The sequence below is a fragment of the Scleropages formosus genome, chromosome 6 (genome assembly GCF_900964775.1).
Source record: "Scleropages formosus chromosome 6, fSclFor1.1, whole genome shotgun sequence".
NCBI lineage: Eukaryota > Metazoa > Chordata > Actinopteri > Osteoglossiformes > Osteoglossidae > Scleropages > Scleropages formosus.
In genome coordinates, this window is record NC_041811.1 from 18,998,227 (window position 1) to 19,101,906 (window position 103,680).

The following is a 103,680-nucleotide window of genomic DNA, read 5'->3' on the forward strand; positions in this document are numbered from 1 at the left end:
TCGATGAAAGCAACTTAATCAAGCAAGGGCAAGTTTTTTTTTTCTCCTATAAAAAGTAATACTTCATTCCACAGACTCCAGTCCTCACTTTATTACCACTGGGGGGCTGCGGGTTGCCTTTTTAATGTCGCTGAGGTGGTCAAGGGGCAAAAAACTCAATCCATCATTGTACACTGGGCTTGTCAGGCGAGACGACAACCTCACAAACAATAAGACCTTTTTAGGAGCATGTTCACGAAAAAGAAAACCGGTCACTTCTCCAGCAGCCCCCTGGGCTATCTGATTCAACTGCGGAGGGCAGATTGAATTACACGCGTTTGGGTCCATTTTTCATACATCGTCTGCACGCCATCTCCACCTGGAACCGTTAGATTACGCAAAGTGAGGCTTTGTACCCTTTTGGGCTAAAAGGAATGATTAAATGATGTCGAGAAAAATAGTTCAGGCTAGAAAGGGATATGTCGCTGGAGCAAGCGCACAGCAGTAATATCCCCAAAATTAAATCGTTCCAGGGCAAAATGAAATGACTTTACGAAATGTTTAATTAAAGATGGAAAATTCAGAAAATTCACGTTAACTACCTTACCGTGCTTCTGTACTGTAAATACAAAGTTATCTATACCTGTAATATGAAGGCATCATGCACTTTGTGATTTTATTTCATCATTACAAAGTCATTCCAGCTACACAGACTGCTCATAACTGATTTAATATTTTCTGAACAGTATTATTTATATCTTAGGAGGATGGAAGATTATTATTGATTGTATTTTTAAGTAAAGATTACATTTATATTTAAATTTAGATTATTATTAGATTCAAAATTTTAAAGATTTCAAATTAGACTATTATTATTTATTTTTATTTCTTAATATTATTATTATATTGTAATATATTGGTTTTTTATTGTATGTATTGTACTATATTGTTGTAATAAATTGTAATACATTGCTCTTTTATGTAGCACCATGGTCCTGGAGGAATGTTGTTTCGTTTCACTGTGTACTGTACCAGCTGTATATGGTTGAAATGACAATAAAGCCACTTTGACTGTGAAGATGTAACAGTTGGTCCCAGAGGGGTCGGACCTGTCTTTTTCTTTAGAATTTTTTTTTTTTTAGCAGGAAACCACTTGGACGTTTTATTAAAATACATTTGGAGCGTTACTAATAATTTGGATTATAGCAGCGGTCTTCATGGCACATACCCGTGAAGGGCAGAAGCAGCACAATTATCCGGAGATGTAAGATGCAGTATTGCCGCTTCATTCCCCACACAGATACGCAGGGGGATTTACTTCATGCGGACTGTCACCTTGCCTTTACGCGGATTGTTACCGTTCCTGAGTCATCAAGGTGATTGTCGGGGGTTTTCCGACACCTTGGCCCGCTAAGGGCTGATCGGCCACCTCACGCCGCTTGTGCTCTTTAATTATTAGGCCGGGAGCAAGCCTTTTCCGTCCAAGCTCAGCACAAGCCCAGGAAACACACACCTGAGACTTCTGCCTTTATTAGATGTTATTGGCAGCGCCGGACAGAGGTGAGACCCCAATTATAGCGGAAATCAATCTCCGGCTACTTTTCTCATAAAGTGTGAGCCGCGCCGTGGACAGTGCAGCTTGTTAGTGTGCGGCGTGGGGGGCTCCTTCGGGAGCTCGCCTTTCAATAGCAGCCTCCTGCCCCACCGCTGGGTCGTCTTTCCGAAAAGAAAAACAACGCGCCTGGTCGAGGGCGTCAAAGTAAACAATCCTTCAATTAAGCAGATATGTGTTGGTGATGAGACAAATGTAGCAGCGGGACAGGTTGCTCCAAGGCTCGGAATTCAACAGCACCGCCAACGGCAACACCAGGGCGGATCTCCATGAAACTACCGAAAAAAATTAAAAACAGATGATATTGTTAACGTAGAACAAAAAACACGTACGTTTTTACGCTATTTCGTTTCTTGCAAATGCCCATAACATACTTTTTTTGCAGAGGGATTATTTGCATATTGATACTCACAGATTTCTCGCCTTGCAGCAGTGGTAATACCCCAATGCCGTTTCCAACATTTCTGAACTTGTATGAAAAAAAAAGTCAACACGTGGTTGTCAGATTATTCGCCATAAATTTTTGGTGTCATTGTCCAAGATGTGTTCTGCCTATCCAGAAACTATCCTAGAAAACTTTGCGTATAATGCGATATACTCTCTAGACAGAATATGAGTCCATTGCTGAGCAGTCTTGTGAGAGTATGAGTACCCTCTAGAAAACAACACGGGGAGAAAATGCTGGATGCGGACGGTCCAAACTCACATATTTGTCTCGGTCACCAAGGTGTCTATCTTGCGAAAAATAAATTACTTCAAAAATCTACATAACTATATACATATATTAATTACTTCTATAGATAAAATTCTGTTACATCGTTTGTCAGCTTTAACCAGATAGTTCAGAAAAGTGACTGAGGGGCCACATTGACCTCATCAATATCAATAACTGGCCTGGGTAACACGTTAAATCTAGACCTTAAGTGTTTAATCAAAAACTGTGTTTTAACAAGCAGTATTTAAGCAGAAGGCTTTTTATGCTAAATTCAGTGTTTCCTCTCTGTATCTAGCAAAGAACACCTACTACACTCCGATTCTTTATTTGAACCTTTACATTTACTCATCAAGCTGCTGCTTTTCTCTAAAGCGACTTAGACTATTAAGCTCCCTTCATCTGTTTACACATTTATAGAGCTGTAGTTTTTAGTGGAGTAATTTAGTGTAAATACATTGTTCAAGGGGGCGTGGTGGCACAGTGGGTTTGACCGGGTCTTGCTCCCTGGCAGGTCTGGGGTTCGAGCCCCGCTCGGGGTGCCTTGCGATGGACTGGCGTCCTGTCCTGGGTGTGTACCCTCCCCCTCCAGCCTTATGCCCTGTGTTGCTGGATTAGGCTCCGGCTCTCCGCGACTCTGGATGGGACAAGCGGTTCAGACTGTGTGTGTGTGTGTGTGTGTGTGTGTGTGTGTGTGTGTGTAAATTGCTCAAGGGTATTACAGCTAGAGTTGGTATGTGAACCTGCAGCCTTCGGGTATAAAGGTATCAGCTCCAACCACTACAACCTCTGTAAGTTATAAACAATATGAAACAGTCATGTAGGGTGAAATATGATTGAGAATTTTGATTATGTGGAGAAAATCATTTACCATGAGATTTTTAGCATTTGCAGATGCAGAGAAGAGGGAACGGAGAATAATACAGCTCAATATGACGGTAAGAGCCTGATCAGCCGAATAAATTAAAGCGTAATCCTGATCTCGTAAGGAACTTCTGTCAGAGCTAGAAAGCGCAGTCTCATGAAAATTTGACTGAACTCGGTAAATATAAAGCATCAGCGAATGCAAAGTTTAACCCCCTCTAGAAAGTTTTTAGAGAGAATGGAACCCTTGTGGGGCAGTGCAGTGGGTAGAGCTGCTGCCTCACAACACTTGCAGTTGGGGTTCTTGTTTGAATCCAGCTCAGTCTGTGTGGAGTTTGCATGTTCTCCTCATTTCTGTATGGCTTTACTTCCACAGTCCAAAGACGTATCGAGTGACCTGGACACTGTAAATTGTCCATAGTGTGTGTGGCAACCCTATGATATGCTTGTCTCATGCAGGGTGTACCTGCCTGCTTTGCACCCAGTGATTCTGGGATAGACTCCAGACTGCCAGGACCCTGACCGGAACTAGCGGTTAAATGGAGAGAGAGGTGGTGCTAAATAGCCTGCCCTGTGATGGACTGGTGCTCCATCCAGGATATATCCTAAGCAGCCAATGCCCCTTGGATAGACTCCGCTCCGTCATGAACCTAACTTGGACAAGTGGTTAACAAAAATGAGTGTGAGAAACCCCAGGTCAAGCCATCTGTTCTTTTAAATCTGTTCATCTCAGGGAAAAATTTGAAGATCAACACTGATGCCAAAAAGGGATGACACCCTGGGTTGAAAATGCACACCTGATCACCTTGAGCTCGTCCTTGGCCAAAACCGCCAAAGAAACGCTGCCCGAGGACGAGTGAGCGAAGAGCGTGCAGCGGTTAAGCTGCGGGTCCCGCTGAATCGCTGCACTCAGAAAAGGCGTGCTGCTCTTTTGAGGGTAAGCGGCCTTGTGCAGATCTGAGACATGGCTACCGGTCAGCGTCGGATGAAGGGAAATCTGGCATGAGACTGCGGAGATATGCACGGTGGTCACTTACTGGAAGGAATGATTTTATGCACATGAATGTGGTAATTTAGGAGCAAGGAAACATAAAATATGACAAACCTACTGTAGACACACACCCTTTATCCTACTGAACGCTCCCTCCATTACTCTGAACTTAATTAATGGTATTCTTTACTTTATAGTACTGTTATTGATTCAGACCGTGGTTGTCATTGATGCATAAAATTAACACTGTGTTATAGGGCATGGATTTCAGTCAGTTGCTGACAAGATAACCCATTATTGGAGGACTCCTCTTAATTTGTTTTTGTTTATTCAGAAGTGTAATGTAACACTCCTTGAGTCCGATAATGACTCTATTACCTGCAAGTCCCTGCAGCATCATTGATGTCTGCTAACCTTGGCTGTTCCTAATTACATCAGGCACTCAGCCCTTAATTTAGCTCTTTTTTTCCTTCCCCATTCCACTTGTTTAATGCTGCAAACTCTGGAATCATTACTTTAATAGCCTGTATTGTTGAGTGGGGCTTGATTTGTGTAATTTTTCTACTTATTATAAATGTTGCTTGGACATAATTATTGTTTGAATTTGCTTCTTTTTGTGTGATTTTATTAGGATTAATTAATATATTTTAGTTACTGGGTTGCTCTAGTTTACACTCTGCATTATGAGACAAAGTTGAGGGACTAAATCCTGTGGGATGAACACTTGGCAGTAAAGCAACATGTTGAACACTATTAGCACAGAAGAAGTTAAAACAGTTTAAAAAAAAAAAAAAAAACTGGTTGAGCTCCTTTGCTTACATCTGTAATACATTTTAAACTGTTATGGATGATAAATTTTGTTTTACGCACAAGGATCATGGAAAGGGTCACTAAAATGTTATGCTAATTAAATTAAATGTATTATTAAATAAAACAAATCAGTCTGAATGACAGCAATTGTGTAATAGGGGACTAAACATTAGTGAGGACTATATAAAAGATTTAGCCAATTCAAATGCTCACTTTTGGAAAATGGAAAAGATATTTGAGTATTAGCCACATTCAGAATGATCTTGTTTGAACCGTCACACGAGCTACCAGTTAAAACCGAAAAAGCAATGCAAAAAATTAAAAATTAATATTTCAAACACAAGTCCATGGTCACTTAGTTTAAAGCAGCATTTTATTTCTACTTTGTGCTACAAGTTAAATGGCAAAAACAAAAAGTCTCTTTCACCTGTTTTTTATGTTTGAAACCCCTGAGCACCACAATCCAGCTTTACCATAATGCACTGGATTTATCAAAATAAACAAGAAAAGAAATATCTAAAGCCTCATACACAGCGAGTAAAGCCATTATAGGATCTAATATCTACCAGCATAGCATAGATAACATTTCTGGACAAAGTAAACATACTGAGACAACTGCATTTCTCTTTTTTCCGAAAACACACCTTTTGTGTGTTTTGTTGCGTGTGCTCGTAACAAAGGTTTCTGTAATTGCTTACGTTTGATCTTTGGTTAGAAGAATTACAGGGATTGTAATTCTTTTTTTTTTCCCCCACAGTCAGCAACAATCTCTGTAGTTGTTGGCAATTCTCTCTTTTCACATCGGCCAAAATCCACTTGTGTGTGAGGAAACAGTCGCATGTGAATGTGCAGATGTTTCCAGAAAAAGTACATTTCTAATGTGTATCCCAACAACAGCTAAAACAATAAGAATGTTAAAAATGTTTGTGTCTTTGGCGCCCTAATGCTCCACAAAATGCTATAAATACATTCTGCTTGTCCTTCAGCCATTTAGCCTTTATTACAGTTTTTGCAGAAACCAACTTAGGAAAAATCTGCACCTTAAATTATATAAATCATTGTGCTAAACTAATGTACAAGTGATAGATTTTTTTTCATGCGAAACAGCATTGTGTTTAATATCTGATCAAACAGCTATTTCCTTTTTCTTTCAGAAGTGCCTTTGAACTGAAATTGACTTTGGCATGGAATTTCCTCTAACCCATACCTCCACAGGAAGTCTCATAATGAAGAGACATGTAAAAGACTATGCCACTCACAAGTTCTCCCTTAATGACTCCTGCGGACCTTTTTTGTTTTAATAACAAAAGATGAGAAAGCAACAACCTTCAGAAATAAACACTTACCAAATCCAGTTCATTGAACGCTGATGCTTTTTCACGATCCTGAATTTCATAACTTAACATGATCTTTATTATACATACATTAAAGCTACAAAACAAAAGAATGATGATCATCTTACTTAGAACACCTTGAAACGGGATCATTTGTACATAAAAATAAAACTTACCATCCCAACAATACACTCTTATAAAACAAACAAGAAATGCAAACAAACAGTTTGCTTCATTTCCTAGTGCTAGCTACTATTGGTTTTGCCTCAATACATACATTACGTTCAAGCAAATAGAATGCGTGGACCTATATATAACTGGCAATTAAAACTGTGGTCATGTTTGTTGGCACAGCCTAAGACAAATGAGGTAGATGCGCGTTCATAGAATTTTCCCTTCTTTGGTATAACAATATGAAGGAGGACAAAAAAAAAAAAAGAAATCCAGTGATCTGTTCAAACAAAAACATTTTTTCAAACTAAAGGATGTACATTAGATTTCACTTTACATTTTATATATATAATGTTTATTATATATATAAAATCTAATATATACCTAAGAGGTAGATAGTGAGGTATCTCTCAAACTGAGAAGACACTGAAAACAGATTTTACAAAAAAATAGAACTTGGTGGTATAAGAATAAAAATAGTTGACTTAAACTATAGGATTAGCAAGGCCAATTAAGCAAATAAAGTTAAAGAAAATCAAGTTTGATTTTTTTTCGTTTTTTTTTTTTTTCTGTTGTCGTCGTAGGAATACAACATAATTCCAAGCCTTTATCACTACTGATTATACTGTGATTAAAGTCACTGCATATTGACCTAGTCCCCACAATTGTGATTATTAAACGTAGAGCTTGATGCGCTTCCTTTTTAATCTGACTTGAAATGCAGTAATCAAACTCCCCAGCTTCCTTTAAATTGATAACAGATTGTCTGCAATAACCTTGCCTGCTTCACAAGGCTGGTTAACTAGCCATTTTCACTGTTGCTTGTGGCGCACATTTTACTTTATACCTAAAACTGTTTCTCTTTAAATATTTAAGATTTATATTTGTGCACTAAACTGATTCTCAACCATGTTTCAGCCACCTGCTCCGTGTGCATTATACTTTGTTCCAGCTGAACTCTTAATTAAACTAGGCTCGATTGAGTCGGTGATATTCGAACAAATCTGGCATATTTGACATCTTGGTGAGTCTTTCTCAAGGACTTTGGTGTGTTTCTACTGTTGTTATAAAAGCAATAAAATGTTTTTCTTTCCTTTTGCTCATTATTAGTTAAATGACTTTTCCCCTAATCATAATGAATCATTTATAGTCCCATAGAACTAATTATAGAGCATAATTATGCACTATATGTAAAGCTGAATTAAACTTTGTTTAAAGGGCAGAAATGAAGTTAGAACATTTTTGCATAAACGCAGCTGTCAGTTTTCGAGGGCATTGTAACAGCTGTTAGTGATATCACTATTTTGTAACAGCCTCATCTAGCGTAGTTTATTAAGAGTTTAGAATAGGAAGCATTCAAACCAGGGTTGAGAACCACTGCGCTCCACTGTCGCAGTGACAGAAAGAGAGGGCAAAACAGATATGTCAGTGAAAAGCTTTCACCACAGCCGCGGTTTCATCAAAGACTTCTCTTGAGAAACGGCTCTGAAAAAATGTGCTTTGAATACTACTGCCCCCTTTCTGCATTTTGTGCTTTGATTCAGGGGAAAAAAAAAAAAAATCTCTTGCTTTTAAAACATGCATCTGTTAATAAATTCAATACTTTTTTGCAGTCTTACTGAACACACAATATGAATGATGAATTTGTTCTTTGGTACTAGCTGAAAAATGATACCTCCTCCAGCCTGTGTCAGGACCAGAGGTCTGTAAGCTACCGAAATATATAGTGACAAATGTACACTCGCACTGACAGCAGTAACACAGCCAATGAAATATAATGTGCCGAACAATAGCATCTGCAGGACCTAAACATAGCTAACCCCATCTTCTGCCAAGGAAAGGAACGGAATCAATAGTTCCTTTTACCTGCCGTGAGATTGTCCCTCCCTGCAGCTCTTTGTGGCTATTGTATTAGCACTTGTTTAAGGCTGTCCAATCAGTGATATAATAATTGATTTAACATAACCATTTTCTTTTGTTAACCCCCACTGCAAATGTAACCATTTCACTACTTCACCCATTTGCCCTAGGAACTCAGGAGAGGGTGGGGGTAAAAAAAAAAAAAAATCTTTAAAAGTCTCTGTCTTTCATTTGCAGATTCATCGATGGGTTTGAGAAGGAGAAAAAGGAGAAGAAACTGCAAGGCAAAGTTCTTGCCACTTTCCACCCAGCTCAGGGCGAACTGCTGGAAGTGTGTCCAAGGGCCACAGAGGATGAAGAGGAGAGCGAGGAGGAAGAGGAGGAGGAGGAGGAGGAGGAAGAAGGCTGGATGTGGGTGGGTAGTCCAGGACTGGACTTCCCCTGTGAGCCCTTGAGGCTGCCTCCGTTGCTTCCTGGCATCACCGGAATGGCCGACTTCCGGGCAAAGAGGACACCTGTACGAGAAGCGATGGAACGGAAGAGTTAGCAGCACAAGAGCGTCCTTTCTCCAAAGCCAGTCATGCACACCTACACATACATTGTTACAGCTCTTGAAATGAAACCATGACTTTGACCAATGACTATGATTTAGTTACTTAAAAGTAAATTAGCCTGCTGTGTTATTTTTTACACGGCAACAATGACCATCTTTGGCAAAACTGAAAACTGTGCACTTTACTCTTCCGGGACATAGAATCTTGACAAAGTAATCGACGCATCGGTGGCAGCGTTGTTCTTGTAGCATTAAAATGAACGCTCGACTCATGGACACACTGTCACTGACAATTCACATTGTGCACCACAATTCATTTTGTCAAAGACTAATAGGATATAAATACCATCTCAGATTGTGCTAGGATCAAATGGAGACAAAACCCTTTAAATCAGTGATAATATTAGAAGCAACTCAGGAAGCCTTTCAGAATCCTTTTAGATTTGAAGCTGGCTATCCCACTGAATATTTCCAATAGGCTCATGCCGCAACATGAATTACCTAACTAAAGGTAATTAAAGCTCTCAGCTGAGGCACAAAAGCGCTGTTTCCAGTTAAAACAAGTGGTCTTTCGCCTGGCACGTAAGACAATAAGCCCCATCGACCTCGAAGCTGCAGGCCCAATTTTGAGATATTTAACTTTTTTAACTCTATTGGACTGCCACTTCATTACGATGGATTTTATAGCAAAGACATCAAATTGCGTGGAGGACTAAGTGCAGGGTTGCTGCTATAACTTATTGAATTTCCTGCCTGCAATTACATCAGCAAGCGGTCCTCTATTTACCTGTGTAGACAACTCCATTTATTTCTATTGACATGTTGATGCTGCTAATGCAGTTGGTAGACAGGTTCAATGCAGTCTCTTGTCTATCATCTGTCAGAAAGGAGCCGAACAGGGGGAGGAGGGAAAAAAAACTCAATATGAACATCTTTTAAAAGGAACACAAGAAGCAGAAAGAGATCAGCACCGAATAACAGTCATAACTCATGAGTGACAGGACTTAGGAGTAGTTTATCAAAGGTTTGCAAAGAAAGATAACTGTGTCAAAGAAAGGAAAATCCATTTATACTGACCAGCTACCGCTGTATAAAGCAATGAAAGAAATTTCTATACAGTACTAAATATTAATAGTAGTAATTATTAATATCTTAATATTTTCCCTGATTTCCCTCTGTTCAGCATTTAGACATTGCTATGCTCATGATTGAGATGTCATTCTAAATCAGATATGCATGTGAAAAGCATTTTGCTAATGACTATTTGAAAGTTTCTGGAAAAATGACAACTTTCCAAATATAAATGTAAAGTACAGTAGATGCCTGGTCACCATGGTTGCAAGCTTGTAACCTCAAGATTGCCTGTTCAGGTTTCGGGAGGGGGCCTTGATGTAATACCAGCGGAGGACAGCTGGTAGTGTAGTGGTTAGAACTGCTGCCTTTGGCTCTAAAGATTGCAGGTTTGATCCCCCCTCTGGCTGTAGTACCCTTGGGCAAGGTACTTACCCTGCATTGCTCCAGTAAAAATTACCAAGCTGTATAAATGGGTAAATAATTGTAACCTTGTAGTAATTGTGGAGAAAAGTGTCAGCTATAAATGTAATACCATTGAGAAAGGTACAGGTGGTCCCCAATTTACGATGGGGTTACGTTCAGCAAAACCCATCATAAGTTTAAAATGCATTTAATACACCTATTACACAGCACTGCAACAGAGTATCACTTGCCTGGGACAAAAAAATTAATAATTTAAAGTACAGTTTCTACTGAATGTCTATTGCCAACTCACCATCGTAAAGTTGAAAAAATCTTAAGTCGAACCATCATAAATCAGGGACCACCTGTACTTAAATGCCCCCCCTCCCCAAAAAAGCTAAGGTGTAACAATGGGTAAAATTGTAAATTCAATTGTGTCAATTGTATCACAATGGATAGAATTCTAACCTAAGCAACAATAACAGTAATAATAATATGCCTTAATGTTAAGGGAGTACAAAATTAACCATAATTACTACTGCAGTGACATTTTAGCCTGGTGATGTCACAGAGGCCTACCACATCACCTGTTGTCTTAAAAGCATTATTATTTTCATAGCAGCCATAAAAACACAAAACTGCTGATTTCATGAATTATGTTTCACATACATTATATGAAATCAGGTAAACAAATACACACCTGTCAAATATCAAGCTGGACTTGTATTCTTGTCAAATTATAGTCAGAACAACTTACCAAAGGACCAATATTTTTGCATGTAATTTCTTTTTTCTTCACCACTGTGGTTTAAAATTAGGCACTCTAATAAAAGAACTACTAAAAATAAGAGCAACAAACTATCACAGTTATAAGCAATACAATCATAGACTTCCATGCAAAGATTGTTTGATTTCAGGAAACGGTAGGTACCTTCCATTAGGAGTGAAGAATGACAAATTGCTTTTTTGAGTCCTTTTATTTTCTTACTTGATGCTTTTTCCAAAGCAACTTCTAATTTTACCAGTTTCTCAGACTGGACATTTCTGTTTAAGCAATTCAGGTTAGGAAGCCTTACTCAAGAATACATCCAAAGGGTCCGTTGTGAGACTTCAGCATTCTTTTAAAGTCATCTGACACTACTGCCCTCAGCAGTATGTGTGGTGTACTCACCTCTGCTGTTGACCTTCATGTTGATGGGTAGCTGCGTTGCCATGGCAAAGAGGTTCTGATGGAGAGCCTGCTGCATGATCCTCTGCTGCTCCTCAGCCATCAGCATGATCTTCTTCTCTGGAGGTTCACCAGATACAAGCTTCTCCCGTAGCTGCTCTAGAGCCGATGCCTGTGCAGCCACAGCCTGTGCTGCTGCCGCTTGCGCAGCCACGGCGTGGGCAGCTGCTGTGTGATGCCCCCCAGCTAGCGAAGCAGGAATGGTGAGTCGGCTTGGCATGCTGCTGGAGAGCCCCGGGTCCTCTGTAAGAAAAAGATCTTGTATGAAAAAAGCAAAGCAAGAGCACTCACTCCATGTCTTGTCTTGTCTCCCCCTCCACCCCCCCATATTTAGCAGGTTCACCTCATTTTCACTCAAACTCTTAATTCTTTACAGCAACTGCTCTGTTCAAGCAGGAGATGTCCTTGATAAAGTTACGAATGCTGGAAGCTTGCATTTGATGGTGAAATACACTCATTCTTTTTACATGAGATACTGCAAGACTCGCAGTAGGATGACCTAGATGACAGCTAGTGCAGGGAAGACTGATGATCATTATGATGTGTCTAGGGCAACACATTTTGGAAATAACAACAATAAGTAATAATGAGAGAGAGCAGTCTTCCAGCTGACTCATCCTTCTTTTGTGAACCACCTGGACTATTTGTAAACTGTCCTATTCAGATGTCCGTTAAAAAAAAAAAAAAAAAAAAAAAAAAAATTTAAAAACGGTGTGGAGTGGGGGAAACATAACTTTACAACTTTCTTCTTCCAGATGAAGAAATCACCAAAACAGACCTCATCCTGTCTGGGCAGCACTCCCCTTCTCCCACCCCTGCTCACGGCTGCGTGACGGAAACCAGCAGTGACGGTTTTGGGAAGTCCTACAAGATGCATCCTCTCAGCAGCTGCTACTTCTACTACTAAATCTTTCTGCTGGAGAGAAGGAACAAGCCTAGCTCACGTGATATGACGTGACATTCGTCGCTGTTGTGGAATTCCAGTGCTTCTAGAGACAAAGCGAGTGCTCCGCTGTGACGTTTTGTCGTCAGCTGAGCGAGTTGTTTACATACATATCTGTGCCATGAGAAACACCGCTGTTTTCTCTTCCTGCTATGAAAATAAAAATGTGACTCGACACAAACAAAAACTGCCGTTCTTCTATAGATACAATTTTAAAATACCTCACGGTATGCCTTTGCAGAGATCTTTGGTTTTGACAGAGGCCAGTCTGCGTTATTCCCAGCCTATCAGGTCGGTTAACATTTCAGTATCTGCTCAGCAAAAACCAGGGAGTCTGACCCCGTAAAAAGGCTACAAAAATAAACTAAAAAAACCCCAGAAAACTATGGATTTTTAACAATTATTTTTAAACAAGGTAATTGCTGTAAATGGAATTACAGCTAAAAATCACCGTTTAGTCATTATCTAACTCAGGGGACACCCTTTCTACGGAAGTCTACACCATGTACCTCATTTAGAAAAACAAAAAGGCACAAGGATGCATTAACAAACACCCCTTTTAAAGAGAGATGCAGTAAACAACAAATATGCAAAGAACTGCATAGTGTGCAAAACACATGCAAAAAAAAATACAGCAAGTTCATCCTAGCAAACTAGATGCCCACCACCATATAACAATTTCCACTACCTCTAGACTTGACTTAGGTCCTCAATTAATTTCCTCATTTACTTCTTCTGACTTGCATTAAATTTTATAAAAATTCTTAAATGACCTTTAGCGAAAAGCCTTGGTATTTTCCATTAATACTCTTTCTCATAGTTGACAAATATTCAAATCCAATTATCTTTAACTGTAAAATTAAGAGCCAGAACATCTAATTAAGAGCTAAAAAAGTCAATCAGCAGCCAAAGCCTGACTTTTTATAGACTATTTCTGTACTTAAGAGGTTACTTATTTTCAAGGGGATCTTTTCATTTGACCTGAATTTTTAAAATGGCAAAAAACCTGTACAACCACAGCAATTTGAAGTAGAACATTGATTTTTTTTAATAATGTGTTTTGTGTCAATATGAGATACAGAGCCTGGAAGAGAGAGAGGCTGACCCACCCATACCTTTCTTGACAGAGAGGCCGTGAGTGAACTGGGCAACGCTGGGGTTTGTCACGCCCATGTGGGGGATCTGGATCTTGGGCGACGAGAGAGCAGCAGGCGTGTTCACAGGGGAGTAGCTGAAGACAGCAGAGCCATAGCTCTGTCTGCGCCCCTCCCTCCGATTACTGTCGATAGCTGCCTGGAGCTCCCCGGGGGAGCTCAGCCCTCGCTTTTCACATTCGTAGGGATAGAGGTACTTCATATACCTGCAAAATCAAAAGAAATAAGTATGATGCTTGTCATTCAAAAGCACTTCCACTTTCTCACAGGGCTTTTGCAAGCCAGGTGTTTAGTGCAATCATGCTTCAGAAGTCATGTTGGCCTAATTGGTTATGAGTCGTTCTGAGACTGGTGTATTTACTTGCGGTTGACTAATGTCTAATAAGATATTGGCTTCTGTGGGAATGATTTAGCAGCTTAAATTACAGGTCTGCTGATCAACTTGTGCAAACAAGTTCCCTTTTTCCATTTGTAGTCAAGGCCAAGCATGCATTAAGTAGCATATTACATATTACACTAAAGCTTGGCAAGGTGTAAATACCTCAATAAATAAAAGGCCATTTTGTCAATTTATGACCAGTGGAGAAAATTCACATAAGACACAATTATCAAAACAATACATTGTAATTACCAAATAATCATTTTCTGTGCAATGCATTGTATACAGACCTCTACATTTAAACAATTACACCTTGGTGAGTCCATTTACTGCCAGTAATAGTCTTTAAAACATGCATTGGAGTTATTGCGCAATCATAAACACTTGTAATTTTCCAATACTTGCAATGACGTGAAGACACACAGTTGACCAAATATCTTATTTGAAATAAATCTGCGAGTCCAGGGAGACTCTCGAGACTGGGCTGTCAAAGAGCTGTTACTCACTGTGTTCTGAGAGTGAAAGCTGCACTGGTGATAGAGGTAGGGAGGTTTAGACCTTTGGTAATCTCGCGCCATATCTTCTTATTGATGACTTCCACCAAGCCGCCTTTCTCTGTGACGAGCTTGTACAGAGTGTAGAGATCCAGCACCTGTTTGGCCATGATAGGAATACGATTCACGGGGGTCCCTGCAGAAACAAACACGATATCCACAATCAATGCCATTAACTTGAGCCCATTGACAGGCCTCTCTGCTGGTTATAAGGCCAATTAATCTAGACTAAGTAAAATGTCTGACAACCGTGCTCGTTCGTTAACAGGAAATGTCAGTTTTAAAACCTAGATACAAAATCTGTTTTCTCAATTAACTGGCTGGGAGAAAGACCGGATGGCTGTTTTTGTCAACTCTTGATTAGAGCAGTCGCACACTGCAGGTATGTTGTTCCAATGGGCTTTTGAAAATATTCTGTTCGTGCAATACACTCATAGGATGTAAATATGAAATGTCCTGGCCAAGACAAGCCTCTTTAGATTAAACCTTGCTGCCCCCAGACAGATGGTGATTACAGAATTCCTTCAAAGCTGGACAGCCCCAGTTAAGTTTTCACAGTTTTACTTTGTTTGCTGTACCTTACAGCCCCCGACTTTGTGTAACAATAACTGCACTAATGGCTGAGGGTTAAACTGAAGCCACTACTGTGCTTCACAATGTTATTTTTGACATGAGATGAGAAAAATGTAGAAATGCTTAATACCTTCTTTCTTGATCTTCATTAATTCTGTATAAGAATGTGTAATATGAAGTATAGATGCAACTAATCAAGAAGTCAGGTAAAAATGGACCCTTATATAAGACGCCTGCCAAAAAATGGAAAGGAATGAAAACTGTTAATGACCGCTAATGATGAACTGCAGCCCTTGTCTGGGTAAAATATAAGACAGCTGATGTCACTGCATATAAATTTACCAATTATAAGCAAATTTTATATTTTGCTTCTGAATGTTTTTCTCTGTTCCACTTGGAGGAAAAAAATGCATAAAATGAACCCAAATTTCCAAAAAATTTACTTCCTCTGTAAGAAAATATCTCCAAGAGTATAAGGGTCTCTGACTGTGATCAGTGTTCCATTAAAAAAAGACTATATGTATTGAATAAGAAGGACAGTATACAAAAATATACAGCTTCATGTTCCTGTATGGGAGTCTGTTTCACACAAACATAACAGATCAAGCAGAATAAAATACGGTAGTCATAATTCATCAATTTGCCATAAACCAAGCCCTTTTATAACTTTTTCTTACAAACTGAAATCTCGTACAGCATCTCAGTATGGGTGGGAAAAGGAAAAAAACGTTTCACGCGCTTTGCATGATTTACAAGTTGCATAACAGAATAGCACATTTTCAGTATAATCCCAAGTAACTGAAAAACGTCCCTGAATATTATATCTGCTGCAAAGGCATTAATTAGTGGAGGTAAAACGACAAACCAATCATTTTCCCTTGTAACCTAATGCGAGTCATAATGTGTGAGGGGCCAAGCCCTTTGTGTGATACACTAGAGAGGCTGACCCCGAGATAATTAACCCACATTTTGCTGATAGAGTTCCATTGTGAACATCGAATTGACCATGATAGCAATCAATAACTCAGGAAATATAGCGCAAACACAGCCGATGCAGACAATGCCGAGATGAAGCGCGCGGGCACTGAAGTATCGTCTACTGTGCCTAAAAGACATCAATTAGGTTTTGTAATTACGGCTTCATTTTCCTGCTCTGATGTGCAGACAGAGGCACTATTAAAATAAAAGATTCATTCCCCACTGTTTCCAAGGACAATGCTGGCTCTACATCACCCAGTAAAAGCACCCACTTGCCTACCACAATCTTCTTTTTAACATTCTCCTTCAGTTCACAGCCTGTGCATCATTCAGCTTAGTGGCAAACTGACATCACAAGTTGAATGATAAGACTACTTTTCTTCAAGAAAAAAAAAAAAAAAAAAAACAAAAAGAAAAAGCTCCTTGGAACAATAATCTTTTTTAGGTCATTTGTTTTCTTTGTGTTAAGGTTCCTTTTAGCAAAGATCAACTTCAGACTGATATTTTTAATATTTTTAACATTTAAATCAAATGGGAGTACTACACATAGACATCCCTTCTCAAATTTCACTGCTTTAGTGCATACTAAATTGTATTACAAGGAGCTGAATGTAGTATAAGCTGGGAAAAAAAACCTTTGAGCCAGACTCATGCATTTTTGTCATGCTTTCTCAAGCTGATTTCTACCCTTTACTCCCCAGTCACAGTTTAGAGATGGCCAATAGCTTCGTTCTTATGTCCCCACCAGAAGTGCGACATTGAGGCCAACTTGGAAGCAGTATGCAATACAGGCTCACAGCCCATCTGATGTAGATGCTTCCAGCCACCCACTCTTTCACTCCACAGGCTTGAGGCTTCAGCAGGAGATCCAACCCCCTTGAAGAAAATCATCATCATCATCACCACCATCACCACCTGATTCCATCTGCAGCCCTTTGGGTGTCAAACTGGCTGTAGGGGATCATGTGAGGACAGAGTGTAGAAGAAACCCAACCACCTCATCACCGAATGCCACAAAGGCCAGTAAGTGTTGAGGAGCACTTAGAGATAAAGTTAGAGGCCAGGACTGTTCATGGAGCACCACGTGATTTACTCTGTTAATCATTTACATTACACTCATAAATGCTCACCTCTAAACAGCATATACAGTACACCGTTTAAGCTATATTGCAGAAAAAAAGGTGTATTAAATACCCTTAATATGTTCAAATAAAATTTGAGAAATACAAAGCCAACTGCCAGAGTCTACTGAGCAACTAAAGTGTTCTTGGGGTCATATATACTCTACTATTAAGGAATGAGCACAGTGAATTAAATCTATATGCATGTAAACAAAGGGAAAATTCCTTGCCACTGCAGAAATTAACTGCACTTCTTACTAAAACAAGCAGCATTACTGTATTTCAGAGCCCTCTGAAAGACACACACTAGAATGCCTTACAAGCACACACACATACCCCCATTTAGAATGATGTCTTCAAAGCGTCTAAACTGTGTCGGCTAAGATGGACACAGAGAAATCAATATTTCAAGTTAAATTTTCCTTGACTGCAAGTGTGAAAAGTGAAACTGTCCCGATAAGAATAGATTTTTAAATCATTTCATATAATGAATGAACACTAATTTACCCTAAAGTTGTGAAGAAGGGAAATAATAAAAGTAAAAATTAAACTTGTCATAATATCCTCTTCAAGTTGCATGGCTGATGCCAAGAGAACATTTGTTTAAAAAAATAATTTGTAGTATAAGTGCAAAAATTATTTTTATTCATAATGAATTGAAACAGTCAATAGTGTTCCTCCACTTTGCTCTATGCTGTTGAGTGGTTTAATTGCAGTCCTGGAGGGCTGAGTCTAGCAGGCTTTCCAACACTTTTCATACCTGTAAAAGCTGTAAAATAGGGAGTTAAACAGGTTGAGACACAACATTCGGTTGCATCATCTTGTTTCCTGAGCAGCTAGAAGAAAAACCTCACGGATTTGGACCTCCAAGGGCCCAAATGAATAATATAACATATTCTCGGCTATGGATAAGACACACACACGTACACCTGCCGAAGCCGCTTGTCCCAAGCAGGGTCACGGCAAGCCGGAGCCTAACCCGGCAATACAGGGCGGAAGGCTGGAGGGGACAAACCCAGGATGGGACGCCAGTCTGTCGCAAGGCACCCCAAGAAGGACTCGAACCCCAGACCCGCCAGAGAGCAGGACCCGATCAAACCCGCTGTGCCACCGCGCCCCCACTACGTATAAGAGGATATGCTAAATGTATCACCTTACTATAACGGCACATCATCATGACCACACACAAGAGTAAAAATTCAATTAATAAACTTACATGGCCTTCTTTTTATTATAAATGATGTTCTAGCTAACTTGCAGTCACTTTCTCATTACAGAATACTGGGTATGGTAGAGAACAGTGAGTTAAATATGCCTCTACTGCTATTGCTCAGTGACCAGTGTACTTAATATCTCATCCCGTCTTAGCCTTTATCCTCTACTGTGCATTTTTAAAAGATCTATTTTGGTCGCATTCCTTACATAGATCTTTTCCATATTAAAGTGGATTACCAGACACAAGTACTGTGAATTTCTGAAACTCTTACAGCATAAAAAGAGGTCTCAAAACAACTCTTGACTTCACTGTTTATCTTCTTGATAGCGATATAAAGTCACATCACACCATCTGTTACAATCACCTTTGTATTTACCATCAGGCTCAACTGTATGGGAAGCTACTGTAGTGTGTGAGTGACAGAGTATGTGTGTTCCACTGGTGTATAGATGAGTGACCCATTGTAAGTAGTGTATCTAGCAGTGTAAGTCACCACAGTGAATAAGGTGTGTTGGCTGATAACATTACATAGAGTTCATTGGAAGTCACATTTTTTCAGAACCGCTCATCCCATACGGGGTCGCGGGGAACCGGAGCCTACCCGGCAACACAGAGCGTAAGGCCGGAGGGGGAGGGGACACACCCAGGACGGGACGCCAGTCCATCGCAAGGCACCCCAAGCGGGACTCGAACCCCAGACCCACCGGAGAGCAGGACCCGGTCCAACCCCCTGCGCCACCGCGCCTTTGGAGAAAAGCATCTTCTAAATAAATAAATTCAAATGTAATGTACTTGTGTAATGTGTACCAGAGGTATTGGACAAACTGACTGTGCGCTGGGAATCGCGCCTATGCTTCTGAAGCTCTTTGTTGTGAAACGCACTTTCGTTTACTCTTGGTTACGCGCCGTTTTGTGGAGAGTGGCCGCTAAATAAATAACTATGCCAAGATTTTCCGCAATTAATACTCAACAAACCTAAGTAAGGATTCCCAAAGGCTTATGAATACTATCTACTGTACTTGTATTGAAAGGTTTTTAAACCTTTGCTAAGTGTCTAAAAACTCATTTACCTATTTTTAGGATCAGAGCTTATGTGCATTTCAGACTGAGATAAAATCTATTCTGCTGCATAATTCTACAACAATGAATGGTTGTAGACAGGGGGCGCGGTGGCGCAGTGGGTTGGGCCACAGTCCTGCTCTCGGGTGGGTCTGGGGTTCGAGTCCCGCTTGGGGTGCCTTGCGGCGGACTGGCGTCCCGTCCTGGGTGTGTCCCCCTCCCCTTACGCCCTGTGTTGCCGGGTAGGCTCCGGTTCCCCGTGACCCCGTATGGGACAAGCGGTTCTGACAGTGTGTGTGTGTGTGTGTGTGTGTGTGTGTGAATGGTTGTACATTATCGAGAAAAAAAAACAAGTCATTTAAATCAGCCAGTTGACATCTGGAAAGACTGCTTGACTGATACCTTCAAAGACAATAACCGCACTTTTCTAGTAGATTGTTAGTGAATTGGCTTTATAGTACAGACAGCTAATTAAAGTGGTGTTCTACAGTTAACGTGGAAATGCAAATCAGGAAACTCACAATAAGGGGGTAACATGGGATCTGTGTCCAAGAAAATAGTCCCAGAATCCAACTAGAGATTCAAGAGTTTGTCATGTGTACAGTAAACAGTTCGTTACACCATACAATGAAATTCTTACTCTGTGAATCCTCTCAGCAGCCCATGACATAAATTGCAAGGACATGAGGAAAGAAAAACACAAGGCGTAAATCACAAAATTACAAAAATTACTATTAGTGCAGAAAAATCCAAGAAACGAAGTTATATACGTATATAAAGTGTGCAGCGCGCAATGTAAACATGGAAGTCGTACACGTGCAAAGTCCTGCAGAGGTTAGACTGATCTTTTCACAGTTGAGACGGGGTGTGTGTTTGTGTGTGCAAGGTATACGGAGGTAGTCTGTGGTCTCTGATGTTACTGACGTTGTGGATGTGTACGTAGGAGGGATGGGAGGTAGTTGACACCTCTCAGGCTCAGAGGGTGAACTGTGTCTGCTGTAATGGGTGGAGAGGCAGTGGATGGGTGTTGTTCACAGTTCACAAGCCTGATGGCCTGTGGATAAAAACTGTTTTGGAACAAGCGTGAGTAACACTTTTGCACTGCAGTGTTCGCCTTGTGTATGATCAATGATAAAGAGGCTGTGAAACAACACCTGGGAAAAATTGGGGGGAGACCAGTTGCTTGAAGATTTAATGGTGGATTGTGGAAGTCTCAAATGTGAAACTTGTAGATCTTCCAATTAAAAAGAGAGACATTAAGTCATATACTAAATGTACTGTTTTACTAGTCTGGTTTTCAATATTTTAATGTATTGTCAGGAAAAACAGTCAAATATTTTATAGGTCTACATCATTACATATTACTGACAAATAACATTCATATATAGATATATAAGTTGCACCTCACACTTTTCACCACGATACATGGTTAGGAGGAATTTAAAACTAGTAAATGTAGATGAAATGGTAATAAAAATCTGCATGTCAATACATTTTTACCAATTTAAAATTAACTGTACTAAAAATGTTATCTGTGTAGAAGTAATGACAAAAGTAAGTAACCCTCATGGTTTAACGAAAATGGCTATTCCGCTGAAAGAATTATCAGTATTCGGCAACAAAACTTTTGTATAGTTTGCTGAAAATTTTGTCTGCCAGCTACCACTTGCGAATCATTGAAGCTACTCTTAAAACAGCCCTTTATTCTATGAGTTAGTATTGCAAGTCATTATGTAGAAACACAAGAAGTTCACTAATTCAGGAGAAAACGCTGACGAACTGAAGGCGGAAATCAATTTATACTAGGAGCTTTGAGGAAACAATCAATCAAATGGGATATTTAACAGGACAAAATGCATTTTTCTCATTTCTGTAGGCCCATTTGACATATAGCATTGGCACATTAAGTGGATTCATTACTCGTTTAACAAAAGCGGGGCTGAAACTCTGACACGTCTCTCACTGCTGGCCGCCCACTCCATCATCTTTTCATTAGAAACCACTTTGATTTTTGTCCTTTCGACATTTCAGGTTACGAGTCTTCTTTCCACACAACTGCCATATGAAAATGCATAACCTGCAAAGGCCATCTATTTAAAATAAATAAATAAATAAATAAAGGAACCCGTGTCAGTGAGTACATTAACGGTGTGTATGCGATTCTAAGAGTGCATAATCTTAGGAACACCTCTGCACAAAATGTACTAAGACATTTACACGTATTTATAACCTCCTGTTGTCCATTTGGCATGCATCCTCGAGTTTTTAAATTTGCAAGCATGAATTTTACAGACCGCACTACAAATATTTTGAGCATCTGAAAAATGGTGGGCAGTATTCTTAGAAGTAATACAAATAAAGAAGGCCTACTTTGTTTTAGCCATAAAGCTTACATACTCCTGGGACTGAAAAGAGATACCACCATCTAAAGTCTCAGAGGTCCCACTGACAAATGATTGCTATGTGGCAGCTTATGATTAATGATTGCAGGGGCTAGAGGACACAGTATAGGTCACCGACCCCTCGACAGAGTCGAGTCTGTAGGGATTTAAGAGTCGGAAGGCGAAATGGAAGGCAAAATTTCACTTTCAAGCACCACACTCCTGGAAGTCTCTGATGGTGGTTTTGCTACCTACTTCTGATAAAGGCATTTGGGTGATGACAGCATGAAAAAGCAACATTTCCATGGATTGGAGCAAAATACTAAACAGATCACAAAATCAACATGTTAAAATGCACCATCACTGACAGTGGCTATACAAAAATCAACTTTACATCAAAGAAGGCAAAAAATTGGTTGTTTCCCTAGCAGTACGAATTCACGTAATGTTCCATCGCCCAATTTTCTCCCTAGTGATCTCATGCCCAACAAGGTACTGTAATAACAGAGACCAGTCGTTTTCAACAGCTGGAATATCTAAGAACAACTATGTAACAATAGTGATCTGTCCAGTATTTCACAGAAACTTAATAAGCAAAACCCCCAATTAATATATATTAATTACCACATATGTATAGAAAACTACAGACCAAGTGTCTATGAATTTATCAGGTCCTTTTCAAACAAACTGAAAGCGAAACTAATTTAGAACTAAATGTTAAGTGTTATGTCAATTCAACATGGAAAAATTATTTGGTCCATCAATAGGGTCAATCAACATTAGGTAATCATCGCTAACTAAAAAAAGGGTTCCTGTCTCCACACCTTATCTGATTTCCACCAATTCTTTGTTAAGCCTCAGTGTGCAAAAACATGTTTTTATATTTTTTGGGAGATTTTGATGATAGTATGAGTCAACACCACTATTTTATGCTGCAGTCGGTAAGTCATTCAGCCGTGTCACATGTTCCACTGGAGCACGTGCTTGATGCCCTGCAGTTATATTGGTAAGTTGATGATTCTTGCACAACAGCAGGGGAACTTTTCTGGTGAAGAAAATAGCTGCAGTGAGTAATTACATGCTAACAGTCATTTAGAGGAACTAAATTAATCAAATTTAATTCATAAGAGCTGTCCACCAGGTCTGAAATCACCTGGGCTCAAAATTAAAAAAAAAAAACCTCTCTATAGGAAATCTATAAAGCACGTCAATATACACATTGCTTTCCAATTAAAATGCATTTCACCCATTAGTAAAATTTATCAAACCACCGGTTGTATATGACACTTTTAATAGTAAGATTTCACATTTTGTAATATTTCCATTGATATTTTGGACCAAAAAGCACCTGAATTTCCATATCCAGCAGTTATTTTGCAGCAAAATGCATTTAAACAGAATATACTTGTGGGACTGCCTTAATTCAGCACATTTCCAGCATCTGCAGTTTGAGTCTGGTGTTTGTGAGTGTCTGCTACAACAAGGTGATGACAAATATTGCACATATTGCTGGAATAAATCAGTTAAAAATCGCTACTGAACAGAACTTTTAGATTTTATTTCACTTCTTTTAAAAAAATTTAATGTAGCTGGAAGTGATTTAATTAAGGGACATTTGTGTTATTAAACATTTACTGACTGTATAACAAAAAAAAAAAAAAAAAATTGAAAGTGGTCAAAAGCCAACAAACCAGGGACAGGCTTAAGGTTTGAATTGGCCAGCAACTGGCACTGAACAGGCAGTTGTGGAAATTGCTAATTTTTGATTATTTAGATAAGTTTAAATTTTAATGTAGTCTGAGTGTGCGATCCACTGGAGTCCTGTCAATGATGTACCTCATCTCATGGCCTATGGTTCTGGGATAGGCTCCGGATCACCGTGACTGTGAGCTGGAGAAGAGATTATTGCTAATGGATGAAGGTACGAAATGTGACTGACTTCATCATAACTTTATGGGAGGGTTTTACAGAACCTAACTGGAGAATAAGTGGAGGAACATTTGTATTATGTAGCTATTACTGATTGGGGTTTGTGGTAAAAGTGATGTTAGAGTTACAAACAAACCAAATTATGAACATACGTCCTGCTTTATCACAGGTTGAGGATCCACTGTAAAATGGAATGAGAATCATGTGCCTTCATGCCAGTTGTACAAACATTGTATATGTATCCAGGCGAAATTAACAATATCCTTAACATGAAGAACATCATCCCTATATATGTGTATGTCACTGTATCCTGGGTTGCACAAACTTTGAAACATTGTCTGCATATTTACCACAGGGATATACACTATTTATACTTCATTTTATCAACGTTACTGGATAACTTAGATGATTTCCAGGGAAACACACCTGTTATTCACTGAAGAGTCATTTAGAACTCAAATCTGGTCAATGTGAAATTCAAGCTGTACTAAGTAGCTATAAACAGGACACAACACAGTATGGTTCCTCTATTTAATGGAAATAAATCACATAAGCATTCACCCAGACGTACCTGAGGAAAACACTGCCATTAACATGGTCATGTAACATTTAAAATTTATTTAATATAAATTAAGCTAATTAAGCAAACATTACCATTTTTTAACCAGTGAGATATGTCGCACTGAAGTTTACATTCATTAGCGTAACCATTTGCACAATCCTTTGAATAATATTTTCCTCATTAAAGTCCCTCTACGATTCCAAAAAAATGGTTTTCACAGATTTTGTTAGAGAAACACGTTATTAAACACATGTTAATTTGTTAAAAGAAAAATAAACTGCTAGAGCCAATTTTTTAAAACACTCCTGCTGGACATGGGTTGTAATATTGCACTTCTTACTGTCCCACTCTTACAACTGGGAAAAAAGACTTCTAGGTTTGTAACTCTAGCCAATATAATGAATATGTGACAGTACAGTAAAGTACAGGATAAATCGGAGGGGCGGGCTTTCTAACTGGACAGAATAACTTTTTTTTTTTCTTATATTTGGCATATTATATAGGTCATAAAGTCATAACTTCAGATGAAATTAACAGCAACAGAAAAAAAATGCATGTGAATCACATTTTTGGTTTACAGTGATGCTTAATTACTCACTATGACACAGTGTCATAAGCTAATTTTATAGGCGCACTGACATACCACATGCAGATCTATAAAGACCCATTTCAGAAAATTCAACGTCTATATTTATGGGTAAGATCCACCATTGTTCCACTTTCAAAGTAAGCTGTCTGACGGCTTCTCCCACTTCTTGTTGAAAATTGTCTCATTCTAGCTAAAGATATTTGCATTAATATTGAAATAAGAGTATCTTAATGCCATGACGTGAAGCAGCTGAGATCCTTCTGAAAAATTTGTTTCTAATTATATCTGTTTGAACTTATAACAGTTGATAAAGAATATGCTGTTTAACAACTTTTTAACTGCATAAACAAAAAACTGCTGAACAAATGCTACACTTTAAAAAATTCTGTGATACTTTGAAGTCAATCACTCCATGAAAAAAATTCTGAAAACCCTACAACTGCATATTTGTTCCATGTAGTTCAAAAATAAATCTTTTATTGAGAAAGAACAGCTGCATGGGCTAAATTTTCCGTGCAACCCCCTGTGGTCTTGAGTATAAATAAAATCTAGGATGGCATTAATGACCTTTCATTCGCTGACTAACAGCTGACTATAGGTTGGCTAAATGCAACCAACTGTGGAAATTAAATTTAAATAACGTGTGACACTTAACTAATTTTTAAAGTACACTTTTTAAAAATTTTACTTTCCAGCATAACCTAAATTGTTAATATTGAAAATGGAACCCAGACAATATACTAAGCTGCAATCATGTCACAAACTGCTCTAAAGGTTGTTCTGTTTCCTGTTAAAAACTGTAAAATCGTTAATATCTTTAATTTTAAAACTATTATTTTTAAAAAAAAAAAACCAGCACAAACCGTTATAAATGTCATTCAAGGCTAGGTGTGATCCTAATCCAAAGCATGAAGTTTGTCTCTGAGCAATCGCTGAATTAGCTACAGAAGCAAGAGGAAAGTGTGCTTTGCACTGAAAGGATGGGCATGAGCTGGGTATTTTCCCATAGAAACAGGGTACAATGACTAGACCTGATCATAGATATACCCCTCAAATCCCTTAATAAAAAAAATCTATTAATATACAGTATTTATAAGAAATTAACACTATAAGTATTCTCAGAAGTGTGGGTCTACATCTGAGATGCTGGTGGGATTACTGTGGCTGCAGGCTGCTGTTACATGTTGGTGCAAGTGTTGGCTAATGGAATTCCAATGAAAGTGGCTGGTAAATCTTGCCTCTGCAAGATATGCACTATTATTAAGTCTTAAAGCTGTTTTTAGTATGCAAGGCTTATTTTAATGAAGACAACAAACTGCCAAATAAAACTGCGCAAATCAATCGTTTTCTGTTGGGCCGTTCAACATGCGAGAGTTTGCAGACTCTGACATTTTTATGACAATGTTTGTCTCTCTGAATCTTTCCACACGCTGAGTAGGAATTTGGCGGGTAATAGTATGGTATGGTTGGGCCTAAACTGAACGAAATGCGTTACTGCGCACAGATTTTAACGAAAAATCACTACCTTATTGCTGGTTAAGAAACAGCAAAAGGACAGTTCTGCAGTGTACAGGAAAACTGCTTGGAATTCTTTCCTACGTCAAAGAATGTACAGGACTTTCCTGTTAGTGCTGTCCTTCCTTTCATTTTCTGCAGTGTAAATGAAGATTCGATGCCCTTTACAAAGGATTCCGTATGTCAAAAGTAGGGCACATAAGCACATTTTCCACTCAGTGGGCAAAAGTGCCAAATTGTTGATTATTGTGCCCCTTATATACTCATAATATAACATGAAAAGAGTTACATTTACATTTATTCACTTGGCAGACTTAAAATTTAAGTAATCTAGCAAATATCAAGCCTCCCACTGGCACAGAGAAACTATTTTGAATAAAAGGTTTGACTTCTGTAACGGTCCCATTGTATGTAAGTTCCATTTCAATATGCAAGGCTAATCTTTGTAATAATAATACTAATTTCAGCAAAGTCCATTTTCAAAAAGGAACTCAAATGGAAGTAGGTGTCCCTATCTTAAAATACAAACAAAAATGTCAGTACACTGTTAAAGAAAATCTAAGAAGCTAATCTTCACACCTCTTTAAATGAATAAACAATGAAAAAACCACTTTAAAAAAACAAACAGCAAGGCCAAAAAAAAAAAAAAAAAAAAACTTGAAAAAAATCATTCTCTCTGATGTTAGTCCTGTGCCTTCAAAAATAGTTCCATCATTGTTTCCTTTTTTACGAGTTGGTGCCTCACTTCCTTATATTATGCAAGTATCCCTCCAGTCTGCTCCATTTCCCTAATAAAACGAACATGCCTCATTCAAAAGGCACCTTTCTGTGGGAAAATGTAAAGATGGCTTCGCCCAATGCTCAATAAAGCTGAAAATTGATTATGTTTTGCCAGGGCAACAGAATTCCAGGATGTCGACTTCCACTTGGTGGCAGCTTCTGTCCCCCTCCCCTGTTTTCCACACCCCCAGGAGTTGTTTTCACAAAACCTCTGGGGTATTTATAAAGCAAACAGCAGGGCAGTTGCCCTGATAGCGCTGGGGGATGCTGTGCCGCAGCAGCATTGAGGCCCTTGTCATCCGAAAACAGGAGCGCAACCTCCGCAGGAAATTTTGCAAGGCCTTTGACCAAAGTCCCCTAGTAGTCTTTCATCAGGGCCGCTCTACAACGCACTGCGCTGGCCCACGGGTTCATAAAACCCTAAGATGAATACCAAAAGTTCTCTTATGTATTGCATATCTACACTATTCAGGGAAGGTACTCAAAATTGTTAAAAAATGGAGTAGTTCATTTTAAAAACACGAAATGGCCAGACCACGTTTTTTATTTCATGTCTGCAAGACATATTAAGTAATAAAACAGACTGAACAGAATTTTATTTTTTTTTTTTAAAAACCACTGTAGCATTATATTGTGAGCGACTGATTTGTTCCTCCCCAGGCGCTTGGATTAGTATAAAGATGTAGCTGGAAGTTAGCTGAGGTTAATCCCGCGATTCTCAAGCCAAGGTATGTATTTCACTTTTACGTGAACACTTGGGGGAGCACCGTGGCACAGCAGGTAGCACGGGTGCCTCATAGCACCTGGGCTGCAAAATTGCAAGTACAGTTCTGTGTCGTGTTTTAACGTCCTCTGTGGGTTTGGATGAGCTTCCGCCCCACAGCCCAAAGACGTGTTTCAGGTGAACTGGTGAGTTTAGGTTGACTGTAATTTATGATTGTGTGTGGCTACCCTCCAGATCGATCTGTCCAGGACTACTATAACCCTACCCTACGATACAAATTTATGGAGTGAGTGAGTGAACATTTTCTCTAAGACTGGGGGTATAGAAGCAAGCACTTAATTCACAGGGATTCACAAATATTTCCAAACGTACAATTTCAAATCAGCAGAGGAGATCTGTAATTAGGGCAGGCTAATTGTTGTGTCTTGTGATGTAGACGTTACTGTAGCAGCAGGAGAGGATCACGACTTGTGCGTCTACCCTACATTATCATCACATAAAGGGTGAGGATTACCTGGGATCAGGAGGGAGAAAGGTTTAAACGTGTGGAAACGAAGTAAAAAGGTAAAAAAACGGAGCAGACTTCAGCGACAGTTGTTAGGAAAAGAATGGAACCCTTGACTTGTTGTAGAAGTGACAACTAAAAAAAGGGAACTCCAACAATGAACAAACAAAATGTACACTGGTCTCAGAGCAGCTAGTCCTTGAACAACTTCTGATCACATCTCATGGGTACTGATTAAAATGGGAGTAACAATCTGCTTGAGAAGAACATTTAAAGGCAACTCTTACTGAGACAGCAATGCCAGATTAGATATTATTCCAAGCACACAACAACACTTTAAATATGGGTTATTGAATATGACTTACCTCTCTTCTGCATAAAACTGAAGAGGTCATCAAGGAACTCCTTTCGTTTCTCGTCATCATCCAGCTCATACAACTGAAAAATGTAGGGGGGGGGGGACTATTAATCTATATGTCAAATGATAATAAAAGACTTTCTTTTAGTACAGATTTACAGACTTTTCAATATGAAGAATTAGACTGCTTCATTTGAATTACAACTGGGTTACTAATTATTGGAAAGTAAGCAGAAATGTTGAAATGTAAATCATTTAAGGTAATGAGAACTCCTTAGCAAATTTTCATAGACATAATTTATAAATGAACTTTAAAAATATGAAAGACAGGAAACAAATGAGTACAAATTGGATGCATACAAAAGCCGTCCATTCTATCACATCCATGCTTTCTAAAACACGAGTTTGTTGAAATGTACAGTCATACTTTATCCATAAAATGCATTTTAGTGAAATTAATTCAGGTTCATAAATGTTTGGTTAAAATGCAGTCATCCAGAGATATGTCCATTCGATTTACGTGAATTCGAGCAGTTTCGGTGAAAACGCCTCATTCGATTTCGAGGCATTTCTTCTTCTTTCTTGGTTATGGGAACTGACTTGGGATTTCGTATCTGTCTGACAGCTGACATTTACATTTTTTAATTTAGTAGATACTTTTCTCCAGAGTGACTTACAACCATCATTCGCAAGTACTGAGCCGACACCTTTATCCACGGTGATTTACAATGTTAGGTACACTAAACTGCCTACAGTCATTCATTTATACTCCAGAGTAATTGTACCATACTAACACTACGGGCAACTGAGTCACCAGTTTACGAGGAAGGCATTGCGAACCGCTTTAGAGCACAAGCGGAGACCCACGCAAACATGGGCCAACAAGCCAAATTACACACACAGATTGGGGATCGAACTCATGTGAAGTCACAGTGTCTTTTTTTCGACTGCAAATTCATTTGCATGGTTTTCATGCATTTCCTTAGTCTTTACTGTTCTTTGGACTAAAGGTTGAATGAATACAAAGCGTAATAGCTAGGAAAGGGTTGAACGAGTGCGAGGGGTCAGCCACGGTATTATACATTCATTAATGAAGGGAAACTGCTTTTTATGTTGTGTAGTGATAACTAACATCAACGACAGAAGAAGCACTTTCCACGAATGGGTTTTGGTGATATCGCAGCATAAATGGATGTCACTTAACTGGTTCAGGAAAACATAACTTTTACCAATAATACTAATGCTATTTACGTCTTCGAGTTGAGAGTTCACGTTGCGAGGGGTTTTTTTCTGGAACGCACTAGTGTCACAGGGCGGCCCAGACTGCACCGCAAAAATGCTGAAATTAAAGTTAACCGTGTTTGTCCAGTTACTGCATTAAGCAGTTTCTCCAGTAACTCCAATACAAAGATGGTGTAATAAGTGAATTTTAATGTGAAATAACAGCATATCACCGATGAAAACGACACGCATAGAAGAAAAAGAACAAGGTGTGACTGTTTTCAACAGATAAAGTTTTAAATATTTGCAGAGGGATAAATAATAAAGACCTGGCACAAATGGACAGGTGAAGTGACTGGAAATGCGCCTTAGGAATGCACAAACACAGCGACCGGAGCGGTTCCGGCAGCGACCCGACTGGTCTCAGAACAACGAGGTTAATGAGAAAACAGGGTTACTGCAAACGTCCATTTTTGAGGACCCTGGGAACATTCCTTGACTTACAGTAACTGGAAAACACTTAATACTCTAAAAAAAAAAAAAAAAAAATTACATAAGTGTTATGTTCTAAGATAAAAGCATTTAAAACAGGACAGCTTTATAGTTTATAATTTTAAAATACTGTACCTATATTGAACTCATTGCCTGGGGAAAGCACACACACATAACTCTGACATGAATGGGGACAACTCCATAGACTGGTTTCTGTTCGAGTCTCGAGCCAATTTTTTCTTTTTTTTTTTTTTTTTTTTTTAAATCAGTTAAGAGTATAGCATTAACGATCAAGTTCATGGCTCTGGTTAGAGCCTACAAGACAGTGAAAGGATCTGCACACAGAACCCGATAAATCCCCACAGAAGAGCAACTAGCATTACTCTCCACTACCTAAGGCCCTTTGGTGGCTGGACACACGGGAGCTCCAAAATTAGAAGTCCAAAGGTTCTTCGCTTTGACTCTGTTGTGGTCAAATGAGCCGCCCGTCTTCCTCAGAACTGCTGAATCCCTTTTGGACCTGGTTCTCACCTGCTCTAACGGCTCCATAAATATGCATCAAATCATCTGTCAATACATCGATTTTCATATTTCCTCTTTTTTCCTCCCTCAGTTCCACTGGCTGCTACTGGTGTACATGCACGTCAAAAACAGTGGCATGAAACTGACTGTTTTGATAATCATGTGTCATATGCAAAGCTCTTTGTTTTGAAATTCACTTTTGTTTACACTTAACTGTATGTCCCTGGGGAGAAAAGCATCTGTTAAACGAATAAATGTAAATGTAATTCGCCTTGCAAAAGGCATATGGCTGATACCTTCATTGTTGCTTTTACGTGTTGTGGCAAGTGATATTTTTTGCAGCTTCGAGCGAAGCCCCCTCCATTCATCACCTTTATTCAGAGGTAGGAAAACCGGAGAGGCTAAATAACAGTGGGTTTGGGAAACCTGTGACTTTGAACTGTGCTCTTTCCTCCAGGCAGTCTGGACCCAGGACACTTTGTCTCACACTCACAATGTGGTATGAACAAGTTTGACAGGATGCCAGTGAGATGCAGGAAGTTCTGCACTTTCAAAAGGACTGCATCCACTAGGTGCATAACTCACCATTACAGTATTTATACTTACGCTCCTGTACTCTTACTTGCAACCTGCAATTGGTAGTTTAACACTTCCCTTTGTTTCAAAGCAATTTAAATTCCAAGAAGGCTGAGTTGGACTGGAACCCACAGCCCAGGAGCAGTGAGGCACCAGAGCTACCAGTCCTCTGATTATACAGTACTCTGATTTCCAACACTAAATCCAAATCATCAGTAGAATAAACCTTAATTACAAATGATTCTGGGTCATATGTTTAAATTTATTCACTAGTTCTACAAAACCCCACTTGTCCCGTGAGGATCAGAGGCAACAGGATGGACAGGACAGATCAGACTACCCTTTCCAAGGCAACGGTTTCTAGCCCACCCAAGAGATACAAACCAGCTAAGAGATACAACCTTTCCAGTGTTTACAGGGTCTGCCCTGGTCTCTATCTTCCACTGGGCCACACCTGGTACACCTTTTGCAGGTGGGGTGCTGGATGGCCATACAAATCATATACTGAGGAGATTGCCGAGATGTAAGTCAATTTAAAGTTACTTGCTATTCCAGTTGTATTATAGTTCATTGGTCATGCAGACAAAGAACAAACCATAGAGTGCATAACTGCGTAACTGTTTCCTTTGAACACAAAAACAGTGCTGTGCATTTCCAGCTCCAGAGTGCACAGCCAGGTGGTTATGGCACAGAGCTACAGTAGAAAGAGCTTCTGCTTCAGCATTTAAATATTGGTAGTCCTTCAGAGAAGAAGTCTAAATGACGGACCTGTCGAAAAATGCCACTTTTATAACAGGAGTTACTCTCAAGAATCTGATTGAAATCAGGTAGATTGGTCTAATACGTACTCCAGCACCAAAGTCCTGCATAAAGACCCTTTTAAGATGAGAGCAGGTTTTACTCTACATTGTATATCTGACAAATAGCAGGGGACAGCTGGTAGCATCGTGGTTAGGGCTGCTGCCTTTGGACCCAAGGTTTCGAATCCCACCCCGAGCTGTAGTACCGTCGAGCAAGGTACTTAATCTAAATTGCTCCAGAAAAATCACCCTAGATGTACAAATGGGTAAATAGTTGTAAGTAGCCAAAATGCTATAACCTGTTTTGGAGAAAAGCATCAGCTTAAATATAACATCAATACATTGTTTGTAATCAGAACAAAGCCACCAGAGAGGAAAAAACTTTCTGCATACACAGGAAAAGAGGTCAGGGCACAGTGTTTAAAAATTTAAAAGGAAATGTAGGCACGGGCAGAGCGAGCCAGAACCCTAACAAGAGGACAGTCATACACAGACCTCAAGAACTGCATCTCTGTGAAACAGTGCTATCCTCCCCTGAACTCCCATGACGCTGTGGATCCGAGGAGAAGACAGCTGGGGCGCAAAGCGCTCAGGAAATGGACAGAGCGCACTGTGCCCATTCAGGGGAGCATGGATGCAGCTGGCCCACCGCCAACCTGCCGATATCTCCCTGCCCAAACGGCTCCGTGAACACACCGACATAATGAGATGTGTAAGTTAATATGAAGTGGCGATCTTTGTCTCCCTTGATGAAGCGCTTTTCCTAATGGGATCTGGCCGGAGTACTTGAGCTGATGAGTTGGATTAAGTGGCAGTGAGTGGGCTGAATATTGGCACAGTTAAGTGTCATTTTACAGTTCCGTCCAAGCAGAGAAGCATTCACTACTTCAAAAGAAACAGCTATGACCTTCCATTGTGGAAGAGGATGAAAAGTACATAGACAATGTTAATTCTTCACAGGTCCAGGTCTTGTACTGGATGCAAGTGGGCTTTCGCTTGAGATTAGACTAAGAACTTTCCTCTTTTTTTTTTTCAATGGAGATTTGCTATGTTGAGCAGATATTATCGTGACTTTCAAACACCGATTTCCTTATTACATTAAAGGATTAGTTTTTTTTATTCTCCACTTCTGTGTAATGCTGTATGTTACACACTAGGGTAGTTTATATTTCCCAGTTCACCTATAACAAATCTTTGGACTGTGGGAGGGACTCAGGGCAAACCCAAGTAAACACAAGGAGAACATGACACGAAGAGCTGGATTTGAACCCTGATCCAAACCCAGAGTCCAGGAACTGTGAGGTACCAGCAATAAGTATTGCACCACCCCATGATAATGATATAAAAAATTCGAGCAAGCAATAACATCCTCATGACAGTCTTCTTTTCTTTTTTAAAAAAGCGTATACTGTCCATCAATAATTCAGTGGCACAGCTTGTTTCCTGTAACCTTTGTTCTTTCTTGTGGAAAAACCATATTACTGCTGTTTTTGTTCAGAAATTTTTACCAGCTCCGAGTGTTTTGCCAGCAGTGATTCTGCGATGGAAAGTAGAGACAGTACAACTAATTATTAAAAATACAACCATAACCTCAGAAAAACATTATGACTCTCCCAGGAGGAATAAAGATAGTTTATGGCTGTGGGACAAAAAGTTCTTATAAGCAGTAAAGACACAATAAACCTTACAATATCACCTGTAAGCAAACTAAATACACAAAGTCTTTGAAAGGACTAAACCTAAAAATCTACCGCAGATGTACCGACCCCTCAGTGGAAGTGCCCTTCTGTATTGTAACTCAACTTAAGCTAAAACAATCACTTCACCTTGTAGCCATTATCGCTATTAATTTACCATTAATACAGGTAAAATGCCATCAAGGAGTGAGGAAAATTAAGTCAATGTGTCATTTCTTGTTCAGATTAAAATATTTATTAATAAATTATACTGCAATAGTATAGACAATTTAAAGTTTTGCGGAAACCTTTACATGCTTACAGGTTTAAAATATGAAGTGGACTTTCTAGGTAAGAAAATATACAGTGCCTGTCAGTATTGCTTCATACCCCAACTGTAATTCAATAAAATTCCTAGCTAGTCATATTGAGATAAATGTTTATACTTATTTCATAGTATACCATGAAGTATCAAAATTAGAGCCTTGTGTATAGAAAAACAACATTTGCATACATCTGTTTCCAGAATTTACTTTCAAATGGAAACGGGATTAGACGGGATAACCCATTAGCAGTGTCTCTGTTGTAGCCAATACTCAACCCTACTTATTACAATTACACTATGTCAGCTGATCTCCTATTACTGGATGGCCGTAGGTAGCATTTCAGCAGTCAGCGGAATAATCTGACAACTCTAGAGGAACTATTATGTGAAAGACTCAATTAAGTAAAGCACGCCACCTACACCCGCATGCTTGTCTTTCTGTACATCTCCCTGAGAAAGGGCAGCCTTACCAAGGTACCTTTCATTCATCACATTGGTCACAATGGTCTTAGATTCAGAAAAGGCAGAGGAAGGTGGAAACTGGAGCTGGGGTAGTGCTGTAACTAAGCACAAATCGATCTCTCAATCCTCAGGCAACTTTAATTAATTCATTGATAAAAAAAAAAGTCAAAGCCCATTAACCGACATCCCATCTCACAGGTGTCTCCTGTTTGACGTGGCCAAGATTGTCTCCAGACAATGACCCTCTAGAGCGGGTGCCACTAAGAGTCACCCTGGGGATTTGCCCGCTCATTGTGCAACCCACATGAGGCTGATAATCTTTCACTCTTTCAAAGAGCTCATCAGGCTTTTCACCAACACAGAAAAAGAATGACATTTTATGTGTATCGTTTAGTCTAAAATTCGAAGCAAAAAAAAAAAAAACTAACATTTTTTGATACTGTGTGGAGGAACAAACAAGACTGTCTTTCTTGTAAGATCATGTTGAAATAGCCTGTTTTGGAAAGCATAACACTTACATTTGGGACTGTACCTTCATGCAAATAACAACCGTACTGTCAAATAGGGTATGTGTAGCTGGACCGCATACATTTCCTGAATATGGCTGCAGCTGGACTCCCACAAAACTTCTGAATGTAATGACAAGCCCCTCATCTTACCCACTTCAAAGTCGACGCTTACAGGACATGCGTCTTCTGAAACAAGTTACTGTGGTAACCGTATCACTTGTCTTTTTTGCTGCTAGCTACAGAGGAACATCCCGTCAGTTATTTATAGCTACAGCCACATTACTTTCATCTAACCGTCAAAAACTCTCTTGCATACATGAAGAGCATACTTCATGTAAGTCTTGGTCTACTTCGAGTTGTGCGGCAGTTACTGTAACGACACTGCACACTGAGCCATTCATTTTATTTAATCTGCCTTGTGTAACCAGAAAAAAAAATGGCCCTGCCCCTAATTTTACTTTAGGGCAAACCTAAATAAAGGTAACTAAAAGGCCAAGGTAGCTTCAGACATCTCACAAAGTAGATCCTTTAAACAATTCATGTGAAACAGGCTTTGAGAACACTGTATATTAATTGAAAAGATCTTATTCTGAAAGGTATACTAGGGCATTGTGACTGAATAACTAAGATAACAAAGCAGCATTTAGAAGTCAATCCAGAATCCTGCACAGGTGATTCACACGTAATGTAAAGTGCAAAATTCCAGGTTTCCAAACAGGCATTCAGCGTGACAAAATGAAGGGTGTGGTACGTGTTACATTGCATAAGTGAAACAAAACTAGGGGTGAGCAGTTTACTGCTCCCTGTTGTGCCAGACTGTAAATGTGAATTAGCCTCAGTCAATACATTGAATGGATGATACTCAAATTACTATTTTTTAATACAAGAGGAAACCCCGTATGACAGTCATCTTTCAACAGTTTAAAAATGTTTCTTAAACATAAAACTCTGGCAAAGCCCTGAATAATTGCACCAATGCACAACTGGAAATTGCATTTGGTTACATTTAAGGCATGTTGTGCGCAATGTAGGTGTACTTGCGTACTTCTGGGACAGCAGGAAGCGTAATGGTAAAGAACATGGTCTGAGTTTTCTTGGTTCAAGCACCACACCCTGCTACCATTATAGCACCGGTGAGCAAAGTACTTACCCTGAATTGCCCCTTTTAAAGCACCCTACTGGGTAAATGGGTCAAGAACTGTAAGTTGCTTTAGAGCCGAGCGCTATCTAACAAATTAATTACATATGAGCTGAGTTTGTCTGTACTGTCGTTTCAATATATGGTCTTATGAAAGCAGATATAAAAATGTACTTGGCTGTAATTCAATATATTTTTCAATACATTATACAGTATGTATAAAATATCATTATATATAAACAAACACCTCATCTCTTTTAATATATCTAAATAAGCCTGTAAATGGCCAGTAAATCACACCTTCCAATTAAAATACTATTCAATAATTCATCCACGTGAGCACTGGGAGAACGTACAAACTCAATGCAGACTGAGCCAGATTCGAACCCACAACGCACAGTTCAGGAGCTGTGAGGCATCAACACTACCTACAGTGTCAGTGTTACCCTTAAAAGAGTATTACCTATTATGATTAAGTTCTGTTAAATGATGGATAATATGGCAAATATAACGTGATTGTTTTCACGTGCACGTGGGCCTCCTTGCCGTGCTACAGTAAAACGCAATGGCTATCCTTCAACCCCTGGGTTGCGTCTCTAATTATCCCCACATGAAAACGGGAATGTTCTCCACTGTCATTAAAAGGGGGTTGATGTTTGGGGCCCACGCTGCTGAAAACAGGTGTGACCATTCAAGTGCCACTATCCTTGGTAAAGTTAAACCAGCATCTGCTCCTAAGCATGTCATTAGGCTTGCTCCAATTATTTTCGGCTCTTAACAACTGATTTAGGAACAGCTTGCTCTTATCAGGTTTTGGCCCCGGCCATTATGGGGTACATAATGACACTAATTCAGTGTCAGTTGTCGAGGGTTAAATATACTTTTACCACTGAATCCACCAAAAAAGACTTTTCTCCTTTCTTTCAGTTATTGAATAAAGGCACCTGATTCATTGTTTTGCTCAATGCCTCCCGATGATATGCATAGGGAACAGTAGCGTTTGGCAATAAGCAAGGCCAAACTGGATTTAAAAAAATGCAGGCTAAAGCTTAACGCAGCATTCAACATAACTGAACAACAAGCACCTCTAAATTCGGCAAGTCATAAAAAATTAAAACACGTCCTCCTTCCTTCGCTGCCACTTCCATCACTGGATCTCAGGTTGAGCTGATTTCTGCTCCCTCTTGGTCCTCTTTCCCATGTTGCCCTAAGCCCTTACATCACTGGCTGACGTCAGCGGTCGGGCACTGTATTTGGACATAGTGGTTTCTGGCTGTCTGCAGCTTCTCACTGGCACCTCATTTCTCAGTCCAGAGGTTTACGTGAAGCCCGATAAGGATGAAAGTTTCATTTAAAGTAAATGGCTTTGTGACGACACGGAGCGCCGCGCTATGTTCTGTTTCAAGAAGTTCAGTTGTGGACTTCCTATACGCTGACCCTTTACCGTGTGGAACGTGTCCAAAGAGAACTTCTGTCACAGAAGATACTACAACTAATTACATTTACACGTATTCATTTAGCACACGCTTCTCCCCAAAGCGACGTACATCTCGGAGAAGATACCACATATTTGTATTTGCAGGATCAGAATTCTGCAACATGAAACGTATTACTGTTTGACTAAGCAAATGAAAGCTTAGTCTCACACACACACACACACACAGAAACTGCTTGACCCAACCAGGGCCGTGGTAAACCGGAGCCTAACCCAGCAACACAGGGCGCAAGGCTGGAGGGGGCACATCCAGGAAGGGACGCCAGTCCATCACAAGGCACTCCAAGTGGGACTCGAACCCCAGACCCGCCAGAGAGCAGGACCCAGCCAAACCCACTGTGCCACCGCACCCCCCTAAAAGCTTAGCCATATAAAGGAAATTGACTTTAAGTCTTCTTTATTTCCTTGGCCAGACAACTTTTATTCCATTTTTTTCCTTGATAACTTCGTTGGACCTGTAAGAGACTGCTGAGCAATTTTTGGATCTTAAAGTAGCAACTGTTCACAATAAATGTATACTGAAGCTGCATAAAGAATATGCATTGTTGCATACTTGTTGCATTTTGAATATTTTTGCTCTTTTGTGTCTGTTTTTAAAATGTATCCATTTTATGCAATTCATTCATAACTTTTACACAATGATGTGTGTTGGATATACATTTGAGAAACTTTTTCTTTAAAGAGTGAAACGTGAAAGAAAAAAAGATTCCGTTATCCACTTGCACACTTTTACCCAGCTGAGTTACTGGATAACTAGAACACTGCTGAAGGATCAAAAGCAACACATACATTGTTGATGTAGGTAGAAGGTAAAATTAAGGTTCAATGTGAAATTAGAAAAGTAACAGCAAATTAACCAAATCTAAAAACCTTAAACACTAAAAATTCAACTCAAGTGATAAGTCACATAAAATATAGTGGTGCCATTAAAACTAGCCCAGCAGTTAAAACGATTGGTTTAGCAGTGAAGACCATTTAAATACATTTTGGCTTTTTAAACTTTAATTACACAAACATCTACCAAACATATAATATGCAAGTATACATTTATATTACAATGAGATATATGCATCTAATTACCTGGTAAAAAAAAAAATTATTGCAACGTTCCTTTTCTAAAGTTGATTTATCTGAAGTAAAATGTTGGCTTCATGGTGTTAAAAAAAAAAAAAAAAAAAAAAAGACATGGAAAACTGAAGCTATATTCATCTTAGCAGAGTTGGGTTTTATATGTGCCAAACCATCAGCAATAACAGTTATAACAACAGGAAGTGGACTGGCCAGGGATATGTTTGAAACATTTTGTGCGTCAATTGATAAGGGTGCCACCTATCATGAATGCCTTCCACATCCTCTATGAGTGTTCACGCAATGTCACCCTTCTTTGGTCGTCTTATTTTTATACCGAGCTTGGCTCCAGGCACCACTGTAATCCTTATAAAACAGCATCTTGTATCAACAGGAAGGGCTTTAATGGGAAAAGCACATGTTCCTTTAACGTCACTGTTAACCTATGAATCCAAGAGAACACAAACTGAGAACTATGTGAACTCATATGCATTTATGTATGTACATTTTGACGATCTTGAACAAAAAAAAAACAAACTTAAATTTTAAAAATGTTATCCTAGAGTATACTTTTTCTTTATCATATTTTATGTAATTGAGCAACAATCGTTAGAATTACTCTACTCATTACACAAACACAGCTGTAAGTCTCCCGTTGTCTACAGCGGATTAATTATTAATACAGCCAGCAGATTTTTTTGCATAAAGGAAAGTTAATTGTTGAAGCTCGCAATGCATTAAATTGCATAAAGAACAAGGCTATCAATAGCATAAATGTAATTTCCTGTTTAGTACAGCCAGAGGCAAATTACACTATTTAATTAATGTTTAATAGAGCCCGAACAGTTAAGATGGAGTTACAATGTAAATGATTACCCAACTAGGTCCTCAGAAATAAAATGTAATAAAACTCAGTGCAGTCAAGCAGGTTTATGCAATCAGGAAATACAAAATGAAGAATTTTCCATCAGGACCAAGTGAATTTGTTTTGCAAAAGACGAGCAGTTCCTTAGGCCTGAGGCACAGGTACAAACCCATGTTCCCAGCAACGTTGTGCTAATTTTCCTGATTTCAATACTACAGATGTTAAACAGTGTATAAAAGGCTACGGGTACTGAGTTGGAAGAGACGGGAAGGTCATCATTCACACAGCACTATGTTGCTGTTTCTCTGCAAATTGCTGGAGACACCGAGAGAATTTCTTATTCCTTTTTTAAAATTAATAAGCTCAATTTAAAGAACAGGTGGTCTTAGGCCCCATGCAAAGTCACACATCATGCTGTTCTTTGCAAGATCATCTCGAGCAGACTGAGACATGTGACTAAAACTGTAAAATACACCCCTAGGTCAAGTTAGTTTCAGTGTCCAAAGTCATAATGCAGCCATTCAAAGGACAAACTAAACTTATTTGTCAGGCTACATTTATTAATCCATTAAAAAATTTGCCCATTTTACAACATTATTTAATGCACATTTTCATTTTGTTGAAACCTTATCAAATCACACTGGATAGAACTGGCAATGATGGAGGCGGATTTAGACTGTCAGACGAATGAAAAACACGATACTAATGATGCTCTGATTTTGATTATGAAGGTTGTCAGTTCAAACCCCACTCTCAGCTGCTGCTGTGGTACCCTTGAATAACAACAGGAAATATACTGACACACAACAGAAAAAAGCAGCTAAGCAAAGTAATAATAATCAAAACTTGTTCATTACAAACACTCAAAGAAACCATGCAAAGAACAATTCTGTCTTCAAACCTCAGATAACAAAGTATAGCTATTAGGTCTGAATAATGTAAAATTACATTTTGCAACCCTGCTCTCCGGTGGATCTGGGGTTCGAGTCCCGCTTGGGGTGCCTTGCGGCGGAGTGGCGTCCCATCCTGGGTGTGTCCCCTCCCCCTCCGGCCATACGCCCTGTGTTACCAGGTTAGGCTCTGGCTCCCCGTGACCCTGTATAGGACAAGCGGTTCAGACAATGTGTGTGTGTGTGTGTGTGTGTGTGTGTGTGTGTGTGTGTATTTACATTTTGTAACAGACTTTTGTCTGAAGATGGGACATAAACTTGCTTCTGAGGAAACAAGTGTGTATCTCTATCAAAGATGTCTAATATGAGTGTCTGAAAAACGCCACTGTACCAAATAATAAGCCGGTAGTATGAAACAAGGCTGTATGTTTCCATAATCCATTGTAGAATTCTTGTGTTATATGGGACGCCGTTACATGAAGGCTGTGTGCAAAAGCTGTGTACAATCAATACGGCCAACAGTTATCACCTGCAACGTACCTGTGGCAGCAAATTGCATGCATACATAGGACACCCATTTGATCTGCTACCTCGTTTTGTTTTCCTTGTGACACCGTATTTAAAGCACCAAGATTTAATCTTTGTATCTGTTCCCGTTTTGTCGTTACACATCATAATGCAAATGTTATTTGCATACGTACATTTTGATTTATGGATTTTGTGGAATGTACAAAAATTGTGTGTGGTTTGAAGGTCCTAAGGAGAAGCGTCACGAGACCTCAACGGAAGAATAAATCTGCCAATACGTAAAAATGGCAACCCCGTTCTGGAATAAAGGCTAATTGAAGAGATGTGTCCAGATGCATTGCAGCCGCATTTAATTTGGCTCTCGTGTTCGTGCATGCTCACACACAGTAAAAGCATGTTTAATGTTTAACTGCTCCTTTGGAGAAGGCAGTTTAATGAACAGTGATAAAGTATTCATTTATACGCTTAATAGACATAGAGTTGAATCCTCTGGTGCTCTCTTGAAGTTCACTGCAACCTCTGTGAATTCCTCAATGTCACCGTGACCGCAATTCAAATATTAACCTGACCTCGTGTGATAAAAAAAAAAAGCTTTTATGATAAAAATACAGGGCGGGCGAAGAGCTTGGATTAGCGAGCCAGTGACCTGGTCGGTGTAGGAAAGGTCACTGAGCAGACATCTGGTGGATTGTCTAAAGTGAGCTTTGAACTAAACCAGCTTGACCCCCCCCCCCCCTCCCCTTGGGTTGCTTTTCAGTCATTTTAATTGCACTGAAACAACCCCAATCATCCAGGCAAAGGTACCACACCTCCAGTATTACACTCATCAAATTCAACCTATAGAAAAACATCTCTGTAATTAATCACCTTTTTGGCCTCTCCAGTTACAATCAACTATTATTTCCATCATCAGTCGTCTACTTCTGTCAGCAATCTAAAGTCTCTCCCATAGCACATTTACCCTAAGTTCACCAATTTGTACGTTTCTGATAGGAAGGCCTGATGAAAACATGTCATGTGTCGGGCAGAAAAAATATTAAAGATGTATACTGGTATCTGGTCTTTGCAATAATTTACCCCTGAATATTTTTGAACATTAAGTGTACATTCAATAAAACAGTCTCTCCATTCCTTTCAAACAAGTCTACTCATAATTTCACATATGCATCAGTTTGTCCGATTCCTCATGCAACCAGTGACTGAACTGCAGTAGTTGGAAGTTATGAGCAGGGCACTGCATGTTGACAAGCACATACCGCAAGTGGCGTGCACACGTGTGTACACACACACACACACACACACACACACACACACACACACACACACACACACACACACACACACACACACTGCAACTCTCTTACACCATTAATAAGAGGGCACTGCTGGCAAAGCCTTTTCTTCAGATCGTCGTCTAATGGTCACATCGTTAGTGTCAGTGTTTAAAAACGCAAAAAATTAATTTAAAAATAAATGTTTAAAATGTTTCAGACTACGGCATGGTTACAAATGCAGTTAAAATTAAGTCACCCAAGGACAAACTAAAAGCAGAGAAAGACTGAATCATGCTGGGAAGCATCGAGTTTTGTTTGGGGATGGCATAATCATTAAATCACTGTGTATTGCAATTATAGGGAAACTGTACTGTGTACACATAAGCTTAAGTATTGCATTAACCACACAACTTGCAAATTCATGAGGTTCATGACTTTGTGATGTCAGGGCAAGTTTACTGCAAGCAAATAAGTGCTTAGAGTGTAAAATATTACTTCACCATGTTATACTGTACATCATACCTCATTACACTGTTTGTGATATGTATTCTCCTATAAATGTTGTTATACAAATATAGCAAGTTCAATTCAATTAGATAACAACCAAGTGTTTTAAAATCTGAAAAAAAATGTCTGATGCAAATTATTGCATTAAATATTTCTGTAGAAGACCCCGGCTGATGCAACTCTGTCCTTTTTGTGCCAGTGTCATTTTATTTCAGAGTTCGAGTGCAAGGGGCAGTTCTTACAGTACGACCCCTTGCATTGTTCTTCACACTTGAGACAAAAAAAGTTATTTTTTAATCTCAACAATGTTCGGCAGGTTTTCTTACTCAGTTCAACAGAGGTAACAGGGATGTAAAGAGCAAACGGGCATATGTACAGCAATGCAGTGTAACTATTAACAAAATCAGCCCCAGGTCTATAACTAAGGCAATCTATAATCGACAGAAGATTAGGAAATACACAAAGCAGACCAAACGCAGAGTTGGACTCAAAAGGGAGAAAAACAAGTTATCAGCCATTTCAACTGTGAAGACAATGTTTTCGTGACTTCGATGTTACTTTGCCACGGCAACAGCCCAGTCGGTGTATTTCAGGAGGTCAGCCCTACATAAGAGGGAGACTTCCATGCTAGGGGGCAATCGTTTTGACATGCTTAACATTCCTTTCGGAAAACATACACATAACACGGCCGGCAGGAGAACAGAGAGACTGGTGATACTCTTCAGACCTAAGCTTCAAATCTACAGGCTGCTTTTGAGAAGTCTGGAGCTGCGGGACATTGCATAGTGTGTTTCCCAGTACTAAAGACAGACAACCGGAATAAGATCAATGGTAGGAAAAAAAATCTTAAAGCTTGAACAGATGATGAATTTTATGGTATCGGTGATTCTATAACAAGTCAATAATAATGATTACACAGGAGTAATTTTAATTCTGGTTTTGCTGCTTGAATTATCCAGTTGTTCCACTGCTTTAGTCTTCGCTTCCAATTTGCTCTTCCTCTGCCATTTTTATAGAGAGATTAAATGTGGGCTCTTCATTTACATACATATCACATCTGACTGGCAGACAGAAGCTCATGTAGCTAGCAGCTACCCAACCATAGGTCAAAAAGGTTTAACAATGCTAGGTAGTTGCGATCGTGTCAGAAACAGTTCTCAGGACCATCTGCCTTCCAAAAATGTAACCTCACCCTCTTAAGAGTCACTGGGATTACTTTTTTCCCCTGACACTCCTATTGGACTACAGGTTCTGTACATACAGCGCTAAGATATATTGAGCTTTATGTGCTTAATTTAAATAAAATAAAAAAAAAACTTCCCATTTACTGTACGTTGTGCAGTTCTGGCCCATTCATTTTAACATGACACTCATGTATCAGTCTGACAAGGCGTGACGTCTGGAAAATTCTGGCCTGATGTGCCAGGTCATTCTGACACCCTTATGTGAGGAGATCATGCTTTGGCAGGACAGAAAATGCTGGCTGTAGAACGGTTTTAAACATTACAGCAGATGTGGCACAATGACACCATTACCCACACAAGTGAGGCACTGGGTCACATCCACAGTTGTGACTTCACCCAACCGTGCAGGTGACCTCACCAAAAATCCGTCATGAGCATAGCGCTGACAGCCTGCCGTGTTGCTTCGGGAAGGTCAAGTGAACTCGCAGGTAATGGAAAACAGGTTGATCTTGATCCAGGTGCCTTCACTACTTAGTTCACGGTGGTAACACATTTGTTGTCCTTGCCATGCAATACTGCCTTGGTTATGCCTCTTGGAACACAAGCAGTCACATCACAAGATGTCCAGTTCTGCCTGGACACAGTATCTGTCAACATCTTAATCATGTAATTTTTCAACTGTCCTCATGACCACTGAGGAGGGTAGCTATAAACAACAAGGAGACATTTGGGAATGTGAGCATGCCGTATAAAAATGCCACCCTAATACTGTACTGCACCTGAGATCTTCATACATTTTCATACAAGTCATCATTCATACCATGCAGTTAAAAGTCAGAGGGGGTGGTGGTGCCAAGAGTTCACGAGTCCTCAAAATGTGCCTGAATTTTTATTTTCATTTTAAAGAAAGGAAAAGAAAAACCAATTCACAAGCCACTGAAAACAGGGAGCGACCATCCCGAAACCAAAAAGAAAGGTGAGTGTAGTAACAAGAAGCCCGTACAACAATAATCTCCCATGTGGTAAAACAGGTTTGACCAAAGAGATTGTATATTTATTTACCTTATCTCTTCCCAGCAAAGCTTTAAAAGAGGAATCAGATTGTGGTACTGATGATTGCCTTGCTGAAGCAATACAAAGCTTTTGACATCGCACTTAGCTACATCATGACAAAGATGTATTCATGCATGCGTGAACATTTCAATCCTGATCATTTATTTGTAAATGCTGTGGTCCATTAAGCATGACGAAAATTTTTAAAATACTTTATTAAGGGATAATTCCTTGGCAACACTGAAATGTACCAGTAAGAAATGCTGACATATGAACCTTACGGTTATATATGCCACCCAGTATTACACACTGTAATTACTTTGGATGTGGCAGTTGAGTAGTTGAGTTTAGAAAATTTAATCTTATTTAGTTTATAGGGGCGCAGTGGCGCAGTGGGTTGGACCTGGTCCTGCTCTTCAGTGGGTCTGGGGTTCGAGTCCCGCTTGGGGTGCCTTGCGACGGACTGGCGTCCCGTCCTGGGTGTGTCGCCTTCCCCCTCTGGCCTTACGCCCTGTGTTACCGGGTAGGCTCCGGTTCCCCGTGACCCCGTATGGGACGAGCGGTTCTGAAAATGTGTGTGTGTATTTAGTTTATCATATTAATATTTCAAGATAAAATTTAAGATTTCTTGTTCGAGAAAAGGGGGGTGCGGTGGCGCAGTGGGTTGAACCACAGTCCTGCTCTCCGGTGGGTCTGGGGTTCGAGTCCTGCTTGGGGTGCCTTGCGATGGACTGGCGTCCCATCCTGGGTGTGTCCCCTCCCCCTCCGGCCTTACGCCCTGTGTTACCGGGTTGGTTCCGGTTCCCCGTGACCCCGTATGGGACAAGCGGTTCTGAAAATGTGTGTGTGTGTGTGTGTTCGAGAAAAGGTGCCGATACTGAATGTAAAATTTAAGGCTCAAAGTAAAAATACCATAACATAACACTGAATTATTAACATAAACCTCAAAAAACGGTAAAAAGGCTACAGTTTTTACAACTTGGGCTGCAGCTCTGGCATTAAGCCACAGGCAGGGAATGAACTAAAGCTCACGGGATCAACGGTAGTCTCGGCAACACCCATTTACGGACCTCACCTGGACGCATAAAGACCGCTCTTATCCACCCACAACAAGGGATTAAAACCTACCTGCCATGCTTGGCTACTCCCCCGTAAATATGCGCGTCACAGAAACACAGCAACAGACTTGCTTACAGAAAGGGGTCTGAACAACCTTTTGTTGCATTTACATTCAGGACCTGCAGGACAAATTATCGTTATGTTGCTTAGCTAACATGATTTACAGAGTTAAGACTTTTTTGGATCATTTCAGCTGAATCACCTACATGGGAACTTGTACACAGACCCTGCTGGGATTTCAAGAGACGTACTCTGAGGAACCAATTATTTTAACCGCTACGCTGCTTGCCAATTTCACATACATGAACTGCTTGGTTTGCTAAGTGGGGGAACATAACCTTTATGGAATTATTACTTTAGATCTGTACATGTGGGTCTCAAACACCCATTAAATGCACGAGAGCAGATTCCCAGCAGTCATTAGTCTCAACGGTTCGCCTTCTCCCGATGCGAAGTGCTGCTGTCATGCCTGTCTGTGTTTGAACACGTCTCCACCGAGCCTTATTAAAGTGCAATAAAAGTCTTCCGCGGAACTGAGGAAGGGGCCCAAGATCACTCAAGTCAGCTCTTGAGATTGAGACCAGATAATAGAGGCCTTGTTCTTTGATGTCCTGTGGTTTCGGCCATCAACACGACAAATGGAATATGGGACTGGGCAGCTCTTTTGCACAAAACTGATGTTGTCGGGGGGGGGGGTGTCGAAGGCAGGAAAGTTGCAGCCACGGGTAAAGTAACACCCAGATCGAAATTGAGAGCTTACGCTCTTGGCCTAAATGGAGTTTGACAGCAGGACTGCATCACACAGACTCTCAATAAATTGCCTTCCCAAATGTTATCAAGGGTGTCATTTGAATTCTTATTTTCGGCCCCATTAAAAAAAAAAAAAACACACACACACACACAACAGGATAAATTTCTCAAAAAAGCTAAACACCGAGGAACTGTCTAGAATAACATCCATTCACATCTCGCGTGTTGGATTAGCCTGATTGTGTGAACAGTATGAGCGCAGCGACAGAAGCTTCTTTATGAACGAGGAACAAAAGGCGTCATTTATTTTAATACAATGTCTGTGGTGCTAAGAAAAAAAAGGGAAATTTTGAATCAGAAAACATAATGCATAACATGGACTAAAAGTACGGAGTCACAGTTGAGGATAGCCAAGTTCTGAACAAACATAGGAGCAACATCCTTTCAGTGTTTTCAATTGGCACCTGGTAACGTTTCCCTCGATGAAGCACATGGCACAGGAAGCGGCTCCAGGACTTGTGAAGGTACGTCTCCAATACCAGCACTAACAACTGGAGGCTGTCCTGGCTATCATTAGCGCATTACCAGTAGATGTATGGTTACATGAACGTCTTCCAGCATCAGTGTCATTACTTTCAAACGTGCGTTGCCATTAAAAACAAAACTCAGTCAAGGCCAAACAGCTGTTTTCTACACCATATTGCATAAATTAGGTTCCCATATAATTAGGCTAAAGAGTAAAACTTTAAATACAAACCTATTTTGAAGAGCAGTTCAAGTAATCAAAACTCCACAAGGTTACCCACGAAGAAACGGAGCCAAATGTCACTTCGAGGACTAATAACTAAGGCATACGCAAATCACACATCATTATAAAAGCATGCAGCAGAACTTTCCACTGAATTCTATGATAGTCCATTAGCTTCTCCTGCAGAACAGAAGTCACATCAGCTCGGTGGAAACGCTTCATTTTGAAAATGTAAATGTAATCACTTGAGCAGCTGAAAAGCAATGGTATAACTATGGTAACCAACAGCAATTCACAAACCGCAACCTGAAGATGAGCTGCAATACAATTAAGCACCTTTGTCAGGAAGCTCCGGCCAGTCCGTTCAAAGGAAATTGAGCAGTTAAAAAAAAATAGGGAGGTTAATACTGAAAAGGTTTGATGATTTCACAAACATTTCATTTACAGGTTTACATGCGAGTTCACTCAGTTAACTACAGTTCGCTTGCAAAATAAGTACGTTTCAACACGTAAACTAAACCCAACATCGTTTCTACATTTCACATTTGTTATCTTTCTGAATCATAAAAACGAAAAGATGTTAAAATTAATTTCCAGATGGGTGGGTCTGACTATACCATAAGACCTTTGGAAAACAGACACAAAACAGGTTTTTTCGGAAGTCAACAATGTTGTGCGCCGCTCACATTTCATCTGTCAATGACTACGCACTATATATTTTTATAGTATATTTTCGAAAATTTAAACTTTTCAACCCAGCTGGTGGTCAGTGTATTCATTTTTTTTTTTTTTAATTTAATAAAACACCAAAGCGAGGAACCTTCCAAACTACATATCTTAACTAGACCAACAAATTCTTCATTTCACTCAGTTGAGAATGCAGTAGAGCCTCTACTAACAGGTCAGGTTTGGCAAGATTTAAATGTACCCATTCAATAAACAGCTCAACCTAATATAATTACAAGCTCAGCAGGAAACCCCCACGTACACATGGCTACACACACACAGACTGAAACCGCTTGTCCCAAGCAGGGTCGCGGCGAGACGGAGCCTAACCCGGCAACACAGGGCGCAAGGCTGGAGGGGGGAGGGGACGCACTCAGGACGGGACGCCAGTCTGTCGCAATGCACCCCAGGCAGGACTTGAACCCCAGACCCACCGGAGAGCAGGAACCGGCCAAACCTGCTGCACCACCGCGTCCCTTGCATTAGCCTCATATTTGTAGAAATCTTGGCATTAGCTATAAAACACTGACACCTTTGTTTAGTGATACATAATGATCTATGTGGCTGTCCACTCACACAAATACTACACTATTATTACAAGAATGAAGACATTCTTCTATGTAATAAACTAAATTCAGATTATGTATTTTCCTTCCGGGGGGTGCGGTGGCGCAGTGGGTTGGACCACAGTCCTGCTCTTGGGTGGGTCTGGGGTTCAAGTCCCGCTTGGGGTGCCTTGCGACGGACTGGCGTCCCGTCCTGGGTGTGTCCCCTCCCCCTCCGGCCTTACGCCCTGTGTTACCGGGTTGGCTCCGGTTCCCCGTGACCCCGTATGGGACAAGCGGTTCTGAAGATGTGTGTGTGTGTGTGTGTGTGTATTTTCCTTCCTTGTAGCCATGTCATTTCACCGATTCTTTAAACAGTTATTTTGCATCTTGAGAACATAGAACCCCAATGTGCACAACTTTGCCAATCTAATCATCTTCCTCCGACCAAACGGATTCTTATGGAACCAAGCTGGCAGATGAAACAAAAAATAAAATGCAACTCTTGCATTAGATGCAACAAAGGGTCTGAATACAGGACGTAAAAACATAATGGATTATGCGCGAATAATGACATACCTCTCCATCCTGCGAGTACAATTTAAAAAAGCAAAGAAAAGGACATTGAATCAAATAACCCACAACTAAAAATTCCTTTGTATGCCTCTCTCGGGGGAAAAAAAAAAAAGAGACAGTTTAAAAAAAAATCCATGTAAAATTACAACCATTAGTCATAAAACGATTGCGTTCTGAAATGTCTTCATCGATTGGCTAAACGCTAATTAAATCCAATGGCTATTTTGTCTCTAAACACTGCCCAACTGTGGAGGTCTCTCACGGTGGGGGGTCTTGCCAGGAACATCCATGGTTCTGTGTTCACAGTTGTATCAAAAAAGGGGGGGGGGAGGTGTGTCCAGAGGCCCCTGCTGCACAGCAGTAATGATATTAATGGAAGGTAGAGAGGACAGAAAGTCAATGGGCAGATTTGTTTAATTTAACCTCTCTGACCCAGCAGTTCCTTCAATCTGTCAACTAAACCTCCCGACTCACACTAAACAGCAGCACGGAACAATACAGCAGCGTGAGGACACAGTAGTACCTCTGGGGGGTTACACCAGGACAAGCTGTTTCTCAAAGGAGGCCCTTGACGTGTGGGGTGTGTTGAGACACGGGGAGGGTGGGGGTTGTCGGGGGGGGGGGAGACCTACAGCGGAGTCCTTTCGACACGGCAAACACAGCACTGGCAGGAGTTCGTGGCATGACAGCAGGCCTGGCATCGCGTCTGCCTCACGCTTGCCAGCTGGACTCGGGAGAACCGCATGACTGCCAGACGTGTCAGCGGAGCACGGGTGCAGGAAAAGCTTGTGGTGGGGGTCAAACACAGTACTATATGACATCATGGCTGGATGAAAGTGTAGTCGTGCCAAAGGGAGACCCCCTCTCTATGGCTCGCAGAGCCGGCAACGTGCGCGGTCGGCGAAGGCCGTGCGGGCTGCGCGCACCAGCGGTGGAGCACGGGTTAGATAACGCGCTGTCCAAAGATGAATTACAGAGACTGCTAAGCCAAACGATATGTGCGGCAAATCCCGACAGCAGACGTATGTTTATCAACCGTCTCGCTGGAACCCAAGCAAATTTAGAAATATGTAACAATACTGTAACGACCCCGCGTTACTGTCTTAGGAGGGAGTGTGTGTTTAAATGTAAATAGTTGCATTATGGGAGATAATGTTAAATGTGTGTGTAACCACTGGGGGCACTTAAGGGGAAAATGGTAGGGTGACCGTGTCTCCCAGTGTGTTAAGAGAGCCTAGGAAGGCTGGCTGTAAGTGCAGGTCCTGGAGGAAAACGGGTCCTCGAACTGACAGCGTTATTTCCCTTGTGCTGGCGTTCGAATAAATCGTTCGTTATGAACGCTGCCTCCGCGTCCTTCTTCGCCCCATCCAAACCCACGGCGCTGCGCGCCACAATACGTTGGTTGCTTAGTTGATACTTTCACCTAATGCAGTTTACGCTATTCCAACTCATAGCTACAGCAAATAAAGTGCATTATTTGTCTATTCTCTTAATGTAATGAAGTCCAACGCAACCATTAGTTCCAAATGGCTATAGTTTTACCCATTTATTTCTGATTCACGCCATCTTCTGAACGCGTGACACTCGTGAATACATCAAGAGTGACAGAGCTACAGTGCTTTGGAAATTAATTTACCAAAACTTTTTAGCCCTTAGTTTATTTAAAGAAATTGCTTCCCCCCACCCCTTCGTGGCACTCTCCATGAAACTGTACAAGACAGGAAATGCTAAATGCTTCGTCGGTCGATTTTGAGTTCAGCACTTGTCCACTGTTGAGAAGATGGAACTGTTGCAACGGTTTCAGTTATCAGCGAGGATCAGTTAACATTACAGACCGCACGTGGACGTGACACTACCGCGTCAACCTGAACTGGCATGCACCGAGAAGTGAGAAACGGGTCTGCGAAGGATAACGACAATATTGCTATTAAAAAAAATGGAGGCGCAAGCTGGAGCACAGCTCTCTACGAGCATGCCGTGCGCTTGCGAGACCCTGGGGTCACGCCAACGTCTGATCGTCAGTGACCCGGAGCGGCGGAAGGAGCCGCTCGCTGAAAAACAAGCGGAGGTAAGCAGAAATGCACACCGCCGCCGGGGCTCGAACGAGCAACCGGAACCGTCCACAAACGGTAGAGGCCAGAGCCGTCGGTGTGGAAAGGAGCCGGTTCCAGAGAGCCCCGGACGAGGCGCTCGTTTCCTGCGCGGAAGGCCTCCGAGCAAAGACGGCCGAACGGCGCTTAAGGGCGCCCGTTAATTTCCCCATCCAAGGGCTGCCGTATCAGCAAGCCGTCCCCCGCTCTGCAGTCCTTCCCAAAAGCCCGACAGACACACTCAAGATTGCCACCAGCGCCTTTCTTTACATTTATTTAGGCGGCAACATTTCTCACCGACACGTGCGCTGACTAAAATGAAAGACGATGTAAATACATTTATATAGGGTAAGGAACGGACGGAGGTACCGTGTCCAGTTGTTCCGGACTTCATTTGCAGCTGTGTCCCAAGCCGTCTCCATTTTAAACCTCATACCACCAGAGGAGTCCTTCAATGTAAACTGTTTATACGGCCCGTTACGAACAGAATGATAAATTTCGTTTATAATTTATCTTTGTTTTAGGAGCTAGATGTTTCACGTTGAAATTATTTCGCTCGGCACGTCGCGCGTTAAATGAGTTCTCGCAGCGGTGTAAGAAATCAAACATATGATTCGTCCAGTGTCTTAGCCAAACGCCAGTTATTGGCAAACAGGAAATTCCAATAACAATGGCTGATTTTAATCCCATTAGTTAAATCTAATTTTATGAAACCCTTACGAGTAAACAGATGCATAGCTAGATTACAACGTATGACAGAGCAGTCTGTGTTTTATCCAGACTACTACTTTTAAAACAGGTCAGCACACACAGGGGTAGATTTTAATTGCGTTAACCTAATCTAATTTCTATTAAAGATGGATGAAAGTCAGGTGATAAATCAACTGACATATGGAGAAGGGTCTAAAGGGCAGAAAATTGATGCATCTGTAGCAGTAATTGAATGTTAATATCTGTTTTCAGATAATGGAACATATAACGGCGGAACTGTGTCAGATAACACACTTGGTGGCACTGGGCGCCTTTTTTAGGTGTGTTATAAACATCCACGCAATATGTGTGTTAAACCTTCTGTCTTAGCAGTTCCAGTCAAACAAAAACAGCTTAATTGAAGAAAAAAATATTAAATGAGGAGTAGGAGGCTTGGAGGGAGGGCAAAGCTGGGTGGGGGATGGGTGCAGTTAAATTTATGACCTTCTGCCACATCAAAAAAGGGATGGTATTTCCTGCCTAAGTACAGCCAGACAGGTCAAGCCACAATTGTTCAAGCAGATGGAGAAGATATCACCACAAAAGATATCTCCAGAAAACATCCAAGCACCCTGCAGCACATACTTTTCATTTTCTATATTGTTATAAGTTCCCCTTTCACTAAAAATGACCCTGAGCCTATGACGACTTTGCATACAGAGCACCTCCACAAATCAAATGATCAGTTTTGAACTATATTAAACTGAATATTAATTCAGAATAATTTAACGTTTTATATAGTTATTTTTAATTTGAACATAATCAAATGTACTAATGACTTCATACTGATATGGATACACTATAGATAACAAGTATGTTCAAATGCATATATAACGATCCTTATATCATCCACCAAAAACGTACAAGAATACATTATATAGTCATAATGTATGACTGTATTTATACCTTTGTATAGAAGTGCTTAGGGTTTCCATAATGTTCCGTATGCTTCCAACACATTTCGCAGGAGTACAGAAGTGCTGTATTCAGTCCACAGTATTAAGATGTATTAGCCTGAACAACTCCATGAGAAAGACATAATAGCAGTAATCTTGTTCAAAGAAACTAAAAAGTAAATGTATAGTAAATGTAGCCAGTGTAAGTACTAGTCAATCTACTACTTATGCGAACACTGAGCGTTAAAAGTTTGTTTAAACATACAGCATATATTAAAAAAAAAAAAAAAAAAAAAAAAAACTCCTTTTTATGTCAGTTTAAAACTTCACGGTTGGGTATGGTTTTTTTGCTGCCCTATAATAGATAATGAAACCATATAACTGTGAATCCACAAACTGAACTTTTTAGATAGATAACTTAAGTATTAAGAGAGTATCAAGTGTGTGGTTTACACTACAGTCATGCTCATGTTAATTGTTGCACCTAAAAATACACGAAAGTGTTTTCAGATCTCAAAATCTGAAAAACCGTTCACAGCATGTTCCTGTTTTTGCAGGGCACTGTAATGTGTTCAGATTTTTCCCCTTATTATGAACCCATTACTATCAAAGTCGGAAAATTGTTTCTGATACAATTACTGTAGTTTACCCATATTAAAAATTGGGACTCTTGTACAACTGGACTTTCCAGTATTCTTTCTCTCTCAGTATTGAGCTGTTGGTACTTCTTCCAGCAGGAATAATCTGAAAATGTACTTTACTGACAACTAAATCGGTCTTCTGAGCTGAGAATAATTTGTATTTCTCTAAGCTATTGATTCAACAAGTATTTCAACTGAGAGCAATGAGCAAATGGTCACTTTTACATTCTTACACAGACAGACTAATGTTGCCCAATTTCAACTTTAATAAGCACTTCCAGTAAATGTTCTCTTTTAATAGCCCTATGAAACTCGGGGAGGCTTCCATCGAGCTTTGCAACAGAATATTTTATGTTCACACTTTATTCAGCGAAACAGTCAAGCGGAAGACTAAAGTAACTCACTGAAACACAGTAATAAGATGGATAAACATAACGATTCTGCAAAACTCATTTATTTTTAAAACTGCGGCTGGCACACACTGATGTGGTATCAATGCAAACAACCATGTCAAACAGTCACACTGACGTGTAAAAATGTCCCTGGAATGCCACCAGCAAAAGTGCAAAGTTACAAGACGTTACAAGAATTACCACATGGCCAATATTACGAGACACTTTCAAGTAGTCCAACTACATTGTAAAAATGCTTTCGGAACCATAAGGCATCCCAATCGCTGCAGTGCTGAAAATGTTCAGTGCAACGTTCTCAAATGTAGGACTAAGGTTATTTTGGAGATGTTCTTGTGCAGGGCTGTATGGGGGAACAAAAAAATACATATGAATACATAATAGAAGGCATTACACACAGGCTTGCGTGAACATTTGGGGGGCACCCCTTATTATGCCCTTGTTGTTACCATCAGCAACATGGTAACACTGCAGTGGTGTTGTTGTCATGCTCCTTTCCATAAATACACCTCTGTGGAAAGCTGTGAAAATCATTGGACGAGCTGGGTAATGGGGGCAAGATGTTTCACCGGAGAAGGCAGGACCACGACGGTCACCGAAGACCAGCAGTAACATTTATAAAAAGAGCTGACATACGGTATCAGACCTCGTGCCGCAGACATTGTGGCAGCTGCGGTCCTGCAGACTGCCCTCACATCACTGTTTAAACACTAATCATTGTTTCTATTCCTGCACTATGTACATTCCACAGCGAAACAGCACCCACCATGCCACCAGGTCAAAGCTTGACCGATACCTCAACACCAAGGAATTCGGTGAGACTTTAATAAGAAAGGAAAGGGGGAGGGACACTTAATTGCTGTGATTTTTGCACCAAAGATAAAATAAATAGATTTTCGGCTTTCCTGCGTATTATTTATGCCTTTGGTCCAATTCCTTGCCCAGTTACAGGCAAAACAACCATGTCGTGATTTTTTTTTTTTTTTTTTTTTCCACCCATTTCAGATCAAGTTGCCGTGGAATTCACTCGCCATGTAGAAAATGCACGCGTTGTTTGGACTGTTTGTATGGCTGGGCTATATGTAGGTAAAAGGTCATCAGATTCAGCTCATGCTAAACAGAAACAAACTGTCAGCAAGTCCATGTTAGATGTGGCAGCGCATAGTGAAAGGGGATCATGTTACCTGGACAACATTCTTAAAGTGACAGCGTTGGGTGGAGACACAATGGACATGTCCATACGTATTAACGTATGGCAAAACATCGTCTATGCAGAAACGAATAAAACTATGCTCGAGTTATAGGATCTGACGAGCGGGTATTAAGAAATGCGTTGGTGGCTGGGATATGTAAAATGAGAATTTTCTTATCGCAAACTCAGGTGTGTTTGTGTGCAAAATGAAAGGGTGAAAAGCTTTTATTTGTGGGGCACAACAGAAAGGCCATATGCCTAAAAGGCTATTGACACCCATGTTTGCATTTGCAGTAGTTCTGAAAGCCTACATAAGGTCTGGACAAGGTTGACAATGTTAGTGCAGTTTGCCAGCACTGCAAGTGTGTCAAAATACCTTCACACAACCATCACCAAAAGTGTGCTTCTATGAGACGTTTGTTGTTTCCCCACCAATCCCCCCCATTCTATTTAAAAGAAAAAAAGTGCTTCGAAACTCTTATGGCGGCGGCGACCGTGCTACAGAGGCAGCAGACGTTCAGAAAACATCGCCTGTAAAAAATATTAACGGTTTTTTTTTTAAAAAGTTTTTCTAATATATTTGGAAGATTACCAAAAAACACTTGAAAAGAACAATGCGCAACACTCCATATCTTCACCATTTTGAATTCTGTCAGCCAAAAACCTTGTCTGTATGCAGTATTTGCAAGTGAACTGCCAGTCTCAACAGTATAACTACTTTAGTCATAAGCGCTAGGGGCCCCAGACCCGAAATGTGCGTTCAGCCAGCGCAGGTTGGCTATTTCCCCCGAGTTGTGTATCATAAATCTTTATGGGGAAAGGATCACCCCCTAAAGAGAACCAGTGGCAGCCACAGTGCCGGCTAGGTCTGCCTGACGCCAATAACAAGACCGCTTTATTCAACCTTGACTGGCTCCTGCATTATATAGGCCTCGGCTGTCTTGTATATCCACGTCTGAAACCTTGAATAATCCCTTCCCAGCAATCTCTTAGATACAGCTTATATGCCAATTTATCAAGAATGCTGATGGGTGCAAAATAAAAATGCAAGGGATAACAAAACCAACATCTCATCCAAAGAAATAATGAACGTGCTGCTGGATGGAGGAAGTGGCTCATTTTTAGACTTTTTTCAGTTCTCATGGGTCATCTACCAAAAATCCTACAATGATCATTTCAGATCAACACATTTCTGAGCAATGTCATTGCCATCTTGATTTGCTTTTTTGGAGTAGGACAGGTGGGAATGTCCAGTGTGCTCTCAGGAATCAAGTGGTCATGATACCACTGAGCTTGCTAGTAAAATCAATGTGTGCTTTTGGATATGTTTTACATCCAGCTATATATGTCAAGCAATGGCATTACTCTGTGGTCTTGCTCACATGCCTTGTGTATCTGTTCTCAAATACACCTTGTCTGAGTGAACCCCAGCGGAACCTATCTGACATTCTCTTTCACCATGGCCGGAAAGGGACATGACACAACAGGATCACGTTTACTACAGTCAAACCACTGACTCAGGTTAAACGTAGTAATACCATTGTGTCCTCCTTGCTCCTTTGTTAAATTTGCCCTTCCTCCAACCTGACCAAATTGCCAGGAGCCTTCAAAGGCTGGACAGCGAAGCTCACTGACAAAGGCGAGCAATTTCCTCCATTTCATTATCAACACCATCCATGCGGGAAGATATCTCAAAAAGAGGAAACGTACCAGAGAGGGTTAATGTGGTATAGTCATGATCAACACTTTGACTTGGTTATGGTAAAAATTTGAGAAGATCTTACTGATATGTTATAAAAAGTCTTCTTATGGTGTTCAGCAAGTTAGACTAAGTTCTATAAACGTAAGTGTTGATTCATTATCATTTTAAAAAAGAAGGCAGCACTGTGAAACTCTGGACTTGCGGAAATAGAGCACAGTGAAGAACCTCTGGATTCAGATCACTTATGACCATGAACACTTACCAACATGAATAATTTGCATGTTGTTGTACATGTAATGAACCAGGAGCATATTTAAAAAAAAAAAAAAAATGGTTTCACTGCTTGTCTCCAGTGTTTGGGGTATGCTTTATGACAAATGGAAAGCGGCCAAGTGGAGAGGAAAAACGGCAACAACAAACCTCTTCCAAGAATCACATGAAATACATACTTCATTAAACTGCCTAACTGTACATTCCAGTGCCCCATGGCAATGAAAACACCTCACACTCTGAACCTCCTTTTCCTCCCAAAACAAAACAAAAAATGTGGAGGAGGAGGAAGCAAGTGTGTGTCTCTCTATTTAAACCCGATTTACTGCACATACGGAGCTGGTTGGAGTATTTCCCTATACTTCATTAGCAGACCTTTTGACAGTTTATTAACCATTTCATTAAATTATTCAGTACAAACTAATAGCTGTGAACAAAGAAGCAATTTTTATTAACTGTATATATGATAAAAGAAACTGTAGTTTTTCCTTAAAAAACATTTCACAGTTGAGGAATGTCTGATGTCAGTCTAGTTATTAATTTATTACCATAATATGTCGTGCTTATAACGCAAAACTAAGGTCAAAATATGGTGCAGCAAAAGACAGTTCAACAAAATTGCTAACTGGTAACCTGGTCTGCGAAGGATTAAAGGAATTTTCTGGACCTCTTCTGGGCTACAGTGTGGCTCCTACTTGTATGTTACATTAACACGGCTCCTCATAAACTCTCCCTTAGTCAACCATGGGAATTGGACTTTTGCTCCATTGTGTTTTCTGGAAACTACAGCCCTTCTTAGACACACAGTTGTTTGGCACAACTCCATATATACAGAAAAGAAAAAAAGAAAAAAAAAATAAAAATCTGGCACACATGCCAATTTTAAAGTGCATGATATGCATTTTGACCTGTGCAATGAATTAAAGGTATTAAAACACTGTTACTAATAGATACAACTAGTTTTATCACATATCTAAGTAGTCTTAGAATTAAGCCCCTCCCCTTTTCACCATTATGGCAACACATATTTGTAAAGCTAAAAGTGGTAGTTTTGCAACATCCTTTAATACCAATAAATTACTTTTAATAAAATTAGATCCAGTTTTTTATCTAAGGATTGTTTGAGTATTTTTCCACTATAGTAATAGTGTAAGTTTACTGTAAAGAATACAAATACACTTAACAAGAGTATGACTAAAAGATGTTACATTTTACGTTAGCAAAGACAAATACTTTTCCCAGAAGAGACAAGTAGCAAGAGATTTCATTTAGTGTACAGGGATGGCAGCGTGCAAGATGACTGCCTAACTCTGGGATTGTTTTCCCGAGAACATTGCATCCTTCCTGTTGCACAGGAACTGCCGCAGAGATAATTTAGGACAGTTCATCAAACATTTCTGCTATGGACATTACCTCAAAAGACACACACATAAAAACTATCCATTTGTAATGCTCTCGTCATTTAGAAATTCTGATACTTTTTGGTCCATTGTTTGAATATAACAATTGTAAATGATATAACTAAAGGGAAAACACATAAAAAAGCAATAAAGCTCACAAACGTGACTCACGACATGATTTAAACTTCTCCAATTTTCAGTTTGTAGCTGATGATTCACCTGACCAGCTTCAAATGAGGATGAAGACTCTACATAATTTCCTTGTTTGGGAACAACAAATTATGTAGCCTTTTTGTTCATATTTTTCAGATATATTAATGCTGTAGTATTTCATGGTGATTCCCCCACTCGTCCCAGTACAAATTTCTTTAAATTCTTACTACTTTAAGCCATTGGAATCTGTCTGTCTGCACAAGTCTTGCACGCGTGCACTTCATGTAGTCCGTGTAGGAAACTGTATTCTTTTATGCAGCACCATGGTCCTGGAGGAAAGCTGTTTCGTTTCACTGTGTACTGTACCAGCTGTATATAGTTGAAATGACAATAAAGCCTATCATGTCACTTGTCATTTCATTGAAAACTAGCTGATTTAAAAAAAGAATTATTGAAGAAGCAAAAAAAAAAAACTGCTTTCCTCAGAAAAAGATGGAAGAGGAGAATCTCACATTTAGCCTTTAGTGGAGGCACTTGCTCTCATTTTTATTCATTCATATTCATTTTTTTCAACAGAAACTATTTTACCCTATGTATGTCCTAATTATATTGTGGGAATGACCAAGTTGACTTTGACTTTGATTCTTCTTTTGTTCTTTTCAATGATCAGTGAATTCTATCTCTAACTCTTGGACACACACTATTTACTAAAGACACCAAGTCTTATTTCAAAGAGGAAGAAAACTTTCCCTGGTGCAACACTGCCATGTTTTTTCCTCCTCTCTGTCTAAAAGGCATTGAATTTCACCTACTGTGGTACCATTGGCTTATGTGAGCTGTGTATAACCCTCTGGAGGCCGCGACAGTGGCCCCAGGGGGGCTGGAGTGATGCTGCCAGATTACTGACCTCCTGAATCAGAGACGGGGACCCACCTGTGAAACTCACATTTGCCAGGTTCTCCTCCAGCTGGCAGAGCCGTCCCGACCGAACACTGTTTAAGGAGTACAACGATGTCCTTTAGAAGCAACTACTGGAGACAGTGTATTACTTGAGAATGTAACTGTCTACAGTTCTGTATATCTCTTTTGACTCAATTACACTGTCTTTCAAACCTTTCTAAATTCTGCAAAAAATAAAAGATACATAAAAACACATATGCCTTTTACCAGTCAGTGTAAGATTTTAAAGAAAAGTTAAAAGGTCTAGCTACTTGCCATGGTTATTCATAATATTGTGATGCAACATTTTTGTAAATATATTTTGACTTCCAACATAATTACATACATGGACATGACACCAATTTGCCTTAGCGTGAATGTTGTTTTCAGCATAATATTTAAAATTAGCCGTGACTCCAGTCCGTTGAACAGAAAGTTAACCTTCCCAATCCAGACACATACGGTACATTGACAGTTCCCTTCAGTCCAAATGTAAACTTCTCACTCATTATAAATGTTTCTATATATGTTCTCTACACATCCTTGCCATCTCCATAACCAAAAGCAAGGCCAACCATAACCAAAAAAGATCAGACAAAGAAGATATGGTACATGTAATTAAGTCAATAAAGTAAATTAAGTAAATTAGATAAAAATGAGCTTCCATTCCCTCTTAAAGCAAACTGACAGCAAGGGGAACGTTTCTAGACGCAATTTTATGAGTCACAGTAAAGCTGAAATTTACAAGGGATGATATTTTGATGGCAACCTCACTAAAACTTAAGCTGTTCGATTGACCTTTGAAAGGGGCACACCGACGTAAGAAGGCAAACTGAAAATACATGTATATAAAAGAGGTATTAAGCAGTGAAATTTATTCCTTCTGTCATCAACTCTTTCCACCGCTTCTCTGTGAGAAGTGTTCGCCATTATCCAGTGCATCTGAGATACAGATCATCTACAGGAGAACAGACGCGGTAAGTAAATACCCACGGCGCTACACTGCACTCCATCTGGAGAAAATGAAATTCACAGGGATGACAGAAGCACAGAGGAAACGCTGCATATTCCAGATTTTGTCCAAAGTCAGTGTCTTGTGATGTATGAGTAATGATATTCACCTGGGACGCTGAAAAAAGTCTAAGAGAAAGCCTTACGGCAACTGAGCAGTAACACAATAACTCACTGGTGAATCCTGCCCTCATTCCAGAAAAAAAGGGGGAGGGAGAGGAAAAAAAAAAAAAAAAAAAAAACACTACCCCCCTTTTTGGTTCCCCTGCAATCTTTAGTTCCTGTCAGCACAGAGCTCATGGCAGGATGTCGACTGGGAGTGGTGGGATGAACGGTACATGAAAATAAACCTCTCTTTCTCCAATTAAAGGAAAACATTTGTATCAGCAGTTCCCTTCCCTCCACTTTTATTCTCAGGCCTCTTAGTCAAACTGCACTGTGCTCAACTGCAATCTTAAAATCGGAGCAGAGAAAGGAATCATCGCTGTACCGCACCCCGCATCCCATCTCCTTTACTGACACAGCTGTCTGTTAGCGACTGCTCTTCATCAGCAAGTTTTCTGAAAATTTGATTCTAAAATACTGAATCTTTAGCACAAACTTTACAGCAAGCCTGTGCTAAAAAAAATCCGATGGGTTAAGATTACCCTTAATGTACCTTAAGCAATCCATCTTAAGTTGTGACTTTCTGAGGATAAAGAGTTACAGACACTTAGAAACACAGAGCACTTTTAGCTTTCCAAAGGCTATCCTCTAGATAAAGAACTACTTCTACGTTCATCAACTAGGAACAGCAGGTCCAACAGAAAACCGTTATACTCACAGCGCTGCTGTTCTTTTCTGAGGTTCTCAGGTGTTCGTGGTAAAGGCACATTAAGGAAAATGAGTCTGAGCTGTAATTCAACGTACTGCTGCCATCGTCATAGACCCATTGGAATAAAAATGACCCTTGAATAACCTCATAAGGCTGTAAGAACAGGAGGGACAAGGACTGCAATGTGGGTTTTCCTCGAAACATGGACATCCAACACTGATCAGATGCCTGAAATACTCAGTCCTTGATTCCCAGTATCTTGGTCAAGCAGTACTCCAATTAATGGCAGAACAGAAATTTCACCCTTTTCCAACCTTTGCAACACATACGCTGTGCGTATTTCTCACTGAAAAGCCTAGTCTACTTGGAAAAGCTTTTAAGTGTACAACAAAGCGCAGAGAGGCACATTTTATGTGCCAGTTTACACTTTTAATTCTATTGCAAACATTCAACAAATTCAAAGGTATTGCTTTGAGACAGAGCACTCTTTGAAAGTAAGCATTTACCTTTTTATTTTATTATAAATGGAGTCAAGATAAATTATGCAAGACCTTGACATACAAATCCAGACATTAATTACCCACATGGAATCTGCACATTACTGGGCGATTCCTTCATTTCAGTTCTCTATTGCTGAAGTCCCCGGTAACACATGGTAAACTGCTCTGTGGTACACAGTAATACATCTCACTACCAACAGCACACTTTTCAGATGAAAAATGCTGAATAGTTATTAACGTTTAGCCTCTATTAAGTAAATAAGGGCAAAGGTTGCCTTTTTGGTACTTCAGCATTTTTTTATCTCCTCTTCTTTATCGATCCCAAGCAGTTTGAAACACGATAGAATTCAATGTATAACATGATTTGGTGAAGTGTGACACAGACAGCATGCGAGCTTCATATAATGTTTGTTTCTCCAGTTCAACAGCCAGCAAATCCCAATGGAATGACCTGTGAAACCCATTCAGCCAGCAGGGTAAAGTGGCAACGTCTACTCAATTCTCTCTCGTCTAGGAGAAGAGTTTAATGTTTCAAATAACGCTCATTTCCTATTCATGAAGGCAGCAATACATCATCCCAACCAAAGGGCAATAAAGAGGTTTCCAGTCCGCTGGACTGTCTAGTCCTCAGGATGGTATTAAACTGAAGATCTGCATTAAATGGAATTTGATTGCTATCTCCACTACGCATGGGAATTTAAGATGATATGATGCCAAGTGTTATGTTTTAATACACTAAATACATAGGCAGAAAGTTTAAGAGCTTTGGACTCAGCATGTTTCAAGCTGAACATACTTTGAGCTGCGCTGTCTCTGTATCAAGTCCAGCAGTAATGTACCTCAAGAGAACGCACACCAGCCATTTCATATCAAATCCCAAAGACAACCAGGAACTGGAAATATCATCCAGCACTAAGTGTGGCTGCAGGAATCCTTCAAATGTAGTCCCCTTGATTGCAGGTTCGATCAGCGTTGTCCATCAAACGGGTTTAAACAACGGTTAACCTCACTGGCCGGGCTCCCACACAATAAGGCGACGAGCATCAACCAGTGTTTCAACCAAACAAGTATTCAAAACAACACGCACTGAAAGCGCAAGTCTGTTGCAACCCCTGGTCAGAAAGGCAGGCGCATGCTATCAATTATTTAGTGACAATGATAAAGCAGCGTTGTGTACAATAACCAGCTGAGGCAGCAAGTTGTATGAAAGCCTGTGGCTAAACGGGCTACTGGCATGTCTGAAATTGTGAACAAAGAATCTTTCCCACAATGAAAATTTTAACATCAAACCGGCTTTAACCCACTCTCGGAGCGGGAGCGCAGCACACAACAGCGTTGGAGGCTGTACCAACATTCCCATTCAGATGCTTTATGATTTCAGAAATTTTATAAGAACACAATGAGCAAATATATAATGACAGTTGAATTCACAATTTTTCAAGCTTTCCATAAAGACAAAATTATAAAAGCCTCACAAGGAGTGACAAGGGCACATTTAAAGTGAAGTCCAGCTGTCAAGTGCTTTTGCTAAATGGAATCCCCTCCGACTTGGGCCAAAATTAAGCTCTTCTCCATATGGAGAATTTACGCCGTGCATGTGTTTCAGCTTCGTAAAGACATCATGCTGTGCTGCTTAATGGACCTTTGGTGAAATGTACACCCCAAACTGAGCTATCAATGAGGGGGAAGAAAAGACTCAAAAGTTTAAAGAAAGAATTCACCATGGTGGCCCTAAAAAAAGCTTCTATAATCATGGGTTTATTTCAATACTCACATCAATAATTCAGTATGCACTATATATAGTTACCTTGGTGTGCACTTAAATTGTTTCACCTTAAAACACAAAAAAAATGCCAAAAAGAATTAACTGTTTTCAATAAATATGTCTACTTAATCCTCCAACAGCAAGAATTTCTCTTTTGGACATTTTCAACAGACAATGGACGTGGAGGTCGTAGACAGAAGAACATAAATCCAACGTAATCCTCAAGTTAAGGCTCAGACAACAGTAAAAAGAACTGTTTTTTTATTATTATTTTTTTTTTTTAAAGATTATCTGTCAAATGATAAATGTAGTTTTTGGAAAAAAATTAAATTACTCTACTTCACTGTAACTTCTTAGAGATTATATCACAGCAGACAAGTTGGTTATCAAACAAGCTTCAAGAGAGTTTACTGCCATGTCACTGATCAGTCTGAACACTGCGATGACAGAAAAACATATTTAGAAGACCTCTATGCACTGTTGGTGCTTTAAATTAAAGTGAGTTTGTGATTTTTCTTTTCAAACCGCACCTAGAACAAGGACAAGCAAGTTATAAGCCATTTCTATTGATTTTTTAAATCATGTGACAGTCTGCAGATCAATGCATAACTGAATTCGAGATATTGCTTTTTTAAATTATCCTTTCATCAAACTAGTCAAACATTATTCGGAGAAGTATTCGTTTCAACTTTTTGGATTGAAAAAAAAAATGTTCTCTACTTATTTACTACTGCAGGTACAGTACAGAAGGCTCACATCCAAACCCACAGCCTACATTTACTGAATCTAAAAGTTAAAATGTAAAAGGCGTTTAGTTTTGTCTGTTCACACATTTAGAGCACCTGCCTGTGGCGCCATTCACGTTGTGTGTGGGAGAGAGGGTTTGTCTACATGCGGTGGCCAGTCGCACGGGGCTGACGGAGAGCAAGGCAGAGCGAGGGGGTGCGCTTTTTGCTTCGTAATAGTCTGGCTGCCTGCCGAAACACTCGGCCAGGGAAGGAGATCCCGGCATTTTTGGTCGTGAGCCAGTTTGGAATGCTACCAGGTCTAGCTTCCTGTGCGTCCGCCAACTTTACACATCTTCATGTCATTCTCCCCTTGTTTTCCTTTCCCTGGCTGAAAGGCAGCCTCTCGCGAACAAAGGCCCTCTCATGCCATCGAAAAGAGTTTGCACTTATTTTTCCCGGCCTGAAAGGAATTTTACTCGGGGAAAAATGGCCGCTGGTAATCGTAACGTATTCTGAAAACATGCTGGGTTTACCACCATTTTCATGTAGGTTCATGGTTGTTATGCAATATATTTATCACCATAATTTAGGAGGTTAGCAGACCGGTCCAGTTAACGTTAAAGCTATCCTCTTTCATCTCATATGTCTTATTAATAAAATTAATGAAAATAGATTCCAAATCATAAGGAAACTGTTAAACGGCCTATTTCATCACGTCGTGCACACTACACTGAAAACTTTGCTCTGCAGAATTCAATAAGTAGTACCTTTTCAAATTTTCACTACATAAAACATCTGTGAATATTCATTTTGTTCTTTGAATTAAATGGAAATTCATTATCAGAAGGCGCAGTTGTTCCTATCCAGTCAGTACAGAGTATAAGCATGTCTGAACTTTTCCTGTGTACAGGCGGCAACCCCCACACGAAAACACAATTTCTTCATTTCCATCTTGGTTTGTTGCAGTTTAAACGCATTCACTTAAGATGACTGCATGCCTTCTACGGATATCAATGATTTTATAGGACTTATTTGTGGTGGCTGATGTCTGTAGTCATCTATGGGTTTTTTTTTAGACTGCAAAAATGCTTTTATTTGAATCTTTAAAAAAAAAAAAAAAACCAACCAAGTCCAAATCGTCCGTTGAATTAATTCATAAAAATACTTCATGCGATGACACCGCCTCGAGTCTGAGGATAGATATCAAAGGCACACTTGTCTCCAGAGATGAGCAAGGAACTCCACCAGCTTTCTGGGGCTACAGATAGAGAGGCCTGTTATCTCCAACTCCCTGATGTAACTGGTAGGGACTGGGAAAGAGACATTTGAAAAGACTCCAGTAGTGAAAATCTTTGTTTTTATTTGGCGTCTCACAGTCTAGCACATAAAAGTCACACACTTGGGTTCCTGGTTGACACTGGAACCGTTTTAGACCTTCAACCTTCGGCGTAAACTGGTGGTGGCGGATATGCCCACCCAGTGTTCAGGCAAGCTAAAAAAAAAAAAAATGCGTCTGCTCAATATTAAATCCCTCAGTATTTGTGAATAGCTCCACTAAAGGCTTTTGTGACAGTTTTTTGCCACCCCTGTTTTGAAAGTTTTTCCATTTTGTTATACGTTATGCAAACGTTAGACACGCATCGGCCCGTCATTCACCCATCCATTCATCGTAAATAACCGAATGTCCAGCGCGTGCACGCGGTGCTCCGGCGCCTGTCCCGGAAGCACGGGGCGCGAGGCAGGATACACGCCGGCCAGGACAGGACACCAGTCCATCGCGGGGCCAGCGACACGGTGTACCTGATATCCAACTAATTTAGTCTACAAGCGTAAATTAATAATTGAATATACTTTTATTTTTTGTAAGACTACCAGGCAGGCAGAGTTTTTCCGAAACCTTTCCTTTGTTTTAAATAAGTAAGTAAATAAATAATCGTGTACCTGTTTGAACTGCTCCTCGTACGTCCACTCGTGCTGCGGCTGCTGGCCGTGGGACGCCCCCCCTGCCGGAGACTCGCAGCGCCCCGCCGCGGGATACGTCAGCTGGCCGCCCCGGGACAGCCCCTGCGCCGCGCTCTTCCTCTGCTCCGCCGCCGCCTGAGCGGCCGGCTTGCAATACGGGCTCTCAGCAGCCGCCCGCCGCGCGTCTTCCAGCTCGTCTTCTTCTATATCCCGCTCGTCGTCCTCCGCGTCGCGCTCGCGCTCCGGCTCCTCGTCCGCATCAGAGCCGCGCGACGGCCGCCTCCGGGCCGCGTGCTGCGCGCGATGATGAGCGCCGCCGGAGCCCGCGTACGGCTCGGCCAGCGCCGGCGGCGGGAAAGCGCTCTGCGCCACCGGCGGGTAGTGGCGGAAGGCTGTGGCTTGCTGCTGGAGGCGCGCGTCCTTCTCCCTCTCGGCTTGCCGAAGTTTCTCCTCGAGCGCGAGGCGCGCAGCCTGCTGCCGCTGCAGGTTCTCCATGACCGCCTCGAGCTTCATGCCGCCGCCGGACGGGTGGCTGTGGACGGAGGCCGGGGAGACGAGCAGCGGGAGACCGCCGCCGGCCGGAGAGAAGGCTGCCTGCTGCGCGCAAGCGAGAACGCGCGTTAAAGCGGGAGCGGACGACTGGAGGAGGTTGCAAACGCACGGAAGTCACAGGACGAATGAAATGCACGGTTAAGGTGCCCTGCTTTCCCAAGTGACCCGCGTACCGAGGCTAGAGCGCCCCGAATCAATCGCGGAGAGCGGTGGCCGAACACTGAGCGAGACCCCACACCACCACACTCACTGCCCGCAGCCTACAGGGACACGAGCGCAACGACGTGAACGACCGAGCTCGTCGCCGTATAAAGTCTCGGCACCGAGGGAGCGTTCGACTCCCCGCCGCGGCTCGTATGGTTTATTCATACAATCTTGTGAAATAAACAGACGATTATTTTGAGATCCGCGTGTTAAACCGCCGGGTTCTTCTTCCCGAGACACTTGTTGTTTATATCAGATCGATCGGGTTTGACGGGAATGAAATGATAGCCCAGTTCTTCACTTTTTAAGTGGCAGTTTTAATAATATTTTACCGCTGCGGTTTGCAAAGTTAAGTCACAGTGTTGTACATGAGATGAGTAGAGTTAGTTCACACGGGTTGAGAGCAATTAAGCACAAATAGTTAAAACGCGTTGTGTAAAGAAAAATTATCTACTCATAAATCATGCGCGAAATATTAAATTCCTTCTCTGCGAAAATAAAACAATTTCACCATGCGTGTATCGTACGGTGAGTACGACACGAACCATACAGCTGGGGATTATATATAGAACGCAAACTTACCAAAGAAGATTTCGTTGCTATGGTGGTGTTATCAACCATCGTCCTGCTTTGCTTTGCTCGTAACTGTATATCGTTAGGGGGGGGGGGGAAAAGTTAAGCAAATTAATTTAAAAAAAAAAAAAAAAAAGTTGGATGTGGATGTGTTCCCCTTGGCGAGCTGTGACCGACTGCCGATCTCCAGCCAACAGTTGTGATAAATGAGAAGGGAGCGAAGAGAGGCGAGTATCGGAGCCCCGAAGCTTCAGCAACAAGTGTCAGTCGGAGCCAGAATGACCTCTGCAGGCGAGACCGCGGAGAGAGAGACCAGAGTGGAGAGCGACAGGAGAGACTAGAGAGCAGAGGAGAGAGACAAGAGAAAAGAGCTGGCTGGAGAGAGACTGGAGAGCACAAAGGAGAGACTCAAGAGTGGAGAGAAGCTCTTCTGCTCCAGTATAACAACTATAGTCAGTGGGGCCATGAAGAGGGAGGACAGAGTCTGCTTATGAAACATACATATGTATGCATTTATGTTCATGAATGTATGTGCGTGTGTGTATATAAGTCTATCACAGTATATGTGTGTATAAGTATACAGTATGTCTGTATGTATATACAATTTATCAACCACAGAGATGGATCTCATTGCAGAGCCCAGAAAAGGACTTCAGGAAAGCAAATTAGCACACCATTAGGGGTCGAGAGCAGCATATATTGAAATTGTACGATGATCATGTCCTAATTTATAAAGTGATTTGTTAGTTAGAACTTGTCACGGTTAGTGCTTTCTGGTTAACTCCACATTTTTTATCATTTTTTTAATGTTTCAAAGGTTCTGCGCATGGTGCTGCGTCAGATATCTTAATTATACTCCGGGTGTGTTGGGAATTAAATTTATGCTCTGTGAATTGCGTTCTTTCCTTATATTTAGTCAGAGTTCATAATCTTTGCATTAAGCATCTGGTTTTATTTTGGAGGCAAAGCAGTTTACAATAATGTTTAGTTAGGCATTCTAATAAATACGCTGAGGATACAGAAATCACGTAGGCAATATAACCAATATGTACTTATTTCTCAGAAAGTCTAAAGTAACCATACAGCTCTTCAGTATAAAGTATAAAATACTGAATAAAATAAAACATAATCAACCAAAAGAGCACAATACACAATAAACAACAAATTAATGAGCTGCAACTCCTCAAAAAAATGCACTGATGGTTGATTTGCTTCTTGTATCTGACTTTCTGATACTGTTGGAAAAAAGCTTTTAACAACATCTCAGCATATCAGTACAGCAGTCCCTCCCTGCCCTCCCTGCCCTCCAAAGCCACCCATCATCTAGTCTGTCAGCCGTTCACATTTAGAATCAACTAGTGTGGCACAACGTGGTTGAAACGGCTTAAAGAAGACAAACATCTTCTTACAATATGACTGCACTTTCGCTGTGTAATGTTATTTTTTGAAAAGTATAAAGTTATAAAGCTGTAGGACATACTGTAATACTTCGGCCATAACGAGAAGAAAATACCACCTCTATTACTTTTTCAAGCAATAATGTAGTAATAATAAATAATAATAGATTTTAGTACCTATACATTTTTTGACCATAGTAATATCTTCATGTGCTGCTGTGTAAGGAACTTAAACATAGCCTAGGTCTCTTGGATAAACCAAAATTCATAGTGAAACACTTTATAAGGTCTTTTGTATGTGATAATGGAGCAGTTGCTCTCCAGTAACTTGAAAACAATTTTTTACTCAATGTTTTAATTGTGTGTGTGTGTGTTTTAATTGCATTCAAAACGTCCAGATACAAGAAGAGTTTTTTTTTTTTTTTTCCCTCAGGACATTACTCTCATAAACAGTTAACACTCCTTAATAGGTCTCCTGTCAGCGCAACATTATCCAGCCACTTTTTGTAATTTACTTCTTACTTACTTTTATTTTGTATTTATACTACTATTTATACTCTCGTGTTTGTATACTCTGTACATATGTTATTTATTTATTCTGTAATTCTCTCACCTGTTTGTCTGTAAATATTGGAAGCATCAAGAACCACAGCAAATTCCTTGTGTGCGTCAGCACGCTGGCCAATAAAACTCATTCCGATTCATTCTGATTTTGATTCATACAGTTCATGGGTCCCTCCCTGGCCCTAGACATTCACCCTTTCACTCTCCGGTCATGTGCTTTAACCGCTGATGTCCCTTGTGCGACGTATGATTAGAACCATATCTCTTCCTCTCCTGTCCTATTAAGCAGAACAAAAAATGAACGGACTTGCCTTAATATTGAAGAGGGAATCAATCCTTCTCTACTGCGGTTCTCCCTCAAGCTGTTTTTGGGGGCGGTGGGGCACTGCGCTTCAGGCAAACTGGGTTGGTTGAAGGTGGCTGTTGACAGGTCCAGTCCTGTTTTCTCTTCCTCCGCTTCTAATTAGGATTGCGGTGCTGCTTTAGGTCCTGTTGCTCTGCGCAATGTGTTGCACCGTGACCTTGCCCACAGAGCACGGTAAAAATGTAGGGAGACTCCAGTTTATTTGCCCATGTACAGATTACCTACTGTTGCTGCATGGTGCTTCAGATCGACTGCAGCTGCTCCAGTTCCCAGGCATTCTCCTTATTATTATAGAAAAGAGTGTTTTATGGTGCTCAGCAAGGATTAACTTTAATGTAATTTAAATGAGTTGTTATACTGTAGAGGGGGGTTGCAGTGGCGCAGCGGGTTTGGCCCGGGTCCTGCTCTCTGGCAGGTCTCTGGTTCGAGTCCCGCTTGGGGTGACTTGTGATGGACTGGCGTCCTGCCCTGGGTGTGTCCCCTCTCCCTCCAGCCCTTCGTCCTGTGCTGCCGGGTTCGGCTCTGGCTCGCCGCAACCCCACTTGGGACAAGCGGTTTCAGTCAATGTGTGTGTGTGTGTTATACTGTAATTGTATCCAAAATGTGAACTGATTTGGGGGAAAACCTCTGCATAATAATTGTAAACTGAAAGGCTACATGGACACCTAGCACAGTTAAAGTATTCCATGGATTCTGGGTCAATATGGGAGAGAATATAGAACCACTCAAAGCTGGAAATTTCAAATCATTGTAGTATTTCCATTGTTTTTATTTATGGACTGGTTAAGACTTAAACCATCATGCAGGGCCTTCACTGTAAAAAAGCTTCACTCATTATAACCCAAAGTGTATTCTTTCCCATACAGACCCACTGTGTGTGTGTGTTTATTGTAGAGTACAGTACTTCCTTTATGGTTTCGGAAAATATCTGAAGAAGCAAAGAAGGACATTTCAGTTAACATATTTAATATTTATGAACAGAAACAGCTTTTAATAAGAGACTTTGTGAAATAAAAAGTATATAAGTATATAGCATGAAACAGCAATGGCTGCCACTTACTATCCAGGCTTTGGCAAAACTTTCTTCTGTACTTCTCTTTACTTTGTGGTTCTGGTTTAATAGCCTATGCAAAAAGGACAGGTCTACTTTTCTTAGATTTGTCAGAGAGGTCGAACAGTTTAAATGAAAAGATATTAGATAGATAGATAGATAGATAGATAGATAGATAGATAGATAGATAGATCCCACAAGGGAAATTATTATGTTAGTTATTCTCATCGAGAACAAACGAGAATGTGTTGCCATATCAGCATTATTTATTTTATGTTTAGTCTAAGAGGACAAAGGCACACCAGGTGTTTAGTGAAATAGGTGAGGTCAGATTTCTTGATATCGTATAACACGCAGAAAGTGCTGCTTTGTGGTCTGAACTATTTATGCGGCATGAACGCACAGTTGTGCAGGCTGCTGATTAACCGGACAACATGACTCAGACATTCTGCATATAAATATGAAATGATTGCAGGCATGCACTTCACATTTTTGTCCTAGGCATCAGTAGAAGAGAGAAAGAAAAAGAAGGAGTTACTTGTACTCCAAAGAGCAGTGGCCATCTCTGGCTCCACTGTCACTTCAATTGTATATTTTCCAGTTCTCAGCAAAATCTTGAACACTTATGGAATAAACTGAATGAGTGTAAAATAATAAAAACACTATTATTTTGGTGCCTCATAAGTTGCATAGTAATTTTTTGTTTTGGTATTGCCCGTTGGTTAGTGAGCACTGCAACGCAACAGCCACTCTCGCCGGAGTGCACAGGCGTTCACTAAGGCCGAACATTTGGATGGGACGGAACGGGACAGGATAGGACAGGACAGGACAGGATAGGATAGGATAGGACAGGACAAAGCAATACAGTATAGGATAGGACAGGACAGGACAGGACAAAGCAATACAGGACAGGACAGGATAGGATAGGATAGGATAGGATAGGATAGGACAGGACAGGACAGGACAAAGCAATATAGGATAGGACAGGACAGGACAAGATAGGACAGGACAAAGAAATACAGTATAGGATAGGACAGGACAGGAGAAAGCAATATAGGATAGGACAGGATAGGACAGGACAGGATAGGATAGGACAGGACAGGAGAAAGCAATATAGGATAGGATAGGACAGGATAGGACAGGACAGGACAAAGCAATATAGGATAGGACAGGATAGGACAGGACAGGATAAGATAGGATAGGACAGGACAAAGCAATACAGTATAGGATAGGACAGGACAGGACAGGACAAGATAGGACAGGACAAAGAAATACAGTATAGGATAGGACAGGACAGGACAGGAGAAAGCAATATAGGATAGGACAGGATAGGGCAGGACAGGACAGGATAAGATAGGATAGGACAGGACAAAGCAATATAGGATAGGACAGGACAGGACAAGATAGGACAAGATAGGACAGGACAAAGCCATATAGGATAGCACAGGATAGGATAGGACAGGACAAGATAGGACAGGACAGGACAAAGCAATACAGGATAGGACAGGAGAGGACAAATCAGGACATGCTAGGAGGATAGGATAATATTTTATTAATCCCTGGGCAGGGAAGTTCACACACAGGTCTTACATGTCACAAATTAAAATAATATTAGTGCATGAGCTACGAGTATAAAAGGCCCAAACAGAATCCTCATTACGGCTTGAAACCATAAAGAGTGACTCCATTAAAGCTTCGTTAATCCGAGGTGCAGGCCGCTCCTTCTTTTCCATGACATCTCAAGCAGCGTCTTGTTGCCAGCGCTCTGTTACCCCTGATCTCCAAGCGGAGGCATCTCCATTTTTCAAAGGCGACATAAGGTTATGATGGAATGGCACATTCAATCATGACTCCGATAGCTCACACTCAAGGAGCAGCTTCCTTATTCCTCGCCTGTACCGTATAATAACAAGGAGTAAGCGGGTGGTGTTTAGAATCAATTTAAATTAGCTGTACCGCTGATAGCAGAGTCTTCAGGAGAGATTGAACCAAGCTGTAAAATAGGGGAAGAAATTGAAAAAATTGAAAAGCCATCACAATGCTAAATTATTCTTGCTGTGGCTAACGTGGAAATGTTCAAGAGGTCCCTCTAAAAGTATGTGACCGCCTTACTTCAGTCGTTGAGCGAATATCTAGCGCCGCCCTGTGGCCGAACTGTTGAAATGCAACAAGGACGGAGGAAATTATCTTTACGCACTTAGCGGATACTCTTCTCCTAAGCCACTTAGAATGGTAAATTACCCACCATTATTCACCAATTTGTAGGGGTAATTTTTACTCGAGCAACTGTAGGGTAAGGACGTTGTTCAAATGTATTATAGCTGGAGGTGAGACTTGAACCAATAACTTTCATTCCTGCAGGCAGAAGCTCCAACCGCTACACTACCAGCTTCCCCAGCTTTTTCTTCCCTGGAGCTTTACTGCAAGTCCTGCATCACATTGCCATGATGTACAGTACTATGGCGGCACAACTGTTGTTAAACAATTTACAGATGCATCTGCAAAAGGGATTTCCTGGTAAATCTTCCGCTCGCATTAGTGAGTAATTTGGAGGTGTGAGATGTGTTAATGAATGAATGAATGAATTAATGAATGAATGAATGAATGAATGAATGAATGAGCTTTATTGCCAAGTATGTTTACACATACAAGTAATTCATCTTGGTGACAGGAACTTCCACAGCACAGACAGAATGACAGTGACAAGACACAGATAAGAAAAAGTAGAGTGGGCTAATAAAAGACAATATATATATATATATATATATATATATATATATATATAGAGTATAAAGTACACAATATACAAAATAGACACTAGACATTATATGTTTGTACAAGTATGTTATATACAATGCATAGGTATGTTATGGTATATGTAGGTGTGAGCGCTGGCTCAGCTTCTTTGACCACTGGTTGGTTGTCACCTATAAAATATTTTAAAATTCATATAGATATTTCACCACTTTTGCTCCCTCCATGCTTATTTGTCTCTTCTCTCTTTCATTTCTTCTTTCTTCTTCTTTCTCTGAAGGGTCGTACCGCGTCCTCTTTAAGCCTGCGAATCCATGCATTGCCGGAAAACATAACTCTTGAAAAAGCTTAACTCTCTTTGAATCTTAATATTTTAAAATCTCTTTGGATCCAGCTGACAATTTATCAGACCTGCAGATTGCATGCATTGTTTGCGTTACATAAACTAAAAACTATATTGGCACATACATGTTTTGTAGGAATGTATTTGGAATGTATGCACACATGTGCAATTTTACAGCAGATTTAAATGCATTTAGGACATGGAATGTAATTTTGTTAAAAATTGTTAAGAGTTTTCTTGTTTGATGAAATGTAATTATTTGCATGACTGCATTGTGAGGTGGATATAAAAATAATGTAAACTGATTATTTTTAAAAATTAAAATACATGTGGATTTCCCTTGTGTTTATATATTTTTCCTCATACTCAGGTTTAGAAAATAAGACTATGATATTAGTTCAAGCACATTTCAGAGAGGAAGTCGATATGGAACAGCAACAAAGCAGCAAATCAATTTCGATCAGGAGTATTGACCATCTTCTGGAAATTTGTAGAATAGATTGGTTAACAAATACAGGTTTACTTGCTATCTGCTTTTTAACAAGAAGAGGAAAACTGGAAGAGCTAATGTATCATGTTTCTTCCCATAAATAATTATTTGCTTGTGAAAAAGTGTTTCCCACAATGCCTTCAAAATCCTACAGAGAATTGAGTGCTTAAATTAGAATATACTTTCTTACTCTATTTCCATTGGGTATTCTGTCACATTTCCTTACAATCAGTTTTGGGGATTAATGATAAATGTTTGCATGTGTGAGACACAATATTTACGCAAAGTTAGCGTCCCTGGTGCGCCACATTTAAAAAGTACAAATGTAAACACTCTGATTATTTTAAATATATACATATATATTCCCATAATACTCTATAAATGGAAATGAGATATGAAAAGTTTTTCGCTGCTGTTTTAGAACATATTTATAAGGATGAATAAGCCTCATGTTTTGGGCAAAAAGAACATGAAGTCAATTTTATCAGTAATTCTTTTTGTATCCCAGAAGCAGTTCTTGTTGCCGGGGCTTGGGGGGGCTTGGGGGGGCTTGGGGGGCTTGGGGAGAGGGGGATATTTACTCTTGGCAGTTATCAGTCCCCAGAGAAGTAATTTTCTAATCCTGAATAGCAAATTTCAGAATGTCTCTACTGTCCATGTGTCAGAGTTGTATTTTAATTAACCCCAAACCCAGGAAATCGCATCTGACTTTTCAAACCCTGCAGTCTCAGACATGATGGTAAAGCACCATGCTTGCTGAAAAACAATAATTCCATTATTATGTAAAATTTAAGAACATTGTTTCTTGAATAATAATCTGCAAACTGTAACGCGACAATATTACCTTTCAAGGGGACCACCTGGTGATTTTGTGGTAATTATACTGCAAATATAGATGAAGAATATGTTGAACATGGAGGTAGATATTTAAATTTAACCATAAAAAACTACACAATGTACATTGGTTACTGAGCAATTTAAAGCACCTGCTATGTTTATTTCTGTATCTTTTTTTACGGCCTATTTTTCTACTGAACAGGCACTACGTGGCCAGCAGAGGGAGACAAAGTTCACTTTGCCGAAGCGTCCGTTACTCTCAGGTTTTCTCCATCTGAACGCAGTACATTGATGATTTCCAGTCCAAACAATTATTATGTCTTGATGCTAATGAGAGCTGACGATTTTTGACATATTACAGCTTCAGCAGGAGGCCTCTTAGTCGCCCCATGAGATCCTTGGCTGTTGAGTAATCTGGCCTTTTCACTGTTAAATATTCTGAAATTCACACTGCTGCGCTAAGTGTAATAGATTTCTGCACAATACTGGCTTCACTGGAAATTATTTTACATTTTTCTGCAGTACAATTAAACTATTAGCAGTTTAAATGACAAATATGATTCTTGTATGAGTGCAGTGCTTTAACACTGGAGACATTTCAGATTAGAGTAATATAACGGTTTAATTCGTCAAGAGAGATTATCATGTGCTTGCCAAATATGAGAGGAGATTATTTTATGCAAATATATGCAACCTGATTTATCACACTTTTTTCTTCAGACATTAAACAAAAATAAAATGTATTTTTGAAATGTTTTTAAAATGCGCTGTGAGTATAAATATACCAGGAAGGCCTGTGATTTCACATCCCATGGCAACACTTGCAGGCAGCACAGTGAGTAGCACTGCTGTCTCCCAGTGCCTGGGTGGTGCAAGAGGACATGGGTTTGATCCCCACTCAATCTGTGTGGAGTTTGCATGTTCTTTCTGTGTTTGTGTGGGTTTCCTCTGGGTGCTCTGGTTTCCTCCCACATGCTGTTCAGGTTCCCCCATAGTGTGTGAGTGACAGAGAGTGTGTTCCACTGCTGTATGGATGAGTGACCCAGTGTAAGTAGTGTACCTAACAGTGTAAGTCACCACAGTGAATAAGGTGTGTGGGTTGATAGCACTACATAGAGTTCATCGGAAGTCGCTTTGGAGAAAAGCGTCTGCTAAATAAATAAATGTAAATCTAACCCTACTGAGTAGATCTAACGTATGGCCCAAAGTGGGCCATAGGTAACACTCAGAAATCTGCTTTCTGCCTCATAATTTTCCAAATGGTCAGCTGTTAAACTCATCTTTAAAAGATTACAAAAACCATTCCAGCCCATTCTTTTTTTACAGTATTACAGTATTCGCCTTTCACACTAAAGTACTCCCACAAATGAAATATCAATAAAACCTGTGAATGTTATTTTAATAGTCAACTAAGACATACAGCATATATATCTGTTGGTAACGGATGTAAGGCTGCTTTGTGGCTGTAATTCGCTCTAAACTTTTTCAGTTACCCGGCATATAACCAGTTTGGGCACCATCATCATAACCCTAAACGACGTGGTCCCAAGATCATCTTAAAAATAAGGAGTCAGGCTGGTTTTTAGGAGTCTGTAGAGAATTTTTCATCTCTGTGCCCTGCTGTGGCACGTATGGAATTTTGATTCAGCTGCCAAGTGAGCAAATTTTTCAAACATTTTAAAAAATACGCGTGTTGCATAACTGCATATGAACGATATAATTAGAACAACTATAATTAAGAACAGGCAATGTATCCATCTGCAGCGGATTCGGATGCTGATGCGATGTGATGCATGACAATAGTATCATTTCTGGAACGATACCAGCGCGTTCCAGCGTGTTTTCTTCCCACACCCACTGTGGCTTTAAAAGGGAGCTCATCTGCGTGGGGCTGACGCAGGGCTCGTGGGGGGGGGAAAGTTCCCAAACTGCAGCCTAAAAGGTGGGTGTCAAGGTGCTGCCGCGCTTCGCCGAGCACGTGCTCGCGGCCGAGTGGAGCAGCGGAGCGCCGAGCGAGCGCGAGACACACGCGACACGCGCGAGACACCCGCGAGACAGACACCCGCGACCAGAAGAGTCAGTCGGTTCACTCAGAATTACGGAGCGGCGGGTGAAGCTCGCGGGCGAAGCAAACTCGCGACGATGCCGGGCGTGCGCGCGCTCTGCCTCAGCCTCTGCGTGGTCTCCTGCGCCCTGAACGCGCCACAGAGGCGCGCGCGCGCGGAACACGTCGACGTGCTCGTCCTCCTGCCCCGAAACGCCTCGTACATTTTCTCCGTGGCGGCGGTGCGGCCGGCCATCGAGTTGGCGCAGCGCAGCATCGCGTCCGAGCGGCGGCTGCGCTTCGCGGTGCGCTACGAGGACTCGGGCTGCGGGGACCGCGCCCTCTTCAGCCTGGTGGACCGCGGTTTCGCCCAGAAACCCGACCTGATCCTCGGGCCCGTGTGCGAGTACGCGGCGTCCGACGTGGTGAGGGTGGCCTCGCACTGGGACGTCCCGGTGGTGTCCGCGGGGGCCCTGGCCACGGGCTTCGCGCGCAGGGACAGGGGCTACACGCACCTGACCAGGATCGGACCTTCCTACCTGAAGATGGCCAGGAGCATCTCTGCGCTCTTCCGCCACTTCGGCTGGCAGAGCGCGCTGCTGCTCTACGAGGACGACCGCGAGGAGCGCAACTGCTACTTCACGGTGGAGGCGGTGCACAGCGCGCTGGAGGCCGAGCAGCTCAGCACCGAGGCGCTCAGCTTGTACCCCCGGGAGCGCGCGGCGGACGGCGAGGACATCGCCAGGCTCATCGAGGGCAACGAAGGTACCGGCGCGGCTGCCCCGCGCTCCCGCTGAGCGCCTTACGCGCCTTACGCGCCTTACGCGCCTTACGCGCCTTACGCGCCTTACGCGCGGCTCGCTTGCGCGCTTCCCAGCTTTGCGCGGCGCACAGCATCACGGTGCACAAACATAGATGTCAAAGCATGTCAGCGGAGCGGGCGGTGCGCTGGATGGAAACTTTTCCGGGGTTCTCGTGCGACCCCCTCATTCATTGCCCTGATACCCCGGCCGTAGTCCCCTGGCTGATGCAGCTCCTCCGAGTCCGTCTCTCCTTCGCTTCGTGCGTCTTTTCTGCTCCATCCCCAAGCTCTGTTATAGTTTATAGTGAGTTTGCCATCCTATACAGTTTAGTTTTTATTTAATATTGCTAATTACAGTACATTTTCATCAGAATGTCCACTATTGCCGCACTCACTTCACCGCTTGCCTAAAATTAGGGTCGCGGTGGGCTGGATCCTATCCCGGAAAGTGAAGGTGCAAGACCAAGCGAGGTACACCGTGGACGGGACGTCACCCCATCACAGTGTAGTCGCACACTGTTTTACTCACCCATTCACAGGCGGAGAGCAAGTTATTGTCACTGATCGACCTGACCTGCATGTCTGCGGACTGTGGGAGGAAACTGGAGCACCAGGAGGAAATCCAAGCAGGCGATGGGAGAACATTTATTCAGTTAGCTGGCTTTTTTCTGCAAAGCGACTTCCACTGTTAAGCTACCTACAGTTGGGTGGGTATTCAACTTGATAAGCACGGTGGAGCAATTTAGGAGCAGTACCTTTCTCATAAGAGCATTACATCAATAAGGAGGGTTCGAGCCTGTGACCTTCGGATCCGAAAAGCGACACCTCGGACCACTGTGTCACCAGCTCTCCCTACTTGCAAACTCCGCACAGACCAAGAAGGATTCGATCCAACGCCCGAACAGCCCAGGCGCTGTTCATTATGTGAACGACCTGAAGATGCGCCGATCGTTTGCGATGAGCATCTCGCTCACCCCCCAAGGCAGCGTGTACTGCCGCTCCAGAGTAAAGTACCCAAAAGTGGAGTATTCCGCAGGGTAAAACCAGGGATAGCTGGTAAGTTAGCGGACAGAACTTTTTTTTTCTTTAAGGTCGCAGGTTCGATTCCCACCTCCACCTATGCGGGCAAGGTACTTACCCTAAATTGCTCTTACTCAGCTGTATAAATGGGTAAATAACTATAAACACTTAAAAACTGGAGAAAGGCGCCAGCTAAATGAATAAATGTAAAGTAAACCCGTATTTTATTAAACATGAACCCCATGGAGCGCGTCCACCGGCGTCAGGGCGGCGCCCGAACTCAGTCGCAGAGTTTATTTGTGCGTAAAATCATCTCTTTACGCACGGATGAGAGAATATTAACTTCGCTATTTATACAGATAGTAAAGATAAAATTATACATGGTAAAGTGTATATTGTGTATACAGAGCTTGAGGTTTTAGATGTTTGAGTTCGGTTTACAGGTAGCAGTTACATACATGTAGCCCAGAGTCCCGCACAGCAGCGCCGACGAGATGTTTTTATGCGTTTAAATCGCCGTGGTGGAAGAGCAGGTGGGTTTCGCTCAGCTCACCTGTGATCCCATCCCTGCTCTTTCCTTCTTGCACATATTCATAATGTGTGTGTGTCACACACCTCAGTCCCCTGCTGAACGGGGACAGTCTTCGACAGCCTGTAAAAAATGAGAAGCATGATTCTGCCCCTGGCATCGTTTCAATCCCCGATCGTCCTTACGATCGAATTTCCGCGGCGGTTTTGTGCTTATTGTTGCATCGATGAATTCTTAAAATCTTCTTCTCTTTCACACACACACACACACACACACACACACATTTTCTGAACCGCTTGTCCAAAACGGGGTCACGGAGCCTAACCCGGCAACTCAGGGCGTAAGGCTAGAGGAGGAGAGGACACACCCAGGACGGGACGCCAGTCCGTCGCAAGGCGACCCAAGCGGGACTCAAACCCCAGACCCACTGGAGAGCAGGACCGGGTCCAACCCACTGCGCCACCACGCCCCCTCTTCTTCTCTTTCACTTTGCAAGAATTTGTGCAAGAATTCAGGAATTCCGTTAAAATTTGGAATAAAATCCACAATAAAACAACGATAAAGAACATGTTCTCTCATCGTTCTGCTTCATATACCCGAATGTTTGTTTTTTTTTTAATCATAAACAGTTATTCACTCGACCTACTATGGCCTGGCCTTCTATCCAGGGGCTACCCTGCTTCACACCCTGTGCTTCCAAGATAGGCTCCAGACCACCACGACTGTGCCGGACAGGAAACAGATGAAAGTGGAAGAGGGTGGAAAAAGCTGACCCTTCCATAAAGTATACACATACACACACACACACACACAGTCTTAAACCGCTTGTCCCGAGCAGAGTCACGGCAAACTGGAGCCTAACCCAGCAGCACAGGACACCAAGCTGGAGGGGGAGGGGACACACCCAGGGCAGGACGCCAGTCCATCACAAGGCACCCCAAGTGGGACTTAAACCCCAGACCTACCGGAGAGCAGGACCCGGTCAAACCTGCTGCGCCACCGCACTCCCCTTCACATAAAGTATACTGTAGTTTAATTATGGTTAGTTTTTCTGCTAATTAGGTCTTACTGTTTAGAAGTAGAGGGGGCGCGGTGGCGCAGTGGGTTGGACCGCAGTCCTGCTCTCTGGTGGGTCTGGGGTTTGAGTCCCGCTTGCGGTGCCTTGCGACGGACTGGCGTCCCGTCCTGGGTGTGTCCCCTCCCCCTCTGGCCTTACGCCCTGTGTTGCCGGGTAGGCTCCAGTTCCCCGCGACCCCGTATGGGATGAGCGGTTCAGAAAATGTGTGTGTGTGTGTGTGTGTGTTTAGAAGTATTCTCCTTGTTTTCGCTCTTCCGTCGTTGACAGGGACCCTTTTCTCAGAGACAAAATGTGTGATGACTGATATGAACGCTCTCCTCTCTTCCCTTGCCAGTTGTTATTATGTGTGCTGGGGGTGACATTGTTCGGGACATCATGTTGACAGCCCACCACTGGAAACTCACTAATGGAAATTACATCTACTTCAACATCGAGCTCTTTAATGCATCTTCTTATGGTAAGATGTTCCAACACTTATACGAATGCAATTTCCTTTGGGATTAATATGTTTCTCCATCTAAATACCTTGGAAATATTGCTTTTGCACCTGTGAATCCATTTGTCATCAGTATAGCAAACATTTCTAAAGACGCTATTGTTTCTCTGCCTGTATTTCTTTCCCAGCAGTCCCTAATTGCAAAATAAAGGTGTGAATTGTGTTAAGAGAAGAGTCAGGGGGAAAAAAAAAAGCCTCAAGCTAATAAATATGCAGTTGTATAGACAGGTGGAACATGAGTTGGAACAGGAATGTGGCAAGTGTTTCCAAAAAAGAGTTGACACATTTGACTCTGCACACAGAGTTCATGATGAAACAAGAAGACTTTTTTGTTGCTGTAACAGAAGAGCTTCTTGTGAGGTTAAAAAAACCTTATTTTCAGTGTTTTTTATTTAGAAAGTTTTGTCTTTTTTCAAGGGTATGAATTTTTTGTCACTTTTTTTTAATTCCGCAATATGCTTTGGATGCATAGTTAATGAAAATACACGGCCAGCCATACCGTTGGGACACAACTAAACCTGTCAGTATTAGGTAATGTAAACACACCAATTATATTCATAATCTTGACAATTTGAGAACAGCAAAGAAATGATGCGAAGCAAATATCATCAGAGCAAGTAAAAAACTGGTATTGTATAATATTCCTCACTTGCACAGTCATTTGTTGCCTTCTAAAGAAGGTAGAATTCATAGCAAAGGATGTCAGAGAAGGATAATCAAAATTTAACCAACACAGAATGACAGACTGCTTCCGATTAAATCATTTAGTGTATTTTCAGCCTTCCTTCTTTAATTGCTCACTTAGGATGACACTCATAGCCGCCCAACACCATTACCGTAGCCCTCAGTTTAGTGGCATTCTCAGTTTTGTTTTTACTTAGCTGCTTATATTATGCTTTTTATGCAAAGTATGTTAAGTTTCAGCAGTTTACACAACTGGATATATAACTGTAACATTTTGGGTTAATATGCCCCTTGCTCAATGGTGTTATGGCAGGACCGTTCCCAGGAGTTCAGCCTGTCCTTTTAAATTTCTAGCGTGTCTCCGTAATCACTGCGCTACCTGTGCTTCATTGGAGTCCCCAACCCCTTTTACCTTTAAAAATAAACCGTCCACCAAAATGTATGAGGGTTCAGCCGTCACTGCGGTCCGTTTAGTGTTATACGTTGTATACGGAGGAAGGGGAGAAATGGCACAGTGGGACTACTGGAAAGTACTTGGAGGCAGTCATTTAAATTCTGGAAATAGGGCTGACACATTTATCCTGAAAAGTCTACTTTTCATTAGCGGAGGATATGTAGAATTGTACGAGAAAGAAAATAACATAGTTAAGAAGGTGACATACAGAGGAAGAAAGCAAGGGCATGTGGACATCGGTAAGGGAAGAATTCAGAGTCTTGCCCAAACATAAATACATTTGTCTTTAGCCGCTTTCTTTCTCGGTAATATAATTGAAATATTTCATTACTGTCATACAGGCAATGGATCCTGGAAGAGAGGAGACCAGTATGACACAGAGGCCAAGCAGGCCTACGCAGCTCTCAATATACTCACTCTACTGCGGTCTGTCAAACCAGAATTTCAGAACTTCTCTTTAGAGGTGAAGAGATCTATCCGAAAAGCAGGCGTTCCCGATCATGACAGTGGAGACAATGTACGTAAGTTTCCTTCTCACAGTCAGTGTCGGCTTCTTCTATAAGGAGAGGCCAATTATTAACTTGCAGACTTAATGTTTCATGATTTGGTGGTAATAATAATAATATTAATAATACATTTACATTACATTTATTTATAATAATAATAATTACATGAGGGGTATGGTGGCGTGGCGGGTTTGACTGGGTCCTGCTCTCCGGTGGGTCTGGGGTTCGAGTCCTGCTTGGGGTGCTTTGTGATGGACTGGCATCCTGTCCTGGGTGTGTCCCCTCCCCCTCCAGCCTTGCGCCCTGTGTTGCCGGGTTAGGCTCCGGTTTGCCGTGACCCCACTTGGGACAAGCGGTTTCAGACTGCATGTATGTACTATTATTGTTATTATTTAATAGAGGAATTTGTAAATACATTCTGAAACTACTAAAACTGACAAAGGAACCACTGAACGTTGTTTTTTAGATTTTGTTAAAGTACAGTACTGAAGCTTGTAATTTTGGCTAAGGAGGCCAGCAGAGAACGGTCATGATGTATTATCACAAGTTTTAATAAATAACAACAGAACAGTGCCCAGTCAGAGCCACAATGCTACATAATTACGTGCAAAACAAAGACAACGTTGTCTGATTATTTGAACTTGTTGCATTCAGTTGGATGCTTTGAGCTGAAGAAACCACACCACATGACTCTTTCTGGTTTGACGTCTCTTATCCTCATGACACATTTGTCATGTTCTGGGATGTAAATCTGTGCTATATTTCACTAAAAGATGTGTAACTTTCGCTTTAATCTCATATATTTCTGCTGTTGCTGCAAACTATCTTTTATCTTATTTGCGTCATAAGAAGCTGTCAGGTTCCTGCTTGAAGAAAGTCCTGAGGCCATCATTATTATGGCTTAACAACCGTGGCTTTTGAGATGACATCACACCTGAAAAAGAATTGCGCAAATGGAAATCTGCCAATGCCTTTAAAGTCTGAAAACTTTGAGAAGAAATTGTTAATCTGACATTTCATTTGTCTGGCTAACCTTTTCATGAAAATTATAGTACTAGTGTAATATTCTACAGGTATATTCTTCTTAGATGGCAGACTGTTTTGCATGAAGTAATTTTTTTGAGCTACTTGAATTACATTGTAACCAAAGACTAAACATAAAGTACAAAGTAAGTATTAAGCACAGATTTTACAAATGAAATGAGCTCTGAAGTATCAGCATAAATTGAGAACTTCAGAATGTAGCGTATACTTTGTGCGTGATGAATTTGAAACAGGTTATTAAAATTCAGTGTGCAGATTCTGGTTCAAGGTAAAATATGGTAGTAAGGTACTGCACTGCAGCAGGGCATGGTCCCATTGCATTGTAAGAGCTACAGCAATTTAGGATAAATTACATTACACCTGGTACTGTAGGTACCGGACTACTTTGGTTTTGCAGTGGACAAGTAGTTATGGATTGATGGGTACCATATTGATACACACACACACACACACACACACACACACACAATCTGAACCGCTTGTCCCATACGGGGTCGTGGGGAGCCCAAGCCTAACCCAGCAACACAGGGCGTAAGGCTGGAGGGGGAGGGGACACACCCAGGACGGGACGCCAGTCCATCGCAAGGCACCCCAAGCGGGACTCAAACCCTAGACCCACCAGAGAGCAGGACCTGGTCCAACCCACTGTGCCACCGCACCCCCTACTGTATTGATAATAAATGCTAAATATTGTAACATTTGTTAATACCTTGATGAGATTATAAATCTGTTCACTGAATATCTACACTTTAGACAACCTAGGCAGGTTATTTTTAATGCATGTTACAAAACTACTGTAAACACTGTACATGCCTATAGAGCCATGTTCATTAAGAAGTTGTGCTTCTGTATTTCAGGTCGCTTGCGTTTGATTTTGTCATTCAATTTAGTGTCCTCCCTGTATCGCAGTGCGGTGTGATTCTTCGCCAAAGTGGGGAAATTGCCACAAGGATGTTTCTTTTGGTACCAACCCTAAAAGGCTGGTAAAGTTCATTACGTCTGAGAGACAACATCCTTGGAGAAAAAAAGGCGACGGGGATGTTACTTGTAATTTTTCCGTTTTCATTAATACTTGCCATCTTTCTAGCAGTGAGTGAGGATGTGCGGAACAATTGCAGTTCAGTCCTCACACGCTGCGATTGCAATACGCTGGGAGACACAGGACGCATTTTCTCGGTGGACGCGGCAATGACACCTGACAGCAAAACAGCCATCACAGCTGGCTGAAAATACATCTGCTTCCGCTGCATTTCCATCCGATTACAGCATTGTTTCTATCAAAGCTAATTTATTTCAGAACATACTGGATCTATGGGGCAATAAGATGAGTCATGGTTTTCAAAGTTTCATAAGCTGATGCCAAAATTAGGAATGTTAAGTCATTCAGCTTAGTTCTTAATTGCAACGAATTTGTTTTTCCATCTATGGTTATTGATTTGGAAATGTATGTTTTTAGAGGGGCAGCTGATAATGTAGTGGTTAGAGCTGCTGCCTTTGGATCCAAAAGTTGCCAGTTTGAATCTCCTTTACTGCTGCAGTACATTTGAGCATGGTATTTATGCTAAATTGCTCATGGAAAATTACCCCGCTGAATAAATGTGTAAATAACTGTAGGCAGCTTAACATTGTAAGTCCCTTTGGAGAAAGCGTCAGCTAAATGAACAAAAGTAGTTTTCATGTGGGCAGTGTGCAAGAACATGCCTTTGAGTTATATCTGTACCACTTAAATATGAAGGCAAAGTAGTAGAGGCTATATGATGTCACTAACCATCATGGTTTTCCAGTAGGCTGTTGCAGTTAGTGCTGTGATCCACAAGGTTACACACTTTGTAATCGATTCATATTAAACACTTTGCTTGGATTTTTGTCAAATCGGCAGAAACAATTCTTTGGATATTCTATGCAATAATGACCAGTTCTTGACTTTATTTAAAATATGAACTGTCAGGGGGTGCGGTGGTGCAGCGGGTTTGGGGCCTGCTTGGGGTGCCTTGCAATGGACTGGTGTCCCGTCCAGGGTGTTTCCCTTCCCCTTCTGCCTTACACCCTCTGTTTCCAGGATAGGCTCCGGCTTGCCGCGACCCTGCTGGGGACAACCAGTTGCTAGCATTGGCTGGTTGGTTGGTTGAAAGATGTCCCACGGGGACCTCAGAAAATGTAAATAGGCATTTGATATGGTATGTCTGGTATGTGAAAACAAGCACTTGCGTTTTGTTTACCGTCCTAAGGGAGACAGCACGAGGTAACCCAAAGGGAGCTCCTTGTGCACTTTATTTACATAAGCCTTTTTGTACACGGTCCAGCATTTCTTAGACAAACGAGTGGCATTTTATTCTATGAAGAAAACATCTGTCTTCATGAAAGGTTAAAAAAAGGGACCTTTTGTGAAAAAAGACAGATCATCGGTTAACAAGCATATTTGCAGTCTTAAACATTTTAACGCACTCTCAACTTGGATTTCTTTTTTTTCTTTTTTTTTTTTTTTTTTTTGCATGTGAACGTGGATCATCGTGCTGCAAGTGTCCAGTAACTGGCGACGTTCACGTTGTGCTGCACGAGTAGTAAACACCCCGTAGACGGGGAACGGAAGGACACCAAGCGAAGGGCTCTCTGGGAAATGCTACCAGCAGTCCTGTTGTCAGTTGTCGCAACCCACACCCACACTAGTGTATACGCTACTGCGGTATCGTGGTTATGTTTCGCTGTCTCAGTGAGGGGGGCGATCGGACGCCGAGAGCCGCGCTAACGCATACGCGGTAACGTCCCGTCTCTCTTTTTTAGGTGAATATGTTTGTGGAGGGGTTCCACGATGCGCTGCTTCTGTACAGCTTGGCCCTTCAAGATGCGGTCAAGAATGGCTTTGGAAAAAACAACGGAAGCCAGATCACGCAGTTGATGTGGAACAGAACCTTCGAAGGTGAAGAAAAGAGGGCCCGTCTTTTCGGAACCGCGCAATAAGTATTCCCTACTGATTATGATGTGTTACGAAGAATTATAACTCTGTGCATTAATGGTATATCTTACATCCGTTTTAACGTCACGGCAGCGTTATTTTCTTGACGAAACCACCGGCTCTAGCCTCCACGTGCAACTTCTTTGTCATTTTCAGGAATGAAATTAACTGTGTTCTGAATGAATCAGAAAAGCTATATAAAAGACCCAGAAGCGGAAAGGTTCAATTAATCACCGTTTTTGAAATGTGGGTTCAAGATCCTTAGCGGTTCTGCAATTCCTGTGGCTTTATTTTAATTACGCAGGACTTGCAAACTCCTGCAAGGACGTCAAAACCTTCTAATTTCCGTCGATCGAGCTATCGATGTAGGGATCTGCCTTATTACCGATAGTCCCACTTTGCCGATGTTGGTTTGAAGGCCAAAACATCTTTCTCGTCAGAGCTCGGTGTGAAACAATGTTATATTCAGCGGGATTCCCCCCCCCCGCGAAAAAAAGAAACAATGTCGGAATTTATTGTTAAGAAAATAATGTTTTTAAAGATGTCAAACATTTGGGAACGTGAACATAAAGATGAAGTTTCAATTGCAGGAGGCAATGCCAAGAAAAATGCCTGGAGATGGATGGGATTTCCTGTTGTATTGGCCATCCGGAATGTGTCGACTCTCGCTCGTGTTTTCCTTGGACTGCGCAGGCCTTGTTGCTAATTAACTTTCTCGTGCTTTGCATTCCGCCGACCAGGCATTGCGGGCCAGGTGTCTATAGATGCCAACGGTGATAGAAATGGGGATTTCTCTGTTATGGCCATGACTGATTTTGAGGCAGGCTCTTACAAGGTAAATCAGAAAAAAAAAAAGAAATATTTTGAGTAATATCATAAAACAAAAAATACAAGCAAGTAAAGCTGTAAAGTTTCACAGCTATAATATGTAACAATTAATCATACACTTATTACACTGAAACATAGCAGATGCTTTTTTTTCCAAGTGACTTGCAGAGTTAGATTTACACATTTATAGATGGGGTTTTTCCTGTGGTAATTTAGATTAAATACCACACTGTTGGAGATTTAGCTTTCCTATAGTTACATTTCATTTATTCATTTAGCAGGTGAATTTATATACGTTGTGTGTGTGTGTGTGTGTGTGTGTGTGTGTGTGTGTGTGTGTGTGTGTGTGTGTGTGTGTGTGTGTGTGTGTGTGTGTGTGTGTGTGTGTGTGTGTGTGTGTGTGTGTGTGTGTGTGTGTGTGTGTGTGTGTGTGTGTGTGTGTGTGTGTGTGTGTGTGTGTGTGTGTGTGTGTGTGTGTGTGTGTGTGTGTGTGTGTGTGTGTGTGTGTGTGTGTGTGTGTGTGTGTGTGTGTACACACACACGGGGGGTGCGGTGGCGCAGCGGGTTGGACCACAGTCCTGCTCTCTAGTGGGTCTGGGGTTCGAATCCCGGTTGGGGTGGCGTCCCGTCCTGGGTGTGTTCCCTTCCCCCTCCGGCCTTATGCCCTGTGTTACCGGGTAGACTCCGGTTCCCCGTGACCCCGTATGGGGCAAGCGGTTCTGTGTATATATATATATACATATAAACTAATAACTAGTAGCAACTACAGTCTTGCTCATAATGCTTCTGAAGCATCGTATTACAGTATCACATGTACTCACAACACGCATTGATTGCATTTGGTATCAGTATTACAAATAATTTTGCATAACGATTTGCATTTGTTTAGAATTCTTTCCCTCCTGTTTTTTTAGGCAGTTTTTAACTACTATGGAATTAATGGAAGTTTCCAGGTGCTACCGGGATTCAACAGCGACAGATTTACCTTGAGAGAAAGGCATCGGCCAGTGTCTGCGGAAAAATCATGTACAGTTGGCCGTTTTCTCCTCCTCTGTGTTCCATATCCATTTCTCACCTTGAAATCAGATTTGGATCAGTCATACATTCTGTGCAAAATTCATTCTCGTGCTCAAATCAGTAAAATTACATATGACTGCAAGTTTCTGTTGACTCAAGGAGAATGTGTTGCACTATCTGCTGGTGGAGCAGTATAGGGATGGAGACCCAACCCAGCTATTCTTCCACTAAAGAATCTCTGACTCCCCTGTGCAGGTGGACTGGGAATGTCTACAGCCATGGGTATCGTAGTTGGAGCAGTTCTGGGAACCGTGCTGGTATTGGCATTGTATTTCTTCAGGTCAGTAGAGTGTAAGAATTTCTGTGAGATGTGCGTCGCTTTGGACGAAAGCGTCTGCTAAATGCATAAATGTAAATGTAAGGACACAGTTCCCCGATGTCACTCTGGTACATTTGGTTCTTTTAATGAAAAATGCATAAGAAAAGCAATGACATGGATTTAGAGTTAAATAAAAAAAAAGATTATTATTTATTTGTTTCTTTATATATTTATTTTTACTGTATCAATGCTTGAAGGTGCAGTACAGTTTTGTGATAATTAGAAGATTAGTTCTAGATGAAGTATAATTGAGTATTTTGAGAATGCTTGTAACCTAGTTCAGTCCGGGACTAATCTTTCTTAGTTTAAACCATGACATGTGCACATGAATTTATTTGTTTTGCAGAAAATATAAGATTATTGTTGAGCGGCGATGTCAGCAAGAAGACTACAGCATGGGCAAGCATCATCAGCTGAGAGAAGATTCTATTAGGTCTGATTTTCTCTAGCATAGTAATGCAGAATTGTGTTATGGAAAAAAATAAGATGTTGCATGAGATTCTAAATATGTAAAATGCAACTTTAAAAATGCTATTTTCAAAACATCTGTCATAGACTCAGGAAAACAATATAATTGTGTTACATGCTGGCATAAAGTTATCCAAAATGCAGCATAAATGTTACTGTAAACTAAATATTATACATTTTACTGAGAGTTCTTAATTATGATTCACTGAGGCTTTTACATTTCATATCTCAAAATGATGTCTTCAAAATACTGCAGATGTGCCGTAGTGCATGACAGAAATATACACATCAAATAAATAAAGCAAATAATGATGTGGTTTCAAAGACGGTAAATGTAATATTTTTACTTTCGTGTATATATTTGGCTAATTCCTTGGCTGTATTCAACATTATTGAAAGATGTTTCTTACTGTTAAAAACAAGTATTCTTAAACAAGTATTGGAGCATGTTCAGAGTGTTTTATTTTTAATGAAAAGTACAAGTCCTTGTAGTCTCCACTGTCATAATACCACATGGCTCTGTAAGGCTTAATTTTTTTTCTGGTGCACAAGCATACAGTTTAACCATTTTAGCTGCACAGATATCTCAGCCAGAACACTTGTTAATAAATGCACCACCACAGTGCAGTCATATTTTACGTTTTGAATTATTTATATTAATAAAAGCTGCTTGAAGCATTATACTGAAAATTCTCTCTCGGCTTTTTATTGTAGTACAACCGGTAGATAAATTACGCTCAGCGAATTAAATAGGGCAATGTTTTAGAGCACTGTGACTTGTGTAAATTGAATTCAAAGGCTTTTATCGTACGGTATTTTAAAAGCAGGTCACATTTTAGCTCGTATTATAAAACCGTATTTAAGGTGGCCTTCAAAATTTCACAGAGGAGCACAGATTTGCAGTAAGTTCCCTAATCGCTAGCGATGCTGACTGAGCAACTGCTTATTGTAGTCCTCTGGAAGATAACGTGCAGCGTAGGAGAAAATTTGGCACCTGATAGAAATTAAAGAAATTATTCTGCTGGGGATGCATACATTTTTCAGATACGAAACTGTTTTGGCAAAATTGCGTGTTTCCGTGCAACTGAGGGGTTTATCCTGTCTCATAACAAATGCCACGCATTCTTTCAGGTATGATGTTGGCGCGGTATTATTGTTTATCATACTGCATGAAAACTGGTTTGATATTTTGATATTGCCAGGAGTGAGGTAAGTTTTAACATTTCTAACATCAGTTATCGTGAGTTATTCTAAAGGGGCGTATTCTCCAGGAGATGTGGTGGCACACCAGGTTTCATGGGGTCCTGCTCTCGGGGGGGTGTGGGGTTTGAGTCCCGCTTGGGGTGCCTTGTGACAGACTGCCGTCCTGTCCCGGGTGTGTCCCTCTCCCCTCCTTACGCCTTCTGTTGCTGGGTTAAGCTCTGGTTCACCATGACCCTGCTTGGGACAAGTGGTTTCAGACTGTGTGTGTGTATTCTCCTTAAGATGTTCTTGTGGATATTATGTTCAGCACATGTACTGGAGGGACTTGTTACATTAAAACCCATCATCATTTATGGCGCCATATCAGTTGTCAATGTCCTTCTGCTACATATTATGAAAAATCTGTCAACGGCACGAGATGTTGCTGCTGGTGGCAATATACCTGAAATAAAAGAAATTATAGGTGTTAAACCGAAATGTTCTTCACTTGTGTAAGAAAAACAGCTGGACTTCCACTTGGCTTTTTGACAATTTTAGAGTGAAAGAAAAGGACTTGGAGAGTTTTCAAATCTCAGAAGCGTTCAGCATGGTTTGTGTTCCCTTTCTCCCGAAAACAAAGAAATCAGTGAGTACATTTTGAGAAATAAGAGCCTCTTGCAACTTGAATTACTGAATCTGGCCTTGCTGGGCTCTACGACTATAGAAGAAAAATCGTTTATTTACCAGGCTCACAAAGAAATGTTTTGCGGTACGTGCCTCAGTTCCGTGAACATTTGCACACGGCCTGTTCGGCTGCTAAAGACATGCTGTCCTCGAAGCGGACAAAAATGAAACGTCATCGATTTGATAAGAAATCTTTGACACGCACACTCAGCCATGGTGATATAATTTTGACTTTATTACCAGTCCCTGGTTCTGCACTTTCTTCTCGTTTTTCAGGTCCCTGCCTTGTTGACAGCAAATTCAGTGACCCAAGATGTTATTTGTACTCCTGGGACTAACAAGGTGAACAGCAGGGATTGGTACTAGACTAAATAAAGAATTTCAGCCATCTGAAAAGAGATATGTCTTAATGGAAACTGGTATGAAATAATGTATTGTGTAATATGGGTTTATGTTATGTCTTGTCATGTTATGGGGAAGACGAAGCCTGCGCATTAATGAATGTATAATGATGGAATTTTCATTCCTATTTGAGTTAATCTTCAGAATCTGCAAGGACAGAAAAAATGGTGAGTACTTATGCCTATACTTCCTCAGTCCCGAGCCTCTGTTGCCTTGTATTATAGTTTTTTGAATTCGCAGTAGGGTGTTCATTTGCACAGCCCTGCTTCTTTATTGAAATACGCTCTGATTAACCACGTCGCACTTAAAAATTTTTTCCAACAACCTGTTAGGCGGAACCATGGGATCAGAGCGTCATTGCACTTTACCCAAACAGCACTGGCTCTCTTCCAAAGGTGCAGAGGTAGTGAAAAGATTTACGTGAGGTCAAACGCTAGTAATTACTTCTTCCCTTTTGATTATGTTTATGCTCAGTAACCTTGTAAGAAAAAAATTCTAATATAAATCTATGTAAAATTCCTAACGCATTTTAAATCACAGGGTGGGGGATAGTGGCACATGTTCAATGTCATTCCTGATGCTGTACACAATCTTCATGGCAGATTTCTCACAAGGCCTTTACGTCTAGTGTAAGGATCATGGCAAAGAGGCACACTCAATTTAGTGCACTCAGCAAAAACACTAAAAATGCATAGTTGCTGTGGTTTAAAAAAAAAAAAGTTTTCTTGGGTTAGGTATTGTACTACCAAGGAATAACTGACTTAAAATGTAAGTGATACATGGAGTATGGAAACAGCAGAGAATAGCAAAGAAATTCATCATTGATGTCCCATCTATCAGTATTCTGTGCAGTTTTCACTGTAATTATTTCAGCTGTGCCAGGTCAGAGTTTGCATTATTTGGTAAAACCTGTTTGGGTCAGTTCTTGGGGCAGCACTTACATCTTCACACTGCTTCTCATAGCACACACAGTCCGAAATCACTTGTCCCAAGAGGGGTCACGGTGAACCGGAGCCTAACCCAGCAACACAGGCCTCAAGGCTGGAGGGGGAGGGGACACACCCAGGACAGGACACCAGTCCATTGCAAGGCAACCCAAGGGGACTCGAACCCCAGGGGACTCAAATCCCAGACCTACCGGAAAGCAGGACCCAATCAAACTCGCTGCACTACCACACCCCCACCTTTCAGAGCATACTAAACAATATGATCTCCCACACACAGGTGTATGTCACCTTACAAAGACAGGAAGACAGATGTTAAAAAACATTTTAACCAAATTATTTTTTTAAGTAAATATAATAATGTATGTAGTTGTTCAGATGTAGCAACACGCACTGATGTTGCAGTTCAAAAACAACTTTTCTTGGTGTCTCACTGACTAAAATTGTGAAAATATGCGATAATGTGATGGAATATTTTATTTGACATCTGGATTTCATTATTAAACTTGAGTAATCTGGGCCACAGAACATTGTTCAAATATCTCTCATAACTTAAAAAAAAAAGGACAGAAAACATATCAAAAAGCAAGGATTTTCCTCATTGCAACATAAATCATTTGAGAATTGTGATCTAAACCCCTGCAAAAGCAAAGGTATATTACAGATAAATTAGCTGCAAATGTTGGACTTCCCACCAGTAAATTGTTCACACCTGAAAAAGCCAGGTTGATGCTAATTTCTCTCCAGACAGGGACTTCAACTACCCAGTAGCACATTGGGTCAAACCCAAAGTGCAAACCCACTGACCCTGTGTCTCTTAAAGGACACGCTAAGCCTAGTCCAATATGAAGACACCGGTGGGTTCAGTGGGTTCTTTAGGACATGCCACCTGTAAAAACACAAACAAAACAATAACCTTACCAACAAACACCCATTACCTATCACCCATATTTTGCGTGTAGTTTATTCTGTTGAGGGGCTATGGTGGAGTAGCTGGTAGCAAAGCAATTTTCACTATTGCCTTTGGACCCAAAGGTCACAGGTTTCAATCTCACCTTTGGCTGTAGTACCTTTACATTTATTTATGTATCAGACACTTTTCTCTAAAGGGACTTCCAATGAACTCTATGTAGTGTTATCAGCCCACATACCTTATTCACCAAGGTGACTTACACTGCTAGATACACTACTTACACTGGGTCACTCATCCATACATGAGTAGAACACACACAGTCTCTCTGTCACTCGCACACTATGGGGGAACCTGAACAGCCTGTCTTTGGACTGTGGGAAGAAACCAGAGCACCCAGAGGAAACCCACGCAGACATGGGGAGAGCATGCAAACTCCACAGACTATTATTTATATAGGAAAGCCATGCAAAATGTTACAAAAATGTCTTTTGTACAATTTAGGTAAAAGGTTTGGAACAAACTGGTAATGTCATGAATCATAAAAATACTACACCAAGGGCATGGGAATAGAAACTGCACTGCACTGCTTATTCATTCTAAATTTCAGTCATACTGAAATAATATTGTCATAAATAAACACTGATTCAGAATATTGGTCGTGGCCTTGTACTCCATGTCCTGTGGGGAACTGCAGAATAGCACAAGGTTCACTGCAGAGAGGTAGCCAGTTTAATGAATTGTTTGTTTTTAATTAAAAGTGGAATGAGTTATTCCAGGAAAAAAGTGGCACGTTGTCACTTTCTGCTGTCTAATTAATCAAGTTACTCAGTTGACATGTTTACCCAGAGCAGCAATCAGGGCAGCACTTTTATACTTTAGCCATTTAAAAAAGCAGAATACTTACTCAAGAACAATTCTTATTTAGATTATTTGAAACAACCGCCCTCCTTCGATAATAACAGAAAAATTCAGGAACTCCGTGATCTTGTAATTCTCTTTTCTTTGTCTACTAGGCTTTTCAATGAACTGATTATCAGTTTTTTTCTTTAAACACATCGGTGTTATTGGCACATTTTTAACTTTAATACCATGGTTTTCTCTCAGCCTTTCAAAAGTCTTCAAAAAGCAAACAGACTTACAGCTCAATCCCAACCACACACACATTGTCTGAACCGCTTGTCTCATATGGGGTCACGGAGAGCCGGAGCCTAACCCGGCAACACGGGGCGCAAGGCTGGCGGGGGAGGGGACACACCCAGGACGGGATGCCAGTCCATCACAAGGCACCCCAAGCGGGACTCAAACCCTAGACCCACCAGAGAGCAGGACGTGGTCCAACCCACTGCGCCCCCTCCAATCCTAACCAATGAACTATTATTATTAACTATTATAAATAATATATTATTTATTTGTACATATTATTATAATTGTTATTATAATAACTAATAAACTACAACAAACAAAACACAGGACAGCTGGTAGCATAGTGGGTACAGTTGCTGCCTTTAGATCCACAGGTTGCTGGTTTGATCCTCATCTCTGACTGTAATACCCTTGAGCAAGGTACTTACCCTCATTTGCTCCAGTAAAAATTACACAGGTGTACAAATAGGTAAGTAATTATAACTTTAGCATTATAAGTTGCTTTGGAGAAAAGTATCAGCTACATTAATAAATGTATTATTACTTAACTATTGTAAATTGCTGGTTTTTTTAAACCCATGTTTTTCCTAAATGTACCTAGAGCATAGTCCTGTAACTTTGACAAAGACAATTAAGCAAAAAAGTTTTATTTGTTATACATAACTAACAGCGATCATTGATCAAATAAGTTTTCTTTAAATCTTCAGACCACTCTACCATACCATGAGGTTTAATCATCACATTCCAACTTTTGGGGTGGCACAGCGAGTAGCGCTGCTGTCTCACCGTGCCTGGGTGGTGTGAGAGGATGTGGATTCAATCCCTGCTCAGTCTGTGGAGTTTGCATGTTCTCCCTGTGTCTGTGTGGATTTCCTCCGGGTGCTCTGGTTTCCTCCCACAGTCCAACGACATGCTGTTCTGGTTCTCCTGTAGTGTGTGAGTAACACAGAGTGTGTTCCACTGATGTATGGATGAGTGACCCAGTGTAAGTAGTGTATCTAGCAGTGTAAGTCACCACGGTGAATATGGTGTGTTGACTGATAACACTACATAGAATACATTGGAAGTTGCTTTGGAGAAAAGCATCCTCTAAATAAATAAATGTAAGTGTACCCATCCTGAGCTGGATTTGAACCTCTTGCACTGAGCTTGGACAAAGGTAGCAGTAAAATAAACGTTTACAATAATTCTCAAGTATACTGATATCGGATCATACGACATTTTCCTTGTTTTCCTCCATCCGGTCAGTGTCCAATATATTAATGCAAAATTGCACTTAACTTCTGCCTTTATTAACCTCAATGAACTCCTTTTCGGGTAAGCAGGTATTGCACGAGGATGATCCCCTCTCTGGAGCTGATGAAGCATACCAGACTTGACAGCAGGTGCAGGCATCCATGGGTGAGTGCAAAAATTGCTTGAACCGCAGCTGATGACCTGCATCCAAAGTACCCTGTGAGAGGTGCCGCCGTCGATATCTCGAGAGTAAGTGACACAAGCAGTGCGCGCAGTTTTGAAAACATGAAAGTTTTTGGCACAGGGGACCCGTTTCGATTATTAAATCCTTTCTGAGGGCAGCGAATCAATATTAAAGCACATCAGGGCGGACACATTAAGAGCGAAGGGCTGAACACTGAGAAAACAAGCACTAAAGATAAGTTGTCTCAGAGGTTAACTGAACCTTTCTGGGAATTAATTTTAATGACAGTCTTTTATGATAATAATTTCCTAATCTTAATGAAAAACAAGTGTTTTCTCTAAACGATTTGCTAAAATTAATGTATGATAGACATTTCCGCGTTGGACATTTTCAGCTTCAGCCTAAAGGGATTTTACTGATTTGTACCACTTGTTCTCTCAGTGCATGAATTATTTTCACACTTACATAACTGCAGCTTGTCACTGTACTCTAAAAAAAATGAAATGATAAGAAGACAGGGGATTTAAGTAGACGTTGATAAACTACAAATGGTGATTTGCCGTCTACTGTTACGTTTTCTCTCCGGCTCAGAAGCCAAAGCCATCAGCTTGCGTGGCACTACCATCGAGGTACCTGCATGCCGTCGCTCAGCCTGCCCACTCCCACGAGTACAACGGATGCTGGTTCTCAACAAGAGCAAAGACAATGTGGCAGTGAGGCCTGCAGATTGACTCAGTCCATCTCTTCTGTTTAAAGAAAGCCCTCTATTCCCAAGTAACAAAATGACAGAGCTGATGTTGCGAAAATGGTTGGATTTGGTGGATTGTAATTTAGTAACGCAGTAAACATGCGGGGTGTTAAAATAAATATTCTAATGGAACAGCTTACACATAGTTTTCTTTTCTGGCAATGGTTCAACGAGATTGTTTTGAGAAAGAACTTCATATGTTGCTATTTTTACATTTTCTGCGTATGAAACCGTAGACTGTGATGGATTGACACCCCCTGCAAGGTGCACCCCTCCTTGCCTAGTCCCCAGCGATTCCGGGATAGGTTCTGGACCTTGGTGACCCTGACGAGGACAAGCAGTTATCGAAAGCGAGTGAGTCAGTGAGTTAAAAGATAAAAATGTAAACTGGGGTATATCGAGTATGTAAAGGTACTAATTACTTTCCAAAAACAAAAAGAAACTAAACAGTACGCAATATACGTACCTTGTTTGCTAGCCTGCTTCAGATAAATTAATATTAATTTAAACGTATTAATTAACTTTAACAGGCTGCAATAATAGATCATATTGCGTATTCATATTCCCTAAGAAAACGAAAAAAAAACGAAAAATACCCGTTACATTAAGCAAAGCACAAATTAACAACTCATATAATTTTGTCATGATCTGCACATGATTTAAAACAGTATGAATGTGACAGCTTGGCAGTCTCGAAGCTATAAACAACTGGTAGTTATGCTGTAACTCTGAAAGCAGTGCAGAGAGAAGAGTTGTGCAATAAATCAAATTGAATTAAAGGGGTTTGTAGACTAGTACCAGCTGGAGCTATATGAGTCAGTCGGAGCAAGTTGAAGAAAGGGGCGCCGCCTTGCTCTGATTTCTCCATTAATGATCTAGGTTGAATAGAAAGTAATGTCGCTTGATCATAATCAACTGTTGACTGAAGAGTGATCTCAGCGATGTATAAAAAGGTGATAACAGTTACAGCTGTAAGCATCTCATAGCTTACATCCAGATTATATTGAATTACATATTAGATTTCATACATTCATCTCCGGACAAACAGGTCAAAGAGACCCTCAATTAAACTTGATGTCTTGGGAAAATAGTTTTGGCATGCTTGTCCTGTGCGTGAGGGTATCTATGAAGATAAATCTATTACTTCACTAAAAGAGTTTAAGAAATCGCACATGGGGTTTAAAAAAAAAAAGCTAAAATAAATATTTTTATGACTTGGTGCCTTTTCTAAAGCCAGATTATTGCACACATCATTTAAGACCAGCTCACCCTTTCTCACGACATCCTCAAGGTACTTGTTTTAAAATTCTTCTTTTCATGGTGGTGTCACATGACATGAAGACAACGTGCACTTCTTATCCTTGCGTCTATAACACTTACAAATACCAGGCTCTCTACACTTTTCGTCTAGAATTTCTCCAAATTCTTGGCATTCTTCGTAGTGGATGTGAAATAAGTGAATTAAAATACATTGATAGAGTGAATGGCACATTAATAATAAAGTACAACAAAGGCTTTCTTGAGCACCTCAACATGTGACCTTCTCAACAGTAGTGTATATTTTTTTTGTTTCCAGCATCACCTATACAAAATAAACACACGTCAAACAGTAGCCACAAAAAACTGTAATTTCATTCTTATTTTTTAGTTTCTTTGCTCATTCATCCCAAGTGACCTAGAGCTTTAATTATCTATACAGCTGGATGTTTTACTGAAACACTTCGGGTTCGGTACCCTACACAACGGTAATAGAGCAGGACCTTTCACGTGACTTAAACCAAGCAACTTTCAGAGTGGATTTGCCGTTCCTAATAAATTACTACTCGGTAAAGAAGTCTTCCAGCAAGGGCTTAAAACAATGAGTTTGTTTAAATAAAAAAAAAAAGAAAAACACAAAACCTGAAATACGCCATGTACTTACATTATCTTGTAAAAGAAAAACATAGTTATTGACTCAAGCTGCTGTTGATAAAGAAGACAAATGTGTGCCGTCCCGGGCTGTGATGTATAAACGGTGCAGGTTGATAAACATTCTAGAACAGTCCTTGTTTGCGCAGACACTGTGGCGCAGAGCAAAGCATGTTGTACATCGCACTGTAACAGTGATGTACTCATGTCGGCACAGATTTTAGATGAGCGTTCCCTTGAATATGGAATGTTAATGCAGCAGAAGGGGAAGATGAGGGAGACGGGGGTGAGTCATCTTTTAAAGGGTCAGTTTTCAGGTTCGGAAAATATGAGACTCTCGCAGATGGTATATTTGGGCCGACCCCCAACCGAGTTGGGTGTTTTTCCTTGTTGCAGAGCAGACGCCCGCCCGCCTGCGGACTCTTCTTTCTTTCCCGTGTAAAAAAAAAAAAAAAATAATGAAAAAAAAAGAATACGGAATGGAACTCCTTTGGAGGGGTCCCGGTGGCCTCCCGACAGAACCCGTGAAATCGAATGCTCTTGCGTGTAAAAGTGCACTCTCAGGGACGATTTAATAGGGCCCAGGGCCCTTGCGGTGTGAAAACAGCATTCCCAACACATTAGAGTCAAGGGAACAGGATAAGCGCCACCCCTTCAGCACTTTTAGCAGAGAAACAAATGAGTGTGCTTTTAGCGAGTTCCTTTGAAATACTGCAGATAAGTTCCCAGACATAGAATTTTTTTTTTTCAAAACCTAACCACAGACACACATACACACACAGACACACACAGGCTGAAGCTGCTTGTCCCAAGGCGATTCGAAGCCTAACCCGGCAACACAGGGCGCAAGGCTGGAGGGGGGAGGGGACACACCCAGGACGGGACGCCAGTCCGTCGCAAGGCACCCCAGGCGGGACTCGAACCCCAGACCCGCCAGAGAGCGGGACCCAGCCAAGCACTACCAAAGTAATAAATATAAAATTAGTTTAGAAGTATTGTAAATAAGGGAGGCGGGTGACACAGTGGGTTTGACTGGGTCCTGGGTGTGTCCCCTCCCCCTCCAGCCTTGCGCCCTATGTTGCCGGGTTGGGCTCTGGTTTGCCGTGACCCCGTTTGGGACAAGCACTCTCAGACTGTGTGTGTATTGTAAATGTAAATCAAGGTTGCGATGGTCCAGAGCCTATTCCAGAAGCATGGGGCACAAGGCAGAGGATACCAGAACATCGAATGGCAATCACTCACGCAAATTAAAGCCACCAATTCACTTTAAACCGGTGTTTGGGCTGCGGGAGGAAACCAGGGTACTCAGAGAAGTCCTCCATAAACACAGGGAGAAGATGCAAACTCCACACAGCCTGCACTGGATTCAAACCAACAGCTCCAAAATTGTGAGGCAGCAGCACTGCTCATTGTGCCACCATTCTGTCCATAAGTACGGTAATGAATAAAAAAAATTTAAAAATAGTTACTCTGGGGGCTGGTTTTCCGGACAGAGATTAAGCCTAGCTTTAGCCTGAGAATCGCTTATCTTGGACAATACATATGTCCTGTGTGATTTAGCCTAAGACTAACCTTGCATCAGGGAAGGCAGCCCTTAAACTGTCTAGTTCAGGAAAGTCTCAGAACAATTATACATAGTAGTATTCTAAGTTTATTTATAATTGCTCTTAAAAAGACTTTGCTGATGCTCTAAGAATTGGTCATTAGAGGTACAGGAATATGAATCTTTCGATCTATAATGAATGTCTCGATCTCTCCTAGTTAATTCATTCTTCTTTTTCATCATCATTCCTCTTTCCGGGGAGGGTCCAGTGGCATGGTGGTGCAGCGGGCTTGACCGGGTCCTGCTCTTCGGTGGGTCTGGGATTCGAGTCCTGCTGGGGGTGCCTTGTGGCGGACTGGCGTCCCGTCCTGGGTGTGTCCTCTCCCCCTCCAGCCCTATGCCCTGTGCTGCCGGGTTAGGCTCCAACTCACGGTGACCCCGCTCAGGAGAAGCAGCTTCAGCCAATGTGTATGTGTGTGTGTGTGTGTGTCCACTTACTGGTGTTTATCAGGATAGTACTTGTTGAAGACATTATTGAAATCCCACACTAGCAATATAAATCACATCATATCAATTATTAAACTTTCTGGTTTTAAGGCTGGACGTGTTCTAATACTTTAAAATATATTTGAATATTCATCATGGTAAAAGAATGCAACATCCATATATTGCAATAAGCACTTGAATGTACAGTACACCCCATCCTACCGTGTTGCAAAAAAAACCATGATGAATCCTGGCTCACACCACCTGCCAAACCTTGAATCCTGCTGCTGAATTTTACTTTCCCGAATGCCCAAGTGTTATTTGCGCATTAATAAGTGTTTTCACAGCCTGATCGCTGGGAGTTAAAGAAATTAGTTGTTCACTGTCACTTCCAATAGGGTGCCAAAGGCCGCGTTCCTCATCTATTCATTGCCAACGTCAACAGCTGCAGTTCCAAAGCACTCAGCGTGTGTACACCAACTCCCCCATCTAAATAGCAGTCTCTCTCCAGCCCTGGGCACTACTACGCTCAGGTTAAAATTGACACATAAATACCACCTCAATTTATTAGGTGCTCAGCAGCTTAGTAGACGCTTTTGTCAGTGCAATCTGTACCTTCTCCCAGCACTTAATAGGGTCTCCACCTGGGACTTGTACCTGCAACCCAGGCATCTACTTTCTGAATCAAAACGGTGCATCCTGTTAAATTAACATCTCCACTATCTTTGCAAATGGTATGTCTTATTATTGAAAACTATTTATAATTATAGCAACTCCTATTATATGAATATGGAAAAAGTGAATATAATTGGCATCCTATAGAGGGTGTACACTGTTTCACGCCCAGTGCTTATGGAATAGGCTCCAGAACATCATGACCCAACACCGGACAAGTGGTTACTGAGAATGAATGAATAAAACATTGCATTTCAGAGTGTTGCATCCCCAAAATAAAGTGCATTGCACCAACCTTTCAAAGAACAGCTTAAGATGACAAAGTCACAGGGTGTCTCAGAATAGGCAGTTAAGCTTTAACCATTGCAGTTCTCTGAATTCATTCCTTTATATGTTTGATTCCTGAATAACATGCCTCATTACTATTAACAGATGTACTACACTTTGTTTAGCTACTTATTCACAGTACAAAATTTATTGCAATTTCATTAGTATTTGAGTGCATAATCAAAAGCATTAAAAAAATTACATTATCAATTTTTAGGTATGAAATGCTCATGATAATGCATTAATTGTTGTTTGTTTCATTTCACTGTATCGTGTACCAGCTCTATATGGTTGAAACGACAATAAAGCCACTTCCACTTAATTCCTAAAACAAAGATGAACTTGTTCAGTTCTTTAGAGCAACAGTAGCCGATGCCTCGCCACATTTTAGAGCGTGTACTTTAGATAGCGCCTGATCTACACATTCAACACCTGTTGAGTTGACTTACTAGCCACATAATGACTTCAATAAAGCAAGAAAGACCTGGGATAAAACATGAGCTACCTAAGCTCCAGAAAACTCAAAACTGCACCATTATTAACATGCAGTGCATGAAGTGATAGAAGATGACATTCCTTCTGGGAAACAAGATGTTTTATATAACCCAGAATAACAAAGACCTCATAATCCATCACGCAAATTTAACAATTTTCACACCTGCTTCAAGTCATTCGACAATAAAATAGTGAGC

General features: G+C 41.0%; 2 protein-coding genes across 3 annotated transcripts; one reads left to right on the forward strand and one right to left on the reverse strand.

Annotated features, from left to right (window-relative positions):
- Positions 1–6,936: 6,936 nt before the first annotated feature.
- Positions 6,937–68,871, reverse strand: arid3c (AT rich interactive domain 3C (BRIGHT-like)). 2 transcript variants are annotated; one of them, XM_029252640.1, is made up of 8 exons: positions 68,521–68,871; positions 67,162–67,776; positions 28,918–28,990; positions 14,573–14,756; positions 13,649–13,893; positions 11,534–11,833; positions 9,674–9,763; positions 6,937–8,848 (listed from the first exon to the last, which is right to left on the reverse strand). In XM_029252640.1, the coding sequence occupies exons 1-8, from the start codon at positions 68,557–68,559 to the stop codon at positions 8,646–8,648; spliced, it is 1,749 nt and encodes a 582-aa protein (XP_029108473.1). In that variant the 5' UTR covers positions 68,560–68,871; the 3' UTR covers positions 6,937–8,645. The 2 variants fall into 2 exon arrangements, with proteins under 2 accessions (XP_029108473.1, XP_029108472.1); XM_029252639.1 differs by having other exon boundaries at positions 67,162–67,779.
- A 9,346-nt stretch (positions 68,872–78,217) lies between these two features.
- On the forward strand, positions 78,218–91,349 carry LOC108924996 (atrial natriuretic peptide receptor 3-like). Its single transcript, XM_029252637.1, has 8 exons — positions 78,218–79,120; positions 82,119–82,241; positions 83,760–83,935; positions 87,750–87,885; positions 88,662–88,756; positions 89,664–89,775; positions 90,022–90,106; positions 90,492–91,349. The coding sequence occupies exons 1-8, from the start codon at positions 78,454–78,456 to the stop codon at positions 90,592–90,594; spliced, it is 1,497 nt and encodes a 498-aa protein (XP_029108470.1). The 5' UTR covers positions 78,218–78,453; the 3' UTR covers positions 90,595–91,349.
- The last annotated feature ends 12,331 nt before the right edge of the window (positions 91,350–103,680 follow it).

Bases quoted from the DNA above. Each gene is read 5' to 3' on its own strand.
- LOC108924996 (XM_029252637.1), top strand. From the start codon at position 78,454: ATGCCGGGCGTGCGCGCGCTCTGCCTCAGCCTCTGCGTGGTCTCCTGC. The intron at 79,121-82,118 runs GTACCGGCGCGG...TTCCCTTGCCAG, and splicing joins GCTCATCGAGGGCAACGAAG to TTGTTATTATGTGTGCTGGG. The intron at 90,107-90,491 runs GTCAGTAGAGTG...TTTGTTTTGCAG, and splicing joins TTGGCATTGTATTTCTTCAG to AAAATATAAGATTATTGTTG.
- arid3c (XM_029252639.1), bottom strand. From the start codon at position 68,559: ATGGTTGATAACACCACCATAGCAACGAAATCTTCTTTG. The intron at 67,780-68,520 runs GTAAGTTTGCGT...GCTTGCGCGCAG, and splicing joins TAGCAACGAAATCTTCTTTG to CAGGCAGCCTTCTCTCCGGC. The intron at 8,849-9,673 runs GTAAATAGAGGA...CTTCTCGTACAG, and splicing joins AAATGGAGTTGTCTACACAG to GTGTCCTCTTTGCCCGGAAG.